The sequence below is a fragment of the Telopea speciosissima genome, chromosome 10 (assembly GCF_018873765.1).
Source record: "Telopea speciosissima isolate NSW1024214 ecotype Mountain lineage chromosome 10, Tspe_v1, whole genome shotgun sequence".
Classification (NCBI taxonomy): domain Eukaryota; kingdom Viridiplantae; phylum Streptophyta; class Magnoliopsida; order Proteales; family Proteaceae; genus Telopea; species Telopea speciosissima.
In genome coordinates this window covers 22,663,741-22,807,919 of record NC_057925.1, presented here as the reverse complement: position 1 = coordinate 22,807,919, position 144,179 = coordinate 22,663,741, and the positions used below count along the sequence as shown (strand labels likewise).

Below are 144,179 nucleotides of genomic sequence, written 5' to 3'. Positions count from 1 at the left end.
GAATGATTTTGAGAACAAGTCCCTCAGCTGTTGCTTGAGAAAGTTTGATGTTTGACAATTGGAGTCAGAAGCCTTCCTATTCCTTTGGAAGTTGAGTCCTAGTAAGTTCTTGGTGTGGTCTTTTATTTGCCTTTTATACCTTATTTTTCTGTTTGTTTGTCTCGATGCTGACTTATTTTCTTCTCATATTGTGTTGTTAGTGGATCTTCGGCCTGACCTTGCTCGTTTTCGTGCCAATGCTGCGAAGAGGAAGGCGGTTATGATGGCGGCTCCTAAGGCCTCACGTCCTTCCAAGGATGCCTCTTCCACTTTAGCCATGACGGGGGATACCGACATAACTGATCTTTTGACGTCTATACCTAGCATTGTCTTTGTCGTGGGTGGTAAGAGGAAGAGTGGCCCTGGTCCTCAATGCGTAGGAAAGGGCTCTCCTATGTTTAAACTTCCTTGGCCGGCTCCTGTGGTCACTTCTCCTCCTGCTATTTCTGGTGCTGCCATTCCCCCCCTTCCAAGGGTAAGGGGGTGGTTTCTTCTATAGGTGTTGGTGAGGATCCACCGACCCCTTCTTCTTTGGTCCTTTGATGGGAAATCCACGATGGGGATTCCATCACGGTCAGCGAGGAGATTGCTCGAGAGTGGGTGGACAAGGGTCGGCTTCCTTTCGACCGTGAGCTTCTATAGGGGATGAGCGATTCTGAGCTGAGAAAGTCTCTCTTCGAAGACATGGGTTCTGTGAGTGTGCACCTCTTTATTTTCTCTTCTCCTGTTTTTAGATATTGGGGGTTTGCTGACTTTAATTTCATTGCAGGTCCATTATTGTACTGTTGAGTAGGTGCTACGCTTTGAGAAGTATGCCTTCTAGAATGTTTAGTATGCCCAACGTCTGCAAAGTTTGGAGAGGGACATTTTGAGGCGAAAAGCCACGTGTGAAGAGGGTGCCATTCGGGAGAGAAAGATGGCCGAGGAGATTCATGTATTATCTTCCCAGAAGGCTACCTTAGAGGCCGGGACCACTGACTTATCTACTAGGGTCCGAACCTAGAGGAGGAGCTTCATGCCTTACGGCAGAAGCATGATGTCAATCTTGTCCACGCCTGTGAGCACACTATGGTTGACTTTCGAGTATCTCAAGCCTGTGAGGATATGTTCTATGCGTATAATGATAAGGTTTATACTATGAGTATAAATGACGTTGTGGGCTTTGTCCTAGGGAGAACTCCTGATTACGATTTTATCGAGTTTCAGAGCTATGTTCCTCCTGCCACTACGGATACCAAAGAGATAGTAGCAGATGACCCTCATCAGGAGAAGGGTGTTGAGGTGGTTCAATCCCAGAGCACAGTTCCCCCTCAGCTTTCCAGGGCTCCTTCCCCTTCATCCTTGAGAGTGTCATCTCCCGAGCGCGACGTTGCCTTTACTGCTCCTCTTGAGCTATGATGTTATCTCTTTCTTTTATGTTGTAGGATACTTTATTTTTTCATGTACTTGTGGTTGTTTTCAGTACTATCTTCACATTGAATCTTTATGCTTGAGTCTTACTTCTTTTCTTATACGTATTACGATTTACTATTGTCTGTTGTCTTGTGGCCAAAGGCCTTGGTGGTATAGAGCCTCGTGCCCGATAGGCCTTGGTTGGCATAGAGCCTTGTGGCCGAAGGCCTTGGTTGGCATAGATTCTCATGGCTGAAGGTCTTGGTTGGCATAGAGCCTCGTGGCCAAAGGCCTTGGTTGGCGTAGAGCCTCGTGGCGCGAAGTCCTTGGTTGGCGCAGAGCCTCGTGGCCGATAGGCCTTGGTTGGCATAGAGCCTTGCAGCCGAAGGCCTTTATAGGGGGAGAGTCCTATGGCCGAAGGCCTTGGTTGGCGTAGAGCCTCGTGGCCGAAGGCCTTGGTTGGCATAGAACCTCGTGACCGAAGGCCTTGGTTGGCATAGAGCCTCGTGGTCGAAGGCCTTAGTGCTTGTGCGAACTTGATTGACAATGGAGAAGTACAGCTAAGAGCTTTTATTGCTTGAAAATCTTTAACTTGGAAAAAACTTCAAAAAATTCTTGAAACATGAAAATGACTAAACTAAACTAATTGTGGCTGATCCTTTACTGGTGGAATTTTTTCAAATGTTCAGAGTTCCAAGGCCGATCTATCTTCTTGCCCCCTAAAGTTTTCAAGCGATATGTCCCTAGTTGTATCTGCTTGAAAATTATGTAGGGTCCTTCCTAGTTTGTCGATAGTTTCCCTTCCATCCTTGGTTGTGACGCTCGAGCCTTTCTCAGAACTAGGTCTCCTTGATGGAACAACCTCTGTCTGACCCTTGAATTATAGTACTTGGCTGTTCGCTGCTAGTATGCCATGTTCCTGAGTAACGTCTTCTCGCGAACCTCATCCAAGAAATCCAAATTCGCTCGAAGTCCATCATCTTATGTTCGCTTGTTGAAGTGCAAGACTCTATGTGACAAGGCAAGGACCTCGACCAGTGGTAGAGTTTGGTTCTATATGCTAGTCGGAATGGGCTCTCTTAGTGGGTGTCCTCACTATTGTTTGGTATGCCCATAAGACACTGAGAAGTACTTCCACCCATCTCCCCTTCGCTTCATCTAGTCTTCTCTTGTTCCCTTGAGCAGTGTTCTATTTGTTACCTCTACCTGACCATTGGCCTGAGGGTAAGCTACGGATATGAGTCAGAAGTCGATGTGGTAGGTCTGACAGAAGATCTTACATATGGGATTGTTGAATTGCGTCCCATTATCTGTGACAAGAATTCTTGGTACCCCAAACCGGTAGATCACTTTGTCGCAAAAAAATTTTCCACCTCTTTCTTCGTTATCTTTGCCAATGGTTTAGCTTCAACCCACTTGGTGAAATAGTCGATCACCACCACCAAGTATTTTCTTTTCTCGGACGCTGGTGTGAAGTCTCCTAGAATGTCCATCCCTCACATGGTGAAAGGTATAGGACTAAGGATGGAAGTCAATTGTGTCGCCGACTGATGAGGTATCGGGGCGAATAATTGACATTTCTCATAGGCCTTAACATAGTTTATGGACTCTTCTTGCATCTTCGGCCAATAAAATCCTTGACGTAGGATTTTATAGGCTAGGTTTTACCCTTCCATGTGGCTTCTGCGTATTCCTTCATGCACCTCTGCTAAGGCATACTTAGCTCCCTGGGGTCCTAGGCACCTAAGTATCAGTGTCGTGATCGCTCTTTTGTATAGCACTCCATCAATCAGAGTGTATTTGGCTGCCCAGATTTTCACCTTTCTAGCTTTGAACCTATCCTCAGGCAATACATCATTCTGTAGATAGTTGATGATGAGATCCATCCAGCTTGGCCCTTCCTCGATCTCGTTGACTTATTTTTCCTTGTATGTCTAATCATAAAGTACCTCGATGTATACCGCACTGGCCAAGTTCTGGAGTTAATTATTTGAGAGCCTTAATAGGGCATCTGCTGCAGCATTCTCGATCCACAGGACTCAAACCATCTCGAACTTCTCAAACTCGGGCACTAAATCACGAGCTTGCATCAAGTAGGCTGCCGTGCGCTCATCCTTTGCCTCGTACTCTCTGTTTACTTGGTTTACCACGAGTTGGGAATCACTTCAGAAGGCTAGGTGGGTGATCAGGATTGCTTTTACAAATCAATGCCTCGTACTCTGCCCCGTTGTTTGAGGCTTGGAAGGTGAATCAAAGTGTCTATTGAATCTAGAAACCTTCTGGACTGGTGATTATGAACCCATCCCTGCTCCTTGCTGCGTTACTCGACCCGTCCATGAATATCTCCCACGATCCTCGATCATGCTCCTCATGTCCTACCTCTTTTGGCTTGGTCTCCTAGAAAGTGCATTCGACGATGAAGTCCGCTAGGGCCTGCCTTTTGATTGCCGTTCAAGGTTGGAACTTGATGTCATACTTACTTAACTCCACCACCCAGGTGATCAGTCGCCCTGATATGTCTGGCTTGTGTAACATCTTCTTCAATGGTAGGTCTGTGAGTACGATGACCGTATAGGCTTGGAAGTATGGCCTTAGCTTCCTTGCCGCTACCATGAGCTTATAGGCTATCTTCTCTAGCTTAGTGTACCTGGTCTCTGCATCGATCAATATGTGGCTAACGTAGTAGATGGGCTTCTATTGTTTGCCTTCTTCCTTCAGTAATACTACACTTATTGCTACTGGGGTTGCTGCCAAGTAGACCTACAATTCCTCATTAGGTTCTGGTCACCCCAGCAATGGTGGACTCTCCAGATATTTCTTTAATTCCTCGAAGGCTCTCTGGCATTCTTCCATCCATGTGAAGTCTTTGGGGCTTCTTAGGTTCTTCAAAGTTTTGAAGAACGACAGGCACTTGTCCCTAGCACGCGACATGATTCTCGTCAAGGCTACTATCCATCCATTCAGCCTTTGCACCTCTCTTACTGTTCGAGGTGGCGACATCTCTTGGATGGCCTTGATCTTCGTCGGATTAGCTTCTATGCCTCGAGCCGAAACCATAAAGCCTAGAAACTTTCCTGATGCCACGTCGAAGGCGCACTTTGTCGGGTTCAACTTCATCTGGTTTTTCCTCAATACCTCGAACACTTCTTTGAATCGGCTAAATGATCTTTGGCCTTAACACTTTTTACAAGCATATCATCTACGTACACTTCCATGTAGCACCCGATCTATGCCTCGAACATTTTTTTGACCATCCTTTAGTAGGTTGCTCTTGCATTCTTTAGCCCAAACAGCATGACGCGGTAATAGTAGTTCTCCTAATCTGTCCTAAATGTCGTGTAGGTCTCGTCCTCTTCTTTCATGAGGATCTAGTTGTAGCCTGAGTATGCATTCCTAAAGCTTAGCATCTCATGACCTACGATCACGTTGATTAGCAAGTCGATCCTTGGCAGGGGATATTCATCTTTGGGACATGCCTTGTTTAGGTTGGTGTAGTCCACGCACATTCTCCACTTGTCGTTTAGTTTGGGAACCACCACGACGTTTGCGAGCCAAGTAAAGAATTTCTCCCCCCTGATGAACCCCGAACAACTCAGCTTCTGGACCTCTTCTTTGATTGTAGCTTGTCTATTGAGGGCATAATTCCTCTGCTTCTGTTTGACTGGCTTCTTAGTTGGATCCACGTGTAGCCTATGTTTGGAAATGTGTGGAGGTATGCTTGGCATGTTGGAGGCCGACCATGCAAAGACATCCGAGTTCTCCTTCAAGGGTCATCAACTTGCCTTTTAGTTCTTCGTCTAGCAACGATCTAACTTGCACTATCTTGGTGGGCTCATCCTCACTAAGAGGGAATGGGACAAGGTCTTCCACCGGCTTCCCTCTTCGTTCTGTTAACTCATCCCTCTGATCGCTAATGAGGTTCTCTATGCATAGAGCTATCCACCGAGTGTTGCCGTTATTCTTCTTGACGAATAGTGTATGAGTCCCTAGCTTTCTTCTGGTCCCCCTTGATCTCGCCAATGTCATTCTCTGTTGGGAACTTCATCTTCAGGTGTATCAGTGATACTATTCCCTTCAGGGCAGTTAGGGCTGGTCATCCCAGGATACCGTTAAAGGATACGACTGGTCATACTACCATGAAGGTAACTATGATCGTAACTTGTCGAGGTTGGTCTCCAAGCGTGACTGACAATTCGATTGTTCCTCTAATGGAAGAGGAGGCTCTTGAGAACCCATGGAGGTAGGTTGCTTCAGGCTTGAGCTTATCATCACTGAATCCGAACTACCTGTAGGCCTCCAGTGAGATTACATCTACGGATGCTCTGGTGTCAACCAGCATCCTATGCACGGCTCAATTGGCTATCTCCACCTACACCACGAGGGCATCTTGATGCGGTAGGCTCACTCCTTCTAGGTTGGCATCCGAGAAGGAGACTACCATTTCTGTCTTGGCTACTTTGTTCGGCATCTCTGTTACCCCTACGAACTGAGCATGGGCTTTTGCCTTTCTTATAGACTCTTGTCTGGTCCCCCCCCCCCCACTATAGTGAGGATTGGGGCTCCTCTGGTATTGCTTGATCCTGGAGCATCCCTTCTTTCTTCGTGGCGGCCTCTGTCCCCGTCACGATCTATTCTCCTCCCCCCTCATTGCGGCTCCTCTCTTCCCTGATCATGATCTATACCTCCTTGACCCTCACGACCCTCATGACCTCCCTTTATGTACTTGTTCAGGTTCCTTGTTTTGATGAGTTTTTCAATCTTCCTCTTCAATTGAATGCACTCTTCTGCGTCATGTCCTGTGTTTTTGTGGAAGAGACAATACTTGCTTGGATTTCGCTTCTCGGGTCCTACAAGCATGGGATGCAGCCAATGGAGCAAGCCACGGTCTTGAATCTACCTAAGCTGTGACCTTGTGGTGTTCAGGGGAGTGTAGTCGGGGCTTCCAGCTCGATCAGTCCTCTCTGGGTGACGCTCAATTTTTTTTGATCGGCGATCACCCGTCTCTTGTCGGTACTTAGTTTTAGTCCATTTGCTTTCTCCGCGATCATCCGGTGCCGAACTCTTATTCTCCTGTGGTTTGGCTTCGATCACTTTCTTCCGGACTTATAGTACTTCAGCCTTGTTGGCAAACTCATTGCATCGCTCTAGTAGTTCTCTCATTGTCCTGGTCTTGTGCCGTGCTAGGTCCTTTATGAGGCCTAGGTCTCTTATGCCCCCGGCTAGGGCTGCATGTTGAGTTTGGTCATTCAAGTCTCTAACCTCTAGGGATTCCTTCATAAATTTTATGACATACTCCCTGAGGCACGCCCCTGGATTTTGTACCACGTTCAATAAGTTGACTGTGGTTTTCTTCTATTTAACGCTGCTTTAGAAGCAGGTGACAAACTGTTCATAGAGTTTTGCGAAGATGTTTACTGATCGAGGCTTAAGCCTTGAGAACCATGAAGTGGCCGCACCTTTGAGGGATGCCGGGAAAGCTTGACAAAAGATGACCTCTAATCCACCATACAGTGTCATCATCCCATTAAAATAGTTGATATGATCCTTGGGGTCCTTGGTTCCTCTGTAGAGTTCGAAGGTAGGTAACCTGAATCTCGAGGGGAGAGATGTGCTCATAATTTCTGCCGAGAATGGATGTTAGCCTGGTATGGAGTGTGTTTCACCTTTCGTCTGCTTCTTCAATCCTTCCAACTTCTCGTCCAATTCTCGGAGTCCTTTATCTAACTCCTCATCACGTGACTGTCCATCATGCCTAGTTACGCATTCATTGTGAACCCGCTCTCGACTTCTTCTTGATGTTTCCTCCCATGATGAGTTTTAACGTGATGGTGAGAGGTTACGACATGATGAGCCTTAACGTGAACATGAGGGACTTTCTTCACAATATTTCTGACTTGGCCTTGGTGTGTGACTTCCTCCTAGTCACCCCTGGAATATTGATCTTCTAATCAAACCATCCTGATTAGGTTCCACCGATCAATGCGTCTGTGATGCCCCACGTTCCGATCGGATCGATAGATCTGCAGTTCTCATGGGATGACATGAAGGATTTCCTTATAGATGGGCTGAACCTGTGCGTCTCACGGGTCTCTCCGATCTTTCACCTTCTGGGAGCGACCTCCTAGGGTTTTGCTCTTGCCGAGGGATTGGTCATGTCCTTGGCAGTGGCATTACCCTTGTGCGGGAAGTCGCCCGCTGCCTTCTAAAGTCGCGAAAGAGGTCTTGGTTATGTAGAATTTATCTCTGTAGGTTATTGATTTGACCCATAGTTACCAGCGCATTTGGGTCAGGTACAGCCTCCACAGCTACTTCGTTATTGAGATTTACTTCTCTTACATCGACATGCACATTCTCTGGGTTCTCCATCTCTTAAAGTTCATGATTATTGGCTCTCCGATGGAGGCATCTCATTCCTCTCCCTCGGAGCATTGGTAGAGGGAGTGGCCTTCTTACGCAGTGCCAGTGAGTACTTGAGGAAGCGAGCTAGTAGAAACATTGGCTAGCATCGTTCCCACAGATGGCGCCAATCAGTTGGGTCTGGAAATCTCTGGTAGGTTCTTCGGGTGCCGCAACCTGTAAAAGGACGTCAAGGACAAGGGAGGACCGATGTGGTTCTGGCCTACAACTCTCCAATGCCTAAGTTAGATCTCTCTTAGCAACAGATGAATTACTAGGATTCAAGATGAATAATGGGTTGGAATACCTGAGTATTTATAGTTGAGTATGGCAGTGTGGAGAGTCCTCATCGGTGACGAATGTGCTACGCAGGGTAGATCATCATGTAGTAGAGTTGTATTTGGAATGGTTCCTCGTGAGATGTAGAGTCCTCGTAGGGAGGAGGTTCCCTAAGTGTCTTCTTCACGTGTTGAGTTTTGTTAAACTCATACCTCTTTGGGATAGTCCTCCCTTTGGTATACATCTAGTTGTGACCTTTTAGTGATAGGATAATGTAGATCATGCCGATGATGTCATGGTTGGACACCGTGGCTTGTATGGTAGACTTGGCCTTTGGGGTGACCTCTTGAGTCCTATTCCTCTTGGGTTGTCAAACTGGTTCTGTCACGGCTGGGCTTGAGTTAGCCTCCTCTTCGGGTCAGGGCACGTGTCATCTCAGGACTGGCCCGTATATTTTTGGCTCATCACCAACGTTTGTAGAAATGCACTTTAGATACCCAAAGCTTGTAAATTATAAGATACCAATTTTGATATTTTCAATTATACCCTAAATCACCACCACCACTACAACCAACATTGGCCCCGCCACCACCACTATCGCCACCATCATTACCGTCGATCAGCCCCATCTCGCACCATCCTCTTCCCCGCGCAATCATCACTACCCCCTCCCCCTCTCTCTCCACCCTTTCCTCTCTATTCTACTTCTCTTCTTCTCCTTCTTCCTGTTACCACCGCCACAGCCAAGATCGAAACCCTGGCTAAGCTTATTGAAAAATTAATCAAGAAACCACTTATGAGGTCTGACAAGAATGGAATGGTTGTTCTTATGGCCGAGTTCGATAAGATCAATAAGAAGTAAGTGCCGTTCTAGAAGTTGAATATTAATTTTCTACCTCATTTGGCAATGGGTGATCTAACCTCCTAATAGTTTAGGGTTATTAGAAAACCAAAAAATTCCAGAATCGCAAGAATAGGAACTAAAGCCAGAACAGAGAAAAATTAATAATTTAATCAAAATGGATCAGTTTAGTCTGAAGCTGTAGTCGAAGGGTAAATTCAAAAGGCAAAATGGGTCTGTGAAGTTTAATTCAAAAGGTAGAATGGACTAGATCTCAAGTTATGGAGCTTTCCTCCACTGATTGGGAAATTAGAAATCAATACAGATATCTGAATTGATGCAGGGATTCTAGAATTCAAAATAGAAAGTAAATAATGATCAAAATTAATGATTAACAAGTAAATAGTGATGACACTAAAATTGTAGTAGAGTTATATGATCGCAGGGTGTAAAGTAAGGAATTTCCAATTTGGATCCTCTACTGCCGAGCTACCCTGCAGGACGGTACTCTTGAGACACAGCGAGGTGGTGAATGACCGCCTTACCCCTGCTAGGGTAAGGCGCTCGGGCAGGGGTAAGGCGGTCATTCACCGCCTCACTGTGTCTCGGCAGTACCATCCTGTCGGGTAGCTTGGCAGTAGAGGATTTGAATCCAAGGAATTTCTGACTTAAAAATTTGATGGGGAATAGATAGAAGAGTGACGAAAATACCAGATTAGGAACCCATTGAAGCTTTGGAATCCCACCAGAGTCTCACCTAGATTCCACCACGTCAGAAATTATGAGGTCTGAGCTTGGCCACCGGCCTCTGATTCGGTCGCTGTAAGAGACCACGGTGGTGGTTGTTAGAACCCTAAATGGATTTTCTCCAGTCTAAGTTTAGCGATTTAGGGAAGAAGGAGAGGGAATATTCCCTCTCCGATTCTTTATTTTAATTTTTTTTTTTAAAAGTAAGACCTCACATATCTTACATGTTGGATTTTTTAGGTCCAAGGGTAAAAAAAGTAACTCCACACTGGTCAAGGGTGGTTTAGGGATTTAAAAATATTTAACTTGTTGTTTTCATAAGTTAATAGCATAAAACTAACGGTAGGGACTAAGTTGTAATATAGTGCTCTAATATAGGAGGATGAATGAGTATTTTCAAATAAGAGGGGGTGACTTGAGTATCATTCCATTTTCAAGGTGAGGATTCTTGGAGCAAGTGGTATACGGGACCACATCAATTTTTTTTTGGGTAAAGATAAGACTATTTATTAGAACGAGAGAGACTCGTGGGAGGGGTTACATGACTCAACCAACCAAGGAGTGGTAACCAGCCAAATTATATATATGGGACCACATCAATGAGGAGAGGTAAAATAGTATTATATATCAGAAGGCAACAAGATCATTTCATGTGAGGGGGAGATAAATAGACATAAAAGGGTGTTAAGGTACATTTGCTTAGCAATTTGCGAATCTTTTCTCAAATATTAAAATGCAAAATTATAATTTTTATTTTTGATTTTTTGGTCAAATCTATGGCCCAAAGGCCACTAGGGATGAAATCACAAGAGGGTAGCCAAGGTGGCGTCCCAGCTACAAGAGGAGAGGGCAGCCAAAAGGGGTGGGAGTGAGAATATGGATGTCTAACATTCGATTGGCGAGGGAGGAGGGAATCGAATCAACCTCTCCCTTGGACTTCGGCCAATGCCCTGTTGCACTGGAAACCACCACCATGCCAAGATTATAATTTACACAAGGGCAAGAGAGCGCAACCTAGTCGCGTGGCTCTTGTGCCAGCATGGGAGCCAATGGGAGCATGCGTGCAAGTATAACAAGAGGTAAAATTTCCGCCTTTCCATGGGAGCAGGCCGATTATTTCACACCCCGGCTTGTAGCGTTGATGAGCTCCCATTTACATAAACATAAAACTACAAAATGGTCAAGTAATTATTATTAGAAACAGGGTAATGGCACTTGGGATACCTATTGTCTTAACAAATTGTAACTTTGGTACCCGACGTTTCATATATTGTATTTGAGGTACCTGAACTAGATTATAGTTAATCAAATTACTCAATTTTTTTTCCCTTTGTTCCAATTTTACCCTTAAAATAAAGTTAATGGGACCCGCCCCATCACCATCCCTTCTCATTCTTCTTTGGGGCAATTACTATCACTACCCTACACTTAGCCTATATTTACTAAAACTACCCTATCTTAAACTTCTTTTGTAATGCCACCCTGCTTTTAAACTTTTATATCTCCTTCTACCCTCATGTTTTTAAATACTTAGGTACCATTTGACAACGTTACTAGTGTTTCTGTGTCATTTCTAACCAAAAACGTATTTTGGTGTTACTGTTACCAAAATAACGTTACTGGCTTCCTGAAAGATGTTTGATAAACCTATTCCAGAACACTATTAATACTGAAAGGTGTTTGATAAAAGCTGTTTCTGTAATAGTTTTATATTGATTAATATAAATTACAACATTGTCATTTTTACTAAAATACATATAAATTCATGGATGGTAGGACATTAAAAATTATTTTTAATAAAAAAATAAAAAAATATATATTGAAAAAAGGGTCTTGGTGGATTCGAACCACCATCCCCTTGGAACATGCTTGAGACATCCTCATGTTCCAAGTGCTCTACCAATTTGAGCTACAGACCCAACAAGTAAAGTTTGAAATTTACCATGAGACCATGTCACAAACCATGCTTCAATGATAATACTAAACACAATCAACCATTTCATTCTACATGTCAAACATAGTCAGAATAAACAAATAAAAGAAAAGAAAAGAAAAAAATATCACAAAGCAAACATTAATAGATCACAAGTGGTAATCCAATGGAAGCAACTGAATTTTGTTAACACTTATCCAAATTAATTAGCTGTGTTGTAGCAAATTCATATCATGACTCAACATTATGTATGTAATCCAGTGATCCACCATGATGACCAGCACATGCCTTCACCTCTTTGAGGTGCAGTGATAGGCTGCAGAGGAGTTGAAGGCTAGAAAGAACATATAACATGACAGTTGCATGTGAAGGGTACCATTGTAGTTTCACCAATAAGTATGGCCGTAAGCAGACCAAATTACAGAGGTCTCTTCAATATCTACTTGATCATTAGGACAAAGAGCAAATGGCCAACCTTCAAGGCATTAAATAGGACACTGAAACTACATGATGAACTGATTTTTTTTTCTGGGGAAGTTCACCAACTTAATTTAATCAAACCAGATTTTTAACTTCCTAATGGCCAACAAGAGAACCACAGAAGATTACCTTCTCATACAAGAAATAAATAGAGAAATACTTAACTAATTGGTATGAAGTCTTTGATCAAGAAGTACCATGGTCAGTGCCCGAAAAGAAACTTACCAAAATATGCTAGATGATCAGGTAGATGCCTAATTGCTATTGATAAACCCAAAATCACATCGGCCAATCGTGAGCCGCCACATGTCCTAGCCCAAGGAGGTGGACCATCCCAAGCCCGGTGGAGAACCAGCTCCAACGTGAACCACAAGTGCGGCCATGGGCACGGACCAGACAGGCGCGACCTTGGGCACGGACCAAGACAGGCATGGCCATGGACGCGGACCAAAATAAGCGTGGACTCAGGCATAGGCACGAACTCAGGCATAGGCACAGACCAGGCATGGGCGCGGACTCAGGCATAGCCGCGGACCAGGCATGGGCACAGACCTCGGGCAAATATTGGACCTCGGGTGTAGACCAAGTATGAGTACTACAGGTTACTACCACCGCCATCAACAAGTATACAGGTTACTACCACCGCCATCGAGATCCAAGTATGAGTACTACAGGTTACTACCACCGCCATCAACAAGACATACACCATCTCAAGGACACTAGGCCATCGTCTACCAGCCACATAGTCCCAGACGGACTCAAACACCAAGGACCTTATCCAACATGTATAAGCATCTATCTATTAAGGACATCAACCCTACTAGGACACTACCTGTCACGCCCCTATCCCAATGTAAGATAGTTTGCCACATAGGGGTATGACTAGGACAATCACACATCATCCCAACGCCTACCAGGGCCACAGATGCAGTGTCCCGAACCACAGTCCACCCAGTCATCACTATATGACGATAGAAAGGAACGTACCAAAAGGAATAAATCGTTCCAATCACATAGTTAGCGGAAGTGGAATTAAATTCAAATATGTGAAATTATAGATCATCGGTTCACTAATGATAACACATAGTACAATAACAGTGTTCGTAACCATGAAGTCTCTCCTAATAAATAAACATACATATTATACATGATTGTGGAAAGAATACAGAAATTAAATAATAATATACCATCGCCCCAAGGGCACGAATGCTTGGGCGTACATCTACATCCAAGTCACAGTCATCAACTCCACTTGATTTGCATCCAACGGTGCTCGTCAAGAGGCTATCTACATCTAAACTAAAAAGTGGTTGTACAATGGGGTTAGCTACACTAGCTAGTGAGGGAGCAAAGGGGAATGCGCACACATCACAAAATCAATATCAAACAGAATGATGCATGCTAATGTTAGATTCATTTTTTCCCTAACATACAATTCTATTGGTCAAGTATATTCTACTGTGATAACTAGGGAAACACTAAGGGTCACTTATCCTATCGCCCCAGTGAGACCTCAATTATCACGAAGGGACCTGCGTCGGTAGAAGCCATTATGACCACCCAGTGGTAAACCCCGATAGCCATCACTACCCCTGCCCTGGCCTCTCCCACCTCCACAAACCGCAGGTGCTCAGACTATCCAACACATAAACCCCTGTTGGCAAGGGTCGTAGCATAAGGGAACAAACATTCTAGCCGCAGATATACTATATGCAGGTCCTATCATCCCGAGAGGTATTTCGGGTGCATCAACGTCCCATTCCATCTAGTACCCGGGTACCAGCACGGCACGACACGGTACATACAGATCAGGATGACATATAGCAGTTTTTATAATTAAATAAATTGGGGTTTTGGTACTGGCACACCCGGCACCGTAGCTCGATACATTGGTGAGCATACTATCACATTCACACAGTTCTCAATGGAATAAAGTGCAATACGCACCAAGCTTATAAATATATTATAGCATGCTAAATATTAATAATAATATAATAATCAAACCCAATAAAATCACCCAGAACCCAGTCACCAGGCATAGGTGTCAGCGGGTATGATTGGCATGAATCTCCCCGAGCTTCGGGTGACATTCAACGTGGTTCACATGAATCTCACCAATGCACCAACCTAAACACACAAAGGAAATCATTAAAACGGGTATAGAAGGGTCCCATGCTAGGCCCCTAAGGTTAAAACTAGGTTTCAACCAAGACAGCACGAGCAGACTCATGGGCGGTCTCAGCAGAGGTAAATCCGCCCCTGACTCCGTTCAGGCTAAAAGGTAAAATCAGATCGAGTAGACCCACGAACGGAATTTCTTAGTTGAATCCGGTCATTGATCCGTTCGACACCTAAGGCAATCATAAAAGGGACTGGATCCAAGGGTGGATGTGCTTCTTGGGTCTGCCCCTGCATCAGTTCAATTTCTGAGACAGACCCGAGAGCAACAGGCCCCTGGCGGAGGCAAATAGAGTGAATCTGTGCCTTCATCCGCTCAGGTCATTACATAGGGTTTATGCTGGGCGGACTGACGGGCGGTACCATGATAGATGGATCCGATCGTTCGTTCACCAGCAGTCTCTTCTGAGATTTCAAAGGATTTCAGCTCTGGCTTGGAGCTTGGAGCTCTTTAGCATCTCAAGAACTGGGGAGGGGTGTCTAAGCCTTCCTAGGGTCACCAGATCCTAGGCTTAACCTCATGGATCCAAGATCCTACAAGGTTGGGTTTAATTGGGGTCCAAGGGTTGGGTTTTAAGTTTAAAACCAGGGGTCCAACAACCATGGCTGCAAATGCAGCACCAAGGGGTTCAGACCCTACCTAGGTCAGCTCCATTAGAGCTCCACCTTGAGTCCCAATGGAACTCTAGGTCAGTCTAAGCTCAAGGAATGTACCAAAATCAAAGGAAAAAGGGGGAGAACCAGGTTGGGGGAGCTTACCTTTGTGAGATCCTCCAATGGAGGAGTGGAGTCCAGGGCTAGGTGAGCCTTCATGCTCTCCTCCCTTCCTTTCCATCTCTTCTCCTTCACCTTCTTCTTCCTTCTTGGTCCAGTCAGCAAGAGAAGGGGATGTGGGGCAGCCAACCATTTTGGTATAGCTCCCATCTTCTTCCCTTCCCCTCTCATTCCACTTCTACTTCTACTTCTTCCCTCTTTCTTCCTCCTTCTTCTCCTTCTCTTGTCTCCTCTCCTCCACAGTTTTGGGGAGGGGAAGAGATAGGGGAAATAAAGGGATTCTTTTAGCTTTAAGGGGGTAGAAGGGTCCTTAGGGTGTGTTTGGTTAGGGGTCTTAGAATGTAGTTTAGTCCTTAGGCTTTAAATGGGTCTTAGGCTAGGTCTTAGGCCATGTTTGGTCCAAGTCATGCCCCTTGGGTCCATTTAGGTAGTTAGGGTCTGTTTGGGTAGGGTCCAAGCCTCATTGGAGTTACTAGCCTTTAGGTCTTGTTGGGTTTGGGTTAGGGTGCATAAAACTCATTATCCACTTGAGTTTGGTCTTGTGGGCTCCACTTCATGGTCCAAACAACCAATCCATGGTATAGATAGGGATTCATATGGTCTAAGGGCTTGATTAAGATGTCTAGGACATTGGTATGTGGGTCCCACAGGAAAATAATCCAAAAAGGCTGACGACAGCATGGGCGGATCCTCGAGCAAATTCAGTTCAAGTGGGTCCATTCGTGACTCCGGTGCTACTGTTATGGCCTAAACTTCAAGAAAAGTTGCGAGGCTTTGGCCCACACTTCCAAGTCTTCGAGGGGAATCTTTCTATGGTGTTTCCAGTTCAAGGTCATCAGTATTGACCATAGCCATAGGGCATTACCCATTGGGTAAGGTCTGGATTGCTCCTGGGTATAAGGGGATATTTGGGGTACGGGTGTAACAGTACCTCCCGTAGAGAGACAACCAACCAAGGAAGAACCCTGCTACCCAGGGACTCTATCAACTACGAGGACTACTCGTCATCAACTGGGACTCTCCACACCGCCACACTCCACTATAAATGCGAAGGTACTCTACCCCATCAACCCATCTTGAATATCTTGAATTCTTTCATTCATCTGTTTGCTCAGAGACATCTAACTTAGGCATCGGAGAGTCCTAGGCTGGAACCACACCGGTTTTCCTTTGTCACCCAGGTCCTTTTGCAGGTTACGACACTCGAAGGGGCCATCGGACGATTTCTTGATGCAACAGTTGTAACCTGACTACTCTCTGGTAGTAGACAGTTGCAAAAGGAACCTGAAACTTCAAAATTATCCAGATCAAAATAAAGTTCACATACTTTCAAAGAAAATAAGAAAAGGAAATCTACTATAAATTGTGCCTTTAAGGTATATGCATTCACATTGGCTGGGAAGATGCCGACCTCATGTCTCATGCATGGACCCGAACTGAACAGTTAATAGGAACTATCCAGAAGCCACAACTTAAGGTCTATGGTCTTGTTTTGGGATCATGGACCATGGTTCCTGGTCCCCTTAAGCATGATAGATGGATGAGCTTAGGAAGATAAAAGTAGGTAATTGGAGTAGTTTTAAGCAAACTAGTTTTTCTTCCAATAATCGTCATTAAACAAGTCAAGACATGCCCAACTCACTTCACAACTCCGCAACTCACTTCAACAACCACACCAAGTAAATATATCATTCACTCAAAGAACAGAAGTAAACAAGAACAATCCCAAAAGTGACAAATTTTGAGATCTAGGGTTTAAATCATAGCAAAAGGTTTCTGGTTTTAGAGAAAACCTATCCGTTCGTGGTTTGTCGAGCTTTATGAGAGAGAGAGAGAGAAAGCGAGAAAGAGAGAGATTGAGAGATTTACCTGGATGATGGAGGGACAACAGCAGAGATCGTCGAGCTTGAGGTCCCAACTCTAACCCAAATGGGGCAAGTTCTAAGGTGTATCTACGAATATCATTACAAGATCAGGTTTGTTATCAATAAATCCTCCAATGCTGACCAGGTTATTCATCTAACTAGTTGATAAACTATACAGGACCATCAAACCAGGTGATTGGATTGGGGTCTAACCAAACTAGTCTTTAGGGCTCTTGTGAGGAACTATAGAATATGAAAGTAGAGAATGTAAAGCTTGCAACCACAAATGTTAACTACAAAGGAGAGAATTAGAGACTTACTGAACCATCCACTGCCAGTAGGCATCATCATCTAGTTTGATTCCAAAGAAAGCAGCATTGTTCACCTAGAAGAAATTTCAGCTTAAATCATTCAACCAATCTAATCAAGATGCCCGGATTTTCTGCAACTAGATTCTAATGAAATTCTCTATAATGATAAAAATAAAAATATGGGATTCCAAAGTTACCAAGATATCAAGCGTTCCCAACTGAGTTTACCACTACTACACCATTGGAGGATTATTTATATCCAGTTGATGAAAAACCACATCAGATAGTCCAGACCCTTTGAGCTTCTCAATAGCTTCAATACCCCTCTTCTCATCTCTGGCTGTCAAAACCACTGCTACACCATTAGAGGCTAACTGGCGACATATCTCCAATCCAATCCCCTTATTAGCTCCTGTAACAACTGCCAATCTGCAATACAACACTTAGTTAGTATTAGATAATGAAATTGATTGTATTGCCTTAACTTTAGAAGATTACAAGAGTGTACATATTTATAGGAGAGGTGAGAGGAATCCACAAGATTGGAAACTCAATCACCTTTACGATATAGAGAGAGATGTGATTGAAAGAATAATGGGATTGAGAGAGATTACATACAACAATGGAAAGATAACTAATGGTAAGATAGGATTGCATGGGATTGCATGTAATGATGGTAAGTGCAAGAATGGAAGGCTGTTATGACTGATATACCCCCTCAAGATGAAGATTCGAGAGATCTAATCTTCAGCTTGTCCCGAAGGGAAGAAAATTGTGTCATGCCGAGCCCCTTAGTCATAATGTCCGTAATTTGGTCTTTTATGGAAATGAATCGGACCTGGAGTTCCTTTTTGGAAACCTTGTCGCACATAAAATGGAAGTCAATCTCTATGTGCTTGGTGCGAGCATGAAAGATCAGATTGGTGGAGAGATAGGTGGCCCCAATGTTATCGCACCATAACACGAGGGCCTGGGCTATAGGCAGATCGAGCTCACCAAATAGAGACTGGAGCCAGGTCAACTCGGCACAGGCATCGGCAAGAGCCTTAAATTCTGATTCAGTGGATGATCGGGCAACTGTCTTCTGTTTCTTCGAAGCCCAAGAGATCAAATTTGGGCCCATATAGATTGCATAACCACTTGTAGATTTTTTATCATCACCATCACCTGCCCAATCGGCATCAGTGAACGCCTAAAGATCCTGAGAAGGAGATTTTTTTTATATGAAGCCCATATTTAATTGTGTGTTTGAGATAGCGTAGAACCCATTTCACCATCGACCAATGGTCTTCAAATGGGTTGTGCATAAACTGGCACACCCGGTTCACTGAGAAGGCTACATCAGGATGAGTCAAAGTAATATACTGAAGTGCACCAACGATCGACCTGTAATTAGTTGCATCTGAGAATGCGACACCCCTTGCAGAGGAGGCTTTAATGGTGGTGGCCATTAGTGTGAGAACTAGTTTGCAGTCAGCCATGCTAGCTCGCTGTAGGAGATCCTTAATATAACGGGTTTGAGACAGCATAACCCCATCCTTCTGGTACGTGGACTCAATACCCAGAAAGAAACTCAGGCGACCAATATCCTTGATTGAGAACTCCGAAGCAAGCTGTTGGAGTAGAGTAGTGATGTGGGCAGGCTGGTTCCCTGTAACCAGTATGTCATCTACATAAACTAGCACATAAGTTATCCTGGGGCCCTATTTATATATAACTAAAGATGGATCTATCTGTGATGCCCAAAAACCAGTCCCAAGTAAAAACTGAGAGAGATGACTGAACCAAGCCTGGGGGGCTTGTTTAAGCCCATACAGTGACTTATGCAATCTGCAAACATTGTTAGGCCGATTGGAATCTTCAAAACCCTGAGGCTGGGCCATGTATACTTCTTTATTAAGAATGCCATGTAGGAAGGCATTTTGAACATCAAGCTGACTAATGGCCCAACCATTGGATATAGCCATGGTGAGAACAGTTTGAATTGTTGTGGGCTTTATAACTGGGCTAAAAGTTTCATCATAATCAAGGCCTTGCTGCTGGTGAAACCCTTTAGCAACAAGGCGAGCCTTATAACACTAGATCATGCCATCTGCTTTGTGCTTAATCCTGTACACCCATTGACAACCAACCACATTTGCATTAGTAGGAGATGGTACTAAAGACCAAGTGCCATTCCGCAATAGGGCCGTAAATTCTTCAAACATGGCCAATCTCCACTCAGGGTCCTTAGCAGCCTGAGTATAACATGTGGGTTCAGTTGGGTGAGGTGGTGTGGTTGGGGAAGGGGAAATAAGTATTTAAGGTAGTGGAGAGATCATTGTAAAGGTCACTTAAGAGGCGAGTACGTAGTGGAGGGGTGGTTAGAGGGGTGGAAGATGATGTGGGGGACGGGCTAGGTGAGGGAGACATGGAGTCTATGTTAGATTGGGGGGGAGGCGTAGGAGGAGGTGGTGGCGTGGTGGGTGGTGGTGTGGTTGTGGGAGGGGGTGGGTCTGGAAAAATGGTGAGGGGTAGAGAAACCTAAGATGGGGGTGATGATGGGGAGGGGGCGGTGTGTTGGCTACTTCCCGAAAAGGAAAGTGTGACTCATCAAACCTGACATGGCGAGCGATGTAAATTCACCTAGACTCAAGATGCATGCAACGGTAGCCATGGTGATGGTAACTATACCCTAGGAAGACACAGGGAGCAGACCTTGGATCCATTTTATGACTATTGTAGGTTCTAAGAAAGGGAAAACTAAGACACCCAAAAACTTTAAGAAAATTGTAATCAGGTGCATGATTTGTGACTAGTTGAAAAGGGAAAACATTGCCAATGGTAGGAGAGGGCATCCGATTGATTAGGTACACTGCCGTTTCAAAGGCATAATCCCAATAAGCTTGTGGAACAGAATCGTGGGCCAAGAGAGTGAGCCCAGTTTCAACAATGTGGCGATTGCGCCTTTCGACAGTGCCCTGTTGTTCATGAGTGTGAGTGCATGATATACGATGATGGATGCCAAGGGTGGCAAAATAGGAGGTGAGGGAGTGGTATTCCCCTCCTTAATCAGTTTAGACATTTTTTATTTTCTAAAAAATTACCTTTCAACAAGGGCTTGGAATTGCTTGAAAGTAGGGAACGCATCAGATTTAACTTTTAAGGGATAAAACCAAATAAACCTTGTAAAATCATCCACAAAGATAATAAAATACTGATGTCCAAGACAAGAAACAATTGGGACTGGTCCCCAACTGTCACTAAATATCAAATCAAGAGGAAAATTACTATGATTATTGGTTTCACGAAGACTTAAATGGCAAGATTTGCCAATCTGGCAGGTAGAGCACAAGTGAGGCGATGAAGGAATCTTGATATCACGAAGCACGAGTTGAAGAGAACGATCATTGGGATGGCCAAGCCGTTGATGTCAACGATCATAAGAGGTGAGATGTACAAGGTGGATTGATGGCTGGATCAATGGCAGGTAGTAGAGACCATTGTGACTAGGCCCCATAAGCAGAATTTGATTGGATGTCGGATCCTTCACATTGAAATGAGAGGCATGAAATTCAAAAAACACATTATTGTCAGAAGCAAATTTATGGACAAAAAGCAAAGAGTTAGTGAGAGATGAGACATGCAAAATATTAGAAAGAACTAAAGCACGAGAGGGGGAAGGGAGAGAAGAAGAACCAACATGTGAAATAGGGACATAATTACCATCACCAACCATAAGGCTGTTCTTACCATTGTACGGAGAATAAGAAGACAAAGATTGCAGATCAGGAGTTGCATGATGTGTAGCACCTGTGTCAGGAAGCTAGTGGTGAAGGCCTAATGGGGTAGGTGGCGGTGGAGGGTGGGGGTAATAGGGCTGATTCGGTTGAGGGTAATGGGGCTGATTTGGTTGGTGAAGGTATTGTATGGGTGGATTGGGTAGCAATGGTGGTTGATTCGCAGTTAGATAAGCGGAAGGTTGTGTATATGGCTGATTGGTAGAGGGAAAAGCAGATTGTGTGGGTTGGCCAAGTTATTTCTTGAGATAATAGCACGTTGGGGCTTGGTGATTGGTCCGACCACAGATTGTATAAGGACTGTGAGCATAAGAATTAGAACGCCCAAATCCACTAGGGCCATTTGGAGCACCACGGCCTCCCCTACCACGACCAGTGGAAGAGCCACGGCCGTAAGGGTGAGAGGGAGGGCCGTGAGACTATTGAGATGCAATGTTGGTAGTAGCATTAGCAGTCGGATCTGGCACGGCTTGGTGAGAAGCAATAAGATACTCACGGATGAGGAGCAGCCCATGAAGTTCAATGTAGGAGATTGGTTCTCTGCGATCCATCACTGCAGAGACCACATATTCAAACTTAGGACGAAGAGCACAAAATATGTGTATGTTCAAATCCTCCATGGGGAGGGGTTTTCCTGCAACACTGAGCTCATCAGAGAGGGCCTTGGCCCGATGGAGAAACTGAGTGACATTCTCCTCGGGTTTTTGTACAAGGTTCTGGAGGGCCACATTGAGGGAGAGGATGCGGGTGGTAGAAGCAGAACTGAATGCTTCATGACGAGCATACCATATTTCCTTACTTGTTTCACGCCCAACGCGAGAGGCATCGCATCATCAGAGAGGGAGGAGATGATAATACTCATTATGGAGGCATCCTTTTCGTGCCAGGCATCAACTTTAGTTGCATCAGCAGGGCATGGATTAGAACCATCAACATATCCATATAATCTTTGGCCTTTGAGGTAAGGGACTATTTGAGTCTTCCAATAGACATAGTTCTTAGGTGTTAACTTATGAGATAGAATTTGACTAAGAGAGGGAGTATGAGATGGAGAAGAGGGAGGAGTGGCCATGGCCAAAGAAAATCGTTGGGGAGGGAGGGGTGGTCGATCTTGCTCTTTGGAGCTTTAATGGCTCTGATACCATATTGGATAATGAAATTGATTGTATTGCCTTAAATTTAGAAGATTACAAGAGTGTACATATTTATAGGAGAGGTGAGAGGAATCCACAAGATTGGAAACTCAATCACCACCATATAGAGAGAGATGTGATTGAAAGAATAATGGGATTGAGAGAGATTACATACAATAATGGAAAGATAACTAATGGTAAGATAGGATTGCATGGGATTGCATAAGATTGCATGGGATTGCATGTAATGATGGTAAGTGCAAGAATGGAAGGCTATTATGACTGATAATGGTAGGTGCAAGAATGGAAGGCTACTATGACTGATAGTTAGGATAACTGGTGGTAACCTTAAATGGGTCTGGTTAGAAACCCATTAAAGGAGCTGGATCAGTTACTGCTTTGATGCAGAATTTACCTTGGTGTCTATCATGTTGGATGATGAGAAGTGATGGAGTTGAGCAAACCAATGTCTGGGCAAAATATTATTCTAGTTCTTTGTTGCTCAGTTATGCTTAGAAGCCACGAGAAGAAAGAAATCCTGAAATCTTCATTAGATACAACTAATCCATTCGAGTGCCCTTACATTATTATTGAGAACTGAGAAGTCAATAAAAGGTTTGAGCTTCTTCTTCCTTTCTAAAACTAATATGATAGTCTTTAAAGCGATCAGAGGAGGCATTCGATTGTCCTTACGTTATGTTGTCGCAACAGGGAAAGATAGGGACAAAGCAAGGAACGCAGGGTTCATGCCGCAGAGAGATTACCGGAGGGATTAGAGAGGGTTTGAAGTGATCAGACGAGGATTTTGTGCCTACTCAAACTGCCAAACCATAAAACAGAGAAGAAATTAGAAATTTGCAAAATTTAGGGTTATTGATTAGAGAAGAACAAAGGGGGAAATGCTCCAAATCTATAGAGTTGGAGCATTTCTCTCATCATTGAACCCAATAAGGGCGGCCAAAATCAACAGCAAGTAGGCTTCCATTGAAGAATATCAAACCAGAGAGAGAGAGAGAGAGAGAGAGAGAGAGAGAAGAGTTGCAGAGAAGAGAGTGTTGCAGAGAATAGAGGGTTGTAGAGATTACAGAGTACCTAGACGATAGAGGGACAGAAGCGGTTAGCTCCAGTTGGGAGAGCAGCGGTGAGCTCCGATTGGGACAGCAGCAATGAGCTTAGCCAGGCACGATGAGACTAGGCAAGGTCCTTCGCCGTTCTTGAGAGCTTGAGGATGATGAAAGCTTGAGGACGATGAGAACTTGACAGGTTTTCTCTTTGAGGACGAGAGAGTTGGGAGTGTGATTTATTGGGTAACAGCTATTCATTTTGGGGAGTGTGATTATCGGGTAATAGTTATTCATTTTGGACCACAAAACAGTAAAAACAAGAAATTGTTGTTTCTACAATAACGTTTTTATTGGCATAAATTGTTATAAATTTTGATTTATGTTAACAGAAACACCTGAAACAAAACAGTTTTATCAAACGCTTTTTCTGTGCCATTTGTATGCTGGGAACATTATTGGCACAGAAACAACAGAAACAAAACGTTGTCAAATGGTCTTAGATTGCCCTTCATTTTCACCTAGTAACCTACTAATCTATTTAACCTACCATTTCATCTTCTACTTTTTACTATTTTTGTCATTAAAATAGTAAAAAATGAAATCACCCACCCGCTTCTCTCCTGTTTTGTATTCCATTCTTTTTTCCTTTTTTTTTGTTTTTTCTTCAATCTTTTATTGAATTAATTTTTTATTCAACATTTCATCCTCGTTGTTCTTCTTTGAACATATCATGGTTCTAAGTATCCGTATCGTATCGGGCGATACATATCGGTTTTGTTAGTCACCGATACCAATACTGTATCAGTAGCACCGTACAGACAAGGGTAAAATGGTCAGAAAACTCATTTTTTTAGGAGATTCAGGGGTAATTTTGCCCGATACAGCCAATCCAGGTCGATACCATATCGGTATCATATTGGTTTTGCAGGTTACCGATACCCATTCCTATTCCGTGCCCTTCATCCCACTTCTTCTCTCTTCCTCTTTTTATTCAATTATTTTTTACTATTTTTGAAGAGAGTCGATTTGTTCCAAGGTTTTAGTGCACAGTATTGGAACGAGTATCGGTAACTTGAAAACTGATATGATACCGATACGGTATCGGCATGGATCGGTTGTATCAGGCAAAATTACCCCTGAATGTCCTTTAAAAATGAGTTTTCTGACCATTTTACCCCTTATCCGTACCGTGCTACAGACACAGTATCGGCACGGATTTGATGACTAGCAAAATTGGTACATATCACCCGATATAATACCGATACTTAGAACCACGATCTGTTCGAAGAAGAACGATGCTGATGAAATGTTGAAAAAAGAATTAATTAAATAGAAAAATTGAAGGAAAAAAAAAACCGAATGGAGTACAAAACAGGAAATAGAAGAAGTGGGTGGGTGCTTTTATTTTTTACAATTTTAATGACTAAAATATAAAAAGTAGAAGATGAATGGTAGGTTAAATAGATTGGAAAATTATCACCCCCAGTACTAGGGGCGATAAAGATCCAAATAGATTAGTAGGTTACTAGGTGAAAAGAAAGGGCAATCTAGATATTTAAAAACATTAGGGTAGAACGAGATGTAAAAGTTTAAAAGCACGGTAGTATTACAAAAGAAGTTTAAGGTAGGATAGTTTTAGTAAATATAGGCTGAATGTAGGGTAGTGATAGTAATTGCCCCTTCTTCTTCTTCTTCTTCTTCCTCCTGCTCTGCACTCCTAAACATCACCACACATCCTCTCTCCACTCTACATCTATCCCCGTCACCTTCTATTTGCTATTCGCCACCACCATCACGACGTCACCTACTGCCCCGCTTTATAGATCCCTCTCCAGGTCAAGAACATCCACAAGGCCTTTGATTCGAGTCCCGTCCATTGATGAGATATGCTGTTTCACCCAGATCTTAAAATCAAATCCAATTCAAACCCTCGTTGATACAACAGTCTATGGAAAAAAAAAATAAGAAGACATTATTAAGTCAACAAGTTAACGTTTCTAGGGGAAACCATACAAAATTCAAGTGATAGATTAGGATAATTTGGGAAAAGAGAGAAGAAACTGTTAAAGATACCTTTCGTTTTCATCATTAAAAGAAATCAAACAAAAAAAGAAAGATCGGTATTGAAAGACTGTGTACTGGAAGAAAAGTGAGAAATTGGGCCCAAGTGAGACCTGTAAGAGGGGGGGTTGAAGGAGAAATTAAAAGACAGGAAAACATTGGGTGGTGGTAGAACCCAAGCTGCAGTTTATAAATTTTTTAAATCTCTGACCCAGAGAAGCAATTGCAATTGAAGCCCAGTATTCAGCTCAAGAACAACTACGAGAGGAATAGAGAGATGTATGGCTTTGATTTGCACGGGGTGGGATTGGGGGGTGAACAAAGGGGGAGATAGGAGGGTGGGGTTGTTGGACAAGTGTGTGTCCATCAAACCCGGTTCGGTCCGATTCAACCCGGTTCACCTTTGTATTAAACATTTATACATTTTAGTTTAATATTGTCACATGCGATATAAACTTTTTGAGCATTATGTGTTCGTAAGTTATACTTAAAATGGTAGTCACGACTAGGGTTTGGGCTGGGCAACCTTATCATATGGTTGTCGCATTGGGTATGCCTAGACATGTGATGTCAGGGTACGAATGCAAGTGCTCACATGTTTGATGTGTGCATTGGCGAAGAATCTACTTTGTCGATTCCCTCATGTATTCTGCCGGATGTAGGAAGGGATAGACATCGTCACCGACACCACACTGAGGGAACCCTGTCCTTGCAAAGTGTGATCGTATTCTTTGGTTCATCAATGACTGAGACTCAAGCGAGTCAAAGCTGGTGTTCTGGGAATGCGTGAACACTTTGTGAGTGAAAGAGTTATCCAACACGGTCACCACGCCCGATTGGGGAACACCAAGATAGAGACTGTCATGCATGGTCGGATCGAATGGATCCATCTGTTTTGGAAATGGTTTTGCAAAATTTATTTTACATAAAATGATACATTATTTATAGTTATTTCAAATAAAGTGTTTTATCGAGTTTTGCGGGACCCGATCGGATGCACAGACGCTCTTATATGGACATGTACTATGGATTGGGGTTTGGTAGTACATGTGTACATGCCCTAGATTCCATAATGATGGTGTTGATTAGTGGGGGGGGTTGTATATGATAAATTGTTATCATATAGGGAGTTATTTGGAATTTGCTAATTTAATTGGCTCTTTATTTAATTAATGGATTTGGTGCTAATTGTAACTATCCATTAATAATTAAATAAAGAATCTAATTAATACACTCCCTATTAGATTCTGCTTCTTCACCTGTGTAGCACTTTGAGTTTAAACAGAACTACCAGACTGAGAGAGAGAGAGTCAGACTCTCACTAGGGCTCTATTAAATCTATCTAGGATTTAATTAAACCCTATTATTATAAATAGGGGACCATAAAACGCAGAAGAGGAAGCTCTCCACGTTTTTGGAGCAGACACTCTCTCTCCTGCATTTTTGGTTTCTCTCTCTCCCTCTTGTGATCTCTCTTCTTCTTCTTGCTTCTCTCACCTGTGTTTGAGAGTTGGGGTTTATGAAACCCTAGATATGTGCTGAGGAGTTTGAGGGCATCTGGGATTGGCGTGTAGAACCTTGGTAGCACCATTGGAGGTTCAGATCTGTTTGCTTGGAGTGCTCACTGGAGGAAAAACCACTGTCTATTGGAGGAGCAACACTTGAGGCTCACCATGTTAGCAGTTCTTTATTAATTCCTTCTGTTCATTAATTATTAATATTTATGGGATGCGAAAGAAACTTGAATCGATTAATTTTCGCTACGCATTCGAGTATGGGATGGATCCCTCTTGCCATGTGATGGACTAGAGATGAATTTCTCCATCCCTATTGTGATAATTAATTTTATGGGATGCAATAGGGAAGGAGAAACCCTAATAGGGATGCACCAGGGTTCCCATGGAAAACCATGGAACACCCTAAAATTAAAATGGAACACCCATGGGACACCATGGGATAACCCAGGGCGTGCAATACCCTAATTGGTTTATAATTGGTTTCCCTACGTAACCATGGTTTGATCCCTGGACCGTTGTTTGACCAACAGTGTGGTATCAGAGCCACCTTTCCCACCCATGAATATTAGATAATTAATGGTTAATATGATTATCATGAGTGGGATGCAAGTTGGCACATAAGTAGTTAGGATATGGTTGTTGTAACAACCTTCCCATATGCACATGGGTAGTTACAAGGTTGTTAGTGTAACGACCTACCCATGTGATGATGGATTTGGTTTGTTTTGTTTATTTCAATTATTGAAGCATGTATCCAATTAGGTTGTGATTACTAATTTTTATTTTAAAATTTTTAATCATGTTCTATATGTGGGGGGGGGGGGGCGCACGCTGTCAAGCCTCTGCGCACGTCTTTTCTCATGAACCTACCCTTGTGCGCATTCCCTTGTGGGCTGCTGTCTGCAGGCAGCAACCTTGAGGGCTGCGGGCCTGCAGGCTGCTGTCCGTGGGCCCTGTGCCTATGGGCTGCGTAGGGAGTGCCTACAGCCTGCGCAAGTGGGTTGCATGCACCCCCTTGTTTTCCCTCCAGTTTAACAAAAAAAAAAAAAAAACAGATTTTTCAAAATAGAATTTTATTATTTTGTTTTGTTTTTGGAGGATGATGATGGGTGAAGAGATTCCCTCTTTACCCACTTGCAATTAAAATGCGATTTTAATTTTATGGGCTTGGATACATGATATCACATGCGATGTGGTGGTTCAATAATTGAAGGAATCCATGTTTTAATTTTTGGTTCACTTGCTTTAATGCCCATGCATGAAATTATATTATGATGTGATTATGGGAATGACATTCTAATAAATGGATGGATTGTTTATGTATGTGATACATGGGATTATGGGTGGATGTGATGCTTGTCTCTCTTTCTCTCTCTCCCCCTTTCTTTTTTATAAACTAATGTACTCCACCCCATGGGCAGCCCAAATGGTGGGTTGGTTTCTCCATGCGGGGTTTCTTTATTATTATGGAAAGGAAAGTGTATAGAATTTTTCTAGGTTTCCATTGTAATTTTAGAGGAGTTAGGACTCCCAGGGCATGTAGATGGTGATCCACATGTGGCGCTCAAAGCTTATCGAGATGCAAGTCACCTACTTTGAAGACGTGATCGGGCGGAGGAGATGATCGAGGCGTAGCATCCATGGCATGATAAATGCACCCAAAGTTATTAGTTTTATTTTTATTGGGAGGGTTCTTTAATTGCTTCTGATAAAAATGCTGCCATCCTATAATCACTTTTAATTAATGTTGATTAATTATGTTATTTAAATCTATCCATGTATGTGAGAGTTAATTAATCCCTCTTTATTCACAATACATGTATGATATGGACTAGTCTTAATCGGTAGACATGTCCATGGCCTCCTATTGAAGATAAATGTAAAAAATATGTGACATGACCCCGCATAAGTCGACAGGACATTGCCAGGACCTCTGTCACGCATTTATCTATATTTACCTCCATCTAGATACATTAGGGTATGGATAGTGAGAGGGCACTGCGACAGTGGGCCATCTTTCATGATTCCATGATTCTAACTAATGCAATAGGTAAGTACATGACTTGGGTGTATGTCAGCCGACAGGATCTGGACATGACACCCAAGTGGCCAAAAATATTGGAAGCCCATGAGGCGGATAGCTTAGTCCACACTACCATGGTGTGTATAATGACTCCCGACAGGGTAAGTTATGCATGCAAGGGTTGTAGGTATCCAATTCATCTTTTGGGTTATGAGGGAAACCCAAATCATGAAAGACCATTGATGTGTGTGTGCTCAATTTATTATTTTCAATGGTCATTAATTAGCATGTGGTTATTTACTTGTGCATGTGTAGATTAATATACGATGGATGCCGTTAATTCCAACCTGTTAACACTCATTAGCGAATACAAACTTAATGGTACAAACTATGTCGATTGGTACTGAAGCATTAAGTTGCTCCTGACTGCTGAAGGACTGTACACAATTCTAGACGAACAAGTTCCTCCTCAACCCAACCCGAACGATTTTGAGGCAAATGAAGAGATGCAAGGGTTCCTCATAAGGGATTCCAAGGCATCGCTCTATATCCTAGGATCGTTGGAAAAATCAGTTGTAGACTCAGTCAAGGATATACGCACTGCTGGGGGTAAAATGGATAAGCTTGCTGAATTGTTCAACAGACAGTTGACACACGCACATTCTGATGCGGTGAGGCAAATCCATAACTCCAAGATGTCTCACGGGACTCCAGTGATGAATCATGTAATGAAAATGATCAATCTGTTTGAAAAAACTAGAATCCATGGGGACTGATTTCAGCCTGCGATACAAGACTGATGTGATCTTAGCGTCACTCACTTCTGCCTACGCACCTTTTAGGATGTCCTACAAGATGTTCGAGAAGGAGATGGAGCTCACCAAGCTTGCTAATGCACTGGTAGAGGCTGAAGCATCCTTGAATAAGGACAAGGCTGAGGTCAATGCAACTGAGGTAAACCCTTCTTTAAATGGGAAGAAGAAGAAAAAGGGAAGTAAGGGCAAGACCCTGAAAGCCAAGGGTGGGAAGTCTGGCAATAAAGGCAAAGGCAAGTGCTTCTATTGCAAGAAGGAGGGTCACTGGAAAAGAAACTGTCGTGCTTACCTGGCAACTTTGAAAGACAAGAAGCCGGATGAAACAGAGGCTGCTAAAGAAGGTACATGTGATGTTCACGTTCTTTATGACTCTAATTTGTCTTTTGAACCGATCAATTCTTGGTTGGTGGATAGTGGATCCACTGTTCACATTTGCAATGATTTACAGGGGTTCAAGGAGACAAGGAACCTGGAAAGAAATGAAGTGCGTCTTCGGATGGGCACTGGAGCTGAGACCATGGCGTTGGCTGTGGGAACTTTTATTTTAAATTTTAGTTCTGCTAGTTTAGTTTTAAAGGATTGCTATTATGTACTCTCTTTCAAGAGGAAGATAATTTTAGTTTCAAAACTTGTTTTGGACGGATATAGTTTTTTCTTTAATTCTAAATTGATTATTCGTTGTAATAATTCCTTTGTGGCATCCAAATATATGCAAAGTGGTTTGTATTTTCTAGATTGCTCTATTAGAACGAATGTTGTTTCAAATGTTGATTTGAAAAGAAAAGCAGCTCCAGTGAACTCAACATATCTGTGGCATCTAAGATTGGGTCACATTAATGTGGACCGAATCAGTAGATTGGTGAGGGATGGGCCCTTAGAGAGTCTGAGGGTGGAACCATTCCCCACCTGTGAGTCATGCCTTCAAGGCAAAATGACCAAGAAATCCTTTAGCAATAAAGGTGCTAGAGCACAGATCTGTTGGAGTTGATACACACTGACGTGTGTGGACCCATAAACATACAAGAAAGATATGGGTATGAGCACTTTATCACATTCACCGATGATTACTCTAGATATGGTTACATATACTTGATGCGTAGGAAATCGGAAGCCTTTGATAAATTCAAAGAATTCCAAGCTGAGGTCGAAAGACAGCTCGATAAACACATCAAGTCCTTACGATCAGATCGTGGAGGGGAATATCTATCGGATGAGTTTAAAGAACATCTCATATCCCAAGGGATAGTTAGTCAGCTAACTAATCCAGGCACACCACAACAAAATGGTGTATTCGAACGATGCAATCGGACCCTATTGGATATGGTCAGGACGATGCTCACTTATAGTGAGCTGCCTCTTTCTCTCTGGGGGTACGCTTTAGAGACGGTGATATATATCTTGAATAGGGTTCCATCTAAGTCTGTAGCCAAGACACCCTTTGAGTTGTGGAAAGGGCAAAAGCCCAGTATTCAACACCTTAGGGTATGGGGTTGCATAGCACATGTGCGGAAGCAATAGATAGACAAGTTAGAATCCAGGACTTCGAGATGCTATTTCTTAGGCTACCCCAAAGGCACGATAGGCTATTATTTCTATGACCCAGTTGACCAAAATGTCATTGTAAGTAAACATGTCACATTTTTGAGGAAGAAATGATGACCCGAGGTCCGAACCAGAGTCATAAAAGAGTCATCGGATGGCTCGAAACGTCACTTCCAGAAGTGAGACCAACTGACATACCGGCTGAAATACCAACACCTGAGGAACCTCGACGCAGTGGGAGGAATATTAGACCACCCACCAGGCTAACTCTTCTAACCGAAGAGGAAATAGTGGAAGAGTTCCACATGGTATCGGTTGAATCGGATGATGATCCGATGACATACTCTGAGGCTCTAAAGGATGTTAATGCCACTAGGTGGCTGGAAGCAATGCGCTCTGAAATCGATTCGATGCATTCCAACAAGGTCTGGACTCTAGTCGATCCACCACTTGGCGTCAAGCCGATTGGATGTAAATGGATCTTCAAGAGGAAGAAGGGCGCAAATGGAAAGGTCGAGAGATTCAAAGCAAGACTGGTGGCAAAGGGTTATACCCAGAAAGAGGGTATAGACTATGAGGAAACCTTTTCACCAGTAGCGATGATGAAATCCATCAGGATTTTATTGGCTATCGCAGCACACTTTGATTATGAGATCTGGCAGATGGATGTGCAGACTGCATTTCTAAATGGGTTCCTTCAAGAGGAAATCTACGTGGAACAGCCGAGGGGTTCTCTTCCTTGGAGGAAGAAAGAAAGGTGTGCAAATTGCGAGAGGTCCATTTATGGGCTGAAGCAGGCTTCTAGGAGTTGGAACATCGGGTTTGATCAATCAATCAAATCATTTGGTTTTGATCAAAACATGGATGAACCATGCGTTTACAAGAAGATCGATGGGAGGGCAGTATGTTTTCTTGTTTTATACGTAGATGACATATTGTTGATTGGTAACGATGTAGGATTCCTTTCATCAGTAAAACAGTGGTTGTCCACAACGTTTTCGATGAAAGACCTTGGTGAAGCTAGCTATATCCTTGGGATCAAACTCGTAAGAGATCGCCAGAAAAGGATGCTAGGCTTGTCACAGGCTACTTATATAGACAAAGTCCTGGCCAGATTTAGTGTGGAGAACTCCAAGAGGGGAAGTGTTCCCTTCAGACATGGAGTCAGTCTTTCCAGATCTCAATGTCCTCAGTCTCAGACAGACATTGAAGAGATGAAGAGGATTCCCTATGCCTCAGTAGTAGGGAGTCTTATGTACGCCATGTTGTGTACGAGGCCAGATATTTGCTATGCAGTCAGCATGGTAAGTCGTTATCAATCTAACCCTGGAAGCGAGCATTAGAGTGCTGTCAAGAATATCCTCAAGTACTTGAGAAGGACTAAGGAATATTTCTTGATTTTTGGATCTGATCAGTTGTCAGTATTGGGATACACAGATTCGGATTTCCAAACTGACAAGGATGACAAAAAATCCACGTTCGGGATGGTATATCTAATGGGTGGAGGTGCCATTGTGTGGCGGAGTACAAAATAAAAGTCTACAGCCGATTCTACTACCGAAGCAGAATACCTTACAGCTTGTGATGCAGCAAAAGAAGGTGTTTGGCTGAGAAAATTCCTATCAGATTTGGAGGTAGTCCTTGATCTTGTCAAGGGCTCTATTCCCCTGTTATGTGACAACAGAGGGGCCATTGCACAAGCTAAGGAGCCTAGGGCTCATCGGAGGAACAAGCACGTACAGCGGAAGTATCACCTCATCAGAGAGACTATCCAGCAGGGTGACGTGAGTATCTCCAAAGTGGACACAATTGAAAATGTGTCTGATGCCATGACAAAGGGTTTGTCACCAGGAGTGTTTGAGAAACACATGGAGGGCATGGGTTTAAAATGTATGGGGAATTGACTTTGATGTACAAGTGGGAGATTGTTGGACAAGTGTGTGTCCATCAAACCCGGTTCGGTCCTGTTCAACCCGGTTCACCTTTGTATTGAACATTTATACATTTTAGTTTAATATTGTCACATGCGATATAAACTTTTTGAGCATTATGTGTCCGTAAGTTATACTTAAAATGGTAGTCACGACTAGGGTTTGGGCTGGGCACCCTTATCATATGGTTGTCGCATTGGGTATGCCTAGACATGTGATGTCAGGGTACGAATACAAGTGCTCACATGTTTGATGTGTGCATTGGCGAAGAATCTACTTTGTCGATTCCCTCATGTATTACTGCCAGATATAGGAAGGGATAGACATGTGTCACCGACACCTGCACTGAGGGAACCCTGTCACCGCAAAGTGTGATCGCATTCTTTGGTTCATCAATGACTGAGACTCAAGCAAGTCAAAGCCAGTGTTCTGGGAATGCGTGAACACTTTGTGAGTGAAGGAGTTATCCAACACGGTCACTACTGCCCGATTGGAGAACACCAAGATAGAGACTGTCAGTGCATGGTCGGATCAGAATCTGGATCCAGTACCATTTTGGAAATGGTTTTGTAAAATTTATTTTACATAAAATGATACATTATTTATAGTTATTTCAAATAAAGTGTTTTATCGAGTTTTGCGGGACCCGATCAGATGCACAGACGCTCTTATATGGACATGTACTATGGATTGGGGTTTGGCAGTACATGTGTACATGCCCTAAATTCCATAATGATGGTGTTGATTAGTGGGGGGGGTTGTATATGATAAATTGTTATCATATAGGGAGTTATTTGGAATTTGCTAATTTAATTGGCTCTTTATTTAATTAATGGATTTGGTACTAATTGTAATTATCCATTAATAATTAAATAAAGAATCTAATTAATACTTTCCCTATTAGATTCTGCTTCTTCACCTGTGTAGCACTTTGAGTTTAAACAGAACTACCAGACTGAGAGAGAGAGAGTCAGACTCTCACTAGGGCTCTATTAAATCTATCTAGGATTTAATTAAACCCTATTATTATAAATAGGGGACCATAAAACGCAGAAGAGGAAGCTCTCCACGTTTTTTGAGCAAACACTCTCTCTCCTGCATTTTTGGTTTCTCTCTCTCTCCCTCTTGTGATCTCTCTTCTTCTTCTTGCTTCTCTCACCTATGTTTGAGAGTTGGGGTTTATGAAACCCTAGATATGTGCTGAGGAGTTTGAGGGCATCTGGGATTGGCGTGTAGAACCTTGGTAGCACCATTGGAGGTTCAGATCTGTTTGCTTGGAGCGCTCATTGGAGGAAGAACCACTGTCTATTGGAGGAGCAACACTTGAGGCTCACCAGATTAGCAGTTCTTTATTAATTCCTTCTGTTCATTGATTATTAATATTTATGGGATGCGAAAGAAACTCGAATTGATTAATTTTTGCTGCGCATTCGAGTATGGGATGAATCCTTCTTGCCATGTGATGGACTAGAGACGAATTTCTCCGTCCTTATTGTGATAATTAATTTTATGGGACGCAATAGGGAAGGAGAAACCCTAATAGGGATGCACCAGGGTTCCCATGGGAAACCATGGGACACCCTAAAATTAAAATGGGACACCATGGGATAACCCAGGGCGTGCAATACCCTAATTGATTTATAATTGGTTTCCCTACGGAACCATGGTTTGATCCCTGGACTGTTGTTTGACCAACAGGGGTGTGGTGGTGCGGTTGGGTTGCAGCAGGATAGCGGTGGGTGGGGTTGGGTTGCAGCAGGTGGTGGGGTCAGTGGGGTTGCAGAGGAAGAAGAAGAAGGGACGTTGATGGGATGGGTCCCATTAACTTTATTTTAGAGGTAAAATTGGAAAAAAAAAATTTGAATAATTATGTTAGTTATACTCTGGTTTAAGTACTTCAAACACAATATATAAAACATCAGGTACCTAAATTTTAATTTGTTAAAATGATAGGTATCCTGAGTGCCATTTATACTTAGAAAACAAGTATATCTTGCATTTTACACATGCAACGTAATAACAAGTGCATTGCGCAATGTTGCTACTTGCTAGTAACTCCCAACCCATAGGCCCCACATAGTTTATATTGGTGGTACTCCGAATTGGGCTCCTCTACAGCATACGACGGTATGGGTGTGTCGAACATTTTTTGATGTGACATCAAAGCTCGCCACGTGAATGAGCTCCCATTTGAACAGCACATATCAATGAAGCATAGCTAAGCGTTGGACACATGCGAATATGCTATGATGGATAGGAGAATTTTTTTTAATTTTAAAATCTGAATTTTCAACTGGATCTGCACCGTTCAAAAGGAAATTCATCCACATGGCAAGGTTTGGTACCGAGCCAAAAACATGTTCAACGCACTCCTGCGTGAAATTGGAGCTCACCATGTCCATTCCAACTTCGAAGGAGTCGTGTTAGCAATAATATATTCTAGTAATGTTAGAACTTGTCCTTCCCCACGTGCTATTAAGAAGTGCACATGTTAATTAAGTAAAAAAATATATAGTTGGCACATGCAATTATCAAAAGAGCAGACCTTCCAAGTTAGATGGCCACCTCTCTTACCAAAAACAAAAACTCCCACGCCCCACGTGGCTGTGGTAAGCAATACGCCAATCTAATTTTTAGTCAACACTAAACACGTGAATCGTGGTGGTAGTTCCCTTTACCCTTTAGTAGATGCCTTTAGCCATTCTGCCTCAAACGCGTCTGTATCTTTTGTGTCTCTTGATTCTCTTCCAATAAATATCAAAAGAAAGATTACAAGTTTCATACCCAGAAACCCACTGGAGAGTTCAGTAGTTCTCACTTCTCTCACTCACTGCTTCTGTTTCTGCAATTCTTTTCCTTCTTTCTAATATAATCAATGGCTGGCCTTCACTACAACTTCTTCCCCACTGACTTGCTATCTCCCTCTCACTTGGGCTTTACTGTGGATGGGGACATGAGACATCAACCATCCCTTCATCAATCTGACCCTGCAACTGCAACTGCTAATGCTAAGGAAGGAACCATGAAATTCAAAGCTGCTTCACTTCGGATACAGCAAGTTGAAAGAAAAGCTCAACCCATTGTCGCTGCTGTTAGCCTTAAAGCCAAGCAAAGAAGAGATGGGTTTGTCCTTCAAGGAGAATCACAGCCCCCTGCTTCTTGACCAATACTTTGCTCTGTTTCAGGATATTTTCCAATTTCTAGCTACTGTTTGGATGGAATCTGGTCAAGAAGAGAGACCTATGATCCATTCCCCCTTGTATGGCCATTGATTATCTTCTCAAACTCTGTTTTGTGTCTATGGACCATTAAGTCAAGCACTATTGAGAGCCAATATAGTCAACTGGGATGGGAAACATCAATATTAGTAGACTAAATTTCTTTTAGTGTTTTTTTTTTTTTGTGCAAATATATGTCATTAAACAGCATAGCTAAGGTTAGGTTATAAGTTTTAATGTTTGGATTAGTGACACTATGACTCATTATATAAATTCCAATTTAATGGATCTTATCTAACCTTTCCCACCCCCTTTTTTTTTCTTCTCTTGAAATTTTGTTAGCCAAAGGTTGCGGTTTAAAAGTCATTTAAAATGAATCATCAGGTCAGTTAATAAATTTATAATATATTTAAGAGTTTTATCAGCCTATCACAACAAGAAAGATAACACAAAAGATCAAACTTCTCTTTAGAAGGTCTTAATCTTTTTTCTTTTCTTTTCTTTTTTTTTTTTTTTTGATAATAAGAAGTTTATTGATGAGAATGTATTGAACACAAGGGTTTTGAACTACAAGCTTCAAGAATCCATGGAGTAGATATAAACCATTATTGTTAGCTAATGTCTAACTGATAACCACATTGATGTGAGGGGTTATCATGCAGACTTCTTAAGACATAAGGGTCCCTGGTTTTAGGTTATGGGTATTAAATCCTCTAAAAAATAGAAGACTCTATTTCAATAGCACCACTATCAGCATTCTTGCCGCCTGAGCATCGTCGTTGTCGGAGAAAAGACAAAGATGGAATTTGATTTAGAGGCAAAGCTTTCGATCCTAGAAAAGTAAGTATGCAACCTCTCCTCTTTTAGCTTATAATTCGATCCTATATATCCGATGTTTTCAATGAGGGTTCCCCACAACACCAATACCACACCATACCAATAGCAGTTCAAGAAATAGTATTAGCCCACATAGTTGGAGAGGAGAGAAACATTAATTTAAAATACCCATGTGAAACAGAATACATTGGTTACTTTTTTGCCATTTTCAATAGAGAATGTTGTGACAACCTGGTAAGTCTATTCCCTTTAGGAGTTCTTATTAGAATAAATCGATCCGAATAGGGAAAAAATCCCAAAAGCCAGGATCTCCATAGGACATTCAAGAACACAATCAAATAAATAATAGAAAATAGGGATAGAACCGCCAACCTTGTTTCGCATCCATAGTGATGATGATTGCAGCGAAAAATAAAGAACAAAGATCTAGGTGCTTCCCCTCTATTCCCAAAGTAACTGGCCTGATGAGAATACCGTATGCACAGGGACGATGAACACTAAATATCTCCCTCTCTTTCCAGAATGCACTCCTCAATAGTGATTGAGAATAATTAGTTGTTATGGGTAGAGGGGGGACCTAGCTCTCCTTATATAGTAATCCCTATAGGGTCTGACTCATCACAGTCCCAATAGGAATCTATCTGGCCCACACTAAGCCAGTCCACATTAGACTTCTAATATAACTTAATGACCCCACTTTATTAGACCAAAACCCTAATTAGCCTGATTTAGGGATTTAATTATGTCCATATAGAATTTTATTAGAACTAAAATTCTAGCATTCTCCCACTTGGACTTACATTAAATTCCTTATTTTTAAAAGGATTTAAAAACAGTTTTGACCAAAACAAATCACAGGCTAACAACTCTTTAAGAAAACTTTATGTGCACAATTTTTAAAATAAATTGGTCTAGAGGTCATATTAGAAAGTCAATCCTATCCCATAGAGTTTTAGACACCGAATCATGGCGGTAACTGCATCTATGATCAAGCGACACAGAGCCTTCCATGGTCACGAGAGCCATCAGCTCTACTAACATGGATGCAATGTGGTAGTATGGCAACGAGATAATACTCACGTAGTGATTCCTTATGTATTATCCGTTTATCAGTCTAAAATTTCTCTTCTTTAAGTGGCACAGGCTCACTAGAGAAATAAACTTTGTGATTCTAACAAATCTGTATGTCTCATCAGAAATAACTCGAGTTATATTTTATGTGTTACAAGACATACTTTTAGGCTAACAACTTAATGCCCCAACCTTGCTTAAGGTTAACACATTCCTTAAGACTTTAAAAATAGAAATATATACATCATGTCAATAAATAAAACACTCATGTATTTAAAAGAAACTGCATACAATGACACCTAATATATATATAAATCAAGGTTTACCATAAGGTAAAAATTACAGATGAAAATAAATTTTATTTTACAATAGAGCAAAACAACTCCTACTAACCAACCGCATCCCATGATGCTTCTAAACCCATGCTTATTACATGTCTTTCAAAACACAAGGGCAAAGACCTTAGGTTAGGGGATCTATAACCATATCATCTGTACCAATATGCTCCACTGCAATGTCACCTTCCTTTACTCTCTCCTTTATGGTCAAATACTTGACCTCCATGTGTTTAGACCCTCTAAGTCCATTATTGTTGTTTATAACCAACACAGCAGAGCTGTTATCACAGTATATCTGGATGGGTCTATCCACAAAATCTACAATGGTCAACTACTTTATGAGATTCCTGAGTCAAATAACCTGAGTAGCAACCCCATGGCATGCTACAAACTTTACCTGTATAGTCAATGTGGTTACCAATGTTTGTTTTGTACTGTTCCATAATACTACCCTTTTTACCATTAGAAAAACATAACCAGATGTGGATCTCCTATCATTCTCACAGCTAGCAAGGTCGGAATCTGTATGACCCACTAGCTTGAGTTCAGGAATGTGTCTTTATGTTACATATAATCTTTTGTCCCCTATAAGTACCATAATACTTTCTTGGCAGCAACCCAGTGGCTAAGACCAGGATTTGACTGATATCTGCTAAGAAGACCCATCACAAAAGTAATATCCAGTCTGGTACAGACCTGAGCATACATGATACTACCTAGTGCGCTAGTATAAGGCACCTCATTATGTCATCCTTCTCAGCTTCATTTTTCGGGCACTGTGTCGAGCTCAGTTTGAGAACAGGAACATTCCCAGGTTTGCAATCCAGCATACTGAACCTCTCCTGAATACGATCAACATAAGCCCTCTGAGAAAAACTTAGTAAATGACGAGAACGATCCCTATGGATCTCAATGCCAAGGACAAAAGAAACCTCACCAAGGTCCTTCATGTCAAATTTCCTAGATAATAGTTGCTTTCATTTATGCAACATCCCTAGGTCACCGCTAGCAAGTAGGATGTCATCCATATAAAATATGAGAAAACAAAATTTGCTCCCACTGACCTAGTGATATATACACTAATCCGCTTTGTTTTCCACAAAATCGAATGAAGTCACAACACTGTCAAACTTCAAATACCACTGCCTGAAAGCTTATTTAAGACCGTAAATAGACTTCTTGAGTCCACGCAAGATGGTCTGAACCATCCACCGCAAGACCCTCAGGTTTAATTCAACAAGCTCCCAAACATCATTATGTTTCATCGATTCCACCTCATCTCTCATTACATCTAACCACAAATCTAACTGAGAACTAGAAACAACGCCTGAATAAGTAACTGGATCAACCACACAACCAATGTCGTAGTCATGTTCTCTCAGATAGACCTCATAGATAGATGGTATTTCTGAATTTCTCCCCTTGATGGATTTCCGTGGTGGTGCTACCACTGCCTCACCTTGAATCTGAGAAATCTCAACTGGAACTGCATCAATGATAAGATCATCAATCGCATCCTGATTGAGAGGAATCTCATCAGGAGCTACATGAATGTCAAGGATCGTTATCAATATCAGGCTCCTGAACTCCAGCAGGTGTAACTAATGGCGTGGTATGCCCCACATCCGTCTGAATAGGTAGAAGAACATGTACCGATGTACCAACCATGTCACTATCTCGAACAGTCTGAGAACAATCATTCTTTTTGGCCATATCAAATTCCAGAAACTTTGCTGCCTATAAGTCCATAATTCTAGTGTCTCCGCAGGGGTTATAAAATTTATATCCCTTCAAATGATCTGGGTAGCTAACAAAATAGTAATGAGTAGTCCTGGAATCCAACTTGTTCAAAGTCGGATAATATAATTTTACTTCTGCAGGGCACCCCAAACTCTAAGATGGTTTCTGGGTTTAGTAACTACATGGTTAAGGATACAAGGAGTAGTTTTCAAAAAACTTCTCCCATAAGAACTTAGGTAAAATTTGTCTTACTAATAATACTCTTCACCAGTGCGGTTATGCCTTTCGGCGACACCATATTTCTCAGGACTTCCTGGCATAGTAAATTGACCAACTATCGCAGAGTCCTCTTAGTATTTGGAAAATAGGCCCTTAAGCTATCCAGCATCGCCATGTCTGCCATAATACTCACCCTCACGATCGGATTTAACAATTTTAATAACTTTCCCCAACTGTTTCTCAACTTTAGTCCCAAAAATCTTGAACTTATCAAGAAATTCAGACTTTTCTTTAATTAAGAACAGATAGCCATATTGGGAGTAGTCGCCTGTTAAAAGTGATGAAATAAAAAATTCTTACACAATGTGGCTAAATAGGGACCACTGATGCCAATGTGAATGACCTCCAACAGGTCAGAACTATAGACTACAGTTTTTCTCTTTATCTTGATCATCTTTCCCTTACATCAGTCTACATAAGTTTCTAGATCACTTTCAAGAGTAGGTAGGATGTCAGACTTTATCAGTCTTTCCACTCTTGCCTTAGAAATATGACCTAACATCTTATGCCATAATGTGAAAGACCATTCTTTAGGTAAGGGTCTTTTGAAAACAACGTTTTCAATATTATGGAAGGCGTAGATATCATTGGGAGATAAACACAGTCTGTACAATCCATTAGACGTAATGCAGGAACCAACTTTATTTGAAATAAATTTATCATACTGTTCTTTATTTCAAAATGGTAACTACCAATGTCCAACACTGAAATCGAAATTAAATTCCGCCTGAAGGATGGTACATAAAAAGTATTCTTTACAGTCAAATTAAAACTAGAAACTAGTAATAAAATGATATCTCCCACGAACTTTACGTCAATCATATCCATCATTCCCTATGACAAGTCTTGATTCATCCTGATTTGGCCTCTTCCGATTTATGAATCCCTATATGGTAAAAGCAACTTAGTCAGTTGCCCCGCCGTCTAGCCTCCAAGTACTGGATGAGGCTTATGATAGATTGGACTCACAAACAAAAGCCAAAGAATCGTTACCTGATGGCCTGGGTTTTGATAATCAAGTCTTGTATTTGTTGCAGTCCTTCTTTATATGACCCTTCTTCTTGTAAAAGAAGCAGCGATCACTCTCTTTCTTGAAAGAGTCTTTCTTAGGTCCCAAATTGTTAATCCGATCGCACTCTTTATTGGCAGACTTATGAGTATGGTTTTTAGACTTTTCACTCTCATGGGATTTGGAAATAACAAGTAGTTTCTCTTCCTCGGATACAACCCTAGAAATAAGGTCATCGATACTCCAGACACCGTCCTGGGAAAGGTAGTTGGTTTTGATGATGTCAAAATCAGAAGGTAGGGTATTAAGAACTTGATGAACAATCAAGGCATCAGGAAGAACAATATTCAAGGCTTTGATTTTGGTTTGATAGTCAATCATCCAAACAATATAATCCCTAACACCCCCAGAACCATGGTATTCCATATTAAATAGCCCTTGCAGAAGTCTCCCAATCTTAGCATTCGATGAAACTTGGTATCTCTTGGAAATTGCATCCAGCAATACTCTGGCAGTACATTTATCAGGTAGACCACTCTTAAGGTGTTCCGGTATCGACCTCTTTATAGATAGTGCAGCTAAGCGATTACTCTTTTCCCATGCAGAATGCACAAATTTTTCATCCTCAGTACTATCAACTGTTTGGTCCATTGGTTTATCTATAACAAGGGACGTATGCACATTTGCCATCTCCATGGCAAACATAATGTCCTCTTTCCACTTCTTAAAATTTGACCCAGTAAGAATCTCAATAGTGACCATGTTATTATTGATAGAAAAGGTGACTGAAAATTTAAACAATGAACAGTACAATAATCAGTATGATGCAAGTACAGCTTGAAACCTTATAAGCTAATCAGAATTTTACACACATCATTGTGAAAACACCTTTGGGCTGAATTCCCAACATGCAATTGTAAAAATCCCTACATACCAGTGGCCATGGGAATACAGCTCAACTTTCAAAATCCACCACCTTTGGGTGTGCAGAATTCTAGGGTTAGCCTATTCATATGCATACTGCATATGTACCCCTTCAAGTACCAATACATGACCACCACCTTTGGGTGTATGACCACACATCAGAGTTGAAGGACATCCCACAACTATATGAGACCGGTGTTTCACAAATTCAACAAGGAATGTCGCTTTGGCTGCTGCATCCTGTCGAACCCATGGAACCCTCTCTTGGGATATTCCAAAATTACTTACATCCTTAAACAAATTGTATTATTTTATACTTTATGACAAGAGGCTTAACTGTCTCAAAATTAACACAAATATGCCAACAGTATTGTTCATCAAAGTAGGTATTCCAGTAAGTCAGAAAATTAGTTCGGTTCCCAATAGAACGAATCGACAAATTCCATAATAGGGCATGCATCAAAAGAATACCAAGAATATTTAAAATATGCATATCTATTTTTAATGTCTTAAAACTAACACAAAATCCAACGATTCTGTTCATCAAGGTAGGTATTCCAGCAAGTCAGAAAATTAGTTCGATTCCCAATGGAACGAATCGACAAATTCCAGAATAGGGCATGCTTTAAAAGAATATCAAAAATATTTAAAATATTCATAACTGATCAAAACAGAGGGTACTACTATGTAGAGCACAGAAAAACAGAGCCAACGCAAAAAATGGGACCCCAAACGGAGTCTCGTAGCCCCCAGAAAGCCTGGTCAAAGTTCAGGTCCAAATCCGGTTGACTGTACTGGTCAAACCGGTCTGAAAAGTCAAACCAAATCAATCTGGCTCAACCTCAGTTCGAGTGAACCGATTCAGCCCCGGTCCAATCGGGTTCGGCCCAGGTTTACCCGGGTCAACATTTGGGTCAACGGGTAGGGTCTTCGGGTAGGAAACCGGGTCCGCTCGACCCGGGTAGCGCACGTTAGCATCGCCCATAAATAATATCAGGCGCACGATAGCAAACCCCAGAATTCCTTTTTTTTTTTTTTTTTAAACTTTTGCCGGTGAGTGAAGATCACCCGCGGCTGCCGCCGGCGCGTGAGAGCGCGTCCGGCAGTCGCCGGCGGTGATCCACCCACCAAAAATTCTAATTTTCTGAGCTCTACGCCCCCATGTGATCAGATTCTGTTCTCGCCGGCTAAAAAAATCGGCATAATGCCAGTGTCCGTACGGGTTTTTGGAAAACTGGAAAAAACCCTAAAAACCTTGATTCGAATCGAAAAATTTTTGATTCCCTTATTATGTTCTATTATTTTGAATCCATATAGGTTCAAGAACGGATCTATGGAGGCTCTGATACCACATATTAGAATAAATCGATCCGAATAGGGATAAAATCCCAAAAGTCAGGATCTCCATAGGACATTCAAGAACACAATCAAATAAATAATAGAAAATAGGGATAGAACCACCAACCTTGTTTCGCATCCATAGTGATGATGATTGCAGCGAAAAATAAAGAACAAAGATCTAGGTGCTTCCCCTCTATTCCCAAAGTAACTGGCCTGATGAGAATACCGTATGCGCAAGGACGATGAACACTGAATATCTCCCTCTCTTTCCAGAATGCACTCCTCAATAGTGATTGAGAATAATTAGTTGTTATGGGTAGAGGGGGGACCTAGCTCTCCTTATATAGTAATCCCTATAGGGTCTGACTCATCACAGTCCCAATAGGAATCTATCTGGCCCACACTAAGCCAGTCCACATTAGACTTCTAATATAACTTAATGACCCCACTTTATTAGACCAAAACCCTAATTAGCCTGGTTTAGGGATTTAATTATGTCCATATAGAATTTTATTAGAACTAAAATTCTAACAGTTCTATCAGCCTATCAGTCTATCACACCAAGAAGTATAACAAAAATGAACAAACTTGGAATCGTGATCCTCTGCTGTCGGGCAGCCATGCGATCGGCCTGCGACCTCACACAGGCAGGTGTGGACCCCACCCAAGAAGGGTGCCTATGTGAGGCCGCATGGCTGCCTGGCAGCAGAGGATCCAAATACGAACTTGTTTTCTCTGTAAAGGTCTTAATCATGATGTTCTATATTTTCAATTGAGAAATGTTTTTGACAACCTGGTTATTTCCGTTCTTGTAAAAAATTTTTGGGTAGAAAGTTCTTGTAATATCAACACTATCTTTCCATGATAAACGTGTGAAGCAATTAATGAAATCCAAATTCCAAAGAAGATTCTATTGGAATAAAAAATAAATAAATGCTCTAAGAATTAAATCAATTCCAAGATTCTGTTGGAAACAAACAAAAATTAATCCTCCTTTGTAATTCGCATGCTTCGATAGTTTAGGTTGTGCTGGGAAGAAAACTGTTTGTTCGAGGTTTCGACCTGCATACAAAGGTCGATTTGCATAGAACTAAGAAAAAAGGGTCACACGAGGGAGTTGGAGCAGACTCTGAGTGGCAATCTCTAATGTCTAAGTTAGTTTTCTAGTGGTAGTGTATTATGAGCAGATCTTGGTGGTGAGAAAATAGAAAAACAAATATAAAAAAGGAGAAAAGATAAGAGAGAAAGTGAGATTTGGCTTTATGGACGAAGCCGGGCATCCTGGCTCAATTGGGAGACGCCAATTCCCTCTTAAGATAAACTCAAAAATTAATTAATATTTTTCTCATTATTTTCTATTTCATCATTCATCATTACAGTCACCGATAATATTAACTACCCACTTCCGTACTCCTATAATTTCTCTCAACTACTACAATATCTCCCTAGAACTCATCCCACTTTTAATAATTATACATAATAACTAACCATAATCCTGTACATACATATAATTAATAAAATAATAATTAACCACAATAATAAATAACTACACCTTAGCAATAATGATACATAACATTCCATCCCCCTAAAATTTGGTCTTGTCTTCAAGACCACTAAATTACAAATAAAAATTAATAATAATTCAACCCGGATCCCAAATCTTGTTTGGGTAATTCCCAAGTTGCTTTCGTTGATTGCCATCGTTACGCCCACGAACTTGAACTCGTTGGTCCAGCAATGCTTGAAGAATCTGATGAAAATCCCATACGAATCTGGGACAGTCAATCTTCGAACAAATCTCTTCTAACCACTCTTGATTTAAGCCGTTGAACGGAGGAGGATACACCCATATAGACCCAGGACGGTCGATTTCCTCCGTTGTGCCTAGCTGTAATGTCATTTGTTATATGCGCAAATCTTGGTGGCAAAAAAATAGATAAACAAATAAAAAAAGGAGAAAAGATAAGAGAGAAGTGAGATTTGACTTTACGGACGAAGCCGGGCATCCTGGTGCAATTGGGAGGCCACCAATCCTCTCTCAAGATAAACTCAAGAATTAATTAATATTTTTCTCATTACTTTCTACTTCTTCATTCATCGTTAAATGTATGGATAATATTAACTACCCACTTCCCCACTCCTACAATTTCTCTCAACTCCTACAATATCACCCTGCAACTCATCCCACTTTTAATAACTATATATAATAACTAACCACAATCTCGTACATACATATAATTAATAAAATAATAATTAACCACAGTAGCAAATAACTACACCTAAGCAATAATGACACATAACTAGGGGTGTCAATTGGTCCGATTTTGGGCTATCGATCCGGTTCTCTAGCGGTTCCGACTCTAAGATGTGAAGGCCAGATCCGGATCAATAAACTCACCGGTTCCAAATCTGAGATCCAGGACCATTAAGTAATGAGTGGTCCAGTTCCGGTTCCTAAGCGGGTCCAAACATTATTATAATGTAGAGCCCAAAACAAGGACAATAAGAGTTGCTCTAGAAAAATGGTAGACGTTCCAATATGTCAATGTATATATTATCATCTCATGCGAATAGATATGTTAGACTTGAACTAATTTTGATGTCGACAACTTTCACATAATTCCTCATATTTAGACTTTATTTATGTAGAGAGAGAGAGAGAGAGTTTAGAAATAGCAAAATATTATATTAATTCGCCATCTATCATCACCAATTTGGTGGTTCTTGAATAAAGATTTTTATTGAAATAATAATCTATACATTGTAGTTGTTAGGAATGAGTGGAGATACTACCAAAAACCCAGCTTCTGAAGTTTTTCTTTTGTATGAGATCATTCGTCAGATTTTATTAGATGACAATCTAGTCCTTATCATTTCTTTCGGTTCTAACGGTTCCTTAACGGTTCCTGGGACCAGACCAGATCCGGACCAATAACCTATCACTAAGACCAGATCCGGACCAATAAGCTATTGGGTGGATTGGTTCCAGTTCCTAGCAGGACGCTTCTTGTTATACCCACACCTAAGAGCCTATTTGTTTATTATTTATCCTCGTGGTGTGTAGACTATGCTGTCTTATTTGGCGGTGAGCCTTTCACTGTGATGGTTAAAGGATAAGTTACTCAACCTATTTTATTGATTGTTTCCTTCTCCTCAAAGTCCTTGAGGTATGGGCCCAAGCCCGGACCTTTTTGATATTTTATCAGTCCTTTCTGTTGCATAGGATGCAGGGTCCTGCGTGCATCCGATGCTACTGTCATGGCTATTTTGAGTGAGACCTTATGTGGGGCCCATATGCCCTTTGTCGATGGTGCTATTGGTGCCTTGTCATGGTTGACTACTACCCTAGTCTCCCTTTTATTTTGGTGACCTCTTGAGTGGACCCTTAGGCCCAAGTCATGCTTGAAATAGGTTAATGTACTTTAGACATTAAAAGACCTTAGCCAAACAAGGCCCAAGCTTTATTCTAAAATGAAGCCCATTGGGTCCATGTTGTGTTTATAATGGAGTTTAATTGAGTTTAGATGGGTAATGTGTTTGTGGTTCATTAAGAGACTCTACCCAAACAACCCCTAAGTGGACATTTAAGCTACCCTACCCAAACAGGCCCTAGATTTATAACTAAGAGGCCCTAGCCAAACATGCCTTAGTAAGGTGTAAGTACCGTGGTCCTCGGGACGAGGGTTCCTCAGCCTTATGGGTGACATGGGTTTGATATATATATATGGATGAATAATAGATAATATTGTCAATGTATAATATTGATAAATGGGGGATTAGGATCATGCATTAAAATATGCTAATATAATGTGAAGTCGCCACCTAGGGTTAGGGCCTAGGACCCATTAAGTGTAGCCCTATCCGTTGTGAACGGAATCAGGCTACATGACTTTATATGGCCTGACCAAAGGTTCGGATAAGTGGTCAGGTTATGAGTGTTGGAAGGTGTTAGGCATCCACCTCACCCGGTCGAAGCCAGTCTCTCTGTATTAGATGCTACATAAAGACGAATGTTTTCTCTCTTTTATTACGGGGATGGGGGATATTATGAACTACATTCAGATGCTATGAATTGAACTAAAACATAATAAACTACATTACATATATGAGAAATACGGCCTAACTGATGAAATACGAAAGGACTACATTGAATCAACAAGAATGCAGTAATTATACCTGTATGGTTGTATTCCCCTGGCTCAGGGGAGATAGATGAATGGGCTGACACTGATTCTTTCTAGGTAGAGTAACGGCTCTTTCAAATGATTTGGAGAGGAGAAAACAGATAAAATAACGTCTGAAATAAAGGGGTTTTAATGGTTATCCGTGCACTGACAAGATAACAACGCCTAGGAGTAGGAGTGCTCTATACTCGAAGGGATAATCGAAGGATCTATCCACGACCAAGAAAATTTCACTCACTCACACTCTCATAAGAGAAAGGAGAGAAAAGAGGATAAAAAAAATGAGACAAAGAGGGTGAAAATCACTTGGGGAGGGTCTCTCTATCCAAAATTCCTTAGAAAATGAGGGAGGGGGACCCTCCTATTTATAGGGAGGGATCCCCTCTCTCTCCTGGCCAGATAAGTCCTCCACGACGCCATAGAGATGTCCACGGTGTAGTGGGGGACTTTTCCAAGGCGTTGTGTGTGGCGTCAGCAAGCTGATGTTACACCCTCTCATGGCACCGTGGCAATCTGGTACACATCCCCACGATGCCGTGGGAAGGGGTCTAAGAAGCCTTGGGAAGGAGTCCACGGTGCCGTGGGGGCGCAGTGCCATTTTTTCTTGTTTTTTGGCCTAAAATGGGTCATTTTGTGCTTAGCATGGTTCTTGGTCTTATGGGTCAGGTATCTTGGGTCTAGAAAGAGAGAGAGTGCGTCGTCCATCGTCCATGTCCCGTTGTCATCATCATCAATTAGGGGGTGACAAAAATCAGTGTCTACAGTTTACCCCTCTTTAGCCGAGGCCTGTGCCAATAGCCGAAGGGTAAAGACAAAAGACTGACTAATTTTGTCACCAAGAGCATGTACTACTAACGCTTTGCTCAAAGGCGACAGAGTTGCTAAAAATAGATGGTTAGTTACAATGAAATCTTTCGATAATCCTCAAAAGAAAAACTCAGAAAAACCAAATCTCTATCTTGTGAGCATTGCTCAATCAAATTTTGAGGGTGAGAAGGCACCGCTCGACCGAAGATCTAGATAAGGCACCACTCGGCCCAAAGATCAAATTTGAGGTTGATAAGGCACCGCTCGACCAAAGATCTAAATAAGGCACCACTCGACCAAAAGATCAAGTTTGAGGGTGATAAGGCACCGCTCGACCAGAAATATGAGGGTGATAAGGCACTGCTCGACCAAAGATTTAGATAAGGTACCACTTGGCCCAAAGATCAAATTTGAGGGTGATAAGGCACTGCTCGACCAAAGATCTAGATAAGGCACCACTCAGCCCACAGATCAAGATAAGGCACCACTCGACCCAAAGATTTAGATAAGGCACCACTCGGCCCATAGATCAAGATAAGGCACCACTCGGTCAAAAGATCAAATATGAGGGGCTCCGCTGGGGATAGAATTTTGAGGGTGATAAGGCACCACTCAATCGAAGATCTAGATAAGGCACCACTTGGCCCAAAGATCAAGTTTGAGGGTGATAAGGCACCGCTCAACCGAAGATCTAGATAAGGCACCACTCGACCAGAGTTGCCAAACAGGCGGTTAACCGCGATGAAATCTTTTGATAAATCAATTGATCTTGATTGGGAGCAAGAGGACTCAACTGCTCTTGATTGAGAGGACTCGATTGATCTTGGTTGGGAGCAAGAGGACTCGATTGATCTTGGTTGGGAGCAAGAGGACTCGATTGATCTTGATTGGGAGCAAGAGGATTCGATTGATCTTGATTGGGAGCAAGATGACTCGATTGATCTTGGTTGGGAGCAAGAGGACTCGATTGATCTTGATTGGGAGCAAGAGGACTCGATTGATCTTGATTGGGAGCAAGAGGACTCGATTGATCTTGAAAGCAAGAGGACTTGATTGATTGATCTTGAAAGAATTCATTTGATCTTGAAAGCAAGAGGACTTGATTGATCTTGGTTGGGAGCAAGAGGACTCGATTGATCTTAGTTAGGAGCAAGAGGACTTGACTGATCTTGATTATGAGCAAGAGGACTCGACTGAGCTTGGTTAGGAGCAAGAGGACTCGACTGAGCCTGGCGCTAACATCTTGAACAAGAGTTAGTATAATTCATGATGCATGAGGATTTTTCCTCAATATTTAGGGTTTTTCCCCTTTTCAGGGCCTATCTCGATTTTTTTTTTTTATTTTTTTTTTTTTTTTTATTTTTTTTTTTTTTTGCTCTATAGGGTAAGACCCTCCTTATGCCGAAGAAGTATTTTGGAACAGAGAAGGTGCTCGCATGATATAGACATCATTCTGTCGATGATGGCATGTGGAAAGCCACTCTTCGATCAATCTAAGGCAATGGTATGACGTACTTATAGCCGATCTGGCTAACCTATGGAACGACACACTCCAGTCATTCCGAGGGAAAGATTTGGTTTCAGTGAGGGACAGGTCTCATCTGAAAGGCTATTCACGAGTTTTGACAATGGTTGGATGAAAAAATTACTCGCAAGTGCAGAACTGGTCAAGAGATCACGATGATCAGACCATACATGAGTCCGATAGTGGCCGGATAAAATAATGATTTAGATGATAAATTGTTCATGGGTTTAGACCAAAAGGGATCAATTTGTACTTGAGTACAATGGAGATCGAAATATTCATGGGATGATCGAACTACACGCGAGTATAGTGAGGATTCGAAAGTTTAATGATTAACTTGTACACGAGTACAAGGAAGATCACATAATGGATCAATCTTGTATGCGAGTACCGTGAGGATCAAATGACAGGTCAATTTGCACACAAGTACTGAAGATTCATGGGAGGATCAAAGTATACGCGAGTATAGTGAGGATCAGAAAGTTCAATAATTAACTTGTACACGAGTACAAAGAGGATTAGATGATAGGCCAATCGGAGACCGAAAGATTCATAGGAACTACAAGCGAGTATGGTGAGGATAAGAAAGTTCTTGTACACGAGTACAAGGAGGATTATGATGATAGGCCAGCCAAAGCCCGACAGATTCATGGGATGATCGAACTACTCGCGAGCATAGTGAGGATCAGAAAATTCAATGGTTATTTTGTACGCGGGTACAAAGAGGATCAGGATGATTGGTCAATGTGTACATGAGTACAACAAAGACCGAAGATTCACGGGGTGATCAAACTTCACACGAGTATGGTGAGGATCAGAAGAGTCAATGATTAACTTGGACACAAGTACAAGGAGAACTAGATGACAGGCCAATCGGAGACCAAAAAATTCATGGGATCAGGAAATTCGATGATTACCTTGTACGCGAGTACAAAGGGGATCAGGAGGTTTAACTGGTAATTGAACTTTACACGAGTATAGTTGCAATCAAAAGAATCAATGGGGATTTAAGCTATACACGAGTATAGCAGGGGTCAAAAAGATCAAATTATAAGAGAGTGCGGAACCATACATGAATCTGGTATAACCGAAAGATCAAACTAACAGTGATCCAAAAAACCAAATGCACATGAGTGCAGAAGTGGTTAAGGACTTGGTCAAACTGTACATGGGGCCAAATCATTGGAGATCGAGTTGTACATGAATTCAATAGTGATCAGATAGTCCAACTGCACGTGAGTGCAAGAAGTACGAGGGTCCGATGGAACTAAGTGATCAGAGCCCAGACTATATACGAATTCTATCATGATTGGTTGAGTAGGTTGCACGCGAGTGCAACGGAAATAAGAATTCAGATGGTATATGATCAAGGCATTGGTCAGGAAAATGCAATCCTATGCATGTGCAGTATCCATGATGACAATGGAAAGGAAGTCTACCATTAAAACTCAGGTAGTTGCATTATGATCCAAAATGCAACAAAAAAAAACAATCTTATGCAAGCAGTTTTTCATATTTTTATATATATATTTTTTATTTTTAGTATGCAAAGGGAATCACAGTCCTAATGCAAATTATGTCATGCAAAAAGGAAAACATAACCCTATGCAAGTAATCAATTCTATGCAAATGTTTATGACACAAATACAAGCAAGTGAACAGTAATCACATACAACCATAGACACTTACCAAATATTCTCCATTTTTGTGTTGCACAACACTTGTCCTTCACAAAAGCTTAGTGCACAAGTATACATTACCAAAAAAAAATACTTTGGCAGAGAAATTTGAGATTCACTCAAACCCTTTTTTTTTTTTTTTTTTTTTTTAAGAAACAATTTTATTTGTGAGAGAAATTTATTTTGAAAATTTATGATTATTCACATTCTGACCTAGTAATGCACAATTCCACATAGACATATTATTCTCATCCCGTTACACACGTAGACTCGTCAAACATCGCTTGTCCAACATCGAACAGGTGTGGGGTGAATTTTTTACAAAGCGAGGCAAAGGGGTAAATTGAGAGAATGTGTATGAACAAGATGGGTGGATAGGTCATTCTTCCCTCCCTTCATGGAGAGTCATGGCAGTTTATCCCAGACAGTATCATCCTTCTCTGCTTGTACGGTCATTTTATCTTTTAGGCTGAGACTCTTCATGATTGGGAGTTGATCCTCATGGACAACATGCCCCTTTAATTTTACATGCTCTTGCCTGGTGGATTGCCCCAAGGAAACAAATCCTTTTTCCTTATGCTCCTTTGTCCTTCTTATCTTGGATAGAGATTGCCTCAGTGATAAGTTAATTCTTCTGGTCGTCTTACTGGTTGAGAGGGTGAGTACAATGCTGCTGGCATTTAATCCCCTAATCATCTCTTCAGAAATCTTTATGATTTTGGTAGACGTGCTACTTTTTCATCACATCATCGGATCGCATCAAAGAGAGAGGGATACTAGTGGGAAAGGGGAAAAAGTAGAAAAAAAAAAGTAGAAATATGATAGATATGATGCAAGTGAGCAAAAATGAAAAGTTGTACACGGACGAATGGAAAACTGTACATGTGGGAGGACCGAACTTGATTATCACTTCATCAAGTTGCCTACGTACCCCAAATAGGGATCAGGTCAAACGTAATTCAGGACAAAGATGCCTTAATGTCAAAGCCTTGATGATTAAGTTCCATCATAGCCGGCTGAGCTCGAAGCTGTGGATGAAAGTCTCATCACCATTTGGCCCGGGAGGGCTTGACTAGGTTGTAATGGGGCATAGGACTGGGTTCCAAAGGATGGTAAAGGCTCAAATGTGCCCCTAGGGTCTAACCATGACTCAACACTTCTGCCCCCAAAATTTTACCAAGATTCTGGTAACTGAACTTGTTGGGGAATTTCTTTTTTTTTTTTAATAATTTAATCAAGAAGTTTGGCAATCCCTCTCGTGTCTCAATTGAAGACTTTGGTAATTTTAACCCTGATACTTTTGACAATATTGTCTCAGAAGGAAAAGTGGCTATTTTTGCCCCATGGTCTAAGTGCTCCCAATTATTTGCAATGCCTTGAGCCAATGCATCCTCTCATTTTATTTTTTTTTTCTCTTTTTCTTTTGACTGTCATTTTTTTTTTAAACCTTTTTCTCTCCTTTTTTTTTTTTTTTTTTTTTTTTTTTTTTGAACTCTCATTTTTTTTTGCTTTTTGCTATCATTTTTTTTTTTTTTTTTTTTGCTCTTTTTTTTTTTTGAACTCTCATTTTTTTTCTTTTTGAGATTGGCCCAATTTTGATTGTGGAGATGGACCTACTCTTTTTTTTTTTTTATTTAAATCCTTCGGAAACGTATTGCCCTTGTGACATCTTACTTCACCAAGAGACCTCTTCCGGTTAGACCCTAGAAGCTAATGGGACATTTTGATGAGCAAGAGGATATATGGATAATGAGGAGTAGGTGGGCCAAAGTGAGCTTTTTTTTTTTTAAAGGGAAAGGCTAAGGCACAACTGGGGGACTAGCAGATTTTATTGTCTCAGCGTTTATTTGAGATGACTAGCGGCCAAAGGGGGCATCCCTTAATAGGCTTTAAGAGATGAAATCTTCATCCAGGCTTCCGACTCGTTGGAAGGGGATCAGATGTATGGAAAGCTCTAGATCTTTGACCATCAAGACTTTGACATTGGAAAGAAGGGTAGTAATTTTTTTTTTTAAACTAGCAGTCATGAGATCATCATAAACTATTATTTGGATGAAAGAGAAAAGAAAGAGAACGAGTAGATGGACGAGAGAACATATTCATTGGCGGCTAATGAAAAATACATGGTGGATGAGTTTACAGAAGAAAATTTGACTGAATAAAAAGACCTAAAGAACTAAGGGATGCAGATCCGATGATGTCTTCAGTGCGATCCTATCTACACAAGAGTGAAGTACTGTTACTGCTTTGTCATAGGACTATGCAGTTTGTACCATGAAAAATGCCCTTCTAAGTAGAGCTGAGTGTTGGATCCATTTTAAGTCAGCCAGCAAAACTGATACTCATCAAGTTAATGATCGTAGTTTAATGCCTTCGGGCGATAGTGATGTCCTCAATCAGTGTTTGCCCCTGTTCCATCGGAGGAATACAAAAAACTTTCTTCGACGATTCTACCACTTTGTAGGCTGGCAATGTAAAAGAAGTATTCTAATAATCCTGGAGGAATCTGCTCCTTAGGGACTCCGTTAATCTCACATAAATGATTCATTATCTTCTCCCAATCATCCTTTTTGTATCCTCTATTAAAGAAATCCACCAAATTGAATGTTGTACCAAAATGAAAAGTGCAGTGAGGTTGACGCATGATCAAATTCGCATTTGGTTCTTCTCGCGACTCCTGTATCCAATAAGGGTTATGGAGGGTATAGAGGACATTCCATTTTGCACAACTGAATAATTTCTCGAGCCATTGAGTCTGTGTCTAAAACCGAAGAAGAAATTTCATTATGTTTGACCGAGGAGGAACAAATTCTGGATGCAATTTGTCCTGGCTCATATAGGTCAACAATTCTGGAACACAAAAGCTGAATGCTACCACGTACCTTTCGCAAAGGTACAAAAGAAAACAAAGGGCTTCAGTAGACAACTGGTAGAGGTCTCTTATCCCGAAGATATTGAAGAAAGGATAATCTGGATGGACAGGAAGTCCTCGGAGGTCGTCATTCCCACGGTTGAGGAGAGTAATTTCATGAAACAAATCCAGGCAATCTTCACTCCTTGATTGTAAGACCTGATGAATGATCTGTTCTTGGAGATGGAAAGGTAAAAGGTCAATCCGATATTGCAATCCTGCCAAAACCTCTTTTTCCTTGATCTTTGCATGGCCTTTAAACCCATTCAGCTTGGTTATATCAGCTGTTGAAGGAAGAGAAGATTCATGAACATCCTGGGCGAACATCATTGATGGAGACTTTTAACCTATCACTACCTCTTCTAAAGGAACCGGTAAAGCTTGGATCAAGGAGGTGGGATCAAACCCTTCTAAATCTTCTTCGAGGGCATTGATTGTCTGATTAATAGACTGTTGTTTTGCCCTTGGCTTGAATTTTCCTGCTTCCAGCAGGTCTTGGATAGCATGCTCGAGTGCAATGCATTCATCAGTGGGGTGCCCCTCTTGGGTGTGATAGTCACAGTATTGATCTGGGTCATACCAAAATGGTGGAGGATCCCTGACCGATCGCGGAGGAACCGTGCCCAGAAGTCCCAGTTTCTTCAATTCAGCATATGCAAGAGACCTAGCCACACCCAAATCAGTGAACTCACATTGTCTTGAATTTGCCATATTCGCCTCCAAATTTTGGCTCTGATATTGTATTGTGTGGCTATACTGGCCATATGCCTTTCTGAACAGTTTATCCTCAATACGCTTCCCTACGGCCATTAACTCTTCAAAAGTCTTGAGGTGTTAGTAGTAAAGGCAATAGTGATATTCTCCGTACAGATTCTCCAGGATCATCTCCACCTGTTCTACTTCTGTCGGGCGATTCCACATCTTTACGGCCTTCTCTCTAAACCTCATAATGAAATTGTAGAACCCTTCAGTAGGGTCTTGCCTTAGTGTCTCCAACTCTCTCCGTGTGGCATCTACTTCAGTGTTGTATGAGTATTGCTTTGTAAAGGCTTTCACCACTGTTGACCAAGTCTGAGTCTGTGCTTGATCTAACTGTGTCAACCATCGCAAAGCAAGTCCAGCAAGCGAGTACAGAAAAGTCTGCCCCATTTGATTTTTTGTGAGGCCCCAAGATTTAGCCACTATAGCAAAGATTTTAAGGTGAGCTTTAGGATCACCTGAACCATCAAATTTATCCAATTTCTATTTGAAGTCTTCGGGTATCTTTCCTTCAGGGAAGAACACCAAGTTATCTTCAGGCTCCTCGTGAACCGTGTCCTTGACAGCAATTTTGAGCTTTTCAACTTTCTCCCTCATCATACGCTCCCTTTCAGTCTCGGGATACTCCTGAGTTACGTTGATCACGGCATCTTCTTCCTCCATCATAATCCTGGTGGGTACCCTAGGCACTGTCGAGACTACTCTGTGAGTCATAGGCTGAGCATGCTCCGGCTCCCGGAAAGTAGGTATTGTGCCTCCTTGGGACATGTCTCGTACTGTTTCCAAGATTTGCACCATAAATTGCTTCATCTCTGCCACCTCAGCCTGTAATTGGTCCATTTGTCGACCTAACCGTACTTCGGGTGGATCACTGCCTAACGAATCCATGGTGATTCTATCTGGGAAAGCCTGATCGAATTCTGCCTCACGATGTTGGGTGGAGAAGGGGAAGTCCTGAACACCTCTGGATTGGATCGGACCAATTTGGGTTAGCCTATTGTCATAACGGGCTCACGCGGGTAACATGAAGTCTTTTGATGTGAATTGTGCTTTACATAAGTCAGAGAGAATTATTTTAGGTCACAAGGAATTTACTTGAGTATGTAAAATAATTTTTTTATTTTAAACATTTTTTTGTATTTTATTTTTATCATTTTTTTGGTATTTTATTTTTATCATTTTTTTTTGTATTTTATTTGGCTCAAGTAATCGAAGTCGTCATTGGAGCTTCTGATATTGTAGAAGTTCTCTCAGACCATACTTCATATGCCATCGTCGCCCAAACATTTCATAAAAAAGAAAAAGAAATAAACAAAGAAGAAAGCCGAATTTCAGGTTCCTGCTGATTATATCTTGAATCAATACGAGGTGGCTCATTTTTTAGGGACATGTGGGAATCCATCATACGGGAGTGGGCTCCCATCTTTCTTCTAGGGACTATCACGGGACTATAGGATTCCTTACTTTGGGTGGCGTCTCGTATTGAGGCCAGATTAATCATCAAGTGACCTTAAACTCGGTCTTTCTTACAGCTAACAAGGGTTAATTTGTGTCGCACTTAATCATATATGGTCTATTTTCCTACATGATGCATGTAATGGGTAGGCTTAATAGGATAGAATAAGGTCACCCTTGACAGAACCGATATACCTATCGCTCGTGGTCGCGAATTGCAGGCACGTGGTTCTTTTAATATACCTAGAGAGTAGGTCACACAGTCTCAGAGCAATCAAGCTAATGCCTTTTTTGGGTGGCTAAAGCACCCCATAGCACACTAGTGAATACCCTTGCTGGTGATTCTAAACTCGTATAGTAAATATCAAGGGTTGTAGCCTCACTGCGAATTACCCATAACTACTCATGGGGTCCAACGACTAACTACGGGGGTAAGAGGGGTTCCCATGCAGTGTGTGTGTGCAAGAAAGTGGTACAGGAAGCGGCTATCATCCGATCTCAGAGTACTTAGTATGACATGCCTCACCTCCCCGAGGGTAAAGGCACGATAGAGAGTACCCTCGCTGTTTGATTTCACTTCGAGCACTATGCATGATGTGGTTAGTACACACAGGGGTTAGCCAAGACAAGCATATTATGGTATTTAGTTTTTTTTTTTTTTTTTTTGTATTTTGTTTTGCACATTTTTTATTTTTTTTTTATTTTGTATATATATTATTTTTTATTTTTTACATAAAAGTTTGGAGAGAACATTCTGTCATTTATTGATAGCACCTATTTAGAAAGTTTGACCTCGAGTGGACGTTTGTCCACTCACATCCCCAGTGAAGTCGCCACTGTAAGTACCGTGGTCCTCGGGACGAGGGTTCCTCAGCCTTATGGGCAACATGGGTTTGATATATATATATGGATGGATAATAGATAATATTGTCAATGTATAATATTGATAAATGGGGGATTAGGATCATGCATTAAAATATGCTAATATAATGTGAAGTCGCCACCTAGGGTTAGGGCCTAGGACCCATTAAGTGTAGCCCTATCCATTGTGAACAAAATCGGGCTACATGACTCCATATGGTCTGACCAAAGGTTCGAGTAAGGGGTCAGGTTACGAGTGTGGGAAGGTGTTAGGCACCCACCTCGCCCGGCCGAAGCCGGTCTCTCTGTATTAGATGCTACATAAAGATGAATGTTTTCTTTCTTTTATTACGGGGATGGGGGATATTATGAACTACATTCAGATGCTATGAATTAAACTAAAACATAATAAATTACATTACATATATGAGAAATACAGACTAAAATGATGAAATACGAAAGGACTACATTGAATCAACAAGAAATGCAGTAATTATACATGTATGGTTGTATTCCCCTGGCTCAGGGGAGATAGATGAATGGACTGACGCTGATTCTTTCTGGACAGAGTAATGGCTCTTTCAAATGATTTGGAGAGGAGAAAACAGACAAAATAACGTCTAAAATAAAGGGGTTTTGATGGATATCCGTGCACTGACGGGATAACAATGCCTAAGAGCAGGAGTGCTCTATGCTCTAAGGGGTAATCAAAGGATCTATCCATGACCAAGAAAATTTCACTCACTCACACTCTCATAAGAGAAAGGAGAGAAAAGAGGATGAAAAAATGAGACAAAGAGGGTGGAAATCACTTGGGGAGGGTCTCTCTACCCAAAATTCCTTAGAAAATGAGGGAGGGGGACCCTCCTATTTATAGGGAGGGATCCCCTCTCTCTCTTGGCCAGATAAGTCCTCCACGGCACTGTGGAGATGTCCACGGCACCGTGGGGGACTTTTCCACAGCGCTATGTGTGACGTCAGCAAGCTGATGTCACACCCTCTCATGGCGCCATAGCAATCCGGGACACATCCCCATGATGCCGTGGGAAGGAGTCTACGGCGTTGTGGGAAGGAGTCCACGGCGCCGTGGGGGCGCAGTGCCATTTTTTCTTGTTTTTGGGCCTAAAATGGGTCATTTTGTGCTCAGTATCGTTCTTGGTCTTATGGGTCAGGTATCTTTGTCTAGAAAGAGGGAGAGTGCGTCGTCTATCGTCCATGTCCCGTTGTCATCATCGCCAATTAGGGGGTGACAAAAATCAGTGTCTACATAAGGCATTTTCTATAAATAGGATAGCTAGGGTAATCCCTTAGCCATTTCCCATTTCTTTCCTAGCTAACTTAAATCGTAGGAGAGAGGAGAGCTTTGAAGCAAGGAGGAGAAGGAGGAGAAGAAGGAGAAGAAGGAGGAGAAGAAGGAGAAGGTGGGATCGGCTGCTTGATCTTGGATCTACAAGGAGGACCTCTTGTGTACCTCAAATCATGTAGGCCAAGAACACTCTTGCCTCTCTCCCTTCTCTTTTCTCTTTTCGGTTGAGCTTGGAAGGCCCTCTATGTTCATTTTTGACTTAGATGGCTCACCTAATTTCAGTCTTGAGTTTGGGTTTCCTCTTGGAACCAAATGGTTTATCCTTTTGGGACTCCATTAATGTGGTATAGTCCTATTAGGACCTCTATTTTGACCTCGTGCTGAATCTATTTGATTCTAGAGCTTCAATCACCAAAAGAAACCCTAAATCTGGATTTTGAGCATTTGATCCTTTAAATCCCTCAATCTTTTGATGATGAGTACTTTTAAGACCTTAATAGATCATAAGACACCCCCTCCCTAGTCCCTTGGAACTTAAAGAACCAAATGGGGCAAATCTGGACTATTAAGGACCTTAAAATCGCACCTGGGTTGCATCGAATGCAAGGTCGAAGGCAAACCTGTTGAGTACAACGTTGCCTCCGATGTGGCCTGAGCTTGTAGGAAAGGTCGGAGGCAAGCCTGCTGAGTCCGATGTTGCCTTCGATGTGGCCTGAGCCTGTAGGAAAGGTCGAACATAAGGTCAAAGGTGTGCCTGCTGAGTCTGACGTTGTTGAGTCCGATGTTGCCTCCGATGTGGCCTGAGCCTATAGGAAAGATCAGACGCAACGTCCGAGGCAAGCCTACTGAGTCCGACGTTGCCTCCAATATGGCTTGAGCCTGCAGGAATGGTCGGACGCAAGGTCAGAGGCAAGACTGTTGAGTCCGACGTTGCCTCCGATGTGGCCTAAGCCTGCAAGAAAGGTCGAACTCAAGGTCGGAGGCACGCACTGTTGAGTCCAACGTTGTCTCCGACGTTGTTTTTAAGGCCTATAACTTATGTAAACTGCAAGGCTTCTCTATGAGGCCTCCCCTACACTCTCTCACACTCTTATTCACTTCCGTAGGTGCCACACTCGTGCTAAGGAGTGATCTCGGGCGGGGAATCATTACACTTAATCAAATTCCTAATTCAAGTAATCGGTGAGTGGGTTTGGGTGACTGTCTGGGCTTGTTTACTATTGCTTATTCATGCATTTATGAATTATATTGTGACATTATCATTCAAGCATGATTGCATATTTGCATTTATTCTTATTCGATGATGACGATGATGATGATGATGATGATTAGGATGATATGGATTTGTGTTGGGTTACGGTGCCGGGAAGTACTGACACTGAAACCCCCGGATTACGTGGAATTGTATATTGCATCTCATTCTTGCCTATATACGTCGTGTTGTGTTGGTACCCGGGTGTTAAATGGAATGGGACGTTGACACACCCGGATGTACCTCTCGACACGATAGGATTCATGTAGTATATCTGCGGTTAGGCTCAGTTCCCTATGCTACGACCCTTACCAATAGGGGTTTAGGTGTTGTGGCGACAAGGTAGAGGTCCTAATGTGACCAATGAGGGAGCCCTCCTATCGTGTGGAGGCGGAGTTAGCCTCCCACTTCAAATACAACAAGTTGAAAGAAAAGCTCAACCCATTGTTGCTGTTGTTAGCCTTAAAACCAAGCAAAGGCGAGATGGGTTTGTCCTTTAAGGGGAATCATAGCTCCTTGCTTCTTGACCAATACTTTTCTCTGTTTCAGGATATTTTCCAATTTCTAGCTAGCTACTATTTGGATGGGTTTCTAATATGGTGACCTGGTCAAGAAGAGAGACCTATGATTCATTCCCCCCTTGTATGGCCATTGATTACCTTCTCAAACTCTGTTTTGTTTTATGGGCCCTAATATGGGCCCTAAGTTAAGCACTATTGATCCAACATAGTCAATTGGGATTAGTGACACTGACAACATAGTAGATTAAATTTCATTTAATGTTCAATTTATTTAGCTAAAATATGTCATTAAACATCATAGCCAAGGTTAGCCTATAAGTTTCCAATTTAATGGATCTTTCTTTTTTTGTAAACCAATTTAACGGATCTTAGCAGCTCTTAAATATCATGCTTTGCAAAATCATCATATAATCTTTTTCGTTTTTGGTTAAGATAACCTACACTTTCTTCTCTTGGAAGTTTCTTAGCCAATGGTTGTGGTTTAAAAGTCAACTAAAAGGAATCATCACGTCAGTTAATAAATCTATAAGATATTTAAGAGTTTAATCCGCCTATCGCAACAAGAAAGAACAAACTTCTCTTTAGAAGGTCTTAATTTTTATTTTGGGTAATAAGAAGTTTACTCATGAAAATGTGTTGGGACACATGGATTTTGAACTAGAAGCTTCTAGAATCCATGGAGTGGAATAGTCAACACAGGCCACTGGGTCCTATATATTCAATGTTTCCAATGAGAGAGGGTTCCCCACACCACACCAATAGCAGCTCCGGAAACAGCATTAGCCCACATGCTCGGAGAGGAGAGAGAAATTAATTTAGAATATTCATATTAAACGGGATACATTGGTTGCCTTTTTCCCATTTTTAATAAGGGCCAAATGTTTTCTGTGCCTGGGGCACAGGCTGTGCCCAGACATATAGGGGTGGGCAAAATGATCACCCTACCCCCCTGAATGGCAGACCCATGTGTTTAGGTGCAGCCTGCGCTGCGGCACAGAGAACATCAGCCCTTTCATAAATAATGTTATGAAAACCTGGTAATACTATTCTCTTTTCGATCCTAGAAAAGTAAATCCGCAACCTCTCCTCTTTTAGCTTATAATTCGATCCTATATATCCAATGTTTTCAATGAGGCTTTCCCACAATGCCAATACCACACCACACCAATAGCAGTTCAAGAAACAGTATTAGCCCACATGGTTGGAGAGGAGAAAGAAATTAATTTAAAATACCCATGTGGAACGGAATACATTGGTTACTTTTTTTCCATTTTCAATAGAGAATGTCGTGACAACCTGGTAAGTCTATCCTCTTTAGGAGTTATATCAGCCTATCAGTCTATCACACCAAGAAGTACAACAAAAATGAACGAACTTGGGATCGTGACCGTCTACTGTTGGGCAGCCGTGCAGCCGGTCTGCGGCCTCACACTGGCAGGTGTGGACCCCATCTAGGCAGGGTTCCTATGTGAGGCCGCATGGCTGCGTGGCAGCAGAGGATCCAAATACTAACTTGTTCTCTCTATAAAGGTCTTAATCATGATATTCTATATTTTCCATTGAGAAATGTTTTTGACAACCTGATTATTCCCATTTTTGTTCATTTTTGTTGTACTTCTTGGTGTGATAGACTGATAGGTTGATAGAACTCCTAAAGAGAATAGACTTACCAGGTTGTCACAACATTCTCTATTGAAAATGGAAATAAAGTGACCAATGTATTCCGTTTCACATGGGTATTTTAAATTAATTTCTCTCTCCTCTCCAACCATGTGGGCTAATACTGTTTCTTGAAGTGCTATTGGTGTGGTGTGGTATTGGCGTTGTGGGGAACCCTCATTGAAAATATCGGATATATAAGATCGAACTATAAGCTAAAAGAGGAGAGGTTGCGGATTTACTTTTCTAGGATCGAAAAGAGAATAGTATTACCAGGTTTTCATAACCTATCACTAAGACCAGATCCGGACCAATAAGTTATTGGGTGGATTGGTTCCGGTTCCTAGCAGGACGCTTCTAGTTATACCCGCACCCTAGAGCCTATTTGTTTATTATTTATCCTCATGGTGTGTAGACTATGCTGCCTTGTTTGCCAGTGAGCCTTTCACCGTGATGGTCAAAGGGTAAGTTACTCAACCTATTTTATTGATTATTTCCTTCCCCTCAAAGTCCTTGAGGTGTGGGCCCAAGCCCGGACCATTTTTAATATTTTATCTGTCCATTCTGTTGCATAGGATGCAGGGTCCTGTGTGCATCCGATGCTGCTGTCATGGCTATTTTGAGTGAGACCTTATATGGGGCCCATATGCCCTTTGTCGATGGTGGTGTTGGTGCTTTGCCATAGTTGACTACTACCCTAGCCTCCCTTTTATTTTGGTGACCTCTTGAGTGGGCCCTTAGGCCCAAGTCATGCTTGCAATAGGTTAATGTACTTTAGACATTTAAAGACCTTAGCCAAATAAGGCCCAAGCTTTATTCTAAAATGAAGCCCATTGGGTCCATGTTGTGTTTATAATGGAGTTTAATTGAGTTTAGATGGGTAATGTGTTTGTGGTTTATTAAGAGACTCTACCCAAACAACCCCTAAGTGGACATTTAAGCTACCCTACCCAAACAGGCCCTAAATTTATAACTAAGAGGCCCTAGCCAAACATGCCTTAGTAAGGCATTTTCTATAAATAGGATAGCTAGGGTAATCCCTTAGCCATTTCCCATTTCTTTCCTAGCTAACCTAAATTGTAGGAGAGAGGAGAGCTTTGACGCAAGGAGAAGAAGGAGGAGAAGAAGGTGGGATTGGTTGCTTAAGCTTGGATCTACAAGGAGGACCTCTTATGTACCTCAAATCAGGTAGGCCAAGAACACTCTTGCATCTCTCCCTTCTCTTTTCTCTTTTCGATTGAGCTTGGAAGGCCCTTCATGTTCATTTTTGAGCTTAGATGGCTCACCTAATTTCAGTCTTGAGTTTGGGTTTCCTCTTGGAACCAAATGGTTTATCCTTTTAGGACTCCATTAATGTGGTATAGTCCTATTAGGACCTCTATTTTGACTTTGTGCTGAATTTATTTGATTCTAGAGCTTCAACTACCAAAAGAAACCCCTAATCTGGATTTTGAGCATTTGATCCTTTAAATCCCTCAATCTTTTGATGATGGGTACTTTTAAGACATTAATAGACCATAGGACACCCCCTCCCTAGTCCCTTGGAACTTAAAGAATCAAATGGGGCAAATCTGGACTGTTAAGGACCTTAAAATCGCACCTAGGTTGCATCGGATGCAAGGTCGGAGATAAGCCTGCTAAGTCCGATGTTGCCTCCGATGTGGCCTGAGCTTACAGGAAAGGTCGGACGCAAGGTTGGAGGCAAGCCTGCTGAGTCCGATATTGCCTCCGATGTGGCCTGAGCCTGTAGGAAAGGTCGGAAGCAAGCCTGCTGAGTCCGACGTTGCCTCTGATGTGGCCTGAGCCTATAGGAAAGGTCGGATGCAAGGTCGGAGGCAAGCCTGTTGAGTCCAACGTTGCCTCCGATGTGGCCTGAGCCTGCAGGAAAGGTCGGACGCAAGGTTAGAGGCAAGCCTACTGAGTCCGATGTTGCCTCCGATGTGGCCTAAGCCTGCAGAAAAGGTCGGACTCAAGGTCGGAGGCACACACTGTTGAGTCCAACGTTGCCTCTGACGTTGTTTTTAAGGCCTATAACTTATGTAAACTACGAGGGTTCTCTATGAGGCCTTCCCTACACTCTCTCACACTCTTATTCACTTTTGTAGGTGCCAACACTCGTGCTAAGGAGTGATCTCGGATGGGAATCATTACACTTAATCAAATTCCTAATTCAAGTAATCGGTGAGTGGTTTGGGTGACTGTCTGGGCTTGTTTACTATTGCTTATTCATGCATTTATGAATTATATTGTGACATTATCATTCAAACATGATTGCATATTTGCATTTATTCTTATTCGATGATGATGATGATGATGATGATGATTAGGATGATATGGATTTGTGTTGGGTTACGGTGCCGGGAAGTACTGGCACCGGAACCCCCAGATTATGTGGAATTGTATATTGCATCTCATTCTTACCTGTATGCGCCGTGTTGTGCTGGTACCTGGGTGTTAGATGGAATGGGACGTTGACACACCCGGATGTACCTCTCGACACTATAGGATTCATGTAATATATCTGTGGTTAGGCTCAGTTCCCTATGCTACGACCCTTACCAACAGGGGTTTAGGTGTTGGATAGCCAGAGCACCTGCTGGTTGTGGAGAGTTAGAGAGACCAGGCCAGGGGTAGTAATAGTTATCGGGGTCTGCCTCTGGGTGGTGATGGCTACGACCGGCACGGGCCCCATGGTAATAATTGAGGTTACATTGAGGTGAACATGGAAGGATCCACAATGTCTTCCCGAGTTATTGCAGTAGCATATACCCTGACTTAGAATTGTTTGTTAGGTGAAAAATGCACTAACATTTACATGCATCATGGACTATATGTGAATTGTATGTTTGTGCATTCCTCATCCCCTCACTGGGCTCAGTGGAGCCTAGCCCTGTTACGCAACCCTTTTAGTTGTATGCAGGTGATGTAACATGGTGATCCTTTTGATGTGGACTGATCGAAGCCCGTGATATTGGACCTTGATCATGGCGTATACTCATGGATTGTGCCTTTGGGGCACAGTTATACCTTTTGTTATTTTGTTTATCTTGAGCATTGTACATATTGGGTAGTATTTCTACTGTTTTAGTTTTTAGCTAATCCTTCGGGTCAAAATGTAAACCATTAAACTATCTATCACATAGAATTTGAATCATTTGTTTTTGTAACGCTTTCGCTTATTTTTGATCTTTTGGATGGTAATATTCCTTTACTTTCTGCACTCTGATATTACTGTAGTTTAATATTGGTTTAAGACTGTGAGTTAGCCACTGCATCGAGATCCTGGCTGTGAGGTGGGATGGCGCGTGTCACCCCAGTTATACCCTGATATTATACTTTATCCCTTATCGGGATGGGGGTGTGACAGTTCTAGTCCGGTTACCGGTTCCGATCCAAAATTGACACCCCTACACATAACATAGTGAGATTGATCCATACGTGCTTGAGTGAGATCTTATTTATAGTGTAGTATCTTGTATTGTAAGGTAGTGTTCAGAATCCTTGTGCCCATCGTCTTCTCAAGTTAGCAGTTTCCTCTTGGGAGATGGAGTAAACATGGAGAGTCCTGCCATGGAAAGCTTCTATTTTCAATGGCTTTAAGGGAGATTGCCTTACTATTTGGGAGTTGAGTCCTTCGTACAACCGATCGTCTTAGAGCGCAGTGGTGTTTGTTTCCTATTCTAAATTGAATGTTCTTAGTAAGTGCTTGATTTAGAGTTGTCTTCTATTTGCAGAGTTATGATCTGACACGGTGGTCCAACTCATCAGTTTTCTTTGAGATCTACATGGTCCATGTGTCAAGCTTTGAATTGTCGATTCATTTTACCCATATCAAGTTGCATAAAAACATCGATCCATTCTAAGCAAACTAATATTTCTTACACTTTGAAAGGATTGCAGGCAAGCTTTACTTGAATCCATTTAAACTATCGATTTTTCAAAACTGAATCAAACTGTTTAAATCATAACAAATAAATCGTGTTAAGTTTTGGTATTAAAGAGTGAAACCTTTTAGTAAAACAGTTCAGTTTTTTGTTTAAAAAAAAACCGTTTAAATCATCGATTTTGAACCGGTTAAACCGGTTTGCTATTGAACTGATTTTATTACAAAATCAATTAAAAAAAGACTAGTCCTGACAGCCTATATACGCTCTCTAATGTTTTGTAGCTAATTTAAATCATGTAAATTGTTTTAATTTTTTTTATTTCTTTAGTCACAATTTTAGCATAGATGGCGTGGTTCGAACTTAGTAGTATCAGATTTCTTTATTGAGCTTCAAACGTAGACTTGTTCTTAATTGGGCCAAAAAATGTTAACCCGAATTGACAATAAAATTGAAACCGATAAAAACCATTTAACTGATACCATTTAAAACCCAATTAACGGGAACATTTATTAATTGCTTTTAATTTTAGATATTAGAACCGGTTCGATTGTGTTTTCTACCCTTTATATTTTAAATCAAATCAAACCAAACCAATTAACACCCTTGTCCCCAATTGGTAGAAAAAATCTTTCAATTCCCAGCCTCCTTATAAAGAAGAGGTCAAAAAAATAAATGGGATATGGCGATAGTTTGATTCTCGTCGGCATGATTAGACAATTAAAATGCAAAATGAACTAACTATACACGACGTTGCACCAGAAAAAAACCCTATACATAATATTACATGTGCACAATTATTTTTTATTTTTTTGGGTGAAAATGCGCACAATTAATCAGGTTGGTTATACGTTGAACCAAAACACCAAGTTTAAAAAACAAAACCAAGACACTAGTCACCAACAAGTAAGTGGATCTTTATCCCTTGTAATTCCCTGCCTGGTCCAGTTCCCCTAATACCCCTAACAAGGAGGGCACAAAGACCATTCCACTCCTTACTGAGCACTCTACTCGGGTGGAGTCCACCCCCTCTTGTTGCGGGAGATAATTTTCCCAAGTAGGTTGGGCTTTTATTGAACGGATTTTTATATTAAAAAAATGAGTTAAGTGTTGTACTTTGTACATTGATATTCCCAAGCTATTCCAAAGCGAAGCATATGATTGGTCAGTATGACTATGGTTTCAGCATTATATCTGTGACTATTAGAAGGGAGAAGTGCCGCTTCACAACCCCACAAAACAGCTTCCCTTGACCAGTCCACAAAATTCAATTTAGACTTTAAAATTAAAAAAAAAAAAAAAAATGGAAAAAGATTGTTACCCTGCACTTGTATTGATTCTTTTATAGCTCTTTTATACCCTCCTCCCATAATAAATAGTGGGAATAGGGGTGTCAACCGGTCCGGTTTGGTCGGGTCTGGTTGGGCCTCATGGTTAACCTGCACCGTGACCACCCGTTTATATAATCAAGTCGGGCCTAGACGGGCTCGGTTGGGCCCAGGGGATTTCAAGGGGCGCATAGAGAAAATGACATCTTTAATCTCATCCATGGTAGGGGTTTTGCACAACAAAGTGTTCATGTCACTAGTAACCATCTGCTGCATCGATTCCAAAACAAGATTAAGAGCTTCAATATCAATATCCTCATAAGAGAATGCACTAGTATAATGCTCCTGAATCAGCCTATGCACCTAGTCTTGAGTCGTCGTCCAAACTCCTGACTCGTCTTTCAACTTCAAGATCTTATTTGTCGCTCTTCGTTATTGGGTAGATGAGTGGAAATAAGCCGCATTCAAATCACCCTCCTTCAACTACACATTCCTAGATTTCTACTTCCAAAATATCTCCTCCCTAGCCAACTCCTCTGCCAGAAGCTCACTGATCAAAATGATCCTAGCTTGCGAGTACTCCGAGTGGTCTATGCTTTGTAAATGCTCCAACTCCTGCTGTAGATTCCTAATGGTTGTTTGGATGTGACCAAACACCTTAACATTCCAATTCTTAAAATCCTCCTTACAATTCCCCATTTTCTTCTAAATTTGTGTAATCACCGGACCAGCAGTAGGGACACACCAAGCCTTACGAGCCACCTCCCTACATTCTAGATGCCTCAGCCAAGCTGCCTTGAACCTGACAGGGTGAGAACCGCTGACTTTGCCACCCTCGGAGTCAATAAGAAGTAGATTATGATCCGAACCCACTGCCACTCTCATAAAAACAGCCGCATCGTCGAAACGGTTCCTCCAAGAACGATTGGCAAGAGCGCGATCCAGTCTGATACTGATATTGGAACTACCATGACAATGATTAATCCATGTAAAGCGTGGCCCTTTAGACCCCAGATCCATCAAGAGACACCTATTGATCATTTCCTTGAACCTCTTCACATCATGCCCATTCTTAGGAGAACCCCTAGCTTTCTCGTGCCACCCTAGATAGGAGTTAAAGTCACCTACACATAACCAATCCCCCATCCTATGATCGCCAATACTGGCCAACTTATCCCACACCAATTGCCGCCTAGCTTTGACTGCATCACCATACACACACAATAAGTAGAAAGGAGGATCATTGTTCACTCGAACAGAGCAATCAATAACATGTTTAGCTGAGTACAGAATATCCACTGAGGCATGCTCCTGCCAAAGTAAGGCCAAGCGTCCAGCGGTACCTACTGGATCAACAACAAAACACGAAGGATAACTTAAAGCTTTACATATCTCTAGATTTTGCTAATCCCACTCCTGGTCTCCATGACGAAGATTATATCAGGCTTATCCTTAGAGGAGAGATTACGTAAAGAGCAAACTGTCAAGGGTCTCCCCAACCCTTGGCAGTTCTAGCTTACTAATTTCATGATTGCCCATGGGGCTGTTTTCCCCCAGCCGCCATGGGACCATAGTGTAAAAAATGATCCTCATTCATTGTAGTAACCAATGGTTCTAGCTCTTGCTGAGACTGAGCACTTGTCTTCCTAGCCCGTTTCACCTTGGCCCTGGCTTTTGTAGGCTCTGGAGGGGGGGTGATTCACTTTTATCTGTAATGGAAGGCTTTGTATGGAAAGGGAAGCAGGTTGTTAGTCGGTGGGAGGGTTGTGTGGGTTCAAAACAAAGAAGCCCAAATGGTATTGGTTTGTAGCAAAGGCCTGATCCACTATCAGGGGCACAAAGGAGACACCAAAAGGAGTGGTTGTCCCCTCAGGTATCTATGGGTTAGGTGGACCACCAAGAATAGGATGGAGAAAAGGGGGGAGGGTACTGGTTGTACGTTGGCCTGGGGAGCAAATGGGCCCATTGTGGAAAGGGAGAAAGTTGAGAACTGCGGTAATATAGCCAAAAGCGCATTTGTGAGGTCTGGCCGTTGGCTTAGCTGGGTAGTGAGATAGTTGAGGGGGTTAATCTCATGGTTCTGATGATGATTGGGGACATGGGCATGCAATAATGGTATGGTGATTGATGGGATGGGGTAGTTGGTCGATGATTGGTCATTGGGACTATTGGGATGTGTGAATGATATGTATGGATGGGGGGAAGATTGGCAATAATATCTAATGAATGGGGTTGATGGGGAGAATTACTAGGGATTGGGGTACCTAATGTGGCAGCCAAAGTAATATCCCCCCTGATTGCCTATGCTAATGGACAACACGTCTGTACAGGATCTGCCACCGTATGTGTCAGAGCAGACTGTGGCCTGGTTGTGTTGTTCCCCATGCATGGTTCCTCTCTCCTGTCTCGTCTTCCCCTCTTACGCCAAAATTTGCAGCGGTGTTGGAGCCTGGAACTCTTCCACCGAGCTAGTAATTGCCTACTCAACCATTCGCATTAAAGGCATGATTTCCCGTATCACCGAATCAAACAAACTGGGGGGTAATTGTATGCATTTGGGGTGAGGCAAGCATCCATGACTGCCTTGATGTTGACGGTGATGTTCAAACTGAGTAACACACCTTTGTTCTTCATGACCCAGAATGCCACAGAAGTAACAGTAAACCGGCAACCGTTCATATATTTAACGATGATGGTGCTCTGCAACCCATTGCAACATTTAAGAGTGATAACACGCCTTAATGGTTTGAGGATGTCAATGGTCACTTGAACTTGAAGGAAACGGATACGAGCACCGGCCTGGATATCGTCAATCAGTATTGCTTTCGAAGGCTGCCCTAGCTTTTCTCCAAGGCTGAAAGCCAGTTTGAGGTCCTGAACCTCTAAAGGCACCTCGTGTAACTGTACCCAAAAATCCATCCTATCGAAGCTCCAATCCTTGGCTGCTCTCCATTGTTCTAAAACCCAGTAAATTACCAGCCACCGACCATGGCCCTTCTGCCATGACGTTCACCATGTCAAGCTCGTGTTCAAAGTGGAAAAGGTAAATCCCTTCCAGATAACGGCATGCTTCAACCGTGCTCTTGGTGTTCCAGGCATTGAATAAAGCTTCAGTGACCAACTGTGAACGATACTTTTTACCTGATAGGACTTTACCAACTAGAGTACAGGTCTAGGACTGGGTAAGTCTATCCTCCGTTTTATCATCCAAGGTAAAGGGATCGTCATCAGAGTCGTAACCAGGTAGAGTTTCAGCACTTGAGGTTGCCTGCTTTGGGTCTGGGAGAGGAGGATGATTCAGACCCATGGCAGGAAAAGAGAAACATAGAGACTCTAGACACAAGGAAGATAGGAAAAGGACTGAGCGAAAGAAGAAAAACGATAGAAACAAATTAAGAAAACCAGGAAAAGGTAGAATTTTTATCCTCCCCTGTTACAGCATGGTGTTGTAATGCATCATGCGGCGGCTGCAGAGGCCATGTGCACCATGTGGGGCCCAATATGCCACATGGCCTCTGCAGTGCCGCACGATGCGTTACAGCACCGAGCTGTAATAGGAGAGGATAACGATTCGAAAAAGGTAATAGTCGGAGTGGAAACAACCAGAGAAAAGAGAACTAGGAAACTAGAGACAAGAAGACCTGGGGAAGAGTACCACCAGGACTGGCCAACGGAAAGGATAAGGAAACCACCAAGGTATCAAAAGTGTAGGACAAACACATAAACGAGGAAAGCAAAGAACTCTAAACAAAAGTAGGTGAAAACCAGAGTAGTAATGAGAAGGTGAACCATTAGAGGGAAAACAAAGGAGAGCAGGAACTCATAAGTGAACATACCCATTTAGGTCGAGAAGGAAAGCCTAGAGAAAAGGATAAGGTTGGCTACAAGATGAGGTAGAAAATTCCACGCCCAATCATGGCGGAAAGACACGACAAAGCTACCAGAGTTCTACAATGATAAAAGATCAACTCTCTATGTCAATGACATGGAAACCAAAAAATACCTTTGTGTAATTCTCTTGAAAGGAATAAAAGAAGTGCCACTTCATAACCCCACAAAACAGCTTCGCTTGACCAGTCCACAAAATTCAATTCAGACTTTAAAAATAATAAAAAAAAGGAAAAAGATTGTTACCCTGCACTTGTATAGATTCTTTTATACCTTTTTTATACCCTCCTCTCATAATAAATAGTGGGAAGAGGGGTGTCAACCGGTTCGGCTTGGTCGGGCCTAGTCGGACCTCATGGTTAGCCTGCACCGTGACCATCCATTTATATAATCAGGCCGGGCCTAGATGGGCTCAGTCAGGCTATAATCGGCTAATATAATAGGGCCTTAAACAGGGTAGAACCAGGCTATGAGCATGTTTAAATCTAAAGGGTCTTTAAATGGTGCAGTCATTTCCGAGTAGTGTGACCTCCGATTTCATTCCTTTCCAAATATGGGATTCGTAATTCCACCTGTTGTGTCAAGAAACCTCCGTTGGGTCCTCTACGAGTGGGGTCCTGCACAGAATAGCAAACAGACAAAGGAGATCAGAGCCAACGGGACACTGACGAGGGACTCTTTGATGCCTAAGTTAGGTCTCTTTAACAAACAGATGAAATAGTTAGGAGTTTCAAGAGTTCAATCCCCTTCTGTGGGGTGTTACCTTCCCATTTATAGGGCTGATCCCTTTGGGTTGTGGTGACAAGGTAGAGGTCCTAATGTGACCAATGAGGGAGCCCTCCTATTGTATGGAGGCGGAGTTAGCCTCCCACTTCGAATACAACAAGTTGAAAGAAAAGCTCAACCCATTGTTGCTGCTGTTAGCCTTAAAGCCAAGCAAAGGAGAGATGGGTTTGTCCTTCAAGGGGAATCACAACTCCTTGCTTCTTGACCAATACTTTTCTCTGTTTCAGGATATTTTCCAATTTCTAGCTAGCTACAGTTTGGATGGAATCTTTCTAATATGGTGACCTGGTCAAGAAGAGAGACCTATGATTGATTCCCCCTTGTATGGCCATTGATTACCATCTCAAACTCTGTTTTGTTTTATGGGCCCTAATGTGGGCCCTAAGTCAAGCACTATTGATCCAACATAGTCAATTGGGATGGGTGACACTGACAACATAGTAGATTAAATTTCATTTAATGTTCCATTTATTTGGCTAAAATATGTCATTAAACATCATAGCCAAGGTTAGCCTATAAGTTTCCAATTTAATGGATCTGTCTTTTGGTAAACCAATTTAACGGATCTTAGCTGCTCTTAAATATCATGCTTTGCGAAATCATCATATAATCTTTTTTGTTTTTGGTTAAGATAACCTACACTTTCTTCTCTTGGAAGTTTCTTAGCCAATGGTTGTGGTTTAAAAGTCATCTAAAAGAAATCATCACGTCAGTTAATAAATCTATAAGATATTTAAGAGTTTAATCGGCCTATCGCAACGAGAAAGAACAAACTTCTCTTTAGAAGGTCTTAATTTTGTTTTTGGGTAATAAGAAGTTTACTCATGAAAATGTATTGAAAATGTATTGGGATACATGAATTTTGAACTAGAAGCTTCTAGAATCTTCTAGTTCAAAATCCATGGAGTGGAATAGTGGACACAGGCCACTGGGTCCTATATATTCAATGTTTCCAATGAGAGAGGGTTCCCCACACCACACCAATAGTAGCTCCGGAAACAGCATTAGCCCACATGCTCGGAGAGGAGAGAAAAATTAATTTAAAATATCCATATGAAACGGGATACATTGGTTGCCTTTTTCCCATTTTTAATAAAGGCCAAATGTTGTCTGTGCCTGGGGCACAGGTTGTGCCCAGACACATGGGGGTGGGCAAAATGATCACCCTACCCCCTTGAATGGCAGACCCATGTGTTTAGGTGCAGCCTGCGCTGCGGCACAGAGAACATCAGCCCTTTCATAAATAATGTTATGAAAACCTGGTAATACTATTCTCTTTAGGAGTTCTATCAGCCTATCACACCAAGAAAAATAACAAAAATGAACCAACTTGTTCTCTTTAGGGTTTCTATCAGCCTATTTTCAATTGAGTAATGTTTTGGACAACCTGGTTATTCCCATTCTTGTAATATCAACACTGATCTTTCCATGATAAACGCGTGAAAGAATTATTTCAGTCCAAACTCAAAAAAAAAAGTAAAATGCTCTCCGAATTGAATTAATTCCAAGATTCTCTTGGAAACAATAAAATTTAATCTTCCCTTGTAATTTGCGTGCTTCCATGGTTTGGGTTGTTAAAAAACATTGATCCTTTCTAAGCAAACTAATATTTCCTATGGGGAAAAAAATCCTTTGCAGTGCCCTAATTTGGCAGTGCACGATAGCGCGGACCTGAGAACTCGACACATGGAAGATGTGACATCCAACGGCGCCGAGCTCGAGAAGAAAGAAAAAAATAAATAGCGTTGCATTGCGCTCGCACCGTTGGATGAAACTTCTTTCACATGTCAAGCTCTCAAGGCCACACTGCAGTGCACCACCAGATGCCTGCACTGCAGTGGATTTTAATCCATTTCCTACATTTTGAAAGGATTGCAGGCAGGCCTTCCTTGAAACCGTTTAAATCATAATTGATAAATCGTATTTCAGTTTTGGCATTAAAGAGTAAAACCCTTTAGGCCATGTTTGGTATGTATTCTTGGAATGCATTTCAGGTCGATTTCACATTCTTAGACGATAAAAGCAATTAAAAAAAGCGAAACCAGTAAAAAGTGAAGCAGTTTAAATTGTCGTTTTTGCGACAATTAAATCGATTAGAACCGGTATGCTATTGAACTAATTATATATACAAAAGAAATTAAAAAAAAGGTTAGTCTTGACATCCTATATATGCTCTCTAATGTTTTGTAACTAATTTCTACCCAAAAAAAAAAAATGTTTTGTAACTAATTCAAATCATGCAAATTATTTTATATAAAAAAAAATAAAAAATCATGTAAATTATTTATTTTTTTATTTCTTAAATCACAATTTTAATATCGATGTTGTATTTCATGCAGAGTAGTATCAAATTTCTTTATTGAGCTTCAAAGATAGGTTTGTTCCTAATTGGGCCAAAAAAGTGTTAACCCGAATCAACAATAAAACCAGTTCAATTCTAGTTTCTATCCTTCACACTTCAAATCAAATCAAACCAAACCAATTACCATCCTTAATCCAAATTGATAGAAAAAATCCTACAATTCCCCAGCCCGCTAAAGAAACAAAAAAATGGGATCTCGCAATAGTTTGATTCTCTATAGGGGCCATGCCCAAACACAATGGGGGCGAAATGACCGCCATGCCCCCATGAAAGGCCGAAATCCCACCCCCGAGATGCAAGTACACGCATTGTCATTGGTTGTCACGCACACGTGGCCCATGTGCTCCCCCACAGAGAATGCTCCCCCATAATATAATTAAGGGTGTCAATTGGGCATTGGAACCGGATTGCAAAAAACCGAAACCAACCCACCCAATTGTTTATTGTGCCGCTTTTGGATCTAATTATTAAGTTATTGGTCTCCCAACGGTTCAAGACCGATAGATCAACTAGGAACCGTTAGAACCGGAACCGGTGGAAGTGAAACAAATCCACGTACTTATCCTATATATTATATAATTCTTAAGATTTAAGGCCATGAGAGCTAAGGTCAAACACTTTATTTATTTTCAATTTTGACTGATACCTCATGTTTTATATACTAATACTATTTTACCAAAGATTCGGGTGTTAATTTAAAGGTTCATTTGAAAATTTTAACTTAAAAATATGTCTTAAAATAATCTTACTTTATGAGGATGGTGATGTTCTTACTTATTAATTGTATATAAAACAAGAGGCACTATGGATTTGTTCCATGTTTTGAGGAAAAAATTATGGTAGGTTGCATATCTCATGCCGTTTGAAATTAGTCTTATTATATTATTATTGAAATTAATCTTTTTTGATATTTTTAATTTTGAAGTGGAACCTATTAGCAACCTGAACGAAAAAGATCCTGTCAATCCGGGCAGCGTGCAGTCATGTGGAGAACCTGAGTAAGGCGGTACACATTGACCGCCTTACCCCTGCTCGGGATACTCGGAATGCTTTTGGAAATTGCAAGAAGCCTGTTCCTGATTGCAGCCTAACTTGTGCCTTCTTTAGCCGATGGGGGATCTTTGTGCCTATGTCACTGCCGCGGGGTACTTTTCATTCTTGGGTACCGCCTCCTAATGGGTGGTATGCCCTTAATTGCGATGGTTCAGTGAGGCATGGCAGAGGGGGTTATGGGGCAATTGGTCGTGATCACCTGGGGAAGCCGCTATTTGCAGTCGCGGGTGGTTCCAGTGATGTGGATATTGTACACATGGAGCTGATGGCCATTAGATGTGGTCTTGCCAAGGCAAGGTCTCTCAATCTCAATCAGATTCAGGTGAGGTCTGATTCTATGATAGCGATTCAGATAATTGTTGGGCTTTTTCTGATCTCATGGGATGTTAGGTGGCTTGTTGAGGAAATATGGAACCTACGTGACTCTTTTGCGAGCTGTTCATTTGCCCACCATGTTCAAGAGTCCAATAGTTGTGCAGATTATTTGGTGAGTTTGTTGCATTCCTCACAAAGAAGTCTCTCTTTGTGTAGATTCCCTTCCCACGGCACTTTCTCTTTTATTACAGAATGATGCTATGGGGAAGAAATACTTAATTTTTAATATATAAAGTCACTTTTAACCACAAAAAAAAAAAGGAAACTGTTCGAGAGTGTGGCTCCTACGCTCTAGCTTTAATGCATGGTATGATATTGGTCAACTTCAAAACCGATATGATACCAATACAATATTGATACAAATCTAACGTATCGAACAAGTTTATACTTGTTTTTCCTTAAAAGGTGTTTTTTTTTTTTTTACTATTTTACCCCTTTTCCATACCATTTCATCGATACGGTATTAACACCGATCACCTTCAAAATTGTGCAATATCGGCCATATCGGGTCATTTAATACCAATACCTCAAACCATGGCTGCGCCCAAGCTCAGACCCCACGAAATGACCGCTACACCCTCAATAAAAGGCAGAAATACTGTCTATGTTGATGCTTCTCAGTGTATTCCCATTAGACCTGATACTCTTCCTCTCAAAAAACAAAAAATTAAAACTCAGTCGTGTTCTCTTCTAAGCATTCTCATGCATGTCCATACCCCGTTTGCAAAGTTTCATACTTTTATATTTTGGTAAACAAAGTTTCACTCAAACTCAATCGTATGTCCATGCATGTCTAGGTTACTCAAACCATTAATGTACACTCTTCCATAGTCTTGAATTTTCTAAGCTCTTTTTTACTATTAAAGCAAATTCAATTTGGACTGAAACTTAACAGATAAGCAAGAAACCAAAGGATCCCAACATAATTTGAGGAATCAGTATCAGATCAGTGGCCAATTCATATCCATATTAGTAGAGTCCAATGTTGATTCCTAACCAAATCCCATACAGATGGTTTGGTACGGACTAAGGGTAAAAAAGTAAAAAAAATCCAATTTTTTTACAAAAAGATGAGGTAGATCCGTCTAATCCGAACTAACATGAGCACATCGACATGAGCACATCGAAATCAATATCAACCGTAACCGATATCGTATGTGATATGAATTCCTGAATCCCCAGTATCAACTCTCAACATGCCATGTGACAAATTTTCTAGACCTTCCAAACATACTTTGATTTTATTAGAAAAATCACTCCATTATTATTGTTAGGGAAAAAGATCTTTGGCCCTTATTATTATTATTATATATATTACTATTAGAAAGATTTTTTTTCCCTTATTTTGACAAAGACTTGTCATAGAATGATTCAAAACACTTTGAATCCGATTGAAGATTAAAGAACTTTGGAGTGACAACCAGTTCGTTACTGATACTCTTCCATCTCCTATCAAATGCTTATGGCCGTGGACCCTATTTATAAACTTTTTATATATATCTGACCACACAGGATGTGAATTTTGTTTATCATCTCCTGCCAAATGCTTATGACCGTGGACCCTATTTACAGACTTTTTATATATATTTGATCACACATAGGATGTGAATTTTGTTAAGGATGGTAACTGGTTTTGTATTACTCTAGCTAAGAACATGGCTAAGAATGCTATGTGTACACTCTAGTAACTTGTAACTTTTTATATTTATTTTTATTCTCATCAAAAAAAGAAAAAAAAAAACCACTTTGAATCCTTCTTACTTTATGGGCTGAAGCCTCAAGTGGACAAACCCAGGGGAGAAAATATTAAAATAAATAAATAAATAAAAACATCGGCCACCATAGGAGCTGATGGTTTCCTAATATTGAGGTCTATAAAGCGAATAGAATGGACGGATTTTGACAGCTCATAAACTGTGGGTCCCATTCCAATTCTAAATCTGTATGATTTCTCAACCCTAAAGCCGCCCCTCTAATAGCGTTTTAGCTTGACTTTTCTAACTAATTAATTTTTTTTTCTAACTAAAACTTTCTCCCTACTTTCTAGAATGTTAACAGCATATGCTCTTTGTACTCTTTCCAAAGGTTTCAATTTTTTTGGTCTCTCTCTACAACCGTCAATGAAACTACCTTAGAGCCCACGCCGCTACTCGTTCTCTCTCTTTAAATAACCCTACTTAAAGATCAACATAATTTAAAGTCTCATCTTCCTTCTCCTACCCAAGCCTCTCTCCTTCAACCTACCCCTCTTTTCCTTCTTCCCAAGTTTGATCTGAGAAACCAATGTCTAACCTTCTCTACAACTTCTTTCCTACTGATTTTCTTCCTCCTCACCAATTACCTGTCAATGGAAATACGACCCAAAAGCAGAAAACAGTTACTTGTGAAGGAACCATGAACTGCAACTTCTTCCCCACTGATTTGCTTCCTCCTTTTCAGTTACCTGCGGATGGAGATATGGCCTCTAAGATTGTTGATCAAGAAGCCCCTGCACAGGAAGGAACTGTCAAATTCAAAGGCGCCGCACTCCGAACAGAGCAAGTTCACAGCCACAGGGACTTACCTCCTGTTGTTTTAAGCTCAAGGAGAACCAAAGCTTTCACTGCTTCAAGAGACATTCCTAATACAGTGTAGATCAAGTAGTACAGCTCTCAGAGGAAGTCCTTATTAGAATTGTAGAGAGAGTAAATAGATGTTTTTGTTTCTTTTTGTTCAGTTCTATTGTTTCTATCTCTCTGGGACTGGTTATTTTAATCATCCCTTTCCTCACATGTTCATTCCTTATAACATGGGGATTGGTATGTATGAAATACAACATTTAAGCATATCTGAAAATATATAGCTTCGTCATATATATTCAGAGCATCCATGAAAGTTTAACCTTGATTTTGGAGATAATGTCACTATTATGCATGAGTCCATATTTATTTCATAGAGTTGGACCTCCTTGAGCTCATACAGGGTAATTAAACAGGGAAAGGAATTGAAGATGATGGGATCAACAATTTAGAGACATCTTCTATTAGTCTGCTATGATCCTGAGAATTGGAGATAAACTATTTAAATTTGCCTATGAGCCAAGATTTCCACATCAGAGACATCAAAACAATGGTTTTGGAATATGTACTAAGCCCAATAACTGCCAAAACATTTCCACAACCATCAAAAGGAAGATCTTCATAAGCCATAAAATTTTAAAGCAGAGGAAGCAATAGTGTAAGGATGAGTTCTGTATTTGATATACACAGTTCTACTTGGTTTGGTAGGTGAAAGAATGAACATGTGCAATCCATCAACTGCCCCAAAATAGTTGGAAGAAGTTCCTGGCAGCACCTGCACCAATCAGATTGTCAGTCTGATTCCTCAGCATCTCTTCATGTGATGGGTGTTTATGTCACCATCCTTCAATGACAACAGACATCAACCAAAGCAAGAACACAGCTCAGAATTTCATTTATACAAAGAAATCATCAAAATTACTGACTTTTATCTGGTAATTACGTAGCCTTCACAAAATAAATTCCATTTGAATTTCCCAGGACCAAAGACAAAAAAAATACAGATGGGTATGGAAACTCCAGGTAAATTCTGGGTAAATAAGAAGTTTCTTTGCACCATTCAAGTATTTACACATCCTTGACAAACTAAATGGCAGTTGAATTTTCCAGGGCCAATAATTTTAAATTAGATGGTATAGAATCTCCAAATAGAATACCAGGGGGAATAAAAAATTGCTTTGCAACTTTTCACTGACCATGACAAAAGAATTTTTGATTAACTGTAAATTGAAAACAACCCGATGCTCAACAAAAAAAAAACAAAAAGCTTTTTAACAATATATCATCAGTTTTCAGAGGTGGCTTTGATGACCCAAAAAACAGTGAAAAAGCAAATAACAAATTAATATTAAAACCCCCAATAAATATAAAGTGGTGTACCCAGTGCACAAGGCCCCCGCCACTGCGGGGTCTGGGGAGGGTCCTAATATACATAGCCTTAACCCAGCTTCGCCGAGGTCAGCCCTCTTGAAATAATTACTGTCACAGATGAAAATAATGAAGGGGTAACTCCTTCAACAAAACAGAGTAGAAACTCTGAAGAAATAGCTAGTTCTCATCTATACATCTGCAGAAAACAAACCCTCTCTCCACCCCTATCTTACTTTAAAGTGCAAAATAGAGTGGGAATAAACAAAACAAAAAGTGTATGTCAATGTTTTTTTTCTCTCTTTCTGCTTCTTCATTTTTATACATGAGTTTTCATGGTCTAGAGAGTTGAGAGGGTATCTCCGGATTGGCACAAATATCTGCCACATGGTATAGGTCAGATGGGGCGAACAGTTTTTGGAAATAGACACCATGATTCGGCGCAAATGGAGTCGGCTAAAATCGACAATGAAAGCATTGGAAATCCAGGACAATCAAGAGGGCGCACACCTATACATGGGAGCATATGCCACTGAACTTGAGTATGAAGTTGGACACAAGGTCAATCCATAACATTCCCTAGATATCCAACGTTGGAATTGCCCCACTACCCTTCCATGTGACTAGACCATAGATTTCCCAGTGGAATGCTCGGTCCAGGAAACCTTTTGTTTTAACTCCATAAAACTTTGCTTACCGGAAGCATGAACAAATGATAAAAGTGTAGGATACAAATCAAGAACAGCAACAACAACCTCCTCAGTTACTAGTGGGACCTGCATCCATGACTACTTTAAAAACCGAAGAGATTGTTTAAATGGAAGGGAAATAAAAGAGGCAGTACAGATCATATTTGTCCAGCCAACCAAAACCTAATAAGTAGAGGAGAGAGATACATTCGTATCAATCAACATCCATATCATGACTACATTTAGTGTTTCTCATCGCAGATAAAGGTTTTTACCTGCATGAGTTGGAGAGCAAATACATAACTGACAGTAATCTTATCAAGGTCTTCACACTTCTTAATGAATTCATTGTAAGAGGATATTTCCCAGTGTTAATGAACTCGTCCTCAGAAAACTGTGTTCTGTAAAAGTCGGTTGTTGCTAATGTGAGATAACCCTATATCTTCACAATAAAGCCCTTCAGAATATATATATATATATATATAGAGAGAGAGAGAGAGAATAAGAGGATTCTACAAATAAGAAAAAGATGAGAACAATGAGGTTCCATCTGGTTGCAAGGGAAATAATGGGGAAGGAAATGAAAAGAAATCATATAAAGTAGAAACTTTTGTAATCATTATGTCACATGATTGTGTAACATATGGTTATTAAATTTCACTACATTTTGCAATCAAATTCCTTAGTTTTAAGAAGTAAAATAAAGATTCAATTTGAATAATATGATTACCATATTTAGTAAGAGTTTAAGGTATTTATACAATCATGATTACAAAATTTTCCATTTTCTTTTCAAAACTGATTCCAATTCCCTTCCCTTCCCTTCACACCAGGCAGAGCCAAAGAGAAAAAAGTATCTGCAATACCATGAAAAGGATGTGCATAAAACTAGGAAGTACGTGAAAAGGATGTGCATGAAAGTAGGAGGCCTATAAAAATACCAAGAACTTGATTCTTAATTTTTCGAAGGTTCAACTGTTCAAGATTTAACATGCTGAGCAAAACTAAAGTTAAATTTTTTTTTATATAAGTCTTACCTTCCATTGGCACACAAAAAGAATGCGGGCACAATGCTGTCGAGTTCCTACATGTCAGTTCGGAACTCAGGCAGTCAGCATAGACCCTTATTCCCTCTGAATTTTCTATCTAGTGAAAGGGCCGATAGCACCTGCCTACATTCTTACTATTTTACTGCTCCTTTTCAAAAGCTTCAATCACAGAACAGATGGATAATGCTTAATGTGAATCCAATCTAACTATAGTGACTGCTTTTTGCCATAAGCAACTCTATTGAAAGATAGAAAAGAGAAAAACCACATGGCACTGCACCTACTGCAGTAAGATGAATACGTACCTAACATCATATAGGGTAAAATTGAATCCAAAATAGACGAGGCTACACTAAATAATGAGACCAACCAAGAGAAAGTAAAATAATTAGAGCCTACCTGTTGCTACTATTCTATGACCATTAAATGTTGCTGTTGTCAACAAAGAGTTCAAGTTTAAGAAGATTTAAGATTTTCTTTTTATAAAAATCAAATGAGGACTCTCAAATTTGACATAACAAAGATTGGGATAATACCAAAGTAATGTAGGGAGACATGAAAAATAAAAAATTAAAAGAGAGGCAAAACCAAATTAGTAGTCATACTTTGCTGGAAAACTCTGATTTCTCAACAAATCCTTTCGTTATCAATGTTGTCATGCAACTCCATCAACTATAACAATCCTTCAGCGAACTTCCAAACCTGGAATGTTTTCGTCTCCCTTTTTCTAGCATTTGAATATAGGAATTCAGTATAAGACAAACAATCTAACCCCTAATAGCATACAACTTACAAAGAAAACTACTACAGAAGAAAAGATAATCAAAAACAAATTGACACACGCAATTGGCGCATGTGAAAGTCCACTGCTTCAACAGCATCAATAAGCTCCTCTTTCTTCATTAACTCAATTCCATTCGCCATTGCCCTGTTATCCAAATATTCCCAGTTTTAAAATTTGGGAAAAGGATATAAAACCAATAAAGAAGTAAGATTGACAATGTAGGATAACGTTTTTGGTAATCCTAAGCGCATAAGCAACCGAATTCTTTTGTCGTAAGTAGCATCTCTCGTTCGTTTAGCATTTTTTTTTCCTTGTAAGATTAAAACCAGAATCAAAATTGAGACAGCCAATGCCAACTTTCCATAATAACTCAAAATCAAACATGTTAGCGACAAGGTTGAGAACTTACCTTTCTCTGTCACGTTTTCAAATTCAGAAGCACCTGAGTCAGTCTGGAAAAACCTAGCATAAGATTCAGATTCCATTTCCTAACAGTCCAAGAACACATTCAAGCCTAATAACTCCACCAGCACACTTGGAGAAATATAGTCCAGAGAAAAATCGTAAGAAAAACTAAAAAAAAGGAAAGAATTTACTGTAAATCCCTAACCTTACTTGATTTTGCGAACTCATCAAGAGCTTTAATGGGAGATTTGGAATTGCAGTCTCTGATATAAGTTTTGTAAAGCTTCATATCGATATTTTATGAAATTCCTTTAGAATCAACCATTTCTTGTTTCTTTTTTCCGCATATACAACGCAAGTTCTTCATTTTGAGACATAAAACTCGTAACTGAGTATCCATTGAGAAAGAAAAATGCTTGGAACGGAACTTGTAAAGTTCAGTTCACTAAATCAGTTCCGAGCAGCATTTGCCAAAATTGGAATCGAAAGAAGAAGTATAAAAGAGATTCAATCCGCCATTTCCTCCATGGATTCTTCGTCCTCGGCAGTAAAATGTATCAAATTGAAACCGGAACCGAAACAGGATCTGGACCGAATAGAATATGATTACAATCTAAACCTGGGATTCAAGAACCGAATTTGGTTCCATTTGGTTTTGGTTTCGGTTTCGGCTCCGGTTCTACATAAAATACCTAGAAATAATATGAAATAGTTTACTTTCTCAATAATATTTTTTGGGTGGGCCCTACGCCTAGACAGCGGTGGGCACAAAATGATCGCCCCATCCCATGGAAAGGTGGAAATCTCACCCCTTATGATACTTGAGTGTATGCTCCCATCAATCTCGCGTTGACACAAAGTTAACATGACTAGGTAACGTTCTCTTGTCCTAATATTTAATAGATTTTGTGCACTAAATAGAGAATCCTATTGTAAAATTTTACATCCATTCTCTTTACTTTGTATTGGGGGGGGGGGGGGGGGGAGGAAAAACTTCATAATACCCATTTTACATTGAAACAAATAAAGGTTTAGTGAAAAATTAATGGGTAAAAGAATATTGCTTAGTCGCGTGCCTCCTACGCCCAAATACAGGGGGTGGCAAAATGATCACCCCGCCCCCATGTTGGACGGACACGCGCTCCCATCCTTTGTTAGCATAAATAAGTTTAAACTCTATTTTAAATGCGTTCTCATTTTTTACCGTTTTAAACATGTTTTAATGTATGTTTCCCAAACATACGTGAAAAAAGACAAACAAATACGTTCCCATTTTTTTGGTATTTTTTTTAGACCTTGGACTTGAATGACCATATCTCTCTCTCTCTAACTCTGATCAGTCTGATTCTTTCACCAACATAAAGATGACTCAGAGGACTACATTTTCCATCTATGGCCTTAAGCAATCGTCCAAGCAGTGGTACATTAGATTTCACCATATCATCACCATATCATTTTACATTGAAACAAATAAAGGTTTAGTGAAAAATTAATGGGTAAAAGAATATTGCTTAGTCGCGTGCCTCCTACGCCCAAATACAGGGGGTGGCAAAATGATCACCCCGCCCCCATGTTGGACGGACACGCGCTCCCATCCTTTGTTAGCATAAATAAGTTTAAACTCTATTTTAAATGCGTTCTCATTTTTTACCGTTTTAAACATGTTTTAATGTATGTTTCCCAAACATACGTGAAAAAAGACAAACAAATACGTTCCCATTTTTTTGGTATTTTTTTAGACCTTGACTTGAATGACCATATCTCTCTCTCTCTAACTCGATCGATCCGATTCTTTCACCAACATAAAGATGACTCGAGAGGACTACATTTTCCATCTATGGCCTTAAGCAATCGTCCAAGCAGTGGTACATTAGATTTCACCATATCATTACCACTGTGGATTTTGACATGATTGAAGAGGACCATTGTGTGTATGTTAAACGGTCCAAGGCAGGGTTTCTTATCCTATCCTTATATGTTGACGACATCTTATTGGCTGAAAATGACATTGAAATGATTGTCGCCACTAAATAGTGGTTGTCCTCTACTTTTGAGATGAAGGACATGAGTGAGGCCAATTTTGTGTTGAACGTGAAGATTGTGAGGGATCGCGTTAGGAGACTTCTTAGTTTGTCTCAAGAGACTTACATAAAGAAAGTCCTGGAACGATTTCATATGAGTAACTCGAAACCCATTGACACTCCAATGGACAAGGCATGCATTTTGAGCCTAGACCAGTGCCCTAAGTGATGAAGAGAGAAACCAAATATCCTATGCAGCAGCAGTAGACAACCTGATGTACCCGATGATGTGCACGGGTCCAGATATTTGCTTTGCTATTGGCATGGTGAGCCGTTACCAGAGTAACCCAGGGTCAATTCATTGGCAGGCAGTGAAGAGAATGTTTTGATACCTACATGGCACTACAGACCTCTCGCTCACCTTCAGTGGTTCAGACTTGAAACTGAGAGGCTATAGTGATGTTGATTGGGCTAGTGATAGAGATGAGCACAAGTCCACTTTGGGGTATGCATTTGTCCTAGGAGGCGGGGCTGTTACTTGGAGTAGCAAGAAACAGACCTGCATCGCCCTATCCATAATGGAGTTGGAGTACGTCGCATGTTCGGCAGTTGTACAGGAGGCCGTTTGGCTCAGAAGGTTCTTGCAGAAACTTAGTGTTTTTGCTCACTCAGACGACGTTGTGCTTATATACTGTGACAGCACGACAACGCTTGCATTTGTGAAGGACTCCAAATTTCATGATAGAGCTAAGCACATTGACATACGGTACCACAACATCTGAGACATGGTTGCGCGAGGTGAAGTTGTTCTGCAGCATATCTCCACTGGCAATATGTTGGCTAATCCATTGACTAAGCCCATTGCCAGGGATATTTTCCTAGTTCACGTTAGGAACTTGGAACTTAGGCGGATTTGATATGTATTTTCTTTAGGAACACCTTGTTTGTGATGGACATTTATCTGTATTTCTCTTACATTTATTAATGAGCATATATTTGTTTGAGTACCCTTGTGTGTATACATTCATTGTTTGTAAAGATGTCACCAGACATTGAATTGACCCACTCACACGGATGATTCGTCTCGACGCTTGAGTGTATTGTGTGAGATGAGCCCATGAACATATGTGTTCGATGGCGCCTTAGTTAGAGCTAAGATGAGACCTTTACCTGGGTCAACATGGAAGATACTACACTTCGTAGTAGCCTGTTGAAAGCCGGATGTGAGGTTCTAGGCAGAAACCATGCGGGCGACTGTGCTAGAAACTCAGGTTAGGCGCTTAGAGTATCGACTAGATTAAGATCTGTATGGCGTTCATTTACTGAGAGTGACATGCTCACCCTAGTGGGAGTTACGACATAGCATGCATATCATACTGTATGTGCTTATATCGATCGATTGTGAGAGTGATTGAATGGATCCCTACTCCGTCACTATATGAGTGACGTGGATTATCTTAATCCCACAGTACCCTTATTACCTGAGACAATGTCATGAAGAGTATATCCAATGACGCTACTTTGACGTTCTCCTTAGGTCATAGATGATGTGTGCTTGAGTTAAAATAAAATCGCAAGCGTACGGGTCAATCGTAGTTACGGGTCGAACACGAGGAGATATATGTCACTCTATTTAACTAATCTTAAAAATACTGCGAAGTGAACCAAATTAATTAAATTACTAAATTAAGGGTAATTAAATTAACGGATCTAACAAATTACGCATCTACGGGATTAAGTTGGCGTCCTAACACATGAACATCTAACCTATCAAACTAACGCAAATTGAGAGTAATTAAAAATAAAATCCTACACTAACGCAAGTTGGAAGTAATAAAAATGCAGCTATATATCCATATCCACATAAACAAAATAACCACATAAACAAAGTAACCCATAAGAAAAATCAAAAAAATATAGGGAGAAGGAGAGAATGAGATTGAGAGTTTAGAGAATGCAAACCTAGATGTGCTTGAACCGGATTAATTGAAGAACCTTGAATGAATACTTGCATGAACTTACCATGACTTATTCCTCTAAATCTCCAAGTCTTGTCATCAACATAGGAGCTTAGACTAGGAAGCTTAAAACTAAAACTATTACAATCATATTGAAGACATTGGAGCATAAACTAAACCTACTACAACCATTAAACTACTCTTATGAAAGCAAAACTAAGAACTTGAAGGAACTAATTTATGAAATAAAAAATTACAACCATTAAACTAATCTTATGAAGGCAAACTAAGAACTTGAAAGAACTAATTTATGAAATCAAAACTAAGAACTAAAGCCAAAAATAAGAAAAGAAAAGAAAATTTCACTAATTGAATCCATTATTTTACAAGAAAAGAGGGGGTATTTATAGGGGCAAGGGGAGAAGAGGGGGAGGGAGGCTTCCAACGAATTTGGGGCTTCTCTCCCTCTAAAAATCGTGGAGAGAAGATAAGGTGGGAAAAAAAAAAAAAAAAGAAAGATAAGAGAAAAGAGATAGAGAGAATGTAAAAATCTAATTAGAGAAGGGGGGAGAGAGAAAAGAATAAGTCAGGAAAGGGAGTGAGGGTCGTGACTGGGAGATGGGTCCGAGGAGATAGGGAGAGAGAGTTTAAGGGGAAGTGGGAGAGAGAGATGGGAATCGTGGGCTTGTGATGGGATAAGAGAGAAAAAAGATAATAGAAAAAAAATAAATAAAATATAAATAAAAAGTGAAAGAGAGATAAAATAGGGGAGAGAGAGAAGAAGAAGTTAGGAAAGAGGGAGAGAGATTATCTCTTTTTTTTTTTTTTTTCTTTCTTTAATCTCTTTTTCCTCCTGTCTCTCCTACTATTTCTCTCATCTTGGCCGATCCTTGCTTGCAGCCCACTAAACTTCTAATTTAGATATGAAATTCCTCCTTTGTCCTTGGTAGCTTCAGTGAGAATTATTTCCATCCTACCCTTGGTCACATGTGAACAGGTGTGGGTCCCATTTGGCTTTTCTCTCTCCTCCAATTGTACAAACAATGCAAAAAGAGGTAAATGCTTGAGAGGATCTCAACCCTTGATCATAATCGCCTTCCTCGATGCCAAATATAAATCTCCAAAAAATTCAAATTGGCCCGGGCTTGTGTTTCGGCTCATTTCTGGCCCATTATCATTTCTTAGGCTGAAAAGAATAATTCACTGCATTGAGGCCTAAACGAATACGTACTTGCGTTCCGTCACGTCCAACCTGCTCCAAATTTAGTCCTCTTTATAGCCATGCAAAAATATTGGGCAACTTTACGAGTAAAATTGGAGATGTAGCCTCCGATAGTCCAGAATAGCAATAAATAGCCCAAAAACCTGAAACTCACATGAAAGCACCAAGTAACTCTGTCCAATGTGGTAAAATGTATGCTTTATGCCCTAAGATTTCACACATAAATGTGCTCATCAATGCCGTCCAGCGGAAAGCGATTGGGAAAGCTGTTGGGGATATTTGGATTGACATGAGGGGCTCAGGGAAAACCATCAGACGTTACACCTTTGTTCTATGACTCATTGCCCGGGCGACGTTCATACTTGTGATTGACATAGTCATGAGTACATTATATACCAAGGAGTAACACTGCTCAGCATGAGGGGTCGAGAGTGTTAGATCTGGTGTAAGTGGATCGTTTGGGGTATTTCAAGACTTCTTCTTTTTTTTAGAGTGATGTTCTACATATGTTGGCTAGATGGAAGTTTGATATAGTACTCCTACCTTGTATCATCTCGTCCGGTCGCACCCCTCATTACCTGTATGGAGGATAACGCGGAATGAGATAAACTTGAATGCATAATTAGATTTATGCGCCCTACGTGGGCGAGTGGGAGATGTAAATCATGGATGGGCCTCGGGCCCAGCTAGTTCGCCCACATGGGGTAAACCGGCCAAGCCTAAACGAGAGAGAGAGAGAGAGAGAGAGAGAGAGAGAGAGAGAGAGAGAGAGGGACGGTCACTTAAGTGACCGATCCCTTCTCTGCTTCTCTTATCTTTAGATTCCCAAAAGGAATCGGATTGGAGGGGTGCCTAGGGTATTAGCCTATAAATACATCTAGGCTTAAACCCTAGAGAAATAGAATTAGAACGATTTCTCCCTCTCTTTCAAGTTCTGTGTTTTTTCTTTGGGATTCCATCCATACCTAGGGTTTTGTGGTGTGGAGTTCACGAGCAGAGAAGCCTGTAGAGATCGCGGTGTGCTCGTAATCATAAGCTTGGCTTTTTTATCCTTCTTCCACTGCATTTTCATACACATTCAAGTATGATCCAGACCATGGTTTATTTGGATCTGGTGTATGTGACCTAACATTTTATAACTTGATGATGGGGGACTTGGTCTTAGTCGGCAATCCACTACATGTTGTTTCTATTCCTATGAAGTTTAATGATGCTGCAACCTAAGAAGCCTTAGCTATTCGTTCCTCCATGTTGGAAGGAATTTCGGAAGGGTATGAGCATGTGCTTATTGAGTCGAACAACAAGAGTGTGATTTTCTATCTGTAAGAAGGAATCACGATGTCCCCTTTTCATTTGAGATCTATCCTGGAGGATGTTGTTTATCTTAATTCTTATTTTTTTTTTTGATGGAAAAACAAAAGATATATTACTAAAGCCAAAGGTAGATACACAGTATTCTTGGATTGAGCACACTTAGCAAGGTTCATGGCTATAGCTACACAAAAAGGGTCTCCTTGCTTATCAAACATTATTTCTTGGGCCATATCAGAGATATACACTAAATCCTTAATACAATACTAGGGCCAAGAAGATTTAGTTGGAGATGGAAGAATATCAGTGATGTGTGGATTGGAGCACCATACTTTTTTACCTTCAACCCCATGCTAGCAGCATGGTCTAAGCCTGATTGAATACCAAAAATTTCAGGTCCCATATCATTAGTAGTACTTACATAACCTGCAACAAGAAAGGTGAATTTGCCATCTTTCAAAAAGTTATAGGACCATCCTGCCTGACTTAGTCTAGGTATGCTGTATCGTGCACAGATTAAAACAACAATATTGAGCACAGGTAAAGAAAAAGAAGTAGGTACTAAGGAATCCTCCACAATACTAACAATTACATCCTGTACTGAAATTGAGGGGGGGGGGATAATTTTAAATCCACCAACCAATTGCATATATGTTTCATAATCCAAATTGGATCAGGCTTTCCTGATCCATTGACAACTTTGTTTCTAGTTGCCCAAATAAAGAAGCAAGTAATAATAAAGACACTGAAAAACCAGGTTAACGTTTGTTTATTTAGATGATGATTAAAGTAAAGTGCTAGGCAGAAATCTATCAGGCTTTCATAAGCCAAGAATTCAGTTCTCAGGCCCAGAGGTCCGGCCACCCATATGTGTTTAACCCAATCACAAGATAAGAACAAATGCCAGGAGGATTCAATACAATTTCCACATAGAGCACAGGAAGAGTCGATCTGAAGCCATTTTGAGATAGTAGCCCTGAGTGGAAGTCCTGCATTTAGCAAATGCCAGAAGAAGAGTTTAAATTTTGGATGAATTTTGAGTTTCCAAAAGAAATTCCACCAAGATTTAGTAAACAAATTATTAAGACCACAAGTAGGAGTGATTTCTCTAGCAGCCAGTTTAGTACCGAGGGTACCATTTTTATCCCTAGTACACCACCATCTATCCTCTAAATTTGACAAATTCATTAATTGAATTCGAGAATAGATAGGTGCAGGTAACATAGAATTTAGTAAATCAGAATTCCAATTAGAACCCACTCTGAACCTGTCAATTTTTTCCATGCTTGTAGCAAAAGTAACAGGAGAGATGGAAAAGGAAGAGAGCTTACCTGATAGAGAAGAAATCCATTTTTCAGTCCAGAAAAAAGTGGAATTACCATTTCCTACTTTTTTGATCACCATTTTTTCCAAGGATGGAATAACATGGGAGATACTATTCCAAGTCTAGGAACCTTTTCTCACGCGAGTTCTTTGATCAAAGAAAGATAATTTTATTTAACTTTAAGGACTCGAGCCCAAAGCGAGGAAGGCTCAGTGATCAATCTCCACCCTAGCTTTATCAGTAAGGCCTTGTTATGGTGTTCAGCCTTACGAAACCCCAGTCCACCTTTAGATTTGGGGGTGCACATTCTATCCCAGGAAATGAGAGAAAGTTTTTTTTTATCTCCCCCAGTGTTGCCCAACCAGAAAGTGTGGCAAATAGAATCAATATTGCGACAAGTTTTAAGGGGAAACAGAAAACAATTCATCAAATAAGTAGGGGTAGAGGCCAAGACCGATTGAATTAAAACACCACGCCCAGCATAGCACAGAAAATTGGATTTCCAAATCGAGAGTTTTCTTTGCATCCGTGACACTACTCCTTCAAGTTCCTTCAAGTTCCTTAACTTATTTTGAAGCTTGTAACTTTACTTTAATTCCAAGGGAGTATAACAATATGGCTGGCTCCCTGGCAAGGAAGGCCCTATTGATAACGTGTACGAAAGTATGGCTTAGTTCCGATCCATGGCTTCTTAAGTTATGTAATTCACAGTCACGAGCTTTCACGTTTCTTCAATAAATAATTTCCTTAAAAAAAAAAAAAACTGATTCGTTATCTGGTAGGTATTGATCAGCCATGATTGATAGTGATACAGATCGGCTGATACAATAGATCGGATACCAATTCCTAAATACATGCCATAAAAGGATTGGACTAATTAAAATGCAAAATTTAGACTTGATAGAAGGGAGCAAAACATGTATACCATATTGGAAAAGATTCTTTGAGCCGCTAGGAGAAGGTATATTTGTGCCCTTTCTCTTTCTGGATTTAAATCTTCTCCAATGCCCTCATCTGTCAGTGAGGTGCAATAGGGGCTGGATGACACGTAATAGCCATGACTTCATCTATTAGGTGGAATTAGGCCAAACTGTCATTGGCACCAACGATAGGGCCTTCCAGGCAAGTGTATTAACTACACAATTCGCTCCCCTTGGAACAAAAGGAAAATTACATACAAGGCTAAATGCATAATCTCTTTGACAATTAGGCCAACTTGAAGAACACAAGGTCATTCTTGGTGAGTTGCAACTAGGGGTGAAATAGGGCCGGGTTTTTTAAAACCCTAGCCCAACCCTGAGTCCTCTTAGCTCAACCAAAGCCCAACCCAGAAGGCCCACCCTGCTGAGCTTAGCCTAGCCCAACCCGGCCCGACCCTCATGACCTTGATTTTTTTTTTTTTTTTTTTCTCATTTACATCATCCTATGAATCAAAAAGATGAGACACATGTGATTGGGTATTGGTTTGTTTCATACTCGGTCGACTATCAAACTTTTTTTTGAGTTAAAAAACTTCGTCCAATCTTAAAATTGTAAATATTTTTCGTTCAATAGATAATTAGTCTTTTTTTGGGGTAAACCAATAGATGATTATATACTAAACAAGAATTGAAAAATATAAACAATAAATTGTTGTAAAGAATAACCTAACAGAGGGCCAGACCGGGCTGGGCTTAGCCCGAGGCCTCGACCTTGGTGCAGCCCAACGCTGACCCATGGCCTGAAAATTCAACAGGGCCAAACTTACACCCCTAGTTGTAACCTTTAGTGCTGATCTTATACTGCTAAAGCTTTCCCAACAAGAACAGATTTAAAAATGTAATTTACTCCGAAATCTCACCAAAATCTGAGCTTTATTAATCGATTCCATATATAGTAACATATAATGTACTGAGAAGCCACTACAGTCTCTTAATTGTTAAAACCACATGAGGTGGAAATGAATGATAGAGACAATACATAGAAGCAATTAGACAGAGTTGAAGAAGAGAGTAATGAGAGAAAGATTAGAAATCCTGATCAAGGGCATTTGGGTCCTCCTCTCTTGGTCTTCCAGTTATTGTAGCAAGGACAGAACTGCTTGTTCCCATATGTTCCAGGAGGCACACACAAGCACTTAGCACAACATTTCTGGCAGAAAAACATGCATGGCTTCTTGTAAGCTGTTGCCGAGCATCTAGCAGTGCAACGCGGCGCGCACTCTGAACACAAACAATGGCACCATACCTCAGCCACACACACACACACACAAGAGAAAGAAGGCGGCCAGATATAGTAATGTAATGGGTCACTCACCTTGGGGTTGAAGGCTGCCTTGGGTAACCCCATGCTGCAATCCAAGAAACCAAGAAGGGGTTAGCAATGGACACTAAAGAGAAGAAAATTAAGTGGGTGATCATGACTGTGTTAGTTAATTACCATGTAAAAGTTGTTGGCTGGTTCTGGTTCTGCAGCTGGAACCTCTGTTTTAGTTGCCTGGAATTAATTAGCCAAGTATAATGAAATTCTTACAGGTAGAGAGGCAGGAAGGGAGGACTATGAAGGAGGTACTGTCAATAAAACCAACAATCGATCAACTGGAGGGCTTACCTTAATTTCTACTAGTAGAACAAGTATCATTACCAGACATGGCAAGAGAATGCTAATTTTGTTTGCCATTGCTTGAGCTTGAAGAAGAGAGGTAGAAGATAGACCTGGAGGGGAGGGGAGGGGAGGGGAGGGGGGGGGGGGGAAAGGCAGAAGTTTATGTTGTTGGATGAGTAGTTGGGGAGGAAGTTAGAAGGTATTTATAGGCCGTTGGACCTCCATACGTTTAAAATTTAAGGGCAAAAAAAACCACATATATTTTGTCTATCTTTAATAGTGTGAGCCCCATTATATCCCAACCATGAAAATGACTAGTGCTTCTATAAGGTAACCTAAATATCCTTGAGGCTCTCATGAATGACGATCATACCCCTTACCTGGTTGAAGGACTAGCACAAGGGGAGAGAGAGAGAGAATACAATGGGTCAGATCTCGGGTCAGATTGCCATGATCCAAACCAGGTGTGTCAATCGGCCATTTTGGTCGGGCTTAATCGGTCCCCCCCCCCCCCCCAACTACAGCATTATGCACAGTGATTGACCTATTTAAGTAATTGGTCCTCATGGACTAGGCATGGTCTCATTTATAAACGATCAATCAGATACCGGCCTTTAATTGGACTAAATGGACCTTAAACTAGCTACTGAGCCATTTATTTCTAAAAGAGCTATTAATTAAATGCTTCAATTTCAAAGGCCTGTATTACTAAGATAATAGTCCAGAACTTAATAGTGTATGAATTGAAAAATTGATTAATGCAAAGGGATCGTTGATGATAAAGGTTTAGATTGATTCCATATCTGGACATAGCTGATACAGGTGTCTGCTTCTTGGATCTTTATCGTCTCCATTTATCTGTCCCTTCATTTCCTCTATTACATCTCATGGGGAGTCCGAAAATGACCACCCTACCCCCTTCCTGAACACATTGCCCGAGTGGGATCCACTCCCCCCTATTAGACGTAATGGAGGAAATGGAGGGATAGATAAACGGAGACGATAATTTTCCCTGCTTCTTACACCCAAAAATTCAACATATTTATTTATAAACATAGCAAATCAACAATGGTCGGGCTTAATTGGGCTCTTAGGGGGTTGGTACTGGTCAGATGCTTGGCGTGTAGGACTCTCGCACTGAGATCGATTGAATAGTATTCGTCCCCACTCTAACACAGCACGCTTAAGAAATGGCCCGGGTTGGTTTCGATTTCTCTCAATTCGACTCGGTCGGGCTAACCAGTGCGGACCTAGAATTGACACCCGTACCATATAGAAAAGCACTAGTCATTTTCATGCAATGTAAGGGCATAGTAGTGAAAAAGTATTTTATTTCACGGAAGGAAAAGGTCAGTTTAGTAAATTTAGGAAACTAAAACCAAAAAATTTAGAGGGCATTAGTAGAGGGGACTTGGATTCCCCAAAACTCGTCTTCTCTCATCCATGTGCAATTCAACTATGAAGGCGACGGGGGGATGTCGTTCACATGTGTAATCACATGCTCTTCTTACCCTGCATGGGACCTTTTGCTTTGTCGTTAAACAGACAAACACAGACAAATTATCTTTTTCTTCTTCTTCCTTCTTTTAGATTAAAAAAACGAAAAAAGAAAAGTGGGTAAGGAATGAAAGGACGTACTTGAACTATAAGATATATTTCTATATATTCTGTATACTCACCAATAGAAAAGAAGGCTTCTTCTATTTGTGTGTCTTGTGAACCCTGGTTTCATGCATGAAGAAGCTGACAGAGTTACTTATCGTTCTCTTCCTTTATCCCTTAATTTGTCTTCATACAGAAGGTGTCGGGGAGTGTTAGGAATGCCTTTCCATCAGTATGTCCCGTGAACTTCTAATAAAAACATTTGTTAACATCTGCTATTGTTTCTTGCTCTCTGTTCAAAGCTAATCTTGGAAAAAGAAAAAGAGAGAGAGAGAGAGAGAGGCTTGACAGGTAAATAATAAGTTAGGTTCCCAGTGTTCTCGTGATATATATTGTCCATATGGTCTTAAGTGTCACATTTATGAGTATTCAATAAATAATCTGGAATTCTACTTCAATTAATTGGTTTTTCTATATTCTTTCTAGAGTATTATTTGTTGTATTTTATAAAATGAAGTTCCAAAATATCTCAATGTGTTTTCGGTTATGTTCAATAATGATCGGTTTTGACTGATATCGATATTTTTTCGTTGTGTCTCTTGAAAGGACACATCCCTTGGGAAGGGTGTCTCCAAGGGGTCTTTCACCTCTATATATAGAGGATGTTTATGGACACTTTGTAAGTGTATTACAAGTGTTGTTACACACTCTCTTGTAATCAATTTCCCTCAAGTTTCTCTTTCTAGTTTTCATTGTTTTGAGAGGTCCAGATGTTCCATTCCTATTATTGATTGAGAAAAATCCGAATGTGTCTCAACAGGACGCGGTTAATAAGCAAGTGCAATGACTACTGGAGGGATCAAATGTTGGTTTATCTTGGAGGCTAATTTGCATGAACTCGACTTGCACCATAGGAGGCGTCTACAGTCTTAAGGACAATGTCCACTGGCATGACTCAACCCCTTAAGTTTCTCAACATAATTTCAGGTTCATGACATTATATTTGGTGCTTGAGTTGCTAACATCAACCTTGGTTTGTCACAAGACAGATAAGTAATCTAAACCCCTTGTTTCATGCACTTTCATGTATGATTTGGATGATATATTTCCTACACTATGTCTTAATCACCATATATACAGGGGGCAATTACTATCACTACCCTACACTTAGCCTATATTTATTAAAACTACCTTACCTTAAATTTCTTTTCTAATACTACTTTGCTTTTAAACTTTTACATCTCCTTCTACCCTCACGTTTTTAAATACCCAGATTGCCCTTCTTTTTCACCTAGTAATCTGCTAATCTATTTAACCTACCATTCTTCTTCTATTTTTGACTATTTTTGTCATTAAAATAGTAAAAATTGAAAGCACCCACCCACTTCTTCTATCTCCCGTTTTTTAATCCATTCGGTTTTTTTTTATTTTTTATTTTTCAAATTTTCAATTTAATTAATTTTTTTATTGACAAGAAGGCAGAGACAATCCGATGATTGATCTTGTGTCGTTCTATCCTATGGCTGCGACGTTGAAGAGAGATGAAGATGCTTGTAGAGATCAATTGTAATGGAGAGGGAGAGTTGCCTTCTGCTTCTGCGAGTATGAAGAGGGAGAAGAAGAGTGACGATTCGAGAATCATGTTGTAGGCTAATAAAAAATAAAAAACACGAAAAGGTAAATTGAATAAAAAGAGGAAGAGAGAGAAGAAGTCGGGTGCTTTGAAGAGAGTCGATCTATTCCATGGTTTTAGTGCACGGTATCGAAACGATATCGGTAACTTGCAAAAACGATACGTTACCGATACGGTATCGACTATATCAGACAAAATTACCCATGAATGTCCTTAAAAAATGAGTTTTCTGACCATTTAACCCCTTGTCCATACCGTGCTACCGATACTATATCGGTATCTATGACTAGCAAAATTGGTATGGGCGATACGATACCGATACTTAGAACCATGATCTGTTCGAAGAAGAACGATGAGGATGAAAAATTGAATAAAAAATTAATTAAACAAAAAAATGGAAGAAAAAAAACGAATGGAGTAAAAAATGGGAGAGAGAAGAAGCGGGTGGGTGCTTTAATTTTTTACTATTTAATGACAAAATTAGTAAAGAAAATAGAAGAAGAATGGTAGGTTAAATAGATTAGTAAGTTACAAGGTCAAAAAGAAGGGCAATCTGAGTATTTAAAAATATGAGGGTAGAAGGAGATGTAAAAATTTAAAAGCAGGGTAGTAATAGGAAAAAGGTTTAGGGTAGGATAGTTTTAGTAAATAAAGGCTAAGTGTAGGATAGTGATATTAATTGCCCCTAAAAATAAACCATCAAGTTGGATGGTCTATTGCGCCTAAAGAATTAGCTAGCTCGGTCGTTCTACTAAGCCCATCTACACGCTCGCCCCTGAAAATAGGGGCACAGGAGTACAGGACACAACTCTCCCTTTTCTATTTCAATCTGCAGATTTCTTCTCATGCAACCTTCGGTCGATCATTGGCCCATCTCATTCTCATGTTTACCCGCCAACGAGATTTCAAAAGCATCCTTACAATAGCGAAGCAACGGTCAACAAATTTGAAAAGTCATCGTTCTTATCAAAATGCACACCACTTGTCCGACCGAAATCCCCATCCAAACGTTGGCTTTAACAACCATTCTATGCTTGCATGTTTCAGCAGAAACTGTCCTCTTGAAGCTCTCAAAATCTTCAGAGAACAGCTGCAATTGGGCCTCAATGGCACCATTAATGAAGTCACCGTAGCTATTGCTCTCAAGGCTTGTCGTAGGGACGCTAAAGCCGGCTTCCAAATCCATGGCTTCGCGATTTCTTCTGGGCTGGATTCGTTTCTCACCGTCTCGAATTCTCTAATGAACCTGTACTGCAAATCTGGGAAATTTGATCAAGCATGTTTAATCTTTGAGAACTTACATGATGCTGACATTGTTTCTTGGAACACTATCCTTTCCGGTTTCCATCAAAGCCAAGATGCGATAAAATTTGCTCTTCAAATGCATCTAAATGGGGTCTTCTTTGATGCTGTGACTTATACCACCGTTCTTGCCTTTTGTTCAGACATTCAGGAGTGCCTTCTGGGATCTCAACTTCATTCCCACATTTTAAAATCCGGGTTTGGCTCCGAGATTTTCATAGGAAATGCACTTATAACTATGTATTCGAGGTGGGGCCATCTAGACGAAGCTAAGAGAATGTTTGATGAAATGCCTAACAGAGACTTGGTTTCTTGGAATGCTTTACTCTCGGGGTATACCCAGGAAGGTAACTACGGAGTAGAAGCGATAAGTGTCTTCACTAAAATGGTGAAAGAAGGGATGGAACTCGACCATGTTTCGTTTGCTAGTGTTGTTTCGGCCTGCGGCCATGAAAGAAGCTTAGAGCTTGGAAGACAAATACACGGTTTGATTATAAGAACTGGATATGGGACTGATGTTTCAGTTTGTAATGTTCTGATTTCTATGTATGCAAAATGTGAGCTACCGGAGGACGCAAAAATAGTCTTTGAGGGGATGATCCAACGAAATGTGGTATCTTGGACGACTATTGTTTCTATAAATGAAAAGGATGCTTTCTCACTCTTTAACAGTATGAGACGAGACGAAGTTTATCCAAATGATGTCACGTTCATAGGTTTAATACATGTTGTATCAATGAATGCCTTGGTGAAAGAAGGGAAAATGATTCATGGGTTCTGTATAAAAACTGGTTTTTTGTCAGAATTGAATGTTTCTAACAGCTTCATCACCATGTACTCTAAGTTTGAATCCATGGAGGAGTCCAAGAGGGTGTTTGATGAGCAGAGTTACAGAGAGATTATGTCATGGAATGCTTTGATTTCTGGTTATGCACAAAATAGGATGTGTCTTGAGGCTTTGCAGGCATTCTTCTTGGCGATTCAGGAGTCTCATCCAAACCAGTTCACCTTTGGCAGTGTCTTAAGTGCAATTGGAGCTGCTGAACCATTGTCGCTGAGGCTTGGGCAACGATGCCACTCAAGCATCATCAAGCTTGGGTTGAACACAGACCCGATCGTGTCTGGTGCCCTCCTTGACATGTATGCAAAGCGTGGGAACATTGACGAATCTCTGAGGGTGTTCAATGAAGCACCAGAGAGGAGCAAAGTTGCTTGGACTGCCATCATCTCAGCCCATGCTCGTCATGGCGATTATAAATCAGTGATGAGTTTGTTTGAGGAGATGGAGAGGGAAAGGGTACCTCCAGACTCAATCACTTTCCTTGCTGTACTAACAGCGTGCAGTCGCAGTGGAATGGTTGAAACAGGTTCCCGGGTATTTCAGTCAATGATCAATGACCATTCTATAGAGCCATCCCCTGAGCATTATTCATGTGTGGTGGATATGTTGGGGAGGGCAGGGCGGCTGGAGGAGGCAGAGGAGTTTGTTAATCAAATGGCAACAAGGCCAGGGTTATCTGTGTGGCAGAGCTTGCTTGGGGCTTGCAGGATACATGGGAATGTAGAGATGGCTAAGAGGGCGGCAGAGGCTTTGATGGAGATGGAACCTATGGAGTCTGGTCCATACGTGTTGATCTGCAACTTGTATGCTGAGAAGGGGGAATGGGACACGGTGGCAAAGATAAGAAAAGGTATGAGAAAGAGAGGAGTGAAGAAGGAAGTTGGGTTTAGTTGGGTGGATGTGGGTGATGGTTCCATGTGTATGCATGGTTTCTCCTCAAATGATAAGTCTCATCCACAAGTTGAGGAAATATGTAAGATGGCAGGACGTATAGATTTGGAAATGAGGTTTTGGGAGAGTGAGAAAGAATCTGAAATATCACTTGTGATATAAGAAGGGAGAATCATAGATAGCCCCCTCAAACTGTATCCTATTTTGGCATAATCATTCTTTACATTCTTTCCAGTTTTGTTCACTGAGATTTGAGTAGTACGTCCTGATTAATCGAGTGGCTCTATATATATTTAAACGCTGTGGACTTTGAAGTTTGTAAATTAGGTCGTGCAGCACCTCGACGGCTGATGCAGCAAAATCCAAAATCGAGAGAGGATCCAAAATATAGGAGACCATCAGGGGATACCCCTTGGATGGTTTCTTGCCAACTCTATCCTTGTCACCCACCTTTGTTCTAAATTTTCACTTTAGGAATCGAAAAAATTAGCTCTTATTACACATAGCATAAGATCACAGGGCTGATTGTTGTTTGATGATATATGCTTCGACTTTTGACTGTCATATACTAGCATAGTTTCGACTTTTGAAGCATCAACCCTTTGCATATTCATCACTAACTTTGCAAGTTCAACCTCAATCCCAACTCCATGCATTCATTCAACTTCTCTTTTAATAATATAATATGCCCCCGCCTAACTCATCTAAGACGATCAGGGGTGATGAACCAAAATATTACTCACGGACTTAACTCCTCTCAGGTTCCCTGCCCAGTCAGGTTCGTAGGTTCCTCTCATAGGGGATCGGAAATGACGACCTCACCCCCTGCCCGAACACACTATCCGGACCGACCCGAACAATCCGAGAATGCGGAGCCACCAACTAGACCTCAAGGGTCGGGTCAGAACACATGATTGTGAAGATCATGACGCGGCAAGACGATCCCAGACCAGGAAGGGAGCAATGCGAGCCGACCCAACAGGTCGGCCGTCAACATGGTTTCCAGGATCAACAGAAGCAAAGCTCACAAAACGGATCAAGCAATCATCCAAAACACCAAGTACAAAAAACCAACAAATCAAGTTGACCCCATGAGGGTCACCCCTAGGGCTAAGCAAGACCGACCCTTACGGGTCGGCTTCGTGTTCACAAAACGACCTAATTGTTAGGCTTTGTATCAGTCATAACAGCCTTCCATCTTAGTTCTTTCCATTATTGCATGCAATCCCATGCAATCCTACCTTTCCATTATTTACCTTGCCATTATTGTATGAAAGCCTTGTGATCTCTATAATCTTTCTCAATCTCTATATTCTCTCAATCATATCTCTCTCTATATGGTAATGGTGATTGAGTTTCCAACTTGTGGATTCCTCTCACCTTCACCTATATATACACAATCTTGTAATCTCTCAAAGCTTAAGGCAATAGTATTATTTCATATCTCAATATTTAGCCCCAAAGAGCAAGAAATGATCCCACCTCCCTTCTCCACCGAATTTTTTTGGCAATGGCCTCTCCTCCCTCCTCTCCATCTCATAGTCCCACTCTCAATCAGATTCTTTCTCACAAATTAACCTCTAAAAATTATGTTTATTGGAGGACTCAAATCATCCCTTACTTCAAAGGCCAACGACTCTATGGTTATGTTGTTGGCTCCAATCCATGCCCCACCGATGAATCAAAAGTTGATGCTTGGCACGAAAAGGATGCCTCAATCATGAGTATTATCATTTCATCTCTCTCTGACGAGGCAATGCCTCTCGCCGTGGGGCGTGAGACAAGTAAAGAAATATGGGATGCTCTTCATGCAGCCTTCAGTTCCGCCTCTACAACCCGTATTATTTCCATTAATGTCGCCCTCCAGAACCTTGTTCAAAAACCCGAGGAGAACGTCACTCAGTTTCTCCATCGGGCCAAGGCCCTTTCTTATGAGCTCAGTGCTGCTGGCAAACCCCTCCCCATGGAGGATTTGAACATCCATATTTTTCGTGCACTACGACCAGAATTTGAATCTGTGGTCTCCACAGTCATGGATCGCAGGGAACCAATCTCTTATACTGAACTTCATGGTCTGCTCCTCAGCCGTGAATATCTCATTGCATCCCGTCAAGTAGTGCTGGATCCTGCTGCTAATGCAACTGCCAACCTTGCTCACACTTCTCGTGGTCCCCTCCCAATCTTATGGTGGTGGCTCTCCCACTGGCCGTGGTCGTGGTAGGGGAGGCCGTGGTGCTCCAAATGGACCTAGTGGGTTTGGGTGCTCCAATGCCTATGCCCACAGTCCTTGCACGATTTGTGGTAGGACCAATCATCAAGCCCTGACATGCTTCTATCGGAACAAGCAACTAGGCCAACCCACCCAACCTATTTTGCCCTCTCCCAATCCCTCATATGCACAACCTTCTGCCTATCTAACCACGCCCCACCCCCCATTGCTGCCCACACCACCCACCTAATACCATTACCCACCAACCCAGCCCCATTACCCATAACCCCCACCGCCACCCACCCCATCAACCTTCCCATCCGGCCTTACCCATTGGATTCCCGATACTGGAGCAACATATCATGCAACGCCTGATTTACAGTCTCTGTCATCTTATGCACCATAAAATGGTAAGAATAGTCTCATGGTTGGTGATGGTAATTATGTCTCTATCTCACATGTAGGTCTTCTTCTCTTCCATTCAAATCTCGTTCTTTAGTTCTTTCTAATATTTTACATGTTCCGTCTTTTACTACTTCATTGCTTTCTGTTCATAAATTTGCTTCTGACAATAATGTGTCTTTTGAATTCCATGCTTCTCATTTCAATGTGAAGGATCCGACGTCCAATCAAATCTTGCTTACGGGGCCTGGTCACAATGGTCTCTACTATTTGCCATCGATCCTGCCATCTTCTCCATCAGCTCATCTTGCACACCTTTCATCTTATGATCGTTGGCATCAAAGGCTTGGTCATCCTCTTGATTGTTCTCTTCGGCTTATGCTCCGTGATATCAAGCTTCCTTCATCTTCTCATTTGTTCTCTGCCTGCCAGATTGAAAAGTCCTGCCGTTTAACTCTTCACAAAACTGATAGTTGTAACATTTTTTCTCTTGATTTAATTTTTAGTGACATTTGGGGACCAGCCCCTACTATTTCCTCTCTTGGACATCGTTACTTTATTATTTTTGTGGACGATTTTACAAAGTTTGTTTGGTTTTATCCCCTTAAGGCTAAATCTGATGCTTTTAATATTTTCAAGCAATTCCAAACTCTTGTTGAACGCCAATTTTCTAGGCAAATTAAAAATATCCAAACTGATTGGGGAGGGGAGTACTGCTCCCTTACCTCCTATTTTGCCAATCTTGGCATCCACCATTGTATATCATGCCCCCATACTCATGAGCAACAGGGCACTGTCGAAAGGCGCAATCGCCACATTGCTAAAACTGGGATCACTCTATTGGCCCAAACCTCTATCCCACAGGCTTATTGTGATTATGCCTTTGAAACGGCAGTGTATCTGATCAATCGGATGCCCTCTCCCATCATTGGGAATATCTCCCCATATCAGCTCCTCACCAATCACGCACCTGATTACAACTTTCTTAAAGTTTTTGGGTATCTCTATTTTTCCTTTCTTCGACCCTACAATAGTCATAAAATGGATCCAAGGTCTGCTCCTTGTGTCTTCCTTGGGTATAGTTATCATCACCATGGTTACCGTTGCATGCATCTTGAATCTAGGCGAATTTATATCGCTTGCCACGTTAGGTTTGATGAGCTACGCTTTCCCTTTCAGGAAGCACCCAACCCTTCACCCCCTCCCCACTTTCTCCTCCTACTTGGGTTTCCCTACCCCTCACCATTTTCCTTGACCCACCATCTCCCACTACCACGCCACCTCCCACCACACCACCGTCACCCCCTACCCCTCCAACCCCCCACTCTAATATGGACTCCATATCTCCCTCACCTAGTCCGTCCCCCACACCATCCTTGACCCCTCAAACCACCCCTCTACTTCGTACCCGCCTTCTTAGTGACCTCTACAATGATCCCTCCACTACCTTGCATACCCTTATCACTCCCCCCATCCTCCCACCACCCCACCCTACTAAACTCACCTGTTATACTCAGGCTGCCAAGGACCCTGAGTGGAGATTGGCCATGTCTGATGAGTTTACGGCCCTACTACGGAATGGCACTTGGTCTTTAGTACCACCTCCTTCTAATGTAAATTTGGTTGGTTGTAAATGGGTGTACAGGATTAAAAGGAAAGCAAATGGCACGATCGAGCGTTATAAGGCCCGCCTTGTTGCTAAAGGGTTTCATTAGTAGCAAGGCCTTGATTATGATGAAACCTTTAGCCCAATAATCAAGCCCACAACAATTCGCACTGTCCTCACTATGGCCACATCAAATGGTTGGGTTGTTCGCCAGCTTGACGTCCAAAATGCCTTCTTACATGGCATTCTCAATGAAGAAGTCTACATGGCCCAGCCTCAGGGGTTTGAAGATTCCAGTAGGCCCACCCATGTTTGCAAATTACATAAATCTTTATATGGGCTTAAACAGGCCCCTCGGGCTTGGTTCAATCGTCTTTCTCAAACTAATCCATCTTTATTTATCGACAAATAGGGCCCCACGACAAGTTATGTTCTTGTCTATGTAGATGACATTCTGGTTATAGGGAACCAGCCCACACATATCACCACTCTCCTCCAACAGCTTGCCTCGGAGATTTCCATTAAGGAACTTGGTCGCTTGAGCTTTTTTCTGGGTATTGAGGCTACATACAGGCCAGATGGGATTACTCTCTCTCAATCCCAGTACATTACAGATCTACTACAGCAGGCTGGTATGGCTGACTGCAAACCGGTTTTTACACCAATGGCCACCACCTTCAAAGCCTCCTCTGTAGGGGGTGTTGCCTTCTCAGATCCAACTCAGTATAGGTCTATAGTTGGTGCGCTTTAGTACATCACCCTCACTCACCCCAATGTGGCCTTCTCCCTGAACCGGGCCTGCCAGTTTATGCATAGTCCAACTGAAGATCATTGGTCCAGGGTAAAGCAAATTCTACGCTATCTTAAATACACAATTAAATATGGACTTCACATCACCAAATCATCTTCTCAGGATCTTTCGACGTTTACTGATGCCATTTAGGCCGATGATGGTGACGATCGAAAATTTACCGGTTGATATGCAATTTATATGGGCCAAAACTTGATCTCTTGGGCATCAAAGAAACAAAAGACTATTGCCCGATCATCAATTGAATGAGAATATAAGGCTCTCGCTGATGCATGTACTGAGCTGACCTGGCTCCAGTCTTTGTTTGGCGAGCTTGGATTGTCCACGATCCACGCCCCCGTGTTATGGTGTGATAACATCGGGGCCCCGTGCCAAACATGTGGAGATTGATTTCCATTTTATGCGTGATAAGGTTGCCAAAAAGGATCTACAGGTCCGATTTATTTCCACAAAAGATCAGATTGCGGACATTATGATCAAGGGTGTCACACCCCCATCCCGGCAAGGGATAAAATACTATAAAAGGGGTATGACTAGGATGCTTTCTAACATTCTAAGCACTACCAGAATCTCGATGCAGTGGCTTACCTCACAGTCACACAAACGAGAATCAAAACTAATATCAGAATAGCGGAAGACTTGTAATAAATACTGCTGATTCTCATTTAGGGAAAATAGTTATAGTGATATTACATACACAAAGATTATCTTTGAGTAAAATACTTAATCTTAAAGTTACTACATTAAATGATGATTTGAAATATAAACAAAAGAGAACATTACATCAAAATGTAGTAACACATGCAGCATGAAATAAAGAAAACATTTAAAGTATCAACATCCATAATCCAGCTTTAGCATCCGCATCGACCAAGTCCTCCATCGCACCTTGATATAGTACTACCTGCAACACATTCTAAAAAGAAGGGTTCCCCGAGGGGTGAGCTCCATTAGCCCAATGAGCAGAAAATTGAACCACACACACACAATAAATATGGGACTGCAAGCCGAACCTGTTGAGCGAACATCCTTGACGTCCCATACCACCAATGATGACTTGCACATCAGATCCGATTTACAGTCATACAACATACACAATAGTATGATATGTAATATGAATAATGATGAATGATGTTGATGATGATGAGATGTAATGTATGCATGAATGCTATATTATGTAGAGTAATGAAATTGTATCCCTGGTACTGAAACTTACCCTCGATCCACAACGATACAACTCCAATAATCTACGACATAGTAGAGCCATATCTCTGGTACCGGAACTTACCCTTGATCCCCAACGATATACCCCTAACTACATCAGTGGAAGCCTGCCGATCCTGAAACACACCATCGGTCTCCCAGGAAACCTTCGATAATCCTAACCACGGTACTGGAACACACCCTCGATCCCCGGGCTAGATTATCAATAAGGTGATCACGATGTAGAAACTCACACATCTACCACCCGTGTCCCTTTTAACACAATTACAAACCCAATATGCAAATTGGTATATGAATCTATCATATCGAGAGGTATTCCGGGTGCATCAATGTCTCATTCCATCTATCACCCGGGTACCAGCATGACACGACACATGATAGGCCAAATATAATACATGATAAGAGACATTAAACAACCACATTATCATTTCATCCATTTCTAACACAATCACAACATATAGCCATCAATTAACATACACATGAACATAATCATAGGTAAATAATGCAAATATGCATTATGCATGAAGTATGACAAGTAACTTAATTGTAACAAAACATAGAATTTAAACATAGAATCACTCAATGATCAATCAAAGTCCAACCCCCACTCACCAATGATTCGTGTAATGTTCGGGGTGTCTATTAGTGTTTGCTTTGGTACATGCTCTCCTGTACAAGCTTGACAGCCTGAAGGTGTGAGAGCAAGTGTTAGAATATGTGTGGAGGGATCCCATCAGGAGTCCCCAAGTGTTACTATTGTGTATAGCAAAACACAATACGAATGGACTAAGGAGTGGAGGCTGCAACAGCCTAGGTCCATTCCTGGATCCGTTCAGGCTTGAACAAGAAATTCTTAAGTCTCTCTCTTCCAATCTTCACCATTAAAGGTATTGGGACCATAGGATTCCAAAAGGATCACTTCAAGGTCCAACAAGGCTACCATGGCCTAGCTTAGGCATTAGTCTTGGGGATTCAAGGGTTTGGAATCACCTTAGGGTTTTTTCATTTCTAGGTTGAGGTCACAGGTCCCTTAGGACAGTAAGGGGGGTTTTGAGGGCATCAAGGGTAGACCTTGGCACCACAATAGATCATTTAATTAGTACACATAGAGGGCAATTTAGGTGGTAATTAACCCCCAATAAGATTTATCAAGTCTTACATAAGCAGCCACGACGTGGCAAAATCACAGGATTATAATCATGTTCTAAAGTTCCTTTTAAAATATATTAACTAGGTTTGGGCCTACTTTTGAGGGTCCTTTGTTTGGATTGGATCCACGGTTCCTTCATAGGAAATATATCCCTTTGAATCTATTTTACAATGCAACTTGAATTGTGTTGATACAATATGTATAGACAATGTTATGGCCAAAACACTGAGTAGTAGTCAAGCTGTCAATTGCGGACGGATTAATCAATGGATCCACTTGTGTGAATCCATCTGTGCATCCGTTCGAATCCTGAGACACACCTGAGAGGGACAGATCCACGGACGGAGACACGATGGTGAGTCCATCGCTGAGTTCATTCGTAGCAGAAACGAGTTTTTAACTCCGAATCTCCTCCAAATCGATCCCCAAGGCCACCAATGGCTTTAAGGGCTTGTAGGGATGGTTCCTAAAGTTCATTAGGGTCCTAATAACCCTAATGGCACAATTTATTAAGCCATCTATGGTCCATACTGTTTGAGTTAAAATAAAACCGCAAGCGTATGGGTCAATCGTAGCTACGGGTCAAACACGAGGAGATATACGTCACTCTATTTAACTAACTTAAAAGTAATGCAAAGTGAACCAAATTAAAGTGTTAAATTAAACTAATTAAACTAATGAAAATCAATGCATCCTAACTCATAAGCATCTAACAAAATTAAGGGATTAAATCGGCATCCTAACATATGAGCATCTAACCTATCAAACTAAAGCGAATTGAAAAAAATAAAAATGCAGCCACGCATACTAACCACATAAAAAGAAATAAGGGAATAAAAATGTATCCATAAACCACAACCATATAAGATTAAAATAAAAGAAATAGAGGGGGAAGAAGAAGAAGATAGAGAGAGATAGAGGAGATGGAGAATGAGATTGAGAGTTTAGATAGTAAAACCTGGATGTGCTTGCATGAATGTAATTGAAAAGCTTGAATACTTGCATAAACTTATCATGGCCTCCTCTTCTAAATCTTCAAGTCTTGTCATCAACTTAAGAACTTAGACTAGAAGGCTTAAAACTTAAACTAGAATTAAGAAATTACAACCCAATTGAAGACTTAAATTGAAATCAAAGCATAAACTAAACCTATTATAACCATTAACTAAAAATCATAAAAGCAAACTAGAACTTAGAAAAGCCAAAAATCACAAATTAGAAGGAGAAGAAGAGAAGAAATTTCACTAAGTGAATGAGCAATTTTTACAAGAGAGGTAGGGGGTATTTATAGGTGGAAGAGAGGAGAAGAGAGAAGATGGAAGTGTAGGAGAAATATTCCCTAAGAAAAGAGAATATTCTCTTCTCTTTCCTCTTTTACAATGCCTTGAATCCTAAGAAAAAAGAAAAAAAAAAAAAGAAAGAAGAAGAAGAGAAGATTGTTTACATAGACCTTCTATTTCTAGAAAAATAAACTTCCAATTCTAACAAGTGCTTCCTTTTCTTTGTAGATATCTTCTCCAAGCAATAAAATCAAAGCATCTTTGATTTTTCAACCTTCCATAGATGAGAAAATATAAATCTATCCCAAGTAGAATTTCAGAAGTGCCCTTGAGAAGTCCGAGAAGAGAGAGAGTAAGGGTGATGACTAGGATTCCTTCAAGAATAATAAAATACCCATTATGTCCTTTAGAAAACGTGGAGCATGGGGTGCTTATATAGGCCTCACCATTGTGTTTCTTGTGAAATATCACCCAAAATAGACCCAAATTTCGTCCAATTCGGAGTTGGGGAGCCCAAGATATCTCAAGTTGAAGTTGGACTGTCCAGAGCCTTCCAAATGGAATCTTTCGGGTACAGTAAAGTAACTTTTGATAATTGTGTTAAGGCCCCTGGAATCCGAACTTCCTCTTCACTTTGTCCCCGTCCGATTGTCAATAATTATAAATAAACCCCTATACACCATTTTCGCGCATCGTTACGAAAACGGCCATAACTTCTTCGTTTCAACTCGGAATCAAGTGTCGTTTGAACCGTTGCGAAGCTGACTCGATGGGCTATGCATCCATACTATTAACACCCCAAAAAAGATTAAAAACATCTCCTTAGCATCATCTCCTCTATTTTCATAATAATTCACCTAAACCCTGAAAAGCACAAGAAAGCACCGAGTAACTCTGTCCAATGTGATAAAATGTATGTTTTATGCTCTAAGATTTCACACATAAATGTGCTCATCAGATTTCCCCACACTTGAACGTTACTTGTCCTCAAGTAAAGCAAAAGATAAACTAACCTAGAATGCAAAAAAAAATCCTAACTCACTTTCGTAGGAATCACGGCTGCACTTAGCATGTGCAACAAACCTTTCAACCCCTAGGTTACCCCTAGTGGACGAGTTGTGTCTCGTGGGTGTTTGTAATGAATATACACCCAAAATTCAATAAATAAAAAAGAATGATGTAAATTTTTCTTATGGCATAAGTAAGATAGGGCACACAATCTCAAAGAAATACTCAACTAAAGATTAAGGAGCCAAAGGTTTCCCCACACTTGAATTTTATCACCCCACATCAATTCAAGTAACAAGCATGCATCAAGGTTAAGGGATCTCCTCATATTTTCTAAACATTACTCACTTTCAAGTAAACCACTCATAGCACTGATGGAACCAAAGACTTAGGCATTGAGTATTTTTTACCATACTTTCTTTTCTAAGCATTAAGGTAAAAGTTTTTTTTTTTTTCTTTCTCAACAACAAACTCTTTTTCTACTCTACTACTGTTCTTTGAATGACATAGTGGAGCATACACCAGACACCCAAATACTTGGTAGCTTTGCTTTTTGCATGTATCCATAAGACATTGAGACATTGATGCAAGAGTTTTTTTTTTTTTTTTTGAGTTTTCTTCCAAGGAATTTCGATCAAGTCACCCTGCTTCATGAGGCACAGTACCCTGTCTAGTCCCAAGGAATTCCACTTTTCTTACTATTTCTCTCTCTCTTTTTTTTTTTTTTTTTCATTCACTGTCACTTTCATACCTTGCCACAAACAAATTGGTTTCAACTACTAGCCAAAAGATCAAAGGGGTCCATAAACACATAGAGGAATCTAACCATCACATGAAGTAGCACTCATATTTTCAAACTCAATCCCCATCACCGAATACAAACCAACTACCATCCTTGAAAAGGGATTTTTTTATTATTTCGCATGCTAGGAGGGCACCTAATTCCCTCTTACTTTTGCTTTGCAAATCGAAGAGACCTATGCACATAACTAAAAACTATTGCCACAATCAAAATTCACAAAATTCACAATTAAAGTCCAACACACCCCCCACAATTAATTCATGCAGTGCCCTCAATGCATGCAGAAAAAAAAGAATAAGGACAAGGGAGGGGATACATACCAGGATATCAGGGGTCAAGGTAAAGAGGCTTATGGAGATCCATGACCTCTTCTTCAACTGGAGTAGGCATCTCTATGTACGGCTTCAATCTTTGGCCATTGGCCTTGAAAGTAGCTCCTGCACTTGGATTAAGGACTTCAACAGCCCCATGAGGATAAACTTTTTGAATAATATAGGGGTCATCCCATCTAGAACGTAGCTTACCTAGAAAGATATGCAAACGAGAATTGTACAACAAAACTTTCTGGCCTACCTCAAAAGATTTTCTCAAAATGTGCCTATCATGGAAAGCCTTGGTTTTTTCCTTGTAAATCCGGGCATTCTCATATGCCTCATTCCTAAGCTCTTCCAACTCAGATAGTTGGAGTTTCCTATGGGCACCTGCAGTGGGTAGGTCAAAGTTAAGCTTCTTGATAGCCCAAAAGACCTTATGCTCAATCTCTACAGGTAAGTGACATGCCTTTCCATACATTAGATGGTACAGAGATTGACCAAGATCAGTCTTGAAGGCTGTCTTATAGGCCCACAACGCATCTACCAACTGGTTAGACCAATCCTTGCGGTTCGGGTTGATGGTTTTCTCAAGAATTTGCTTGATCTGTCGATTTGAAATCTCAGCCTGGCCACTGGTCTGGGATGGTAGGGTGTGACCAACTTATGGACGACACCATACTTTTTTATGAGGGCCTCAAAAGGCCGATTACAAAAATACTTGCCCCGATCACTAATGATAGCCCGGAGAGTACCAAAACGGAAGAAGATGTTCTCCTTCAGAAATTTCACAACCACCTTGTGGTCATTGGTCTTACAAGCAACTGCCTCAATCCATTTGGACACATAGTCTACAGCAAGTAATATGTACAGGTTACCAAAAGAGTTAGGAAAAGGCCCCATGAAATCAATACTCCATACATCAAACACCTCAACCACTAGAATTGGGTTGAGGGGCATCATATTTCTCTTAGTAAGACGCCCTAAGGATTGGCATGAAGAACATGCCCTGCAATAAGTAAAAGCGTCTTTAAACACACTAGGCCAATAAAATCCACACTATAAAACTTTGGCCACACTCTTATTAGGCCCAAAATGGCCTCCATGAGCCTGATCATGGCAAAAAGATAAGATAGATTATTGCTCATGATTAGGGACACATCTCCGGATTACTTGATCCGGGCAGGTCTTAAAAAGATAAGGATCATCCCAAAAGAAATACTTAACTTGTGAAAAGAAACGATTCTTATTTTAGGTGGACCAATGTGCAGGTGTCACACCCGTAACCAGATAATTAACAATGTCAGCAAACCAAGGTTCACTAGACACTGCCATCAGATACTCATCAGAAAAATTCTCGTTGACTGGAGAATCAACAGTCAAGGAATTAGGCAGCCGGGATAGAAGGTCTGCAACCAAATTTTTACACCCTTTCTTATCCCTAATTTCAAGATCAAATTCTTGTAACAAAAGGACCCACCTAATGAGGCGAGCCTTGGCATCTTTCTTTTGCATAAGATATTTGATAGCTACATGGTCAGTATAAACAATCACATGTGATCCAACCAAGTAGGGCCTAAACTTCTCTAAAGCAAACACAACAGTTAAAAATTCTTTCTCAATGGTGGTATAATTAAGCTGTGCATCAGTAAGAGTCCTACTTGCATAATAAATCACATGGGGCAATTTGTTGATTCTTTGCCCAAGAACAGTCCCTATAGCAAAATTAGAGGCATCACACATAAGCTCAAATGAAACTGTCCAAGTTGGAGCTTGAATAATGGGGGATGAGGTCAAAGCTCTTTTCAACTGCTCAAAACTATCATGACACTCAGAAGATAAATCAAATGGGTAGTCCTTTGCCAAAAGAGAAGTGAGAGGTCTAGCTATCTGGCTAAAGTCCTTGATGAATTTCCTGTAAAAACCTGCATGGCCAAGAAAAGATCTAATGTCCTTCACACTCTTGGGTGGTTGTAAATTGGTAATAAGGTCCACCTTAGATCTATCAACCTTGATCCCTTCTTTGGACACAATGTGATCAAGAACTATACCTTGCTTTACCATAAAGTGGCACTTCTCCCAATTCAGGACCAAGTTCTTTTCTATGCATCTTTTAAGAACCAAAGAGAGATGATGCAAGGAATTAGAAAAAGTAGAGCCGTGAATAGAAAAATCATCCATAAACACCTCTAGAAAGTGCTCTACTATATCAGAAAAGATACTCATCATGCACCTTTGGAATGTAGCAGGGGCATTGCAAAGCCCAAAAGGCATACGCCGATAAACAAAGGTTCCATAAGGGCATGTGAAAGTGGTCTTGTGTTGGTCCTCTAGAGCAATAGGAATTTGGTTATAGCCTGCATAACTATCAAGAAAACAATAATATTCATGGCAAGCTAGTCTCTCTAACATCTGAACAATAAAAGACAAGGGGAAGTGGTCCTTCCAAGTTGTCGCATTCAATTTCCTATAGTCAATGTACCCTCTCCATCCCGTTTGGATACAGGTTGGAATCAACTCATTATTGGCATTCTTAACTACAGTGACTCCTCCTTTCTTAGGCATAACCTGCATAGGACTCACCCATTGGCAATCAGAAATAGGATAAATGATGCCATGATCCAAGTATTTTAGGATCTCTTTCTTGATTGCCTCTTTCATCACAGGATTAGCCCTCCTTTGGGGTTCCTTAGAAGGTTTGGAACTCTCCATCAGATGTATATGATGTTGAACAATGGAGGGGCTAATACCTTTGATGTCAGACATGGTCCAACTTATGGTCCTTTAGAAGCTTAATCAACTCTTCTTCCTAAATAGAACTCAAATCAGAAGCAATAATAACAGGAAGAGTATGATCATGTCCTAAGAAGGCATACTTGAGGTTGGAGGGCAATGCCTTCAACTCTAATGTGGGGGGCTCAATAATAGAAGAGTTGGGAATGGAAGTGGATAGGGGTCCAAGGGGCTCCAAAGGTGGTTGGATGCTCTAGACCTCAGATAAGGGGGTATCATCAACACCCTCCAATTCCTATATACATTCTTGAAATCCCGAATCAAAATCAATCTCAAAGAACGTATTAATATCATGGGGAAATCCTTGAAGCATATGCACCTCGTCATCCATATCAGGCTGCTTACCCAACCTAAACACATTGAAGTCAACAGAAATATTGTCAAAAGATAATTTCATGAGACCATTCCTACAATTGATTAAAGCATTACTGGTAGCTAGGAATGGTCTACCCAATATGATTGGGATTTGGTCCTTGAAGTTGGTAGTGGGTTGGGTATCTAAAACAATAAAATCCACAGGAAAAATAAATTCCCCAACCTTTAATAGGACATCCTCAATCATTCCCTTAGGAACTTTAATCGATCGATTTGCAAGTTGAAGAGTAATTTTGGTCGGTTTCAGTTCTCTTAATCCCAGTTGTTGGTAGACATGAAAGAGTAAGAGGTTCACACTTGCACCAAGGTCTAATAAGGCATGATCAATAGTGGTATGGCCTATAGTGGAAGAGATGGTGGGGCTTCCAGGATCCTTATGTTTAGCTGCTACTAGCTATGAGATTAGAAAACTAATGTTAGCAGCCAAAAATGTCTTTTTGGGCACATTGGTGGTCCGTTTTTGGGTACATAAGTCTTTGAGGACTTTAGCATAAGCGGGGATCTGGGCAATAGCATCCAATAAGGGGATATTCACCTGAACCTGTTTAAACACATCCAATATCTTCTCCACAGAAGGAGACTTCTTGCTAACCAACCTATTTGGGAAAGGGATAGGTGGGGTATAAATTCTTTCAGGGTTGGTCTTTTTAACTTCCTCAATAGAATCCTCTTTGGTTTCCTCAACCAAATCATCTAGTATATCTTTAGGTTCATCAGACAAACCCGGAACAGTAGGCACTTCAATGGCCTCTTTAGAAGGGGGAGAGTCAATAGGAGTATGAGATGGTAAAGATTGAGGAGCACTAGCCTGTTGATACTCACTGCCACTCCTTAAAGTATAAGCAACATTTACCTGTCTGGAGGGCCCTTGGTGCTGTTGGCTTTGTGCAACATTGGTTGGAGGAGCTTGGGTACCTTGCTGAATATAAACCTGATGCCTAGGATTTGGCTCAGGTTGGCTAGGTAACTTTCCTGTTTCCCTCTTATGCAGGATTGTGACAAGCTGGGTGAGTTGTTTTTCCATGTTATTGTGGCTTGTCATGAGAAGAGGTATCTTGTTGTCCATCTCATTCAGTCTTGTTGCCTCTTCTGTATTGGTAAACCCTAGGGGTTGCTGATAAGGTGCAAGGAGAGGAGGCCTAGCAGAATTAATAGAAGGTCCTGGATGAGGATGAGGGGGAAAGGGGTTAGGAGACATTCCTTGGCTTTGTGATGCATAGTTAGGCCTTTGGGCACCAAGCTGGCCTTAATGGTTAAGTTGGATGGGCCTGCTTGGTTCCCTTGATTCCAGGAGAAATTGGGGTGATTTCTCCATCCTGGATTGTAAGTATTACTATATGGGTTATTTTGGTAGAGAGCACTTACATTCTCAGTGCTGAAATTGCCCACCAAGGTGTTGGGGTATTCCTCAGAAAGGTGTCCAGGGGTTTGACACCAACTGCATATCGACATATGGTTGACCTGTTGACTGGATTAACTAGTATAGACTCTTTAAGAACTATGGACTCCAACCGTTTTATGAGGCTGTCAAGTTTGGCCTCCTTGGATGGCATACTCTCAATGAGATACCCCTTAGTGGTCCTTTCAGCCTCTTGGGAAGATTCCCATTCCCTAGTCTTATCAGCCAAGTTGTTTAAGAATGTCCATGCATCATTCTCCTCAGAAAAAGAAGTAAAGCCTGCTGGACACATAGATTCTACAAGTTGCTTGGTCTGATAATCAATACCCTCATAAATAATTTGGCATAGCTGGCACAAGTCAAAACCATGGTGAGGGCATTCTAAGAGGAGGTCCTTAAATCTTTCCATGAATTTAGAAAAGGACCCATGTGGTTTCTGCCTGAACTGGAGGATGTCACTTTTAAGCTTATTGGTCTTGTGAAGAGGGAAGAATTTTCTCAAAAAGACAATGGTGAACTTATCCCATGTATTAATGGAGTTTGTTAGCAATCCATAGAGCCACTTCTTGGCCTGGTCTTTCAGGGCAAAGGGTATAAACCTAAGCCTAACTGCATCATCAGTCAAATTCTGGACCTTAATTAGAAAACAGACCTCCTCAAATTCTCTAAAGAAGAGATATGCATCCTCATTAGCCATCCCATGGAAATGGGGTAGCATGCTGATGAAGTTAGTCTTGAGTTCATAGTTAGTCCCTGTAACAATAGACAGACTAATGCATGAGGGCTGTACAGCCCTGGTGGGGTAAAACCTATCCTTAAGAGTCTTGGGTTGTTGGTCACCCATGGTCAAAGGTGGTCTTCTAATAAGACGATTACTTGAATCACGAGTCCACACCTTAGCCACCTAAACAGATATGAGGTCTCCTTTAGAAAATCAAAGAAAAATAAAATACTTAAAAAAAAAAAAAAAAAAATAGAAACAAGAGGGAGCCCTAGGTAGATAGTGCATCTCTATCCCTCAAAAAGCGAAACAATGGTTCAAAAGCTGTAAGGATGCCATATAGGTTGACAGCAAGGGAACCCGTATAGTCTTCTATAGCCACCTACGTGCGACTGCAATATGGATTTTGATGTAGAATGGAGGTCTACTATACATTTATGTTTCCAACACTCTCACTATGTCGCTTTCCTGTTATCAAGAGTGGTCACCTCCAAAGATAAGTCACATGTCAATCCCACCAACCAAGTCAAGATGTAGCGTCGTAGGTAACTTAATCATATGAGGGACACCAAAAGATGGAGGGTTGAAGCATATGAAGGACTTTAGATTGGGCGCACACTATTTGAAACAGAAGAGAAACAAGAAGAGGTTTTCAAAAACTGATTTTTTTTTTTTTCAAAAAAAAGAAGAGAAAATAATAAACTAAAACACTTCGAACTACTTAAAAATCAGATAAATAAAATGGACAATAATCTCCTCGGCAACGGCGCCAAAAACTTGTTTGAGTTAAAATAAAACCACAAGCGTACAGGTCAATCATAGCTACGGGTTGAACACGAGAAGATATACGCCACTCTATTTAACTAACTTAAAAGTAATGCAAAGTGAACCAAATTAAAGTGTTAAATTAAACTAATTAAACTAATGAAAATCAATGCATCCTAGTTCATAAGCATCTAACAAAATTAAGGGATTAAATCGGCGTCCTAATACATGAGCATCTAACCTATCAAACTAAAGCGAATTGAAAGGAATAAAAATGTAGCCACACATACTAACCACATAAAAAGAAATAAGAGAATAAAAATGCATCCATAAACCACAACCATATAAAATTAAAATAAAAGAAATAGAGGGAGAAAAAGAAGAAGATAAAGAGAGATATAGGAGATGGAGAATGAGATTGAGAGTTTAGATAGTAAAACCTGGATGTGCTTGCATGAATGTAATTAAAAAGCTTGAATACTTGCATAAACTTACCATGGCCTCCTCTTCTAAATCTTCAAGTCTTGTCATCAACTTAAGAACTTAGACTAGAAGGCTTAAAACCTAAACTAGAATTAAGAAATTACAATCCAATTGAAGACTTAAATTGAAATCAAAGCATAAACTAAACCTATTATAACCATTAACTAAAAATCATAAAAGTAAACTAGAACTTAGAAAAGCAAAAAATCACAAATTAGAAGGAGAAGAAGAGAAGAAATTTCACTAAGTGAATGAGCAATTTTTACAAGAGAAGTACGGGGTATTTATAGGTGGAAGAGAGGAGAAGAGAGAAGATGGAAGTATAGGAGAAATATTCCCTAAGAAAAGAGAATATTCTCTTCTCTTTCCTCTTTTACAATGCCTTGAATCCTAAGAAAAAAGAAAAAAAAAAAAGGAAAGAAGAAGAAGAGAAGATTGTTTACATAGACCTTCTATTTCTAGAAAAATAAACTTCCAATTCTAATAAGTGCTTCCTTTTCTTTGTAGATATCTTCTCCAAGCAATAAAATCAAAGCATCTTTGGTTTTTTAACCTTTCATAGATGAGAAAATATAAATCTATCCCAAGTAGAATTCCAGAAGTGCCCTTGAGAAGTTGGAGGAGAGAGAGAGTAAGGGTGATGACTAGGATTCCTTCAAGAATAAATAAAATACCCATTCTGTCTTTCAAAAAACGTGGAGCATGGGGTGCTTATATAGGCCTCACCATTGTGTTTCTTGCGAAAAATCACCCAAAATAGATCCAAATTTCGTCCAATTCGGAGTTGGGGAGCCCAACATATCTCAAGTTGAAGTTGGACTGTCCAGAGCCTTCCAAATGGAATCTTTGGGGTACAGTAAAGTAACTTCTGATAATTACGTTAAGGCTCCTGGAATCCGAACTTCCGCTTCACTTTGTCCCCGTCCGACTGTCAATAATTATAAATAAACCCCTATACACCATTTTCGCGCGTCGTTACGGAAACGGCCATAACTTCTTCGTTTCAACTCGGAATCAAGTGTCGTTTGAACCGTTGTGAAGCTGACTCGATGGGCTATGCATCTATACTATTAACACCTTGAAAAAACTTAAAAACATCTCCTTAGTATCATCTCCTCCCTTTTCACAATAATTCACCTAAACCCTGAAAAGCACAAGAAAGCACCGAGTAACTCTGTCCAATGTGGTAAAATGTATGTTTTATGCCCTAAGATTTCACACATAAATGTCCTCATCACATACCCAATTACCCAACCCAAAGTTGGGTTTTTGGGTGAAAAACCTGGGTTTGCAAGGTTTGGTTGAATGACACTTCGAAGAGAGGTGCAAGGGTGTGCAAAGGCATCCCAAGGGACTAGAATCATGTCCCCACACAAGGGCATTGAGTCCCAAGTGGAATACAAAGCCATCCCCAACCCCAAAATCCAAAACCCTAAGCTAATAAATAGAGAAATGGAGGAGGAGAGATGGCTTACCTTCAATGGAGGCAGCAAGGACAAGGCTAGGTGAGCCTTCTTGACCTCATTCCTTCTCCTTCTTCTCCTCTTCCTTTCTTTCCTTTTCTTCTTCTCCCTCTTCCTTCTTTTCCTTTCTTTTTCTTCTTTCCTTGCCCGGATAGCAAGAGGGGAGGGAGGAGATGAGGTATAGGAGGGGAGGACAACAGCTTCCTCTCTTCTCCCTTCCCTTCTCTTCTTCTTCTTGCTTTCCTCTTCTTTCCTTTCTCTCCCACGATTTCTGATTTGAGAAAATGAAAAAGCTAAGGATCTCATGCCCTTCTTTTATGACTTGAAATGGGCCTTAGGGCCTGTTTGCCTAGGTCCTTAAACATAAGAATCCTTTTAATTCAAGTTGGGCCTTAGGACCAGTTTGGCTAAGGTCCTAAGCCCCTAGGTCCAATTAGTTAGGGTATGTTTGGCTTAATTTACGGTCCTAAATTGTATTTTAGTCTAGGGCTTGTTTGGCTCGGTCCAATTAAAAGAAAAATCATTTTTTGTTTTAGTTAAGCTTTGTGGGCCCCACGACATAGCAAAATCAACATTCAAAGGTCAAGGGTGGGATCCACCATGTCTGGGGGCATAGCCCCGAAGTCTGGGACACGGGCACGTGGGTCCCACACTAGAAAACACATAAAACCAGCATGACAGCATGGACGGATTGTCGGACGGATTCACCACCAGTGGATCCGTTCGTGGGTCCATTCCTACTATCAAGGCCAAAATCAACAGTAGAGGATGTGGGGCTTTGGCCCACATATCCAAGACTTTGAGGGGGGTTTGTATATCAAATATTTAGGGTTCAAAGCTTACCCATTGTGTGGTCCAATCGCCCATCAAGGTGTGAATTCAATCCTTGTGTTCAAGCTTTCCCTTTGACTGTTATGGTCCAAGGTTACATGTGTTGACTGTAGGCATTGTGGCGACACCCATCAGTAAAAATTCAATTTGGCCCGGGATATTAGGGTGTATTTTAGGCACGGGTGTAACATTTCCCCAACTTTATAAGAAATTTCATCCTCAAAATTTGACGTGCCTTGTAAATAACCCAGTAAAGGGTACTTCGCCCGCATTTTCACTTTTGTTTTCCAAGATGCTTCTTCTTCTTTCGAATGATTGCACCACTTCACCTTCACGTAGTGGATGGGTCGATTGCGAAGGTGTAAAATCTTACCATCCAGAATCTTCTCTGGCAGTTCCTTATAGGTCATATCTGCTGTGAGCTCCGACGGTTCCTGAGATAGAACATGGCTCGGGTTGTGAACGTACTTTCACAACACGAACACGTGGAAGACATCATGCACCATCCCAGGATGGCGGGAATGCCGACCAGTAAGCCACTGGCCCAATTCCTTGTAAGGATCTCATACGGCCCAATAAATCTTGGGCTCAACTTGCCCTTCATGCTGATCCGCATAACCCTTTCGTCTAGATTGGGCTGCCTTGATTCGCTCACAAATCAAATTCACTTTCTTATTTGTTGACTGGATCCACTCGGGATCAAGGATGCGACGTTCACCCACCTCATCCCAATAGTGGTTTGGTAACTGTTGTTATAAGTAAACTCAATGAGTGAGATGTGCTCATCCCAACTGCTTTGCATATTAATGGCGCAGGCCTGAAGCATATCTTCTAAAGTCTGAATGGTTCTCTCTGATTGTCCGTTTGTCTGAGGGTGGAAGACCATACTAAAACTCAACACGGTACCCATTGCTTTCTGAAACCCACTCTAGAGCTTTGATGGAAATCTGGGATCACGGTCAGAGATGATACCAACTGGTACTCCATGCAGTCAAACCACATTACCAATATACAAGCAAACTAGCTTGTCCATCGAGTAAGTGATCCTCATAGGGATGAAATGAGCTGTCTTCATCAATCTATCAACTACCACCCATATGGCATCAACGCCTCTAGGTGTACGGGGTAACCCAATGACAAAGTCCATGGTAATATACTCCCACTTCCACTCCGGAATGGGTAACGACTGTAAAAGGCCATGAGGTCACTGCCTATCCGCCTTCACCTGCTGACATGTGAGACATTTTGCCACAAATTCAGCTAAATCTCTCTTCATCCCACTCCACCAATAGCGCTCTTTCAAGTCTCTGTAGCTACCTGGGTGAATTGGATAAAGAGAGTTATGGGCTTCAGATAACACCCCCTTCCTTAACTGAGCATCACTAGGTACGCACAACCGATCTCTAAACATGAGAACACCATTCTCAGTCAAAGTGAAGTCCTGTTCTTATTGTGCATCTTCTTTGATTGCCTCACTTATTCCTTGAAACTCCTCAACGAAAATCGGGGCCGACTTGATCTTTTCCACTAGTGTCAACTGTACTGATAAGGCTGCCATAGACAAGGTAACACCCTCTACCAGCAACTCCAGGTTCGATTTTTTTGTAGTGATATAACTCTTTTGTCTGATTTGAGTTGCCTGGACTCAGGTTTCTAGCAACATTCACCTCTAATGATGTAGTTTAAGACGATCCTGGGACCTATGGGTTATAGGTCAACATACATAAGAGCCCAAGAGGTTCGATCTTTGGACACAACCATAAGGAAACAAAAGGTCCAACTAACCCTCTGGATCATGCCCAATGTCATACTTCCATTATTTGGGTTGCAAGGTTAGATTTGTACTACTTTCTTACAAGGCTTTTGTTCTAAAAACTTTCACTTCCGGTTCTCCAATACCTAACTCAACTTTAGAATGAATTGGAATATTGATGGAACCCCTGCTGTTCGCTCCCAATAACGGAGGGGACATTCGGTGACCCATTACTCCACTCATACATATTATTGAGTAAAGTTTTGTCAAATCCTTCAGTTCTTGTTTCCATTTTCAACCTCGAAAGAACTAACTATGCCAACACATTAAACAAAACACTCACCAAAGCAAAACATCGACTACACTACTCACTCGCAACCTCAGAAAAACATGCACAGAAAGAAAGAAAGAAAGAAAAACTAATAATAATAATAATAATAATAACATATAAGCAAATAAGCCAACTAACACATAATTAATTAAACTTTGTGCTAAACAAGTGAGGGAGCACAAATACAAGCATGAATAGGTACGGTGAGTCATGTGATATACCTGCCATCATGACTGGGTTTATCCTTGTGGGTAGCTCCTAGACTTATGACCCAGCTGATTATAGTTGTGGTAGCAAATGGTCGGTCGGGATCGCACGTATGGTGTATTCATAGGCTCGCCTTGCGAACAACTCCTGGACATGTGCCCTAACTGGTGACAGGTGTAGCAACGGATGTTTGGTCCATACGGCGACGGTGTCACTATGGGTGGGGGTGACTGAAACTTCTGGGTCACTTTTGGTGTGCTGCTCTGTATTGAAGTTGAGCCGAGGTATTGCCTCTCCTGTGCCTCGCTTGGTCCCCTAGAATTTGGGAACGCCACTAGCCTCTAACGTACCATCTTGAGAGCACGGTAGTTCTCTCGCTGTTTGTCCTCAATCACTTTGGCAACCTGGACCACTTCTGCATAAGAGGGGAGATTGTGTAACACCACAGATGTGATAATACTAGGTCTCAGCCCCTTCTCAAATTTCTTGGCCTTGACGACATCAGGCTTCATATGCACGGGAGCAAAATAGAAGAGCTCTTAAAAAATCTACTAGTGTTCAAGGACTGACTTGGGTCCCTAGGTCAGGCTCATGAACTCAACCTCCTTCTAATTGTAAAAGCTCTGAGGAAAGTAGTTTCCCAGGAAGGTATTCATGAACTGACCCCATGTAGGATTGGGATGCAGTTGCCTGAAGTTATCTTTAGTGGACTGCCACCAAGAATCAACCTCGCCTCTAAATTGGAAGACAGCACACCTGATCTTATCTTCATCTGCACATTGAAGTACCTTGAAGATTCTCTCCATGTCCCTTATCCATTGTGCCGCATAGAAGAGATCAGTGGTCTCCTTTGTAAAAGTGGAGGGGTTAAGTTTCTGGAACCTTTCAGTCAACTTTGAGGCATCAACCTACTCAGGTGCTAGAGGTATTGGTTGCCTTTCTCTCTCTTGCACAACAGTCAATAATTGAGTACCCTAGGCCTGCATGAATGCCCGATTCTCTTATTGCATATTTCGCAGTAAGTCTCCCAATACCGTTGCCTCGTCTAGATTGGCTTGGGCAATAGGGACATCCGATCGAGTTGTGTCTGAAGGGTCACCATGATGTTCTCTCAGAGGAGACAGACTCCTACTTGATCAGGTGTGAGCCATAGAAAAATCCTGTCAAAGGACTTGCACCAATAAACAAAGGCAGTAAACAAACATAATAGATATCACAGGTTGTAGCATACATAGAAGAAGTACCTATGCAGCGGAGTGGTGGTGTCACTCAGGCTCCAGTTTATACTAATGTTTTATGCTCTTTTCTTTATGTATTTCTTTGTTTCTAACAAAGTTTTAGTTGTACTTTTCTTGCTATCCTTATTATAAGTTTGCACTCAAAGTAGTAAAACCTAAGGTTGTTGTTGTAATGTAATCAAGAACATCATTGCATGCAAGGTGTAGTTTTATGCATATTGTTCCAATTATCTTTACTATTGTTTAAGTTTGTTGTTAAGACTTTAAGTATAAACCAGTGCACCTAAGGTTCAGCTGGACTGTTAGTTAAGCGAGAGCATGAATGCTCTGATACCATGTTTGTCACACCCCCATCTCTACAAGGGATAAAATACTATAAAAGGGGTATGACTAGGATGCTTTCCAACATCCTAACCACTACGAGGATCTCGATGTAGTGGCTTACCTCATAGTCACACAAACGAGAATCAGAACTAATATCAAAACACCAAAAGACTTGTAATAAATACTGCTAATTCTCATTTAGGGAAAATAGCTACAGTAATATTACATACACAAAGATTATCTTTGAGTAACACACTTAATCTAAAAGTTATTATATTAAATGATGATTTAAAATACATGGAAAAGAGAACATTACATCAAAATGCAGTAACACATGCAGCATGAAATAAAGAAAACATTTAAAGTATCAACATCCATAATCCAGCTTTTGCATCCGCATCGACCAAGTCCTCCATTGCACCTTGATATAGTACTACCTGCAACACATTCTAAAAAGGAGGGTTCCCCGAGGGGTGAGCTCCAGTAGCCTAATGAGCAAGAAATTGAACCACACACACACAACAAATATGGGACTACAAGCCGAACCTAATGAGCGAACATCTTTAACGTCCCATACCACCAATGATGACTTGCACATCAAATCCAATTTATAGTCATGCAACATACACAATAGTACGATATGTAACATGAATAATGATGAATGATGTTGTTGATGATGATGAGATGAAATGTATGCGTGAATGCTATGCTGTGTAGAGTAATGGAACTGTATCCCTGGTACCAGAACTTACCCTCGTTTCCCAATGATACAACACCATTAATCTACGACATAGTAGAGCCATATCCCTGGTACCAGAACTTATCCTCGATCCCCACCAATATGACCCTAACTATGTCAGTGGAATCCTACTGGTCTCGGAATACACCATCGGTCTCCCAGCAAACCTCTGTTAATCCCAACTATGGTATTGGAACACACCCTCAATCCCTGGGCTGGTTTATCAATAAGGCGATCACGGTGTAGGAACTCACACATCTACCACCCGTGTCCCTTTTAACACAATTACAAACCCAATATGCAAATTGGTATATGAATCTATCCTATCGAGAGGTATTTCGGGCACATGACAGGCCAAATATAATACATGATAAGAGACATTAAACAACCACATTATCATTTCATCCATTTCCAACACAATCACAACGTATAGCCATCAACTAACATACACATGAACATAATCATAGGTAAATAATGCAAATATGCATTATGCATGAAGTATAACAAGTAACTTAATTGTAACAAAATATAGTATTTAAACATAGAATCACTCAATGATCAAACAAAGTCCAACCCCCACTCACCAATGATTCGTGTAATGTTCGGGGTGTCTATTAGTGTTTACTTTGGTACACGCTCTCCCGTACGAGCTTGACAGCCTAAAGGTATGAGAGCAAGTGTTAGAATATGTGTGGAGGGATCCCATTAGGAGTCCCCAAGTGTTACTATTGTGTATAGAAAAACACAATACGAACGGACTAAGGAGTGGAGGCAACAGTCTAGGTCCATTCCTAGATCTGTTCAGGCTTGAACAAGAAATTCTTAAGTCTCTCTCTTCCAATCTTCACCATTAAAGGTATTGGGACCATAGGATTCCAAAAGGATCACTTCAAGGTCTAACAAGACTACCATGGCCTAGCCTAGGCATTAGTCTTGGGGATTCAAGGGTTTGGAATCACCTTAGGGCTTATCCATTTCTAGGTTGAGGTCACAGGTCCCATAGGACAGTAAGGGGGGTTTTGAGGGCATCAAGGGTAGACCTTGGCATCACAATAGGTCATTTAATTGGTACACTTAGAGGTCAATTTAGGTGATAATTAACTCCCAATAATATTTATCAAGCCTTACACAAGCAGCCACGATGTGGCGAAGTCACTGGATTACAAGCATGTTCTAAAGTTGCTGTTAAAATATATCATCTAGGTTTGGGCCCACTTTTGAGGGTCTTTTGTTTGTATTGGGTCAATATATCCCTTTGAGTTTATTTTACAACACAACTTGAATCACATCGATATGATATGTATAAACAAAGTTATGGCCAAAACACTGAGCAGCAGTCAAGCTGTCAACTGCGAACGGATTCACAAACGGATCCACTTGTGTGAATCCGTCCGTTCATCCATTTGAACCCTGAGACACACCCGAGAGGGACGTATCCACGGACGGAGGCATGATGGTGAGTCCATTGTTGGGTCCGTTTGCAGCAAAAATGAGTTTTCAACTCCGAATCTCCTCCAAATCGATCCCCAAGGCCACCAATGGCTTCAAAGGCTTGTAGGGATGGTTCCTAAAGTTCATTAGGGTCCTAATAACCCTAATGACATAATTTATTAAGCCATATATGATCCATAACCAATTACCCAACTCAAACTTGGGTTTTTGGGTGAAAAACCTAGGTTTGCAAGGTTTGGTTGAATGGCACTTCAAAGAGAGATGCAAGGGTGTGCAAATGCATCCTAAGGGACTAGAATCATGTCTCCCACACAAGGGAATTGAGTCCCAAGTGGAATACAAGGTCATCCCCAACCCCAAAATCCAAAATCCTAAGCTAATAAACAGAGAAATGGAGGAGGAGAGATGGCTTTCCTTTCTTTCCTTTTCTTCTTCCTTTCTTTCCTTTTCTTCTTCTCCCTCTTCCTTCTTTTCCTTCCTTTTTCTTCTTTCCTTGCCCGGACAGCAGGAGGGGAGGGAGGAGATGAGGTATAGGAGGGGAGGACAGCAACTTCCTCTCTTCTCCCTTCCCTTCTCTTCTTCTTCTTCCTCTCCTTCCTTCTTCTTCTTCTTCTTCTTTCTTTCCTCTTTCTTTCCTTTCTCTCCCACGGTTTTTGATTTGGGAAAATGAAAGAGCTAAGGAGCTAATGCCCTTCTTTTATGTTTTGAAATTGGCCTTAGGGCCTATTTGCCTAGGTCCTTAAACTTAAGAATCCATTTAATTCAAGTTGGGCCTTAGGACCAGTTTGGCTAAGGTCCTAAGCCCCTAGGTCCAATTAGTTAGGGTATGTTTGGCTTAGTTTAAGGCCCTAAAATGTATTTTTGTCTAGGGCTTGTTTGGCTCGGTCCAATTAAAAGAAAAATCATTATTTATTTTAGTTATGCCTTATGGGCCCCACGACATAGCAAAATCAACATTCAAAGGTCAAGAGTGTGGTCCTCCATGTCCGGGGGCATAGCCCCGTGGTTCTGGACACAGGCACGTGGATCCCACATGAGAAAACACATAAAACCAACATGACAGCATGGACGAATTATCGGACGGATTCACCAGCAGTGGATCCATTCCTGCTGTCAAGGCCAAAATCAATAGTAGGGGATATGGGGCTTTGGTCCACATATTCAGGACTTCGAGGGGGGGTTTGTATATCAAACATTTAGGGTTTAAAGCTTACCCATTGTGTGGTCCAATCGCCCATCAAGGTGTGAATACAATCCTTGTGTTCGAGCTTTCCCTTTGACTGTTACGGTCCAAGGTCACATGTGTTGACCGTTGGCATCATGGCGACACCCGTTAGTAAAAATTCAATTTGGCCTGAGATATTAGGGTGTATTTTGGGCACGGATGTAACAAAGGGCTCGGCACGATGCGATTTTCTTTTCTTCGGGACAAGCTGAAGATTAGATCTCTCGAATCTTCATCTTGAGGGGGTGTATCAGTCATAACAACCTTCCATCTTAGTTCTTTCCATTATTGCATGCAATCCCATGCAATCCTACCTTTCCATTATTGTATGCAATCCTTGTGATCTCTATAATCTCTCTCAATCATATCTCTCTCTATATGGTAATATTGATTGAGTTTCCAACTTGTGGATTCCTCTCACCTTCACCTATATATACACAATCTTGTAATCTCTCAAAGCTTAAGGCAATAATATTATTTCATATCTTAATACTTCGCCATCAAAATCTTATAGCAAGATATTGTTGGGAAATCAGGTTACCTGAATGCGCAGCAGAATCAAATTGGTTATTTACCTTTGCATTCAAGTTTGAGATCTCTTCCCATAACAACAATTAAATGAGAAACATAGGTTACCTGAGAACTGCAAGTGTAGTTCCTCCTCCAAATAATAGTTCTTCCACACTCGAGCAACCATGGGATTTGAAGAAGATCAACTCTTTTCAAGAAGATGAACTCTTGAATCTCCAAATCAAAGCGAGCGAATGCAATTATTCACCAATGATTTAGGGTTTTAAAAACCATAACCACACAAGCACAACTCACAAAGAGAGCAAGAGAGTGGGGAGATAGAAAATTCAGCCAGGGGGGACTACACAAGTTCAGCTATGCCACATAGTTCCCCCTCCCTTTCTATTGTGCTTTTATAATCACAACCCCTTAGGTGTTCACCCAGATTTCTTGTGCCATGGGGCACCTTAGGAAGATACGGTTTAGATCCGAAACACTGTCAATTCATCTGGAACAGTATGGATATATGTGGAGACCCCAGCTCGAAAGGAGGACAACAATAGGGATGCGACCATGTAAAAATTTCCATGAAAAGATTTGAACTTTTGGAGCGGTTGGGGTGTGCCATAACTTTAACGTAACTGGGTAAGGGTGAGGAGCATCTATCTTGTATGGCTAGGAGCTAGATATATTTATCTACCCTCAGAAATAAAGGTATAAGAATAGATTAGTATCCGTTTTTATTTTTTATTTTTTTTTTTTATTTTTTATTTGTAAAGGAATAGATAGTATCTATTGAGCAATATCTAGGGGCCACCAGTAATGAACCAGCTCCGAATTTGAAGTCTTGGAGAGACGATCAATAAGAAGCTCAACAGATTGGGGTGCTTGCGGATGAAGGGGAAAAGGGGCAGCGAGAGGATGCAAATTGGGTATCCAAAAATCTATTCAGGGGTTTATGGATTGACCATCTCCAACTTGAAAAAACAAACCCCCTTTGAGCAGAGCAAGAGCTCCCATAATGGATTTTCATCCCAAGAAGCGCTTGCTGGGATGGAAGCATGAAGATGATCTGAATGGGGGAAATACTTATGTTTCATTATCTTACCCATAACAAATTGTTAGGGACCAATAGCTCCCAAGCTTTCTTTGCAAGCAAAGCTTGATTCATTGGGTCAGATAATGTTTAGGCTACCACATCTTTTGGGTTGACAAATTGTAGTCCAGCTGACTGTAGGAATGTTACATCTATCCTCTTTGGACCAAAACAACTTCCTGCTAATGGAATCAAGCTCTTGATGGATAACTGCAGGAAGGCGAGGAAGACGAAAGTATGACACAAAGTGTGGAGGCATGGAAAAAAGTGTAGATTGGATCAAAGAAGCTTTTCCTATTGAAATTAAGTATTTAGGTTTGAAGTCTCATGTTAACCTGCTGAATCAAGTCAGAGTAATGTGATTTTCGGAGCTTGCTTTCTGTGTGGGGAATACTCAAATATATATTGACGATAGAGGTTAGGGTGATGTGGAATCTCACCTCCAACTCACATTTAGTGGATGCTGTGAAATTAGGAATATAGTGAACTTTGGTCTTTGACACATTAATATTGTTGTACCCCTTTCTCTTCTCCTCTTAAGATGGGGTCACACTAGAAAAATAAACAAAAGACAAACCCCTTACCCTCTCTTTCTCTCACCAACCCTATGCCACATTGCCACTCAAGGATTTAGTTCACCTTATTCAATTCAGCATTGGTCACTGTTGATATATGATATCGATATATGTATTACCATAAATCGGTCCTATGGATCCAAATCAACTGAAATAAAAAAAAATAAACACCTTTTATTGATAGCATCATATCGATATCCATATAAATTGACCAATATGATCGATCTGATCTGATACCAATTCCTTAATTTGTGATGCCACTCTCCTCTCTCCGTGTGCTCAAGAGGGATGTATGATCATTCTAAGATTTTGTGGCTCTTACAAAAAAAAAACCAATTTTTATGCCGCAAAAAAATTAATGAAAATGCTCACAATAGTTTTGTCATTTAAGGGAGCACTAGAGGAATCCACACCATGGTTTTATGGATCAACATCAAATCAATGGAATTGTTCAATCCATATCGGTATCAACGGTCCCTATAGGTACAACGGACGAAAATCAATCTGCGATCTAGCACACCTGAGCGTGGAAGCGGAGCGGGGATTGTTGTTGTTGGTGATGATAGAGAGTCACCACCTAGATCAAGGTCTAGGACCCACAAATGGTGTCTGCCCTTCCCAAAAAGGCATTAACTTAAGTCTGAGACTCAATGGTTGGTCTGCTCTAGATCTCTAGGGTAAATGTCAAGTAATGGGCTGGAAAGGTACTAGGAACCCAACAACCGCTCGGCCAACAGCAGGTCTTCCTAGACAAAACTCTATTGTATATTGTTGTGTTATATGTATTATGCACCCTAATTAATCTAGTTAATGTGATTTACCTAAGTTAGAAAACCTGGTCAACAACATGGTCAACTTTACAAAATTTTAAAGACCCTAGGAAAATGGTAATATCATGGAGAATATTGATAAACAAAATGCCTTAGGGGTCAAAATGACCAAAGTTACAAAAATGCCCCAGGAGGGTAAAAATGTAAATATCAATGAAAAACTCATGAAAATGCAAACTTATGCTTAAGATATGTTTATGAATGTTAAAACATGCAAAGGAAGTGACAGGAACCTTTCCGGGCCCTAAACATGATTCGATTGCAAAATGACCAAAATAACCCTAAAGGGCAAAATGGTAAAAATGCTAGGGCAAGAACTTTTAAGTCATCCCAAGCATTTTATATGTCATTAAACATCCTGAAATTACTAAACATTCCAAATAAGGCTATTGGAGGGTTACTTTAGGCTTGCACTTGGTAAATTACCAAAATACCCCCGAAAGCAAGAATGACTCTTTATGCATGATTTTTTTTTTGGTAAACTCTTTATGCATGATTACAACACATGATATGCATGTATGCACATGAAATCTTTCTAAAACAACTTAAAACAATATGTATTGCATAAAAACATTATTTTTGTATTTTCTCATTTTTTGCAACAAATCAAAAAATTACATCCATGTCCAAAGAGGGGAGGGGAAGCATGTATGGCATGATATGAGCATGTAGGTCAGTGGATAATGCATCTTAAAGGTGGAACATATGAAATTTGTACTATATAATTTCCCAACTAATTTTACTCATTAATTATATTTATTATATTTTCTGTAATGCCAAAAATGACAAAAAAGAGAAAAATGTGAAAGACAATGCTATTTTGGTCCAAACCAAAGAAGGTCCCTGCTTTTCAAATCATGGCCTTTTCATGCATCATAGTAGACAAATCTAAATCTTCTTCCACAAGTTCAAGTTGCACACAATTTTAAAACACTCACAGGGGAAAAAATGTCACAAAAGCATGATTTGGAGCTCGGGAAAATTAATTGACATCAAACACAGTGGAAAACATCTTCCCTAAAATTTTCAGAATTTTATCACTCTTGTGATATTTTTGAAGATATTTTAACTAAAAACAGCCTCTTTTAGCTAAAGAAAATCAAAGAAAATACATAAAATAAATACAAAATATAGAAAACTAATCTTGAAGCGTGGAAGTGTCTGAGCTCAGTTTAAATATCCTTTTATGGCCGAAATTGGTGCTAGAAAGCGCCGAAAGCCTCTCCATGTGTGGTTGCTCTGAATGGCAAGAGTGGTGAACAAGGGGTATTTGTGGAATTTTTTATGGCTATTGGAACATTATCTTGGGATTTTGTTAATAGGGATTGAAAGATAAGAGAACGAGCTTGACAAAGGTAATTTTTTCATGAATTTTTTGGGTGTCTTACCCTTCCAAATCGCAACCTATTTATTGGCAAAAATGTGTTTGATAAAATGTTCAAAAGAACCTTGGCATTCAATGGAAGTTGACAAGACATGGGGTTAGGGCTGGTGGGCTTGACCTGTGCGCATGGCGTGCTGGCTGGCTGTGGCCAGGTGCATGGCCATAAGCTCTGCACGTGGGCCTTAGGCCTTGTAGCTTGCTGACACCCCTAGGCTGCCAACATGTCCAGCAAGGATGGGTCAAGACTGGTTGGGCCGGGTCGGGTAAACCCGGTTGGACTCAGGTTGGACAACTTTTTTTATTTATTTAAAAAGATTCCAATTTAAAGGGTCCATATTAAAGTGTCAATATTTTTCAATCCGTGTGGCTGCTTTTGATACTCTTCATATCTCTACGAAGGGCGCAAAACTTATTTTCCATCCGTACGACTGATGTGGTCGTATTTTGCCAAAATAAGTTGTTTCACACCGATCAAGGTCCAAATGATACTAGAATTACATGAAATTTTATGTGCAAGCACAATATGATAAAATAAGGTCATCCAAATGATTTGGGTCACATCAGGTGACCCAGATACTGAGAACCATGCTAAGGGTAAAACGGTCATTTTCATAAAAGTTATCCGATTTGGCCAAAACTTTACGTGGAAGATTAATATGATTAAATAAGGTCATCCAAAGTGTTTCAGACTAAATTAGGTGGTCCGGATATCGAGAATTTGGTCTACCATTTGGGAAAGCAGGGGTAAGTCAGGCATCATGCTTTCCCGAGGAGATCATGTCAATTTACATAATGGTGAAGCTTCTCACGCATTCGTGCTTGCTGTGAAAGTGATCTTCATAATCAAGAGATGGGGCGTTCTCTCTCCCTACTTAACTAACAAGCAATGGGGACAAAGGCTCGAATCCTGTCTTTGACGGTGATCATAGCGTGTCATGCTGGGAAACTGATCGAATGTTTTCTGTCTGTGGATCCATTCAAGGTCTTAGGTGAAAGTCCTAATATCTTTACAAGGTCGAAATAGCATCACAGAAAGAGCAGCCGGAACCTACTCCCAGGTGGAATGAATGCTGCTGCTTTCGGCCCTATAAAATCGCCTAATGTTGCGCATCGGATTAGTTAGGTGCCGGGCAGGCGGGGGGTGGGGCATAGGAACCAGCAAAAGGCCTCAGAAAATGGACAAATTCCTTTTCTTATTCTTAGGAACACATACAAGATTAATCATTACACAAAGGATAATGGTAGCCCCACCATTAACTACTTCATTTATGAATTTCAAACCTCGAATTGGTCTTCATTATCTAAGCGAAGGACGTTTCCAATACCGACAGCGGCTCCCGCTGAAGCAATTGTAGCAGCTCCGGCACCTATTGATTTTGCACCTTCTAACATCTTTTTCTTACTGTAAAGAAATGATCGATAGCTAAATTAGTGTGCGAAGTTAGTAAGGATCTCTGACTCTGCGAACGTAGATCGTAGACCAACCTCAAGTGGCTGATATGAATGTTTCACAAAAGGTGCCAAAATGGAGTGAAATTTAACATGTGAGTTTAAAATGGTTAAATAAGGCTATCCTAGGGGTTTTGGCTCTATTTGGGACAGTCTAGTTACAAAAAGTTGGGTAAAGGTAAAATGATAATTTTTCGTTATCTAGTCACCACGCGAGCTAACCGGGCTTTGATCATCATCGCCAAGGCATACTTCTAAGGTGCCAAAATTTACTGTGTCTACAGAATGCCCCCTTTGACTGAGGGCATGCAGTGGACGAAAGTTTAAAAGACTTTGAAATGTACACAGGGGACTGGGTCTACTTGGTTCTATGTGGCCAATTATGCTGCCCAACTAGTTCTCTGCTATTACTTAACAATCTCTCAATATCATCAGTGATTGTTAGGGCATAAATTGTATAGCTTTTATTTGATATACTATTTGATCTTACTTTATAGCCTTTGTGAAACTTATTGGAATTTAGTTACTGAACATAATGCACAAACTAATATAAAATGACTATTTATGAGATTTATTTCCAACGGCACTTGAATGATCAATCTATGGTGGTTGATGCTGATGAGTATTCTTATATTGACATGGTTCAAGATATATACAACATAGTACTTAATCATATTGATGCAAGAAGAACTCTCAATTTTTCAATGAAATGCATACCACCAGGTAAGGGTGATGAATTGGTGGTGGTTTTTTATGGTGAAGTTGTGGAAACGTTTGAGTTGCATAAAATGTGAGTGATCAATGTAGAGGTTGATAATGTTGAATTAAGTATGTTGGATACAAGTACTTACACTATTAATAACTTGACAAGTACTTTAGTTTGTAGAAAGACTGTATCAAGGAGGCTAAGATTTGAAGGCCAAGGTATGGGTTCTACAGTAAATGTTGGTGTTGAAGCATTTAATAGTCAGACTAGTAATAATATAAGAGTGCCAAAACAAACAATCAGGAGGGGTGGTGATATAGTACAAGGGAGTAACAAGGCAGAAGCAAGTAGCAGTAATGTTATGTATAGTGATGAAACTGTTCAAATATCTGATGAGTCAGATGGTCAGATGAATCAGATGATGAGGACTGGGAAAACAATTGAATGAAGGAAAGGATAAATATAACAATGATGGAATGACAGTGATAGTGGCTATAATGAAGAAGAAAAAGAGTTCAGTGATGAGGATACTAATGACATATCCGATTACAACTCGGATAAAAACCATAAAGGCTTTACACAACAATAGAATTATGTAGATGCATTTGGGAAATTGAATATGGAATGTGGAATGGTATTTGCCAAAGTGGATATTTTCAGGGAGCATATACAATCCTTCTCTGTTCAAGTGGGATTCAATCTAATGAGGAAGAAGAATGAAAGGATTAGGATGACTATTGTATGTGAAAGTTTGAACTGTGCATGGAGGATTCATGCTTCACATGTGGATAAGGCAGGTACATATATGATAAAATCATATAACCCAGTGCACACATGTAGACCTGTGAACAAAAATTTTGGGGTCACATCCACATGGATTGCAAGGACACTTGCTTTTGAGTTTAAAGCAGACCCAAATATATGATATGAAATTATGCTTGACCTTTTGAAGAAAAAAGTTTTTTATCTCAATAGAGAGTTGGAAATTGTACAGAGCAAGGAGGATTACTAATGAATTGAATGAAGGTAAGCATTCTAAGTCATATTCATTGGTGGTTAAATGTTAAACCTGCCCCAATCTGACTGGAACCTTGCTTGTAGGATTAGAGCCTAAGGTCACTCACTCAAGCACCTTGTGGTGTATCACTCCAGTGATTATGATCAGTGAGGAGCCCCCACTGATGGCATCCTACTTACTAGTAAGAAAATGGGTATCATCACCATGCAACTACTCTGTGCATCATCAGATGTACAACTCCCACACCAAGTAATCACTCCGTAATAAATTCCTAGGGGCCATGCCCACATTCATACCTGATTTACTTTGGTAAATGTGTGGGAGAAAGTGCCCATGTTAAAGCCGCAGCCCTTGTGTTGAGCTAATGCAAAATCAGCAAAAGCTGCATTCTCTGGGAGATGCACCCAAATGCCCAGTGCAACTCCCAGAGTTGTTGGAACCTATATTTTTCATTCCAAACTTGTGGGAACCAAGTGCTTTGCTATTGAACTCCTTCAAAACATCCAGTAGGACTTATAGGAGCCATCCCCCAGCCTTAGAACCATGTGGGCCCCATCGACATAGAGTTAAATAGAGAGAAGCAAGTGAAAAATGCATTTTCATTGGGGGGAAGCCTTGGCCAAATAGGCCTTAGTTACCCAAGGCCTATAAATAGATGGCTCATTTTTAGATTTCATCTCCTACTGTTCAAAATGTTGGAGAGGAAAAGAGAAAGAAGGAAAGAGAGGGAGAAGGAAGGAGAGGAAGAAGAGAAGAAGGAGAGTGAAGCCTAGGAGTCTTGGCTGAGTTCTCTAAGCTTGAAGGTAACCCCTAGAGAACCTATCCTACCCCCCCCTCATGCTTCCCAGATTCTGTTCCATGTATGGGAATTCCAAAGACTCAACCATATAGCCATATCCTACTATGTTTCCTTGTGTAGAATCATGTAGAGTGCATAGCTGAGCCGTGGATCATTGTATGCAAGCCTTCTTGCATATGTTTTCCTTTCCTTTTGTACTATTACAAGTTGTAGGTGCATAGATTTCCTATTCCAGCCCTGTGTATAGAGCAGTCTTATACTAGATCATGTATATATCACATAAATGATAGAATAGAGACATCGATTCTTGCATGCATGTTGTGGTTATTGTTTTATAGCTTAGATTTGCTACTGTAATAGGTAAATATAACCTGAATTCATGTTGTTTATATGAATTATTGATACCTAGAAGTCTGATTATAGCCATACTAGCTTGATCCTTTGATGCATGAACCCAATCCATCAACCCATTAGCTAATCTTGGATAGGATCATGTAAGCCCATTATAATATCCTCAATATAAGTGTTACTACTCTCTGGGGTCATCCCAAATCGAATTTGGGGTGAAACCAACAAGAAAATTCTATTTTAGACTCAGAAATCTCGTGTTAAACAGGGACTGGGCGATGCACTGGGCATTACACCCAAACGCCCAGTGTTGCTGTTTGTGGTCAGACTTGATTCTAGCCTTTTTGGATCCTCACCCACAGCCCTAGAACAGCATGGGGGACATGAAAATCATCTTAAAACCCTACCCCATCCACCCTTGTTGATATCCATGCCCTGGGTGCACCAATGGACCCAAAAGGGGTCAGGAACCACCACTGTGTCATAGACCAACCCGGGGGGGGGGGATCTTGCAATCATTTTCTAAGACTGTTGGGACTAAGAATAAGTGAACCCCATGGAAAATCCATAAAATTGCTATATTTTGCATCTCAGGATGATGCACTGGGCATTTCACCCTAAAGCCCAGTGCAAGTCCCAAAGATTGCTAACTTAACTGTTTGGCATCCAAATCTGAACCCAACCTACCCTAGGCCAACCCTAGGACTTTAACCCTTTCTAAACAGTATTTAACATGTTCTAATGGTCCCATTAACATAGGTTATATCCCCGGGTATGAAGTGCTATGTCAGAGTCCAATCGGGACCAGGCAGACCGACTGGCAAACAGGACTTGAACAAGGTGAGTGGAACTACACCATATGTGTAGGTATAATATGACTGATGAGTTATGACAATGATAATAAACTTTATTCTGCTGTCTTAATTTACATTCTCTTGTTTCATTGGATCTGTATTGAGAACGGTTGATGCAACTGCTTACTTATAATCTATTTGTTTAGATGTCGTAGCCGGCTTGGAAACGAGGCTGGTGGTGGTTTGTCGAATGGGATGCGGGGTACCACCCAACTCGTACTATGTCATATAGAATGCATATGGTTAGGGTATCATAACCCATGCTACGAACCCTTGCCAACAGGGGTTAAGGTGTTGGATGTCTATGAGAAAACTAATACCACAGGTTTTTTCGGTTGGGTACCCGTCTTCAAGAAAGATGGTATCACAGACCAATCATAGAGGGCTGGTCAGGCTGACCATGGAGTGGATGTTGGAGACGACTGGTTTTCTCTGACAACTCAATGGGTGTATCATGAGAAGGGGTTAAAGGCCCACACCTGGGATACATGTATTGGGGATTATAGTAGCACTATACCTGCCTTAGTCTGATTGTTAGGTGGCTTAATAATAACAATGAACATTATGCATATAGTCCCATGGTTGTGCTTGCATGGTTATATTTCATTCACGGGTTCGGTGGAGCTCATACCCTTGTATATTCTCTTTTAGATGATATTGTAGGTGGATATCTCGATGGCTGGGAGAATCATCACGAGCAGGAGGGCTGTTACACCCGCACCCAAAATATATCCTAATACCCTGGGTTAAATTGGACTTTTACTAAACGGGTAATACTACGATGCTAATGGCCAACACCTGTGACCTTGAACCCTAAATTCTAATATAAGTATCCCCTCGAAGTCCTAAAAGTACGGGTCAAAGCCCCGCAACATTCCTTGTGCTTTGGGTTCTAACAGCAGCAACGGAGTCACGAACGAACTCACCAGACTGGTTCTATCCATGGATCCGTCCATACTATTTCTTGCCCTTTTGTTGTATTTTCATGTGAGACCCACGTCCCTATGTTCCGAACACAATAACTAGGTCCTCGGACAAGATGAACTCCCACCCTTACCTTCTTTTGATTAGTTGGGCCATGAAAGTGGTCCTACAAGACTTAACTAAAATAAATAATGGGTTCTTTTATTTAGCTTGAGCCAAACAAGTCCTAAAACTAGCATGCCTTTATAGGACCTTAGGCTAAGCCAAATGTATCCTAACCAATTAGACTTAATAGGGTTTGTGACCTTAGCCAAATAGGCCCTAAGGCCCACTTAAACCTAAAGGACTATCCTTAGTCTTAGGGGCACCTAGGCAAACAAGCCCTAAGGCCTCTTTTGATCTTTAAAAGATAGGGCTTAGCCCAATATTCTCCCATCTCTCACCCTCCAAGCCAAACCGTGGAGGAGAAGAGGAAAGGAAAAAGAAGAAGAAGTAAGGAAGAAGAATGGGAGGGGAAAGGAAGAAGATGGAAGGCAAGCCAAAGGGGTTTTGCTGCCCTACCTTACCTCCTCTTGTTGTTTGGACAAGGATTGAAGAAAAGAAAAAAAAAAAAGGGAAGAAGGAGAAAGGAGGAGGTGGATATTCAAGGCTAGCTGAAGCTGGGATTGGAGCTCCACTCACCAAGGTATGTTCTATCTCTTGGTACCTCCCTCTTCTCCATTTCTATTCTTGAGTTGAGTAGGTTTATTGAGTTTGGACTGACTTAAGGTTCCATTTGGGACTCAAGGTGAGGCTTAGCCCTTAAATGGGACTCTAATAGTGAAGACTAATATCTAATGTAGGCTCCTATCAGCCACCTTGCATCATTTGTTGCTGATTCCCTGGTTTTCAAACCCCAAACCCTACATTGGACCAAAAAGGAGTTAGATCCATGTGTGATCTTGGATCCTTGAAGTAGACCTAGGTTCTAGTGACCCTAGGAAGGCCTAAGACTCCCCTCCATGACCTTGAGTGCCATGTGAACTCCAGGTTCCAAGATGGAGAAGATAACCTTAAGAAATCTTGAAAAGAACCCCGACGGATGCACGGACGGAGTCACCATCATGGTTCCGTCCGTAAGTCCATCCAATGTATTTTGGTAGCTGGTTCGAGCAGAGCCAGGAACAGATTTATTCTATTACCTCCGTCCATGGTTCCGTTCCCTCTTGGGAATGTCTCAGGGACCGAACAGATGTAGGGACGGAGTTATAAAGAGGTTCCATCTGTAGTTCCATTATCTCTCGGGTAGGTCTCAGGGACCGAACGGATGCAGGAACGGATTCAGGTGGAAGTTCCATCCGTGGATCCGTCCCTCATATTTTGACTTATTTGCCTGAACGGAGTCAGGGACGGACTCACCCTGCTTCTTCTGTCCGTGGGTCCGTCCGTGTTGTCTTGTTTGAAACCCCATTTTAACTTTGGAGACATAACATGGGACCACTTTATACATCATTTAACACTTACTCTCATGTTCTTAGGCTACCCAATTCGATAGATAGAAGGTGCACCAGTGAGATTCATGTCAACCACGCCGGGTGATACCCAAGTTAGGTGAGTGGGTTTTGGGTGATTTGTTTGGGCTTGGATGTATATTAAATATTCTATATCATGCTATTATATGATTTATAAGCATCTTACACATTTGCATTACTTATCTTGATTGTGAACTGCTAAGAATGTGATGTGGTAAGGTTTTCATTATTATATCGGGTCACGGTGTCGGGTGTACCGATATCGGAACCCCATAATAAATTATAAAACTTATTGACTGTCATCCTAACCTGTATGCGCCGTGCCGTGCTGGTACCCGGGTACTAGATGGAATGGGACGTTGATGCACCCAGAATACCTCTCGGGACGATAGGACTTGCATGTAGTATATCTATGGTTAGGATTCTTGTTCCCTTATGCTACGACCCTTACCAATAGGGGTTTATGTATTGGATAGTCTGAGCACCTATTGCCTATGGGGGAGAGAGGCCAGGTCAGGGGTAGTGATGGCTATCGGGGTCTGCCACTCGGCATAGGGTCTCTTGTGATAACTGAGGCTTCATTATGGCGATAAGTTAAGTGACCCACAGTGTCTCCCGAGTTATCACAGTAGTATATACTTAACTTAGAATTGTGTGCTAGGTGGAAAATGAATCTACCATGTGCATGCATCATGGATTGATTCATAATTGCGTGTTTGTGTGTATGTGCATTCCCCTTTACTCTCTCACTAGCTTGTGGAGCTAATCCCATTGCGTAACCTCTTTTAGTTGATATGCAGGTGACCTCTTGATGAGCTCCTACGGATGCGAATCAAGTGGAGCCGATGGTTTGGACTTGGATGTCGATGTACACCCAAGAATAGTGCCCTTGTGGCATGATTTATATCTTTGCTCCTGTATTCATCTTCATTCATGTATGGATTTTATGTGTAAATATACGAAATTTATTGGATGGATACGGGATATTGTAACTGTAATATATGTTATCATTAGAGAACTGATACCTTGTATTATCCAAATTTTAAATGATTTACGCTTTCGCTAATTTCAATCTCTTTAATTGGAATAATTTATTCCATTGGTTTACGTTCCCTGACATTATCATGCTTTGATAATTGGTTAGACTATGGCTCAGGACACTGTATCTGTGATATTGATAGTATTGGGATGACACTGGTCGTTCCAGTCACCCCTTTTTTTTGTTTTTTATAAAATACCTTTTATTGGGATGGGGGCGTGACAGCTTGGTATCAGAGCGTGATGCTCTGCACCGACCACAGTCTGGCGTAACCATTTGATTTATTCTCAGAAATTAGGTTCTAAATTAAAAGTTTCAAGATCATAAATAAGTGTATGCAGACATAGGAAAAGATTGGTTGTGGTGTAGCTGAGAATTCTAGAAGATAATAGGCAACTATGGAATCTAGGACTTGAAGTGCATGTTGTTTGAGTGGTAACTGTTATGCTGCATTGTTAGGCCCCTAAGTGAGTGATAGATGGACAATCCATAATAATAAATAATAATCCATGCAAAGCCCATAACTTAAGGGAAATAGGTAAATATATAAATATAGATATATTGAGCTAGTTCTATCAGTCTAATTGTTCAGATCCCTCCCTTGGAGGTAATTGTATCCCTTCCAACCCAAAATATACATTTCCATCACCACCAAACTTTTGAAACTAATTGATCAAAAAAAAAAAAAAGGGGAGAAAATAGAGAAAAGTTAAAAGTAAAAGAGTTCCAACACATCCAAAGCAAGTCAGGAAAAGTCCAAATTGAAGACAACTTCTGATTTTTGAAAAGAGAAGTGGGGCTAGCTCTCCATGCCATCACGATCACCAGTCCTCTCGTTGCTACTATAGAAGAGGAAAGTGTTGATGTTGTTCAATTCCTTTTTAATCCTCTCGAGACGCTGACTGTGAGAAGAGAAACTACCCCTTGATTTCTTCAAATCCCTCATTCTCAGATTCATCCGCCTGATGGCCAAAAGAACATCACCTGCACCTGCATCCCTGGCACTAGAAGTCCCTGCAGAATGTGGTCTGGATCCCATAAACTCTATATCATCATCCTCATCATCAATCTCTCGGGGCCCTCCACCCTCCCCATATCTGACCGGCTTCCCGAAGCTATAATAGTCACAATACAATCCCATCCTCTGTAATGCATCAAACCCAAAAGGCCTTCGGAGCTTGTTCCCTTGGGTTCATGGTCGAGGTCTACTCCAAAATGAAGAAAAATCTGGGTGAGCAGTCTACCATATGGCAAGGTGTTCTTGCGGCGAGGATTAGCCACCGCTTGAGCCATGTGCTAGATGATCACATAAGGAAGACATGTCTACTGGCTAGTATAGAGGGAGTATGCCAGTGCCACTGCCATCAAAGGAGGCTGGGTGCTGTGTCCTTTAGAGGGAGCCAAGTTGGTCTTGGCAATGAAAGTGAGAACTCACTGAGAGGGGCTGAACCTTGGAAGGTCATCATTTTCATCAGTCTTGTGATTGGTAAGTGTCTTATACAACTTCTGATGGTCTGTAGAGGACAGGCATCTGTTAGGGTCGCTGCCTGGATAATAGTAGACTCTATCTCCTTCTGTAGAAATGCTCAGAAGTATCCCCAATTCCACTTCATTAAAGGCAATGGTTACCCCCTTCACGAATGAGGTTAACCTAATGCCCTCTGCATCCTCTTTGACTAGCACCAAATTGGAGTAAAACTCCCTGACTAATGTGGGGTAGAAGAAGTCTGGATGGGTCAACATGCTGCTCCACTTCAGCTTACTGAATCTAATGCCCACCTTGAAGGCAATCAATTCCTCCTCTACAGTATCTCTCTCCACCAAAATCTTTCTATCGTGAAGATGCTCTCGGTAAATTCCCTCGGTCTCTGCAGATGTAAATCGCCCAACATTGAAGGCGAGAGGAGGAGCTGGCACAATAACTAGATCATTTTGCCTACGTGGAGCCATGAGTACTTCCTACACACAAGAGACCACCAAAAGGCAACAATAATTGAGCCAAACTTAAATAAATAAAATATGACTGGTGTGTACAATTATAGGTGCAAATACATGTGTTGTGTGGGAATTTCTTGGCTGAGAAAGGTTACACAATAATTAGACAAGACATAATTACCATTGGGAAGTATGATCAACTTGGGAAAAGAGATAAGATACATATAAAATCCCTAGAGCATGGACATGAAGTGATGAGATTCATAGAAACAACTTTCGCTCTTGACTACCCCATACCCCCAATCAAATATCAAACAAGTAACTTGACTAAATGAGAACCTCAACAAGAGACAAAGATTGAATATGATAGAGTAAAAAGGGAAGGGGATGAATTTCAAATTCTATACTAACAACCACACAAACAAGGAAACATGCTTGAGGATATGCCAATGAAATTACTTTCCATGAAATTTTAGGGCATACAATGGAATTAGTCATGCCATTAATGTTTTTCCCAAAATAGTGAGAATTTGAGAATTCTATCCCAACCATTACCTAGAAACAATTGAAATAATTCAACTAAATATGGTAAACTTGACAAATAATCTGTAGAATTTCTTGCAAGGAATTTTAAACCCAATCAAAACAAATATGCACACGATAATTAACAAAAACTGTGGCATTGATAGGTTAGGGCTTGATTCAACTAAAATAAAAAAAAAACCCTAGCTTCAATCAAATCTTGGCATGGTTTTGGTGTTTACATGGCTATGAAAATGCAAATTAAAACAAAACTGCAATCACAAACTTAAAATGATTATCCCTAATCGATGGAAAAGAGGAAGAAAATGGAAAAGGCATAACCGAAACCCTAGAAATGGAGAAAAGAGGGGGAAAAGAAGAGAGAAATAGAAAAAATCCCTTACCTTGAAACAATGGAGATGAGCCTTGATGCCTTGAGTCTCAAAAACCACCAAGGAGGGGCAAGGGATGCACGAGTGGAGGTCTCTTGGAGAGCTTTTGCACTGCGGTTTCGTCTTCACCCTTTGGAGCCAAAATGAGTTAAAAAAAAAAAAAAAAAAACTCGTGGTTGTGTTTTTATAAAATTTAGCGAATGGACGCACGAACGGAGCCACCATCGTGATTCCATCCGTGAATCCGTCCAGCATAAAAATTGTAACTTTTCATTTTCAAAATTGCACGGAACATCGAACGGATCCACCATCATGATTCCATCAGTAGTTCTGTTCGTCTCGGTATTTTTACCAAACCAAGCTCTCTGAGAATGGACAAACGAACGGATTCACGTTACATAATCCGTCTTGCCTGTTTTACGATGGAGCCATGAATGGACTCACAGCAATGATTTTGTCTGTGAGTCTGCCCATTTTCTTTTGGGAATTTGAGCCCAAATTTTTGAGACCTTGTGGCCACACTTATATGTGATGATTATATGCCTATACCCTAAATTTACACCCATGTAGTTTGACCTATACGTGGTTATTGTTTAATCTTAATTTTATGCTTTGAGGTCAAAATGTTAGGGCCTACGCCAGCCGGGCCAGCTAGCAGAAAATAATGACAGACATTAGTAAAGCTGTGGCTTTCATCCTACATGAAGGGAATGAGTGTCTTGAGGATGAAAATCCTTAAGCCTCGTGACCAAGGAAAACCTAAATTAATTAAGAAGCCCAAACCCTATTCATTACTCTTAGACCAAGTATTATCAGATGGAACTTAGAATGGGGTGGGAATTTGTCCATTCCGAGCTCAAGTCATGGGATAAGGAGACCTTATATAAGTGAAAGCCATTCATGAAACTTCATAGGCTAGTGGCAACCCTATTTGGATTTGCTTAGTCCATCCAAAACCTTAATTGGATTCATGGAAAGGATGCCAAAATGTATTTAAAACTCCCAACTGACCTTGATCATAAGATTAATGAGGCCCAAATGATTAGATAAAACCCCAGAATATGTGAATGGAGAATAAATTTTGGGTTCCTCCGTTTCTAGGAAGCTGATATGCACATTTATGTGTGAAATCTTAGGGCCATAAAGCATACATTTTTATACTTGGAATGGAGCAACTCAAGGTTTTTGTTTGTGTTTTCAGGTTTTAGGTGAATTCTTGTGAAAATGGAGCAAATGATGCTAATAAAAGTTTAGTGGTGTTTGGTAGTAGCCAGAAGCGCCCAGGAGTCGAGAAAATCAAGTTGGATTGAGCACTGAAAGAATCATGCCAATCAATCAAATTTGAATGTGATTAAAGTGGGCCCCTTAGCATAATTTTGAGGTGTTAATAGT

The 144,179-nt window shown here is 41.0% G+C and overlaps 2 protein-coding genes and 3 long non-coding RNA genes across 6 annotated transcripts; 3 read left to right on the top strand and 2 right to left on the bottom strand.

Annotated features, from left to right (window-relative positions):
- Nucleotides 1-69,726: 69,726 nt before the first annotated feature.
- Nucleotides 69,727-79,167, top strand: LOC122641781. Its single transcript, XR_006329960.1, has 3 exons — nt 69,727-69,739; nt 71,537-71,538; nt 78,820-79,167. It is a non-coding gene; the product is annotated as an uncharacterized LOC122641781 (long non-coding RNA).
- A 1,864-nt stretch (nt 79,168-81,031) lies between these two features.
- On the bottom strand, nt 81,032-81,509 carry LOC122641830. Its single transcript, XR_006329968.1, has 2 exons — nt 81,343-81,509; nt 81,032-81,154 (listed from the first exon to the last, which is right to left on the bottom strand). It is a non-coding gene; the product is annotated as an uncharacterized LOC122641830 (long non-coding RNA).
- Nucleotides 81,510-93,044: 11,535 nt separating this feature from the next.
- Nucleotides 93,045-93,854, bottom strand: LOC122642682 (protein GAST1). 2 transcript variants are annotated; one of them, XM_043836233.1, is made up of 5 exons: nt 93,731-93,854; nt 93,560-93,616; nt 93,437-93,470; nt 93,154-93,342; nt 93,082-93,115 (listed from the first exon to the last, which is right to left on the bottom strand). In XM_043836233.1, the coding sequence occupies exons 1-4, from the start codon at nt 93,797-93,799 to the stop codon at nt 93,161-93,163; spliced, it is 342 nt and encodes a 113-aa protein (XP_043692168.1). In that variant the 5' UTR covers nt 93,800-93,854; the 3' UTR covers nt 93,082-93,115; nt 93,154-93,160. The 2 variants fall into 2 exon arrangements, with proteins under 2 accessions (XP_043692167.1, XP_043692168.1); XM_043836232.1 differs by having other exon boundaries at nt 93,045-93,342.
- A 3,891-nt stretch (nt 93,855-97,745) lies between these two features.
- On the top strand, nt 97,746-100,237 carry LOC122641657 (pentatricopeptide repeat-containing protein At4g32430, mitochondrial). Its single transcript, XM_043834944.1, has one exon. It carries the CDS (start codon nt 97,843-97,845, stop codon nt 100,153-100,155), a length of 2,313 nt encoding a protein of 770 aa, XP_043690879.1. The 5' UTR covers nt 97,746-97,842; the 3' UTR covers nt 100,156-100,237.
- A 13,622-nt stretch (nt 100,238-113,859) lies between these two features.
- LOC122644256 lies at nt 113,860-132,691 on the top strand. The gene is made up of 3 exons (XR_006330261.1): nt 113,860-113,870; nt 118,190-118,193; nt 132,602-132,691. It is a non-coding gene; the product is annotated as an uncharacterized LOC122644256 (long non-coding RNA).
- The last annotated feature ends 11,488 nt before the right edge of the window (nt 132,692-144,179 follow it).

Bases quoted from the DNA above. Each gene is read 5' to 3' on its own strand.
- LOC122642682 (XM_043836232.1), bottom strand. From the start codon at position 93,799: ATGGCAAACAAAATTAGCATTCTCTTGCCATGTCTGGTAATGATACTT. The intron at 93,617-93,730 runs GTAAGCCCTCCA...AATTAATTCCAG, and splicing joins TTCTACTAGTAGAAATTAAG to GCAACTAAAACAGAGGTTCC. The intron at 93,471-93,559 runs GTAATTAACTAA...CTTGGATTGCAG, and splicing joins CAGCCAACAACTTTTACATG to CATGGGGTTACCCAAGGCAG.
- LOC122641657 (XM_043834944.1), top strand. From the start codon at position 97,843: ATGTTTACCCGCCAACGAGATTTCAAAAGCATCCTTACAATAGCGAAG.